General features: G+C 36.9%; 2 protein-coding genes across 3 annotated transcripts; both read left to right on the top strand.

The window, feature by feature from the left end:
* Positions 1 to 7,337: 7,337 nt before the first annotated feature.
* LOC149830585 (3-ketoacyl-CoA synthase 11-like) lies at positions 7,338 to 11,414 on the top strand. Its single transcript, XM_090015865.1, has 2 exons — positions 7,338 to 8,083; positions 10,214 to 11,414. The coding sequence occupies exons 1-2, from the start codon at positions 7,352 to 7,354 to the stop codon at positions 10,991 to 10,993; spliced, it is 1,512 nt and encodes a 503-aa protein (XP_089871991.1). The 5' UTR covers positions 7,338 to 7,351; the 3' UTR covers positions 10,994 to 11,414.
* A 22,964-nt stretch (positions 11,415 to 34,378) lies between these two features.
* Positions 34,379 to 143,128, top strand: LOC149830584 (uncharacterized). Of its 2 annotated transcripts, XR_016433683.1 has the most exons (24): positions 34,379 to 34,732; positions 35,068 to 35,177; positions 35,505 to 35,577; positions 36,106 to 36,167; positions 45,120 to 45,261; positions 54,998 to 55,216; positions 55,327 to 55,393; positions 82,886 to 83,285; positions 84,790 to 84,937; positions 85,085 to 85,245; positions 107,456 to 107,555; positions 108,606 to 108,680; positions 108,830 to 108,964; positions 111,016 to 111,108; positions 113,981 to 114,163; positions 114,270 to 114,374; positions 118,937 to 119,095; positions 139,159 to 139,203; positions 139,289 to 139,510; positions 141,516 to 141,622; positions 141,724 to 141,774; positions 141,957 to 142,041; positions 142,555 to 142,819; positions 142,941 to 143,128. XR_016433683.1 is itself a non-coding variant. In XM_090015864.1 (23 exons), exons 1-23 carry the CDS (start codon positions 34,592 to 34,594, stop codon positions 142,717 to 142,719), a joined length of 3,048 nt encoding a protein of 1,015 aa, XP_089871990.1. In that variant the 5' UTR covers positions 34,379 to 34,591; the 3' UTR covers positions 142,720 to 143,128. The 2 variants fall into 2 exon arrangements, 1 of the variants encoding a protein (XP_089871990.1); XM_090015864.1 differs by having other exon boundaries at positions 142,555 to 143,128.
* The last annotated feature ends 1,051 nt before the right edge of the window (positions 143,129 to 144,179 follow it).

Genomic DNA, 144,179 nt, shown 5'->3' with positions numbered 1-144,179 from the left:
TCTCATTTCCCAGCCCCTACCTACTCTTGACTTGGTTGGCCCTATTTTCTAATTTATTGCTCATAGCTCATCCCAAGAAAGTTACCAAGTTATCTAAAATTGAGAAAAGAACAAATTGTTGCTCCAAAAAAGCATCAGGAATCACATGATGTCCTATATATTTGTTTTTTGTTTTTTTGCATTAGATATGCCTATTTTCTAATTGTCTGTCAACAGCACTTATGAAACCTAAGTTGGCAGTATACCTTTTTTTATCAAATTTCAATATTTAGTATGGTTTCTCTTCTGATTTTGACATGTCATATTATAGCTTGCCAGTATTGGTTTACACTTTGAGTATTTTGCAGCGACTTACCATGATACATGTTTTAAGTAACACAAAGAGGGGAATGAAAACCTCCCCAATGAAAAACAGTCTCAAACCTACCGAATATAATTTTTTTGGTGTTTTTTTTCAAAATTCTGACCATACAGACGTGTTCAGCATGATTGGTTTACTAAAAATCACACTTGGATCATGCATTTTGGATAGAAAAAATGATATTTGGAGCCTTGAAAATTTATGAAAATTATAAACTACATTTGCACGGTCAAAATTTTCAAAAAAAAAAAAACCAAAAATCCAATAAAACATCTATTTAGGAGGTTTGAGAGGGTTTTTCATTGAGGTTTTCAAAATCCACACAAAGAGTACAAACTTATCACACTTATCAGATTCTTTGACCATTGTAACTTTCATAAAAGTATAAACATTAATATCATATGAGCATTAATTCAAGTAGATGCATGGTTGGGTAGCAAACCATATTTAGGTGCGTGGTCAGTAAGGGTTGCATGAGAGCATTAAGATTAAGACGCTTGATCGAACCCCACTAGCATGCCGGTGTGTTCACAGTTTATACACGGTTGAAGTACGTAAGGCTGAGTCATCATGGATCTCACCTGTGATTTATAGGGATCATTTGTTTCATTCCCACCAATAATAAAAGACTCCATGAAAAAGGCATCAAATGATGGAAATGTTATCCCATTTGTGAAGAAATGCATAAGTAAATTCATACGGGCGTTGGTGTTTATAGATTTACATAATAAATGCATGGTCAACGTGAAAAGAAACTCATGGTGACTGTAGGCTTCACAAGAAAATGGAGTTGGCATGGTTGTTTATTAAAAGCGAGGGTTTTATATGTGAACCCCCATTTTCATGTCTAAATTGGTTTTGTTGTCCAAAATGATGCTACATAATATATATATATATATATATATATATATATATATATATATATATATATATATATATATATATATATATATATATATATATATATTGGCCTGTAACAGTGGATGGGCTACTCATCGAACGAGCATCAAACAATGCTTGTTCGTTGATTTCCAAGGATTTACAGTCATTAGCGATGGTCACGATTGCTGCTAATGACTCATGCATAGTTAAAACAAGTGTAACCGCTGATCCGGTATCCTTAGGCTCCAATTGTTTCAATAAGAAGGAAAAAAAAAAACTATAAGAAATGGCACACAGTTCCAGCCTTATGCACGTGTGCCCTTTACCACATGGTAGTGCTGCCCCCTCTTTAAAGGAAGTCTTATTATGAAATGGCCAAGCACTGCAGGAAAATGAGAATCCCACGGCACCACCACGTTGGCTTCTTGTTTTCCTGCAGCGTGTTTGATTCCTGTTTTGCAGGAAAACAGTGGTTTTCCCACAGGAAAGCCCTCTTTTTAACCATTGAAAAATGAAAAAAAAAAAAAGAATAGCAGCAGCCCAGTTTCTCCTCCCATACTCATTAATCATCTTCACATGATAAACAAAAGTTTTCTTGCTTTAATTAAGATATGGTGCAATGCATACCACATGGTTGTCTTGGTACAACTCAGAAAACGTCTCTGTACTGGGCATTAATTTCACAGACAAGTAGGGCCAGAGACAGAATCTAAATTGATAAATGGTGATGGGGTACATCAAATAAAATCTGACCTAACTGTCAAAATTAGTGATATTGACAGCCTACCTTGCACTAAGCTCAAACCCAAACAGCCCAATTATGGTTCAGCCATCCACAAGGCAAAGATAGTAACTGCAAACCATAAAAGTGTCAGTTGGCCAAGTCTTCCTTGTTTCATACTAGCAAAATGCAATTGGACAGAAAAAACAGGGGAAACACTATGGTATATCATATAAGAGTATTTTTAAGGGCAGTTTGCCGGGGCCGGCCACCACTTTTACCAGATATCGGTCGCTATCGGTCCCTTTGCTCCCCTACAAAATAGGCAACAGTTGTCTCATCTCTGATTCACCAACCATACCAGGGATTGAAAACCATGGAAAATCATTTGTGGTAGAAAATTGGGTTTTGATTAAAACCAGGTTTTTAGCTTGTTTGGATGACTAAAAATGGAAAGAAGTTTAGTTTTAGTTGATCGAAAATGAAAATAAGCAAAAGTTTAAAAAAACAAAAAGCCGATTGGCAAATGACCAGAAACAAAAAACTTTACAAGAGCAGCAGCAGCAGCAACAACAACAACAACAAAAATTGTGCATCCATAATTCCAAAATGAATTTGCGACAAAATGAAAAAGATATATATTGTGGAATCCTAATAATAGGATAGATCCTAAATGCATACATTTGTGTTATACATGCCATCAGGGCTGTCAATGGGTCAGGTATCCAGCACATTAATTAGAGTGCAACTGAACCCCTCCAAGTAATAAATTGTGGCATTCGGGTTTAAATATGCACAAAGGCACTGATCCGAACAATATTTGGATGGACCCAAACCGGACTCAACAATATACAGGTTAGGTTTGAATTATATATTTTGCCGGATATCCAACCCGACCTAACCTGACACAAGTGTTGTTAAGTATATACTCTGAACACTATTTAGATTGTATGGGTCAGGTTTGCGTTTCCATTTTCTTGACTCGACATATGTTATTTGGGTAGGTTCAGGTGTAGTCAGAGTGAGCACCTTGCAAGGTACTTGGACCAACCCTAGATATGTTTAGTTCAAGATTCATTTAGATCCATTTATTTTTTGTTTTTTATTAGATCTAACCAAATATTTAGTATTGATTGGATTTCAAATTATAGTTAGGTTTTGGATCTATCTTAGTTCTCATTTAGAAATAGGGTTGTGTTTTTCTATAAATATTTATTTCAGAGGCTTCATTGAATAGATGGATGAATAAATTAAGTATTTTCATTTGATTTCTTTGATTTTTCTCCAGAGTTTCGGAATTTCTCGACCAATGCATTTGTTGTTTCGGAGAAAGAGAAATCCTGACACATTACTAATTCCTTGTTAATAGAGCTGTAAGAGTATTATTCCAGTATATTAAATCTTCTATAAAATTCATTAATATATGAACTCAATCCGTATGAGCAGTTGACAATGGAATATGATTTTTCTCAGGTGATCCATCAAATCACTATAAGAAAGTGATTTGACAAGGACCAAACCTTTGAGTTCTCGTTGTAGACCCACTGAATTGGCTCTCAGAACTAGACAGAGAAGAACTAGGGGCGTAAAAGGATTGGATTCAGTTGGACCTTCAATTCTGGATTGGGCATATATTTTTCTTGGATCTTAAAATACGATCACGTTGTGTATTCAGATTGGATCTTGACTTGTGTGGTTGGTGTTTTTGGTTTTAGATATGGATCACCGTTTTCTGGATCAAGATTAAATCAATCAATTTTCGTTTCACATGCAAAATGCTTTTCTCCATCGATTTTTACCGTGTCCAGCATCAGCATATGAAGTTCATATCCAGATTAAACTCTGCCTCATCGGGTCTTGATGGATCTGTTTCGAACTTTGACCTATTACATAAATTCTGGATTCGGATTCCTATGGCCCATGATCCATTCCTATCCAATTCGTTGGTACTCGTACCCTTCTTGGAGTTCTCCATATTCATTTTAAGTTTGCAGAACCAAACCCGGTCTGGTAGGACACCCACACAGTCTGATCTGCACTTAATAAAATAAATTTTGCCAAAATGTAATGTACTCAGCTTCTTATGGGAATTGATAAATAATTGTTTGTGAGGTCAACCCCATGAGAAAAATAGTTGGACCATAAGAACTCCCTCAGCAAATAAGATACAATTAGCATATAGAGACAGCTCAGGGTTATGAAATTGTAATTCAGATCTGGATCTGACCCGAGATCCAATTAAGATCCACAAAAAAATCAATGTAAAAATCAAAAGGAAGTTGTTATTTTATTGGTTCTGGCCCAGGTCTGGTTTATGTTTACAGGACCTAGGTAAAGTCTTGGTTGTGATATGCCTATTAGGACCTGGATCCAGACTAAGTAACAGAACCCGTTAAAATTCACCCGGTTTCTTTTAAAGTCCGACTTGTTGACACCCCTAGACTTTTGGTTTGTTGGATGTCCAAGAACCCATGTGACTTCACCTAATTAAGTTCCAAATGGGCCCAAGTCTTGTCTCCAATGGCGACCATATTCATATACTTAAAGAGAGAGTGTATATGGTCAGAGGCACCATGCATAGGCCCCAGGGGCAGGGGTCCTAGCCTCAGAGTTTTACTCGGTCAGCATGACGATCGTAGGTATGGTAGGCTGAGCCAGCAAGACCAGGTCTTTGTGTCGGGTGCGGTTTCCTCGGCTTATAAAAAAAAAATCAGTCAAAAGTAGGTGCCTTCGGTACCATTCATCCTGTGGATGAACGGCCTCCCAAACACAAGGTTTGGGGCTTATTTCCAACCGTCCATTTTTTATGCTCTGAAAGCCTTTCATCTAGAGTATCAATGGCTTGTAAAGTTTGGGAGTAGGGTTTCAAACAGATCAGGTATGGTTGGATATCTGATATGAGTCCAACATGTTTTTTGTTGATATGGATCCTTAAGTCCTATCCGAATGTACATTCGGATAGCATTAAGATCGGTTCAACCAAATTGGTTTTGGATCATTATTTTTAGTCGGGTAGGAGAATTTAAAAGACAACATGACATTACGATTTTCAAATTCTTCCAAGGTTTTGCTCGAGACGGTATTAGTCATTGTATTTAGTTCCATGTTTTTTTATAGGCAAGCTGGGGTTAGTCCGACCCCCACCAGTTACACAACATACTATTGGGTTTTGAACTTGCAGCGTCCCAACACATGATGACTTGCACTAACAGTTCCTACCAAACAAGCGGAGCCCTCGTTGGCTCCAGGAGCAGAGACCTGGCCGTGCTGGCTCAAGCTGCCGTAATTACGGTCTCTGTTCATGTCAGCATAAAATTTTGATGGCTTATCCCTCGATCCCATGGAGTCGCCATGCTTCGGCTTAAGCAAGGGACACCCATGGGATTTGAACCTAAACTGCCTGTCAAATGTCTAGGCCCCAGTATTTAGTTCCATGTTGCTATTACAAACGACTTGTGAATGTCAAGTTGACAGGACATCACAAGTTCAAAACCCACAAAGGCAGCATCCCTTGCTGCAAATTCCAAGATAGGTGTACTCTTGGTGGGCCAGAGGGACCTCAATAGTTTTAGCAAGTGGAGGCTAGCCAATGTGCTGTGGGCAACATGTCAATAAATGGTATCCCTATTCAAGATTAGTTTCAGCTTGACCCTGCACTGATGTGAGCTTGAACAGCTCAGGTAGGGATGGCAGTGGACGGGGCGGGGGGAAACGGGGCCTGCCCTTCTTCACTTCATTTGGACTGGGGAAGGAGGTTAAAATCAAAACTCGTGTGGGGATGTAAGCGTGCATGGACTTACGCTTTCCCCCGCCCAGTCCCATCCTCGTCCCCATCCCTGCCTTGCCCTGCCCCGTCCCCATGGACTGAGAAGAAACGGACCCCCACCCTGCGTCGCTCCGTTTGGACAAAAAATGGAGGTTAAAATCCAAACCCGTGCAGAGATGAAGTTCCGGATTTTGAGACAGGTCTGGGGTGGAGACCTTGTCCCCCCCCCCCCTACCCGGTCCACTGCCATCCCTAAGGCCGAGGATCGTGTCCAACCAGATGCTGGGCTTAACCACATATTTAATCAACAAAACATTAATAAATATTTTACATCCGGACAAACTGCCACAAGGTCATCTGCAAATCTAACAAAATTGATATCTTTTAGACCGACCAAGCCGCCACAATCAGTCAATTTAAGGAAAATGATAGAGACAAGGGCCAAGTTATATATATATATATATATATCAGCAATACAAAACATTTAAAATATAAATAATCTTGATATTATCCTATCAATTAATACATCGTGATTTATTTGGGAAACCCCTAGAAATATTCCTTTTACTTTTAGATACTTTTAAATGTGATCTTTTTATGTATATATTTTTAAATTTATTTATTTTTAATGAGAATGCAAGAAAAATAAAATGAAAATCGAACGCAAAATTCCACTCCATCACAATTTTCGTTTCAAACGTTATCACCCGTATTGTCAAAAATCAGTTCACTAAGTAAATCATTTTTTTTAAATGATAAAATTGGTCTGAACCGAATCCAATTGTATCATTTTTTAATTAATCAGGCCGATCTTGCCAAAAAAACAGCCGATTTTTTAAATGGTCGACTTAGCCCCTATATTGTTTCATTAAGGAGTCGATTCAGATCGATACTACTAACATTGATTACTCATTACTTAAAACCTAGCAACAGAAGATAGGTGCGTTCATTTGAGGCAGTCAACGGGTCGAGTACTCGACCCATCAGGGTGTATGACCCCGAACGTACCAAATAACAAAGTGTTGGGTTCGGGTTTTGTGGAGTCATGAAATTGAAATTTTAAAACCCGAATCCGTATAATTTCAGAATTTTACTTTTACTTAAAATACATATAAAGCACCAGGGTTGGGTCGGGTACTCAGCATTTGGGCAAAACTCATAAACCAAATCCAGCTCACATATTGCTCGGGTCGATCCACATATTATTCAGATCGGCACTTTTTATGCCCATACCTGGGAATTCAATTTTGAGTCAGATAGGGTTCTCGGTACAAATCCGGATCCGTTCAAATCCCTACTCATCTCCAATCCAAAGACCCAAATGGGTCCGGTTCGGATCCAACATCGGACTCATGAACAAACCCACTCAATAGCAGAGAGCAGATAGGGGTCAACCCTCAACACCCTCTCTCTCTCTCCATCCCTAGCCCTCCGTATTGAATGCAACACCAGCATCACAGTAAAAAGGGTCGTTGGGGTAGTTGTATCGTCCTCCTCCCTCCTTCCTCCCCAACTCCACGTCTCCACCCATCCTCTTTAAATCCCCCACCCCCATTCCCTCTTCCCCATTAAGCCATTACTCCCTTTCTCTCTCTCTCTCTAGGACCTCTTTCTATCTACGATGGACGGCGAAGCCGCGTCTAGGAACGGCCCGGACTACCGGCAGACCGTCCGATTGAAGTACGTGAAGTTGGGCTACCACTACCTGATCTCCAACGCCCTGTACCTCCTCGCCGCCCCTCTCGTCGCCCTCCTCTCCGCCCACCTCTCCTCCCTCTCCCCCACCGACCTCCTCTCCCTGTGGGCCCACCTCCGCTACAACCTCCTCTTCGTCCTCGCCTTCGCCACCCTGCTCGTCTTCCTCCTCGCCCTCCACCTCGCCACCCGCCCGCGCCCGGTCTACCTCCTCGACTTCGCGTGCTACAAGCCCGAGCCCGAGCGCAAGTGCACCCGTGAGATCTTCATGAGCCGGTCCAGGCTCGCCGGCTCCTTCTCCGATCAAAACCTCGAGTTCCAGCGCAAGATCCTCGAGCGGTCCGGGCTGGGGCAGGACACCTACTTCCCGCCCGCGGTCATTCGGGTCCCGCCCAACCCGTGCATAGCCGAGGCCCGGAAGGAGGCCGAGACCGTCATGTTCGGCGCCGTTGACCAGCTCATCGCTAAGACTGGCATCAACCCCAAGGACATCGGCATAATCGTAGTCAACTGCAGCCTCTTTAACCCGACCCCGTCCCTCTCGGCCATGCTGGTCAACCACTACAAGCTCAGGGGCAACGTCCGGAGCTACAACCTCGGCGGCATGGGCTGCAGCGCCGGGCTCATCTCCGTCGACCTCGCCAAGCAGCTCCTTCAGGTAGATTTCGGCTCGCTCGACCATTGACTCTTTCTTTTTTGAACGAGGTCGCTTTTGTGAATTGACTGGCCTAGATCATCGGTCAACGGCTCGGGCAATTCGGGTTTATTGGGTAGGATTACTTGATGTCCATGACCAACCTAGGTCTTGGTCTATCACCTCCGATACATATTTGTTGTGTATGGTCTATGACTTATGTCACATGGATGCTCCAAACCGATCCTAGTCCCGGCCCGTCCAAACCTGGCTAGGCCATGTCCAACCCAAAATACTGGCTTTGCAAACCCATTGCCGGCCCCTACTCACAACCAAGAAACAAGATTTAGAGCTGACCAACTTGGTGGGCTCAAGTTGGCTTGGTCTAGGTTTAGCAGATAGCCTCGACTTCTTTTTTAAGTATGAGTACGGTTGTCATTGGTCAGCATGACCTGGTCCTCCTCATTTATAAAATAAAAAATACAATATGGTCACATGCCACAATCAAGGCCCCATGTGAGCCTTATGAGTTATATCGACAACCAAATTTATTAAGAATCATCCATCCAGATGTTGTAAATGCAACGCGCAATTACGTGCATTTGTTCCTGAGTGCACGTACAATGTGTCCAACCCTTATTTTTTTTTATTAAAAAAAAAAGGGAACTCATTTCCTGAGTGATCTGACAAATGGTTGAGTAAGTCCCTTAGTCTTTTGCTGCCATCTCCTAAATTTCACCAATGTGATTACCTTGTTAGTTTCAAAGAGCCCTTTTTGGTATTAATTTCAAAGAGTCCTTTTTTTCCATAGCTGGCAGCATTGCTATAATGAGACTTGACTTTTGGGGTTGTACTGTAGGTTACCGTATCAAATCAATATAATTTTTTTTTCTTTTTTTGGCACATGCAAACTGAGGATTGGCGTTTAGTTTTCCAAAGGTATTCAAAATATATAAAAAAGGGCCGTAAATTGCAGCCTTTTCTGACAAAAAATCTTTTAGAGATCGCCATTTTGCCAGATATTTAAAAAAAAAATCCCACACGTTTTGAAATGGCATTTTGTGACCCAACTTCATTGAACTATTTACAATTAAGGGACTGAAGTTATCTTATATGACATAAGGCATATAAAATATCACTTTTAACCTGTGGTTTGGATTCGTTGGAAAGGTCGGTTTTTACCTATTTTACTATGTAATAAGGGTAGTTTAGTAATTTAAGTATACAATTGACGATTTACCTGAGTAGGGTTCAGGTCGGGTTAGGGTCGACTCGGACCCACTCATATAATTAATGATCGGCTTCCAGTTTTGTTGGGTCACAAAAATAAAATCCCAAACCCGGATCTATATAATTCAAAAAATATATAAAAATAAAAATTCATATAAAATACTCAAGCTAGGGTACCCCGCAAAAAAGCGAGGTCGAGTACCCGACAAAAATCATATTCAAACCCCGCCTGCATATTGCTCAGGTCGGGTACGCTGGAATATTATCCGGGTCGGCATTTTGCATGCCCATACCAGAGAATTTGGGTTCGGGTCGGATACCTGATTCGTTGACAACCCTAAACCTGAGTTACTTCGTTGAGGTGCTATGGAGGGTGGACACGAACTAAGTTTGAGCCGAGCTTAGGGTTGCTCGAGCTCGAGCTTAGGAAAGCTTGTGCTCGAACCAAGCTTGAATAACTTTTGTCCAAACTCGGTTCGAGTCAAACTTGAGCTTGGCTCGATATTGAGCCAAGCATTTTTTATTTAAAAATTCTTAAAACTAAGACGGTGGGTTTCAAGGGTTAACACCTGCCATATGATGTGTTTACTTTGCAAACATAAATTATTCATATACTGTAAAAAGGATGTGTTATGTAACTCAACAAACAAACGAGCTCAACCGATCTTGATTGCCTGATCAAGCTCTGCTCGTTTTGAGTCGAGCTCGAACTAGCTCGTTTCTCTGTGCACCACCTCTAGTGTTACATCCCATATAACAAGTGGTTGTAAATGCATCAACTCCCACCTCAATTCCTGTATTCAAAACTGACCAGAGAGAGAGAGAGAGAGAGAGAGAGAGAGAGTGGCAAACCGTTTGAAAACGTGTGTGAAAAGATCATACCACATGAGCCCTTACACAAGATTCACTTTGAATCATTTACAGGTTCACTCCAACACCTATGCCTTGGTTGTCAGCACAGAGAACATCACCCTCAACTGGTACTTTGGCAATGACCGCTCAATGCTGGTCTCCAACTGCCTCTTCCGAATGGGCTGTGCTGCCATCCTCTTCTCGAACCGCCGGTCCGATCGCCGCCGGTCCAAGTACCAGCTGGTCCACACGGTCCGCACCCACAAGGGCGCCGACGACCGGTGCTACAACTGCGTGTTCCAACGCGAAGATGACCAAGGAAAGATCGGCGTGTCCTTGTCCAAGGACTTGATGGCTGTGGCCGGTGATGCACTCAAGACCAACATCACCACACTGGGTCCATTGGTCCTACCTATGTCAGAACAGTTACTCTTCTTGGCCACGTTGGTTGCTAGGAAATTGTTCAAGATGAAGACTTTGAAGCCTTACATACCGGACTTCAAGTTGGCATTTGAGCACTTTTGTATTCATGCTGGTGGTAGGGCTGTCCTAGATGAGCTAGAGAAGAACTTGGACCTAAGTGAGTGGCATATGGAGCCCTCTAGGATGACCCTCTATAGGTTTGGTAACACTTCTAGCTCATCCTTGTGGTATGAGTTGGCCTATACTGAAGCCAAGGGCAGGGTCAGAAGGGGTGACCGTTTGTGGCAGATTGCTTTCGGGTCCGGGTTCAAGTGTAACAGTGCAGTTTGGCGTGCGCTCCGGACCGTTAATCCTGCTAAGGAGAAGAACCCATGGATGGAAGAGATCGATAATTTCCCCGTAGATGTGCCTCAAATTGTATCCACCTAAGGATGTGCGGACGGATGCGGAGGAGCTTTATGTGATTGATTTAGTGTATTCTTTTTTCATTTTTGTTATGCATTGGCATGGTGATGGTGGTGGTGGTGGTGGAGGGTAAGCTACAATAGGTTTTATTATGTAGCTCAAATGTGATTGCTCTTATGATCTCTTCGTCAGCCGTTACAGCTTGCTTAGCTCCAACTTTAAGTATTTTATCGGGAGTATGCCTCCTCTTAGAGTATGTAGCTCAAATGTGATTGCTCTTATGATTTCTTCTTCAGCAGTTACAGCTTGCGTAGCTCCAATATTAGGTATTGTAGCAGGAGTGCCGGTTCTCTTAGAGTATCGCTATGTTAACTATCTTAAGCATGGGATCTTGGATTTGGATCCCATTAGTGGCTGAAAATGGAAAAATAAGTGATTTTTGTTTGCCTTTGTGTACAATAGAAATATGTATAACATGATTTCATGATGTGGAATGAGTGGGAATGGGCCAAATTAATGATGTGTCTTAAGCAGCCTGGCCATCCACAAAGGACGTATCAAGCGAGTTAGGTACATTTACTGCGATTCTAAACCCTAAGGGCGTGTTTGATACGTTGGACAAATGCAGCATGGGGACATGGTCCCCATAAAGTGTTGTCCTGCATTTGATACGCATGTCCCGTCCCGTGCAGCGCGTTCTCACTGTTGCAGGACGTGCCTGAACAAATGCAATGTGTTCTGTCCGCTTGTCGTTTGTCCGGGGTATCAAATGCCTAGTAAGGGTTGCATCCTAAATCACGATTCTATTATAACTTCCAATCATATTGTGCTGTTGTACGTGTTTGTTTAGGCTCATGATTTGCCTGGAATTTGTCTCTTGCAAATCTCAGTGTGTGTGTGTGTGTGTGTGAGAGAGAGAGAGAGAGAGAGAGAGAGAGAGAGAGAGAGATCTGGTTATCACCAGCTCCATGGACTTGGTTAGGGCAGCAAACGGTTCTTATTCGGGTGGCTGGTATCCTAATCTGAAATATGAAAGTAGATCTAAATCTGAATCTTGATCAGAAACAGATCACATTTGGTAAGGTTGGGTCCAAATCTAAATTATACGTGATAATACTTGATCCAGTAAAAAAGCAAGCTTTTTACATAAAATGCAAATGCATATGGTTTTGATCCAAAACAGAATGGGGATGGTGGACTGGGGCAAGGTGGGGTGGGGCCGCTTTTCCCCTTGGTCCACTGCGATTCCCTAAAAAAAAGAGATTTAACCGTCAAAGGGTATTTTACTAACAGGGATCAGGCATGAGGTGGGGCAGTGGGAGAGAATGTGTAAGTCCATCCCCGCTTCCATCCCCACACGAGTTTTGATTTTAACCTCCACCTCCATCTTCATCCCCGTTTTATGTCCTCCATCTCTGGTCCAAACGAGGCGGGACCCGTCACCTTGGTCGAATGCCATCCCTAAAACTGAATTAGATATGACTTGCAATATTTATCCAAAATCTGAAATCAAAATGTTTAACGGATCTGAATCCAATCCAAATGCACATTCAAATATATCTTCAAGGATCTGAATCAGGAAATAACATGATGGACTCAAACTGATGACTGTATTCAATAGCTTTGCACCCCAGATTAATTAATAAGCGCAATCCTAGTCGTTATATATTGAGCCCTAATGTAAGTCGGATCATTGTTAGCTCTCACCCCATATGGACTACAAAGATCAAGTTAAGACTTGGATCAAAATTAAAACTCTTTTTTATTCTTTATGAGGAACCCTTGCCGAGAACCGGGTCACTTAATGAGGCCATCTCCATGTGAGGTAAACCCCAGGTGGGGTTACATATACCCAAGTCCATTTGGAACCCACCGGTTAAAGGCACCCGCACACCCGATGAGAGTCAAACCTAAGATGAAGGGGTCAACACCTCCCTAGGCTTGCAGCCACTCAGGCGATTAAACTGATCACCCTTGTGTCAAATATGTCTGCTACTCTAATATTGAGAAAAAATAGACAACAATCCGATTTGCAATAAAAATCTCCACTATAATTAAAATATATTTAGTTCACCGCAAATTTTATCAATGAAATAAACATTTTTTCACATTTATATATCAAGAAAGAAACTCCAAATTGATATTTCCATTATCTTCAACTACTTTTATTGTTTCCATTTTGTAATCAAACCAAGCAAAGAAAATTATGACGAGTAACCCTCACCAAAGCGAGAAAAAAACACCAGGTGGGGTCCCATGACCACCCTGACCTTACGTTGGATGTCCACCTCTGGAAGCTACATGCACACTGCACCATGAGGGTTTAATCTTGGATCTTCAACTCAACACCTACACAACCCTCCCGTTGGCCACACAAGCGACCCCAACAATGGTGTAATCAAGCCAAGAATAGTAAAATGGAAAATGACCGCACTATAAGGGTAATTTGACTTGATTCCCTAAAAATCCTATAATTCGTTATCACCCTTTTACCCTTCATCACTGCGAATTTAGGCTTTTTTGCAATAAAATTGTATCACTCATCGGCTATGTATGTCCAATACCCACTTAAATCCAGAATTATTGGTTTTTTATGCATTTTTTATTTATACCTCACAAATTCGCATAAATTTATTACAAAATTTTGGTGAAACTGAAACTACCAAAATCACAAATATCCTACTCCTTTGCATATAATAAAAATTTTTACATAAAAATGTTTGTGAAACCCCTCTCGCAAATATCTTATTATTTCACATATATCCTGAAATTCCATAAATTTATGTGTGAAATTTTACTTAAAGGAAACCAACAAAATCACAAATATGCTACTTAAATATTTACAAAATTTTTATTATATGTGATTTTTCTTAATAGTTGTGATTTTGTCGAATCATATATATACTCATTTTTGTTCAAGGGTTTCTTCTTCTCGATTGTGTCTGTAAAAAAAAATTGTAGAACCCTTATGATGATTCCTGCATTTCGTGGAGGTTGCAGAATCATCCTTATGATCAGCTTTTCCATCTACAGGTTCAAAAGGTGAGTTCCATACCATATACATGTGGGTATTTTCATGCATAATTTTTTTTAATATGGCAACCTACAATTAGTGGGTGTGAACGGATCCAGCTCGTGATCATTAAATATCTCCATGCGTATTTGTATTTGGTTATTGCTATGGATTCTTTTTTTATGTTTTTTTGTGTTGTCATCGACATTCTCAGCCACCAGATTTAATGTTTAGGGTTTACTATATTTATAAATTTTTTAATAGAAATTTATATATTATTATAGATCATTTATAATTGTTTGTTTATTCTTTAGTTAATATTTGTTGTTCTTATGTTGGTGTAATAGGCTGAAATGGCTAAAATACACAATCATAATTGTTGTAGGCAGTTAATGATGGTGTCTCAAAGGGTTAAAGTACACTAACGTAGCTCTAATTATACTAATTGAAAATCTTTATTGGTCTCCAAAAGTATTACCTTTAAAAAAGTTGCAGCTTTGATGTTTCATAAAACCAAATATGCAACGGGCCTATTGAGTCTCTACTATAATTATTACTCAAACAACCAAGAAATGTAGATAAATGTTGAGTCAGAAAATGATGTAGAATTGATATTGACCAGTAGTGATGTTTACTTGAAAGTATTCAAAGTTAATGAACAAGCAATTAAACAAGGAGTATTTGATCAATAAAATTATGTGAATTTCGTGGAGAATATGCATGTATCTTAGGCACCATCTATCGAGCTGAGTCTTTTGCCGATTATCCACTTGTCTCAAATAGTAGATAATATTAATGTTGTACATGATATTCATTGCAATAATTTGAATGAGAAAATTAAAGAACAAAGTATAGACACATACAATTATATTATCACTGAAGTGGATATGAAACATTAGGCTTATTGTTACTTTTCAACAAAAAGATATAGTTGTTTAACATCTAATATAATAGAGAACTTCAATTCATAGATTCTCGTCATACACAACAAGCTCCTAATTACACTTATTGAAAAGCTTCATCTCATGCTGATGAAACTGTTTAAAAAAGAAAAGATTGTGCGGCAGTATATGACAGATTGTAACGTCTCTAAAAAATTCAAGCTTTTTAAAACTTTTTCAAACCTAAATTTTTGAGAAAATTTTAAAACTTTTTATTCGTTACAAAGTTTTGTGTGATTCTCGAGAATAATATATCAACGAGTTCATCTATTATGACCACATTCCAACCGTTTTAAATACTGAACGGCCCACTTGAACACAAATGTCTTGAATAAGACATAAAAAGTTAAGATTTGACACTTAACGAGCTCTTGGACATTGCCTATGATTGAAAGAGCATTTGGAGGACTGAGATGTAAAGTTGATGCAATGAGCCCGGGGAAGAAGCAAGGGGACAAGTGTGTGACCACCATTCAAGATTTTGAGAGTACTGAGGGATCTGGCCACTACTTCATCATCACCAATGACATAGAGAACATCCACATGGCAGATTAAGATTGTGTTGTAGTCCCAGGTGGTAGGGCTCCTGAATACTTGGCAGTCGATGACAGGTTGTATGTCTGGTGAAGGAATTTTCAAAAGAGACCAAGGTTTTTTGTGGAATTGGTGAGGGGCAGCTTGTGTTGGCAGATGCTGGACTTTTAAAGGTTTCTCTATATCTCTCTCTATATATATGTATGTTCTTCCTACCATACATTACATATAATGTGGACAATTTTGATTTTCAATGTTATAAGTCATGTTTTGCAATTCAGAACTAGTACTCAGCATATTTTATTTGCTATGGGTCTTTTATTCTAATTAAAAAATGATTTTATGAGCTTTGAAATTTATGAAAATTTGCACCAAATATTAACCATATATAGATAGATAAATAGAGAGAAGGTGGTAGTTGCAATCAATCAAAATATGATTTTTTAAGCCTTGAATATTTAGAAAAATCTTAGACCATCGATTTTTTAAACCTTATAAAAATCTACCTGTGTAAGGGAATTGGATGGTCGAAAAGTTTATTCCTATAAAATCAAGCATGTAGACCACATTTGTATGGTCAGATTTAATGAAAACATGGAAAAAGCCTTTGCTCAGTTAGCTAGGCAGTTAGTTAAAAAAGTGGTCAGTGTCTGCCACCTCTCTCTCTCTCTCTCTATATATATATATATATATATATATATATATATATATATATATATTGTTGTTGGAATTGGAAAGGCTCAAAATGATGCTTGGAATTGGTGTTTCAGGGGAAGAGGTGTGCCACCAGTGGGGGATGAGAGTTGTGGTCGGATTAGCAGGAGGATAGGTGGATGAGAAGTGTGAATCATTGATTCATGGAAACATGGTGACAGCCAAAGGGTGGAATGCTCTTCCAGCTTTCATTTCAGACCTTGCTAGTGTTTCTTGGAATAACAGTTGCATTGTGATCTCGCTCGTGTTCTTGGAACAACAGTTGCATTCTGATCTCTCTCTCTCATACCCACCTGCTACAGAGAAAAATTTGGCAATCTTAGAAACACATCTTTTACAATCTATAATTGATGAGATTTCTTCCTACAAGCAGTATTACAATTTGCACTGTTAACTGAAGGACAAGCGATTAGCCCAACAGAAAACAAACGAAGTGTACACTTGCAGAACAAGTGAGATTAATTAGGCATGCATCTGGTTATCTTAGAAATTGTCCCATTTAACACACAATGCCATAATTCTCATTCCCCATTTAAGAAAAATGCAGTAGCATGAACATAGACCCTCGTTACCTGTAACAGAATATGAGTTTGTCTTTGTCAAGGAGAACTCGGATCAGACAAGGGAATTGGAACAAGGGCATTATGATCTAGATTCATGTAGCAAATCCAAAAAGAAAAGTGGCGCCACAAGGATAAGTGTCTCTTATCCAAATGAATCCAAATCAAGGCTGGCAGATCTGGCATATCATGACTCAAGGAAATCTCCTAAAAATAGTGATTTGGTTCATACATTAAAGGTGACTACTGTGGAAACTAAATTGGGACTTTGTAAACCGATTTCTATTGATTTAAATGGAACCTCTTGTATTTGTAATAGTAACAGAGATTGAGAGAGAGAGAGAGCCCATGGATGTAGACCCACATTGAATCGAACCACGTAAATCTGAATTCTTGTGTGGTGTGTTTCTTGTGTGCTCAATACCTTTGCATGGTATCAAAGCCCATCATCCAACGAGCAGATCGAGTCATTCCTGTTTCAGCAATCATGGTAGACAAGAACTATAGCGATTCCAACATCAACATCAACTCAATGATCATGACAGGAAACAACTCGATTGCAAGTATTTCATTTCCTTTTTCTACAGCACCCACCAATCTGCAACATTTTCTGTCTGTTAAGTTATCTACAGAACTTTATTTTGTGGGAATCACAGTTTGTCCTACTCTTTAAAAGTTATAACTTGATGGCTCTACACCATGTCCTGATGAATTCATCGTTGAATCCAAAAAAGAGGCAGCTAGAAACCCTGCCCATCTTGAGTGGCAGAGGATGGATCAATTGCTATTAAGCTGGATCCTATCCTCATTGATTGATATTGTTCACAATCAAATAGTAGGATTAAACACATCATACCCGATCAGTCTTGAAGACCTCTTAAGCAAGTTGTTAGTGCATGAAGCTCAACTACATGAGCTTGATTTCAATAAACCCAAAAGTCCAATGGCAAATCTGGTTCATAGGCAACAAAACCAAAATCTGTGTGGGAAATCAAGAAAGTTGTGGGAATCAAAATAGTCTTAACAATCAGTGGGGAAGGAATAATAATCGCTATCCAAATAGAAGCGAGCGAGGCCGAAACTACAATCAGCAAAACTAAGAAAATTTAGCCAGCAATACAATTTGTTATGCCTGTGGCAACTAAGGACATGTAGTTGCTCAATGTCGCACCACATATCAAGCTTGTCATAAACAATAAACAAGGATATGATGCAAAGCATATCATTTTCAAAAGGATATTACTTCGGCAGGTCTAGAAGACTCACCATGTAACTGCAGATTTCAACAATCTTATGTTTCAAGGGAGCGATCAAGTTCGAATCAGAAATGGAGCAGGTTTGAAAATAGAAAACGTCGGGACCTCCATTTTTTAAGCTGCAAATTCCAAGTTTCCTATGAGTGATATCTTACATGTTCCTGCTATTTCTCGAGATCTCTTATCAGTCGATTTTGCTGGCGATAATAATGTATTTTTTGAATTTTATGTTGATCGATGTTATGTGAAGGAATGCAAAATGGGAAAAGTTATCCTACCTATATGGAACAAATGAGAAGAGTTTATAGCCCGTAGACGTCAATAAGGTGGATCAAACTAAAGATGCACACGGAGCAACAATAAACTTAGCAATTGTTGGCATCGTTGTGGATAAGGGTCACGCCCCTTATTTTTAGCAGGTTTCCTCTATCCTGGGCACCTTCTGTTTTTGGGAGGTTGTTACCTTCTGCATTGTGGTTATCGCATAGCCTCTTGTTGGCTATTTAACCAATACACTGTGTAACCAGAAAGAATAACAAAATAAAGAGTCATTTGGGGTTTTCTCTGTGGATGTAGGCCACATTGGCTGAACCACGTACATGCGTTGTGCATCTCTTCTTTGTTTCTTGTTATTTCAATATGGTATCAAAGCCCCTTCTTTGATCCTGTGTATGCCTGCACAGCTAACTGCTTCAGCCTTACGGTGGACTATTGCTTCAGCATTGAGGTGGATTGCCATCAGCACCTGTTTCACAAGGTATCCCTGTGCGAACTGTTTCAGCCTTACGGTGGACTATTGCTTCAGCATTGAGGTAGATTGCCATCAACACCTGTTTCACAAGGTATCCCTGCTCTTTCTGATCCTGCCCAGCCCTTGTTTTTTGGTTTATTAGTCCTTCTGAGTGTGCCATCATGGATGCATCATCTCAAAGCCTTGGAAATATGAAATTGACCATCCACGATCAGAACCCCTCTCTCAAAATTACTATTGTTCCATTAAATGGAACAAATTATCTTAGTTGGTCCAAAGCTGCGAGCCTATTTCTCAGTGGCAAAGGAAAGTTGGGACACATAACAGGAAAAATACCTCGTCCAACACAAGATAACGTTGGATATGACGAATGGGAGTCGGCTAATCATTTGGTAATGTCGTGGCTTCTTAATTCCATGGATCCTAGTATTGCTGAAGGATTCCTTTTCGTAGAAACTGCCCAAGAAATGTGGGAAAATATACGTGATGTATATGGTGAACAAAATAATCTTGCACGCATTTTTCAAATTCAGCAAGAAATTTCCCTTCTCACTCAGCAAGAGAAACCCTTCCAAACTTATTTAGGGACTCTCAGAGGCTTATGGGACGAGCTTGCCCAATATCGTCCAATCATCACTGATCTAGATGTCATTAAAAAACGTATAGAGGAAGACCGAATTTTCAAGTTGTTGGCTGGTCTCAAGCCAGAATATGAATCCCTGAGAAGTCAAATGCTCATATCAACACCATTGCCTACTTTTAACACGGTGTGTTCTATCATTCAACGTGAGGAGACCAGACGAAAAATAATGAATTCTTCATCTCAAGTCACTGAAGTCGCAATTGAAAAAATGGCTTTCAAAGCCTTTCAACCATCATCCACCACTGCTGGTATTAACCTGAAAGATAATTCGAAAAAGCCCAAGTTTCGGTGCACTTATTGTAAGAAGTCTGGCCATACTAAAGACAGGTGCTGGGAGCTTCACGGCAGACCACCTAAAGCCTCTGGTCTCACTCATCCAAGAAGCCCTTATGCTGCCAACGTTGTATCCATTGCCGATCTTACCAACATTCTGCAACAACTAAACAAGGGACATCAGGTGGAAATGCCAGAATCAACATGTGAAAACACGTCAGGTATCTCTCACTGCTTTACCTCAAATATGTTATCTGGAAAATGGATTGTGGACACTGGAGCGTCCGACCACATGACAGGACAAGGATCACAACTTCATGACATTCGGTACACTACTAAGAAAACCGTATGCATTGCCGATGGAAGCACAATCCCGGTAGAAGGAATCAGTTTGACCTGGTTTTTTGATAACTATGCTAAGTCAAAAGTGCTTTATATTCCAACATTTCCAGCGAGTCTATTATCTGTTAGTCGTATCACCAGGAGTCATGATTGTGTTGCTGTGTTTTCTGCTGATAATGTGGTTTTTCAGGATCAAAGGACGCAAAAAGTGATTGGTAAAGGGCGGCAGCACGATGGCCTATATTTTTTGGATAGTGATGCTCAAGCTCTTGTTGCATACAACACCAAGGAGTTGAGCAGGTTGTGGCACACTAGATTAGGCCATCCTTCATACAAAGTTCAAAATCAGTTATTACCGCATTTATCTGTTATTTCAAATGCTTGTGATGCTTGCGAGTATGCCAAAGCAACTCGACTACCGTTCAATAAGTCTCATAGTAAGTCTGATTTTATGTTTCATTTGATACATTCTGATGTCTGGGGACCTGCCCTAGTGCCTTCACATTTGGGGTACAACTATTTTGTTACATTTATTGATGATCACTCACGGGCAACGTGGATTTATTTTCTTAAAAATAAAAGTGAAGTTTCAAGAGTCTTCTCAGATTTTTATCAGCTTGTCTTCACCCAATTTGATAAGAAAATCAAGATCGTGCGATCTGACAATGGGGGTGAGTTTGTCAATACTAACATGAGAGATTTTTTTTCAAAACATGGGATCTTACCTCAAAACTCTTGTGCAGGGGCCCCACAACAAAATGGAGTCGTAGAACGAAAAAATCGTCAGTTACTGAATATTTCCAGAGCAATTATGTTTGAAAAAAATATACCAAAAGAATACTGGTCTGAGGCTATTGGAACAACATGCTACATTTCAAATCATTTGCCCAGCTCTGCTATTGAAGGACGTGTGCCATTGGAAGTTGTCTACAATAAGCCCATATCTATTTCTCATTTGCGGGTTTTCGGATGCAAAGTTTTTGTTCACCTTCAAGCTAAAGACAGAGACAAACTCGAACCCAGGTCAGTCAAGTGTGTTTTCTTGGGTTACTCTACAGTTAAAAAAGGTTACCGATGTTTTGATCCGCATCAAAACAAAATGTATATCTCCAGAGATGTTCATTTTTTGAAAATGAATGTTTTTTTCATGAGCCGGTTACCCTTGACAATGAGGTTCATCCGCAGGGGGAGGATGGGAAGGGAAAGGGATGCGAATTGACCCTTCCAAATGTCCAAAACTATGAGTCTATCGAATTACAAACCTTACCCAATTTGACAACCAACACCCAAATCGAGTCAGACTTAAACATTGCTGATGAACTGATTTCTCATGAATCAACCTCAACTGATATTGTGGCTCCCACTAGAAGATCCAGTCGCATTTCCAAACTTCCTGAGCGGTTGAATGATTTTTATACCTATTTGGCTTCATCTTCAACCACTTACCCTACAGCACACCCCATCCAAAATTATCTCTCTCTTAAAGGCCTTTCATCATCTTATATCTCCTATGCCTTAAGTGTTTATGCTCGCCGTGAACCCAACACGTTTCAAGAAGCCAATCTCGACCCAGAGTGGAGAAAAGCTATGGAAGAAGAAATTCAGGCTCTGAAAAAAAATGGTACTTGGGAAATCGTCAATCGCCCTGAAGGAAAAAAACTTGTCGGATGTCGTTGGATCTATAAAAGCAAGTACAACAGTGATGGTACCATTGAAAGGTATAAAGCCAGATTGGTTGCAAAAGGTTACACTCAAATAGAAGGAATAGACTATAATAAAACGTTTGCTCCCGTAGCTAAAATGAATTCTATAAGAATTCTTTTATCAGTAGCCGCAAATAAGAACTGGAGAATGTTCCAATCCGATGTTAAAAATGCTTTTCTTCATGGAGATCTTGAGGAGGAAATATATATGGAATTGCCTCCAGGATATCAGGTCCAAGACCAGGAAAAGGTAGCATGCAAATTAAAAAAGGTGCTTTATGGGCTGAAGCAATCTCCTCGAGCCTGGTTCGCTAAGTTAAGCAGAGCTCTATGTGAGATGGGTTTTAAAAGTTCTGCTGATTATTCCATGTTTGTGTCTATTCAGGGATCTAAAACTGCCATTATTCTCATATATGTTGATGATATAATCATGACAGGAAATGATGAAGCCTTGATTGAACAAGTCAAAAGGAGACTTCATCATAAATTCGAGATAAAAGACCTAGGAAATCTCATGTACTTTCTCAGTTTAGAGGTTGCTCACTCAAGTAAAGGAATCTTTATCTGCCAAAGAAAGTATATTTTTGACCTTCTTCAGGATACAGGGATGCTTGGCACCAAACTTGTAGACACCCCTGTAGATTCCAGCAGTAAGTTGAGGACAAATGATGGAAAACCAGTAGCCGACATTGGTGAATTCCAAAGATTGGTTGGGCGTCTCATTTATCTCACGGTTACTCGGCCAGATATTACCTTTGCAGTCAACTTGATAAGTCAATTCATGCATGACCCTAAAGAACCACATCTTGATGCTGCTTACAGAATTCTCAAATACCTAAAAGGAACAAAGGGAAAAGGAATTTTGATGAAAAGAAATACAGACTTGAATGTTGTTGGTTATACAGATGCTGATTGGGCTGGTGACCCAAATGATAGACGTTCTACATCTGGATATTGTGTGTTTGTTGGAGGTAACCTGGTAACGTGGCGTAGCAAAAAACAGAGTGTTGTAGCTAGATCAAGTGCTGAAGCCGAATATCGGTCCATAGCCCTTGGAGCGTGCGAACTCATCTGGATCAAATCTCTGCTATCAGACATGGGAATTAATGTCAATGAACCTATGGAATTAAGATGCGATAATCAAGCTGCCATCCATATTGGAGCTAACCCAGTTTTTCACGAGCGAACTAAACACATTGAGCTCGATTGTCATTTTGTTCGTGAAAAAATTCAGGCTCAAGTTATCAAAACTCCTCATGTCAGAAGTTGTGACCAATTGGCCGATGTTTTTACTAAAGCTTTAGGAAAAGGAAGACATCTGAATATCATAAGCAAGTTGGGACAGATTGATATCTGCCTACCAACTTGAGGGGGAGTTTGTTGGCATCGTTGTGGATAAGGGTCACGCCCCTTATTTTTAGCAGGTTTTCTCTATCCTGGGCACCTTCTGTTTTTGGGAGGTTGTTACCTTCTGCATTGTGGTTATCACATAGCCTCTTGTTGGCTATTTAACCAATACACTGTGTAACCAGAAAGAATAACAAAATAAAGAGTTATTTGGGGTTTTCTCTGTGGATGTAGGCCACATTGGCTGAACCACGTACATGCGTTGTGCATCTGTGCATCTCTTCTTTGTTTCTTGTTATTTCAATAGCAATGACAGACGTATGAAACACCCCCTTTACGTTTGGTTCAGCATGTTATTTAATAAGCATGGACTTCCTTTTTATCGGAAAGTTCAGGACCATTCCCACGTGGTACTTCTTGAGTTGTGAGGTGTGTCAACAAGGTGAATGTGAATGGACCTCTTGATTTAATTTTCTTGGATGTTTTGGGACTTGCACCAGTCCCAACTACATAAGGACATTATTATTATGTTAATTTTGTGGATGCATACTCTAGATTCACTTGGATATTTAGCATTAGACAAAAATCTGGCATGCTTGGTGTTTTTCAAAATTTGGTAAAAAATACATTTGAGAGAGTGAATACAGAGACTAGTTTCTACCTTTTTGAAATCGTGGGATTGACCATATGGTTATATGCCCTAACACAAGCAAAATGGGTGTGGACATATTGTCGAAATTGAGCTCACTCTTCCAGCTTAAGCTGATCTACCTTTAAAATATTACTGTGCTTTAGCACTGCAATGTTTTTGATAAATCGACTTTCCTCTTAATAAACAGTGCACATTCGTTGTTATCCATTATTGACGATAAGGCATACATGCCTTATCATTTTTCTTCTCTAACTAACGATAAGCCTTATTGTTTTTTTCTTTTCTGTTGTTTGTAATACCTATAAAGTCCCTAATGAAGGGTTAATACATTCATTGCTTTTAGCTTTGTCAATTGTGTTTCTCAGTATTTCTCTTATCATGGTATCAAAGCAGGCCATGTTCCCTCGCTCAAGTTAAACTTTCAAGCATCTTACCCCACGCCGATCTTGTTTGTTGCAGAGACTGCCTCCATCTCGTCTGATCTGTTGTATCACCTTTTGCTTGCATTGCTGCATTACAACAAAACGTTTTGCTCTTTGTTCACCTGTTTTAGCACCTGCTCTATTAGATCATTGTCGTTGTTTTTTATCATTGTTGTTTGTTGTTGTGACCTTCTGTTATCGAGATTCTCTGCTATGTCGGTTGCTATCATTGTTATTCTGCGCTGAGTTGACATTAGATTATTCCTGTTGTCAATATTCGTTGTTTTTGTTGGTTCCATCCACTTTCATAGTCGATTCATTTAGTCTTACCCATATAAAATCGATGGCCTCTACCAAAACGTAGCATAATGATGACAGATCCAGAGCCTCAGATATGCAATTTCATTTGCATAACTCTGATAATCCAGGTGCAATTCTAGTCTCCTCTCTCTTGAATGACGATAATTATTCAACTTGAAAGAGAGCCATGAAAATGACTCAACGCGAAAAATAATTTTCAATTCGTTGATGGATCCTTACCATGACTCATTTTTCCTCCATCGAATTTCCAAGCATGAGACCGATGTAATCATATGGTATTGTCATGGCTTTTAAACGCCCTAACTAAGGAATTGGTGAAGAGTGTCATTTATGTTGACTCCGTCAGAAAGGTATGGGTCGATCTAGAGGAACAATTTTCTCAAAATAATGATGTTAGAATCTATCAGTTAAAGAAATTAATTTCATATCATAGACAAAATCAGTCGTCTCTTGCTTCTTATTATACCACTCTTAAATCTCCGTGGGATGAACTGAATTTATATTTACTTATTCCGAATTGCACATGCAGAGCCTTCAAAGAGTTAAATTAATGTCAACATCAGAAAAAAGGGTATCAATTTCTCATTGGTTTAAATGACTCATTCACTACCATGAGGATTCAGATCTTAACCTTGAAACCCTTACTGAGCATTAGTCAAGTGTATGCCCTTGTAATGCAAGAAGAAAACCAGAAGATGTTGCAAGTCAATCTTGCAGTCATAAGCGAATCAACTACTTTTGCTGCCAATACAAATCCACGTAATTGAGGTAACACCTTTTTCCGTTTTCTCGAGACAAGGTCGAGGACACCCAAGGTGTGAACATTGTGGGTTGGTCGGTCACATCAAGCCACGATGTTATGCCTTACATGGTTATCTGATTGCCCATCCTAAACATAAGGCCGACTATGTGTTTGCATCCAAGCCTCACTCTCCGAATGTAGCCAATGCAATACTCGAGCATCCAACACCACTTGCCATGCAAAATAACATTTTCTCTTCTTTGATGCAACTCATTGATGACCAAAAGAATCAACTTATGTCTTGGCTCAATATCGATGCTCAAGTCTTCGTGACTAATCTTGCAGGTGATATCTTTTCAAATGTTTCTTCCTGGATCTTAGATACGGATGCTTCAGATCATATGGCTCTACACATATCTTTGTTAATCGATTGTTTTCTTGTCACTAATATTAAACCTATTAAATTACCCAATGGCCAAAGCATGAATGTTACCTATGTAAGTACCGTCAGAATATCTCTGAATATTTGCCTCAAGATTGTTCTTTGTGCTTTATCTTTTGAATTTAATCTATTATCAGTCAGAAAATTATCTTAATCTTCTAATATTGTTGCCACATTTTTTCCTTCATTTTGTATATTTCAGGACCGTTTGACGAAGAGGCCAATTTGAGCGGGTGAAGTTCGAAATAGGATTTATCACTATCCACCAGCCAACTTACACCATCATGCCATGACTTCTAGAAAAATTACTACGTCAGAAATATGGCATTCACGACTAGGTCATCCCTCTAAGGATCAAATTTCTCTGTTATCCAAAGAGTATTCTGACTTTTTTTCTTCTTTAAATTTTTTATGTGATGTTTGTCATCGTTCTAAGCAAACAAGGTCCCCATTTTCTCTTAGTAGTAATAAAGCTTTTGTCCCTTTTGTCTTTATATATTGTGATATTTGGGGTCCATATCATAAGTCTACACATACTGGGGTTTATTACTTTCTCACCATTGTTGATGATTTTTTTAGATGTACTTGGTTTATCTCACGAGATACCAAATAAAACATTTCATTTCCTTACAAAATTCTACACCATGTCAAAACTCGAAACAATTATCACATGTAACATGTTAGCACAGACAATGGTACTAAATTTTTGTTCCACATGATGCAAGATTTTTTTACCCAAAATGGAATAGACCATCAATATTCTTGTGTTCATTCACCCCAATAAAATAGGCGAGTGGAGCGAAAACATCGTCATCTTCTCGAAGTAGCCTGCGCCCTTCATTTTCAAGCTAATATTCCATTAACTTTTTGGGGAGAATGTATTTTGACCACCACTTACCTCATCAAGCGGATTCTCACACCAATCCTACAAGGCAAAACTCCATATGAGATATTACTCAATGACAAACCCTCCAATACCCACCTATGTGTTTTTGGTTGCTTATGTTATTTTAGAATTTTGGAACCTCGCAATAAATTTTCTCTTTATTCAAAACATTGTGTCTTTGTTGGATACCTCTTCGGTAAAAAAGTCTATATGACTTGGATAAACAATGTTTCTTTACTAGTTGTGATGTCATATTTTTATGAGATGATTTTTTCTTTTCATAATCAAAATTTTTCTCACCCAGATCCATATGTTCTACCCCATTCTGTGCCTGATTCAAAATCTTTACCACCAACTTTTTCTTTGCCATCCACTGATCACACTCATCCCATGTCTACCCTCACTACCTCTGCCCAACATGCAGATCGTGTCCTACCTATTCCCAATACATTACGTCGATCTGCTCTAACTTACCATCATTCTTCTCACTTAAACAACTATATGTGTTCCTCCACCCAAGTTTCGCCCATCATGACTTCATCCAATCCTCGGCCATCTTCAGGTAATCCTTACCCAATTTGTCACTTTCTACCATATCTAAAATTCTCTCATACTTATCTTGCTTTCCTAGCTTCCAATACCTTTCAAGTTGAACCCAACAGTTTTGGTGAGGTTGTTAAATATAAGCATTAACAAAAGGCCATGACAAATGAAATTGATATATCATAGAAGAATAACACTTGGGATATTGTCCCTCTACCTCTTTTCAAGAAACCAATTAAATGTCGTTAGGATTTCAAAATCAAACATCGCCCTGATGGATCTGTCGAATGCTACAAAACACGTTTAGTTGCCAAAGGATACAATCAAGTTGAAGGATTTGACTATCATGAGACCTTCACTCCAATCACCAAACTTGTTACTATGTGTTGTCTACTCTCTCTTGTGGCAATTAATGGATGGTCTCTTTTCTAATTGGATGCCCACAATGCATTCTTACACGGAGATCTCTAAGAAGAGGTTTTCATAGACCTCCCCCCTAGTTTACCTAGTAAGGGAGAGCACCATGTACGCAAACTCAAGAAATATTTATACGGCCTTAAACAGTCATCTCGAAATTGGTTTGCAAAGTTCTCTCTTAGTCTTAAAGATGTTGGATATCATCAGTCCACTGTAGATTATACTTTGTTCGTCCACCAATCTTGATCTCTGTGCGTTGCTTTACTCGTTTATATTGATGATATCATTATTACCGATAATGATACTCAATCTATTACTCTACTCAAACTTTTTTTGCAATCACGTTTTTGTTGAGAAACTATGTTTTGATGATACATGATAAATATGATATGATTTCATGATGCATATATATGATACATGATAAATACATGATATGCTTTCATGAGATAGGATAAATATGATATGCTTTCATATATGAAACTGAATATGTTATATTATGACTGGATATGATGTGCTATGTATTTAACGAGTATTTGATGCAAGGTTATTTCACTTAAAAAGAGTGAAGACAACTTGATCAAATGCAACTATTTGATGCAATCATACTACTTTGAAGAAAAAGCTTGATGGGCCATACATTCATAAAGATTATCCAAGAAGATCAGCTTCCTCAAGATGAAGACTTTTTTCTTCTTTAGAGTCATATGTAACAGAACCTTCAGAAGCATGCATATTTCATATTAGACTATATGCTTTGAAATCATACAAGCCATTTATTTACAAAAAGTTAAGCTTTCATAAAAGGATACGTTATGTATATTGTAGCATTTTTAAAAACACTTTTTTGAAACAAATCATTGTACTTCCTACAAGCATTTATGAAAAAAGATATTTTGACAAGATATAAAAGCTAATGATTTCAAATATGAAAGAAAAAGACAAAATGAATTAATTCATAATACATAAGCATTTATGTAAGAAAAGACAAATTATGAAAAGATGTATTGGTTCATAATACATAAGCATTTATAAAGAAAAGACAAAATGTGAAAAGATGTATTGGTTCATAATACATAAGCATTTATGAAGAAAAGACAAAATGTGAAAAGATGTATTGGTTCATAATACATAAGCATTTATGTAAGAAAAGACAAAATGCATTAGTTCATAATACACAAATTTTTATGTAAGAAATTTTGGTTCATAATACATAAACATTTATGTAAGAAAAGACAAATTATGAAAAGATAATACACAAGCATTTATTTGAGAAATGACTATTTGTAATATAAGTATTACTCAAGCATTTAGTGTACTTCACAACCATTCATTTTAGAATTGACGATTTGAGAAAATAAATATTATTTTATTAAAATAAGAAATGACCATTTCTTTCTGTAAGCATTAAATGCCACCTCAAAAAGCATTTGAGAAATGACTATTTATTTATAAATAAAACCCATACTCAAGAATGTCGACTTACTTAAAGTCATCATTCCTTCTGTAAACATTAAATGTTATTCCAAAAAGCTTTTAAGAAATGACCATTTATAAATAAAGTACTCAACAAACATTTATCACACTTACATACATTTATCATAAGTGACGACTTGTAAGAAAAATATTAATATACTAATATTCATTAAATTGAGTAAAGACAAAATTACATGATAGAATATATTCCAACGTTCAATGTACTACAAACCATTAAATTGAGTAAAGACCAAACTACATGATAAACTACACTTCAACGCTCAAAAATACTACAGAACATTTATTATGAGAAAAGACCTAATACAAAGAATAACTCATTTAAAATACATCAACGAATAGTGTACTCCAAAAATGCTTCGTATGGAAAGAAGACTTTTTGAAAAAGCAATATAGTACACTTATCTTTTTCACACTAAGTTATTTTTGAAATGACCTGACTTCTCATATCCCAAAAAGACAATCATTTCAAAAAGACAACGACTAGTTTTCTAAAGACTATATATATACAAACACAACAGTGTGAAAAGACAAGCAAGCTTTCAACGAGAAAAATTCCTGCTCGACACTCTGAGAAAAGAGCTTAGAAAAAGAAAGAGAAAAAGAAAGAGAAAAAGAAAGAGAAAAAGTCAAGAAAAGCTCTCAGAAAAATACAAGAGTGTGTAAGAAAAAAAAAAGATCATTCTTAGAATCTTCATACGTGCATTCATACTCTGCATATCATTCTGAAGGTTCTATAGGAAAGTGTTGTAACTTTTTTATTTCTACTGTATTCCTTCTCTGTTGAGAGAAGTAGACCTCTGGGAAAGAGGGTGTTTCTCTTCTCTGTTGAGAGAAGTAGACCTCTGAGAAAGATGGTGTTTCCCTTCTCTGTTGAGAGAAGTAGACCTCTGAGGAAGAGGGTGTTGTACTATTTATCCGGTAACTCGGATGTTATAGTGGAAGGCTCAAGTGTTTTACTTGGGGACTTTATGTAGGTCAGTAACTCGACCGAACTAGTATAAATCTTGTGTTTATTGTGTTGTGCCTTATTGCCTTATTTTTTATTTTATCGATCTACATCGTATTTCACTATTCACCCCCCCTCTAGTGGAATTTCAGTTTTCACCTAAAGGATCTTGGTAAGTTAAAGTACTTTCTTGGCATCAAGGTGGCCTGCTTGTCCCAATGCATTTTCTTGACCCAACAGAAGTACACACTTGACATTGTCTCTGACTGTGGCTTATTGGGCACCCGCCTAGTGGACTTTCCCATAGAGCAACATCTTTCTCTTTCATCCAATCAAGGCGCTCTACTCAATGATCCCACTCGTTATAGACGTCTGGTGGGTCATCTCATTTATCCGATGATCACTCGATCGGATATCAACTATTAAGTTAACATCTTGAGCTAGTTCATGCAAACTCCGCGGAAGCCCCATCTTGACGCTACCTATCAGGTCCTTCGATATTTAAAATCCTTCCCAAACAAAAGGCATTAATCTGCCTTCTTCTAGCCAACTTCAACTCACTACATATTGTGACTCTGATTGGGAAAGTTGTCCCATAACCTGTCGTTTAACTACAGGATATCTCGCCTTTCTTGGCAGCAGTCCTCTATCTTAGAAAACCAAAAAGCAGTATATTGTTTCCCGCTATTCTGTTGAAGTTGAATATCGCTCTATGGCTACCACCACTTGTGAACTAATCTGGCTCAAAGCTCTTTTTTTGGATCTTGGCGTCACTCATTCATAACCCATGCAATTATATTGTGACAATCAAGTCGCCCTTCACATTGCTGTCAACCCTGTTTTTCACGAGCGTACTAAGCACATTGAACTTGATTGTCACCTTATTCGTGAAAAACTTAAAGCTGGTGTCATTACCACTGATCATATCCTTCTCGTTATCAACCTGTTGATCTCCTAACTAAGGCATTGGGATGTGACCAGTTTCAGTTCTTGACGTCCAAGTTGGGCATTACAGATCACCATGCTCCAACTTGAGGGGGAGTAATAAACATCGCACATTCATTGTCATCCATATAAGGCATACATGCCTTATCGTTTTTCTTGTCTAACTAACGATATGCCTTATCATTTTTTATTTTTTGTTGTTTGTAACACTTATAAAGTCCCTCGTGAAGGGTCAATACATTTATTGCTTTTGGCTTTGTCAATTGTATTTCTCGATATTTCTCTTCTTAACTATGCTCAAGATGAAATCACCCTTTCAAGTTTTATTCAAATCAACTCTTTACTATAATTTTTTAAGACATTTGGAAGTGCATGTTACCCTTGTTTAAGACCATTTAAATACTCATAAACTGCAATTTCAAAGTAGAAAGTGTGTTTTTAAGCTATAATGGACACCACAAGGGATACTGACGTCTTGATATTGAAAATTAGAAAATTGTTATTAGTAGAAATATTGTTGTTTCATGAAGATGATTTTCCTTTTAAAACTATCAACTCATCTTTAAAATGATGCTAGTCCTACCCTCACAATGCAATCACCATTTCTATGCCTTACCCATCCATTTTGACCCAACCATTCTCAAACTTTGAGAAACAAAATCATCGTCAACCATTGATCTCAATCTTCTATAAGAACCTGATCATATTAACCATATACCTTCTCTAATGCCACTCATACCTACCCATGTATCACCTTCCTGAACCTAGTCCTTCCAATCAACTCACTTCCCTAGATCCACCATCAAGCCGTACTCACTCCATGGTTACTAAATCACAAACTAGGTATTTAAAACCAAAAATCTATCTATCCACTCGATATCCCATCCCCATTACCCTACTTACTGAACTACAACACAAGTATGAACATACAAGTTTTATTGAGGCCCAAAAACAACCCCACTTGAGTCAAGCTATAGAGGACGAGTTTAATGCTCTTTTGAAAAATGTAACTTGGAGTCTTGTTCGCCCATCTTCTTCTTATAATGTCGTTGGGTGGTAGTCTTGAACACTACAATGCCCATTTGGTTGTGAGAGGCTATACCAGGAAGAGGGTATTGATTATTTTGAAACATTCAACCCAGTAATTAAACCTTCCACTGTTCATACTATTTTGACATTGGTTGTCTCCCCTGAATGAATGGTCTACCAAATAGATGTCCACAATGCATTCCTACATGTAATTTTGTTTCTCAAAGTATGGAGGTTTGTAAGCTCATATGTAGTTTTTCGATCTTGACATGACATGTACTTCATATCCTTCTTTAGTCAAGCAAAGAGGTATCTCTTCTTGGCAAATTTATGACATAACCACATTTAGAAGTTCAATAGGTTCACAAATTTTTAATTAAACGTTGGTCATAAATAATGCTAAAATCTTAACATGCTAACTCTCCCAATCTTTCATCTTTGTTTGGTATTCTTAAATCACCTTATCTTTTTCATTGTCATCAAGAGTTTTGACTTGATCAACTTTCACCTTTGTGAGTTTGAGTTGCGATTTGAGAATAGATATACACAAAAATCACCATAACTTTTTGCCCTTAAGATAGTCTTTCATTGCTGATGACACAAAAAACTTCTTCCACCTTACTGGAGAAGATGAAGGCACAAGCAAGCACTAATAAATGAAAATTTCAAACAAATATGATAAAAGTTATTATTGACTTTGATACCAAGTAATGGAATCAAAAGCATACAAATACAAAGGTCACTAAAGGCAAAGAGTGCAAGCGCAAACCCCATAAAGAGAGAGGGAGAGTCTAACTAGCTGTCTCAACAACTAAAAACCAAAAGAATAGTATATATTATATAATATATAATTTATGTATAATACATAACATACAAATAAGATACAAAAAAAGAAAATAAAATACATAATTATTTTAAAATACATTCTAGAAAAAAAAATATATATATATATATATTAATGGGGTAATAGATAGGTGCTAAATGAAACATGCTAAATGAGCTTTTCATCTTTTTTGGTGTTTTTTTTTGCAGTTTGGATCCCATAAATGTGTTAGCATGGTCTATTTACCAGGAATTCACACCTGGATCATGTGTTTTCAATTCAAAAATGATATTTAGAGCCTAAAAAATTTACAAAGATTTTGGACCGTTCATTTTTTGAACATTATAAAAACCCACCCTTTATCATAATGAAATGCTTCAAGAACTGACCCTTATAAAATCAAGTATATATATCACATCTGTACGGTTAGAATTAAAAAAATAACATAAAAAAGTCCCAAAAACCCATTTAGCAATTTTCATTTAGCACATATGTATTACCCCATATGATATATGTAATACAAAGCAAATCAATATATATTTAACAAACCAACACGTATAACTTAAAAGGTTTTTAAAATGCATATTTTCACTAAAAAATACATGTAAAATAATCATGTCAGCCGGATCTGGTCAGGTACCCAAAAGAATTCATCGGATTCTGTCAGGCATCTGAAAAAAAAATTGTCTCAAATCCGACTGGCATGGTACTCGAGTAGGGTTCAGGTTAAACTAAATAATTTTCATGTCAGAAATTTTCATGCCCAAACCTAGGCATTTGGGTTCGGGTTCAGGTCATATATCCAACACAAACTCGACTAGTTGACAACCCTATTGACCACCGCACATTGGCAATCCTCTACTTGGTAAAACCCTCAAGATTTCTCTTGCCCACTGGGCAGTACACCTAGCTTCAACCTTGCAGCAAGAGATGCCCCTATGGTTTGCAATTTTTAGTTGTTCCAGATCTGATTTCGAATCCTCATGTATTTAGCTGTTTTGGATTCGAACCGTTTGCATCCTTAATCGTGATCATCCATGTCTGATGACAAACCTCGTGGGCAACCATAATGCAATTTTGATTATAAATACCCTGATTAATTTTACTGTATTACCAGATTAAGTTCTACTACATCGGATCCTGCTTCAATTTGGGTTGGGACTTACTACGTAAAATTTACTTCTAGATTCGGATCAATGATAACCCGCCCTCTCTGATACGCTTTGACAAGCACTGGACCCATCCACCCAATAAGCATTGCAGGGTGCAAATGGATTGCATGCAGCCCGATCATGATCGATCCAGAATACAAACAATGGATAAATTTGGATCCAAATCAGATCTTATGAGAATTGTTGAATATGGACCCAGAATATGTGTGTTAATATTGGATCTCATAAAAAAAAGGATTAGAAACAAGCGCTTTCAGATGTAAAAATGCAGTCTGTTTGGATTTTGAATTACATCTGTCCTAAAATACCGATCCGATCCAAAAGAGAATTCGATTTAGTGAATCTGAATCCGCTCAAAACGATCTCACTTTAGGGATCCGAACCCGGAAATAACATGTCGGATTCGAATCGGTTTTAAGGTTTCGAACCCGAAAATGAAGTATCGGATTCGGGTTGGTTCTCGGACTATATCCGACCCGCTTTCACCCCAACGGTGGCAACCTCCTCCTCTTCCTTTCGCCTTTTAACGATTTCATTCTCCCGTCGTCGTCGTTGTCGTCCCTGTTACCTCGCATCCGCTCTTCGTTTCTCTCTCTCGCAATCCGCAGTTGGGTTTCTTCTCCGAGGCGTCGAGGCGTAGCAAATCGAGTGATCGAAACCCTAGGTATTTTTCCGGCCATCCCGACGGAGCCACCGATAGCCCGTCCGGCGATGGCGCTCTCGATGGCGGACCTTCCCTCCATCTTCGGCTTGCTCTCCAACGCGCTCAGCGGGGATCCGAACGTCCGCAAGCCTGCCGAGGCCGCCCTCTCCGAATTCGAGAGCCGCCCCGGCTTTTGCTCGTGCCTCGTGGTACTACTACCGCACAGACCGATAATCCCTCTCTCGTATTCTCCCCTGATTGTTTATCTCTTTGTATTTTTACGTTTTTTCTTATCGCATTCCACTTCGTCCTAGTTTGCTTTGGTTTACGCTTCGATCGAAGATCTTTTGATTTGAGTTCCCGTGGCCGATCTTTTCTTGTTGAGGTCTATTCTCTTCGAGTGACGAGTTTCTTTCTCCTTGTCGATAGTATTAGGCAAGAGAATTCGTTTGATTACGAATGCTTCCAATCGAGAGTTTTAACAGTTAGGTTTGGCATGAAGTTTGTGTGTTGTTGAATTTAACGGGAGGAAGTGTTTCAACAGGAGATTATCACATCGGAGAGTCTTGCTTCTCATACGGAAGTCCGTCTCCTCGCGACCGTTTATTTCAAGAACAGCGTGAATCGGTACTGGCGGCAGCGGCGTGATTCGTAGTGAGCTCCGTATTCTTATTCGACAAATATTATATCATTTTGCAATATTTTCTTGGAAGTAGAAAGGATTGTCTCTTTTTGTAGATGACGTAGAAAGGATTGTCTCTTAACCGCTCAACATTCATGTTCACGCCAGTTCATTTTAGTTACCAGTTGTTATGATATTTTTGAGTTGTTTTTGATCAATTTACGATTTCTCCCATTGCATTATGATTTTCATTTATGCATACACAACAGTTCAGTTTTATCATGTCTTGGTATGAACTAGAAACATTTCTATAGTTCTATGAATATTAACTTGAGGTAACTGTTTGAATTTTGTTTCAGTGGTATCAGCCACGAGGAGAAAGCTTACTTGCGGAACAAACTTGTGACAGACTTAAGGGAGGTAAATTACCAGGTGAGTATCTGATCTAGTCATGCGTTTGTTATTCCAATAGTCCTTAGGTGTTGCCTTAATAACACCACTTTGCTATCTTAAAATACATTGATCCAGAATTTGTGATATTGGTATCCTTATCAACATACTGAAAACTTTCACATTTATTTGGTCTAGAGAGTAACCTGTTTTAGAATCTGCACATAGAAGAATTTCTCTTGCTTATGGCCGTTTTATTTGATCAACCAAAATGGTAGGGTTTTGCCACCACAAAATGTACCATTTTACAAATGAAATCAATTTAATTGATTTATAGCGTCTTATTCACTGCCAAGTTTTAATGTATCGCATCTAATATCTGAATGATGTCTTTTATTGGTGTTGGTACCAACAACATTGTGTGTCCCATTATACTTTTGTGTTATAAGATGGAGAACATGTGGACGTATTTGCTATCCATGATTTAGCTTTTTTGATGAATTTATCCTAAAGGTTTTGAATAAACGTTGTGGGTGGTGTATCAAATAACTTATGCTACTGACATGGCAGATTGCACTTCAAAGAGCTGTCCTTGTATCAAAAATTGCTCGCATTGATTATCCGAAAGAGTGGTATTTCTCTAACTTATTTTTTGTTCCTCTATAATTTGACATAAGTCACCAGAACTTAGAGATAAGTTATGATCATGTGCTGTTATTGAAATTTGATTTTGTGTTGATCTTTTTTATGTGATCAACATCCATTCCAATTATACAATGTCCACACACTAAAAAACATTTAAGAACATGGAAACTTGTCTTTACTTCTGTTGGTGCTTCCTCAAATAATTTTGTTCCATATTTGAATTTATTTATGTTTCTTAAATTCTGTTAACCAAGCGGACCACCAATAAATTGGTCCTAATTTCAATCCAGTCACATTGAGGAAAAAAACATTACTGAGTCATTATATCTCTTTGAACATGCGCACACATAGACTTGGTGATGGAGATGCGGGTTGCTGAAAAAAAAAGTACTGCACTCTTCTCATGCCACTCAATCCCCCATGCAGATATCACGTTATAGTCATAGATGGAGGCATTTCCTATCTTTCAAGATAATCCATCTACCTAGCAGCAAGCACTTGTAATCAAGTGTTGTGAACAAGAATGTTGTTTACCAAAGCATATAGCGAAGATTCTGGAAGAAGGGTATGTGAAAAGGGATGGGATGCTGTTTACAGGCCTTACTAAGCATGAACAGCCATTGGACATCTGACCCTGACCCTGCATATGTTGGTGTGTTTTAGTCAAAATTTACTTTTACTTTCCTTTCTTGTTTTGATCTCAAACTGAACATTGACATGTATGTTTCTCCTCCTTAGGTCAACTAAAAGAGGCCAACTGTTAACATACATTGGAGTGTGTGTGTATATATATATATATATATGTTTTATGTCTGTAGTATGAAATACCCACCAGGGGTATTTTGGTCATTTCATTTTTAATCCCAAGGAGAGGCAGATCTGTAAATTTATTTTTTATATTTTTATTTATTTTACTTTTGTAGTAGGTAGCTGTTGGGAGAGCCCAACTAGCCGTTGGGGCTAGTCCAACTAGCCGTTGGGGCTAGTCCAACTAGCCGTTGGGGCTAGTCCAACTAGCCGTTGGGGCTAGTCCAACTAGCCGTTGGACTAGCCCCTCTTGTTCTCTTTTTGTGTCTATATTAGAGGATCTTTCGCCATGTATCTCTTATGCTTTTCTAAGCAAATTTGTGAGGAATACAATTTATATTTTTTATTTTTTATCTTCTTTCTCTCTAGTGGATTGTGTTTGTATATCTCCTTTGTGAGATTGTGTTAGGCCCATAAGTGTCCCTTTGATTGTGTTTGTCTATCTCCTTGAGAGATTGTATTTGGCCCATAAGTGGCCCTTTTGTATTTGTGCGTTCTTGTAGCCCTTAGAGGCATTCTTTTTTGTTTCATTACACCAACAATGTGTTGTCTGCCTACATTTTTTTACGATTTCCTATCTCTTCCTTGCAATAAAGCTGCAAATAGAATTTATTTTTACTATTCAGTCTCCTTAGGTCTTCCATCCATGCTGCTGAGTATCAGACACCATCACAACCAGCAAGCTTTCATTTTAACCAACTCTAACAACTCAAGGTCTATTAAGCTATGAAATGCCATACTGTCTTTTGTGGAGGCTTTCTAGGTTAATAGTTTAAAATTGAACTGTGACCATGTTAGTGTCCTTATCTAGGTGGAAGGCCCCACCCTTATAGCATTTTCATGAGTCAATTGGATGAACTCCATACTGAAATTTGATATCCAATGGCTAAGAAGTCTTCTATTGCACAACTTTTCTTAAGATACAGTCTTTCCTTTATTTATTTATTTATTTTGGCTCAGTTCTGTTGAGTGACTTCATTAGTCTCAGACTCTCAGTCTGCCTTTCACTCTTTTCCCCTAACAACTGAAAGTGCTTTACTAGAACCTCATTTACAGCAGGCGTAGAAATAAGTGTGGGCATCAGTCTTCTGGGGTTGGCCTGTTATTTAATGAATATCTAGTCCTGTGTGGTATATTATCATTAAGTTCCAGAGTATTGATTTGAGTGTTAGATGATGTTGGAAACATGGACCTTCAACCAAGTGTGGCTACCTTAAGGTGAAAATGGTTAACCTTTTTATGTGGTGTATGCTTACCACTTTATTCGACAAAAAAAGATGGCTGTGAAAGGAAGACGCTATTGGATCTTGGATCTTGGATCCAAGTCGGGTTTGGGCAGTACCAGACCTGGCTTGTATACTGGACCCTTTCAGTAATGTTGTATTTCTCCTATTCATTAGAGGATATTTTCGTACCCTAAAATTGTATTAGTCATGTATTTATAACCTAATGCTATGGAAAACACGCTGAGTTGTTCAGACGTGAAACTACAATCCCTTCTCTTTCATATTACTCTTCTTCCTTCTTGTGCATGTGAGCGTGGAGGCCATCACATTTTCACATGGTATCAAAGCAGAGTTGAAATTGGGCTTGAGATCATTTTTTAGAAAGAATGACAAAGGAGATGATCTGAATCTTCAAATCTCAAGAAGACTTGTCCCTCTTCAAATCCTGTCCTCTGCATCCTCTCCCTCTCTTTAGATTTTCGGTCTGGTAAGGACTATCCCACCTGTCTCCTTCTCAAATCTGATTCTTCCTTTAGGATCGGATTTCTGCACCTTCCTTCTTCCTTTCTGTTTTACTGACTGGTAAGGGCGTCAACGCCTTTCTGTTTTACCGACTGGTAAGGGCGTCAACACCCATCTGAGAAAACTCGTTCGTTCCCCTTCAAATTTGGTAAGGACGTCAACACCCATCTGTTTCTTCTCTCTCAAATATGATCTTTTCTTCCTTCTAAAAGTTTAGAATCTGCTGATTGATTCCAAAAAAAGGCTGACGTTAATCTAAAGTTCTTTTTGCTAACCGAAAGGGATTCTCATTTTTTTTTATTTTCTCGACGTGAACAAACGTCAATTTCCTCTCTACTGTTACCTGAATAATCGGTTCTCCAGAATCAATTCCTGTGCTATGATCATTTACAAAATCGTTCGTCTCAAAAATATTTACATCTTTGTTTCACGGTTTGCTTAATCTAGAATGATCTGGAATGAATTTTGCGTTGAATCAGTTTTGATTAGACTCTCTCTTAATGCTTTCTGATCATACTCGAATATAATTTTTCTGTCACAATCTCCTAAAAAAAAGGCAGAATATTCGAGTGGCTGATTTCTTCGTTTGGTCCATAAAATTTCTTCTTTCATTCGAATGGATTCATCTTCTTCCCATTCAGGCATTTCTTCAAATTTTCTTAGTCAATTGGTTTCCGAAAAGCTAAATAATTCTAACTTCTTGACCTGGAAAAGGCAGATCGTTCCTTTTATAGGGAGCCAAGATCTCTTTGGTCATCTGGATGGATCGATCTCAACCCCTACAAAGTTCATTTCGCAAGAAAAGGAGGATGATAAAGGGGCGTTATTTACTGTTCTTGTCAGAAATCCAGATTATGTTGTTTAGGTGAAAAGAGATCAAGCATTAGTGGCATACATCACCTCTACACTCTCACAAGAAGTTCTTGTGGCTATTCCCGATGATTGTTCAGCCAAAGAGCTGTGGGACAAGCTAGTTCAGACATATTCACAGATCTTTGAGGCGAGGATCGTGTTTCTCAAGCGAGAATTTCAAATGTTGAAGAAAGATTCAATGTCCATTATGGAGTACTTGAATAAGATAAAAGACATAATAGATCAACTGACTATTGTGGGATGCCTTGTCAGTGATAAAGACAAAGTACATCAGACCTTGAGTGGATTGGGGCCTAATTATCATGTTCTGGTAACTTCTTTATTGTGTCTCTCAGAACTTTCAAAATTCGAAGATCTTCGTGCAAAGCTACTGCAGTATGAGATGACCCTGAAAGGTTTTACTGAGGACACCTATGTGCAGTCAGAAACTCAAGATGTGCTGAGTACGAGACTAACTTATGGTAGAGGAAGAGGAGGAAATTCTTTTCGATGAAGAGGAGGACAAGGGAGAAATATTTCTGGGGGTCGCGGGCTCCTTCCAACGCCCAATATATAGGGCAAAAAGCCCATTCCTACTTGTTTTCTATGCAATAAGAGAGGGCATATTAAAGCAAATTGTTGGTATAATCCTCAAAATAATAAGGGAAAACCCTAACAAACAGATGCCAAAAGGGATAGAGGAGAAGTAAAAGAGATGTTATTAGCGGCCTTAGCAGGGTTGAATATGAAGCAAAATGATAAGGGTGTGTGGTACGTCGACTCTGGAGCAACGACCCACGTCACGGGTGATGCAGGGAAGCTCTTGAATCTTACTCCTTATATTGGTAAAAATATCATAGTCAGAGGAGATGACTCTCACCACTCCATCTCACACATTGGAAATGTCATTATACCCATGTCTAAGTCTCTTAATCTTTCAAATGTTCTTCATACTCCTAATATTTAGAAGAACATCATATCTGTCTCAAAACTTGTTGATGATGTTAATGCCTCAGTTGAATTTACTCCCTCTTTTGTTTATGTCAAGGATCTTCGCACGAGGGAAATATTCGCTGAGGGGAAGAAAAGATGCAACATGTACATCTTCCAAGAAGATCCATCTTCCTCTGCCTACTCTACATGCTCATCCTTGAAGCCTCATTAGTGTTCGTCATTGGTTTCTTCTGAATGTGTGTTTGCTGTCTCTGAATGTAATAAGCCAACTCTTTAGCACAGTCGTTTGGGTCATTGTGGTCGTCATTTTATTGAAAAACTTGTCTTGAATAATTTCATTCCCAAGTCTAGCTTGAGTTCAGAATCAAGTGATATAAAGTGTCCTAGTTGTCATTTATGTAAGAGTCGTGTTTTGCCTTTTAATTCTATTAATAAGAGAGCTTCAAGGCCCTTTAAGGTCATATGTTTTGATGTCTGGGGCCCTGCCCCAATTGCTTTTGTTTCTGGTAGTAGATATTATCTTATTCTCATTGATAGCTATTCACGCTATACTTGGATATTTTTCATGAAACATAAATCAGAAGTTTTTGGGTTGTTTCAAAAATTTCATGCTTTTGTCAAAAATCATTTCTCCACCAACATTCTCAATTTTCAATGTGATGGAGGAGGAAAATTCTCTTCTAGTGTCTTTGTTAATTTTCTTCAACATAATAGAATAAAGAGAAAAGTGTCTTGCCCACATACGCCTCATACGCCTCAACAAAACGGGATTGCTGAGAGGAAGCATTGACATATTGTTGAGAGTGCAATGAGCATAATGCAGGGTAGTAATCTCCCTATCACCCTATGGACGAAAGCTTTTCACTCCACCGTTCATGTGATAAGTCGGCTGCCCATGACCATTTTAGAAAACAGGTCACCATATTTCTCTCTGTCGGTATACATCCCAATTATCACGAATTGCGGGTTTTTGGATCTGTTTGTTATGTTCATATTGACAGCTCATTGAGACGTAAGTTTTAGGACAAAGCCTTGAAGTGTAGGTTTGTGGGATATGCTGAAGACTACAAGGGTTATAGGTGCTATGATCTACTGAACAAACGAGTTAAAATATCGAGGAATGTTGTTTTTGATGAGATGAACTTTGATAGCCAGTTTGCTAATTCAAGTCCCAATGTTACTAATCCAAGTTACAATGTTGAGGTTTACTACCCATGGTTAAATTCAGAATTCTTCTTCAATAGTAGTGATGCTTGCCCTACAGATTGCATTCAGAAAGAGACATGCGAGGAATCAACAGATGTAATTCAACCAGAGGAGGTTACTACTCAAAATTTGGAATCAGGAAGGTATAAGGGTGTTGTCTACACACGGCGAGAGAAGGAACCTCCATCTTTTTCTTGCACAGACATTGGTTCTCCTACCTCTGTTCCACAGACGTTTGATGTTAGAAGATCTACTCGGACCCGACATCTACTTGAAAGGTGGGTGAGCTATAAGAATTTTTCTTTGGATTTTCAATTGTTCCTAACGTCCGTAAATAAAGAGGATGAGCCTCTCACTTTTTATCAAGCTGCAAACTCTAGAAAATGGGTTGAAGCGATGAATGAGGAAATGAAAGCCTTACATGAATGTGGTACATGGGAAGTTGTGCCTAGACCACTAAATAAAAATGTGGTTGGGTCTAAGTAGGTGTACAAGATAAAATATAAACCAGATGGGAGCATCGAAAGGTATAAAGTTAGATTTGTAGCCAAAGGATTTACACAAGAACAAGGACAAGACTTTGATGAAACCTTCAACCTTGTTGTTAAGATGGGGACCATTCGTATTGTATTGAGTCTAGCCGTTGAACATGGATGGACATTAAGTCAACTAGATGTCAAAAATGCCTTTTTGCATGTGGATCTAAAAGAAGAAGTTTATACGGAACCCACTGGATATGCAGAAGAAGATGTCAATCAGTATGTATGCAAGTTGAAAAGAGCACTCTATGGATTGAAGCAGGCCTCTCGGTCTTGGTTCGAGAGTTTTTCGCTGGAGATATAGAAACATGGTTTCTCTTGGTCTCTTCTAGATCACTCATTATTCATTTACAAGGAACGAGATGTCACCACTCTTCTATTGATATACGTAGATGATATCATTGTCACAGGGAACTATAGAGATCATATTGAGAAAGTAAAGAAGTTATTAAATCAGAGATTCAAAATGAAAGATTTGGGAGATCTGCGCTATTTTCTTGGAGTTGAAGTTGATAAAATGGGCGATACACTTACTCTTGTAAATACCCCAAAATTTTCAAAGTCCATTCCAGACATTTCTTTTCACAGATGCCAAACCCCTGCAGGGCAGTGTAGAATCTTACCCTTAGGTTTATCCCATAGGGCAGGCATGAAGGATTGTAAGCCATTGGCAACTCTAAGCATCATCCATCAAAAACTGAGTTCTGAAGAAGGGGATTTATATGGGGACCCTACTAGGTATCGTAGCATAGTTGACATGTTGCAATACCTGACCTTTACTAGACTTGACATAATGTATTCAGTTAATCAGGTGCCTCAATTTATGTATCAACCTCATATATCATACATGGAGGCAGTTAAGCGGATACTACAGTATCTAAAAGGGACGGTTGGTGATGGGTTGGTGTATAGGAAAAGCGAATCAAATCAAGGTGCACATGAAATTACTATTTATGCGGATGCTGATTGGGCGGGTGATCCAGATGAGCGACTATCAGTGTCTGGTTATTGTGGTTTTATTGGATTGAACATGATCACTTGGAGTAGTAGAAAGCAAAAGGTCATTGCTAGGTCAAGTACAGAGGCTGAATACAGGTCAATGGCCACTGCTACCGCTGAGGCTACATGGATAAGACATCTTCTAGCGGAGATGGGAGAATCAATTGCACGATCACTATTGTTATGTGACAATCAAAGTGCTATTAACATGTCTTTTAACCCTATTTATCATAGTCGAGTAAAGCACATTGAGATAGACCAACATTTTGTTAGGAAAAAGGTTGAAGAAAAAGAGATTGAACCTGCCTTTGTACGAACTGAAGAGCAAGCTGCATATATATTCACGAAAGGGCTGACAAAGGACAAATTCTGGATGCTGAAAGGCAAGTTGTTCATGATCCAGGACCATGTACAACTTGAGTGGGGCTGAAAAGAAGTTCTATTGGATCTTGGATCCAAGTCGGGTTTGGGGAGTACCAGACCCGACTTGTATACTAGACCCTTTCAGTAATGTTGTATTTCTCCTATTCATTAGAGGGTATTTTCGTACCCTAAAATTGTATTAGTCATGTATTTATAACCTAATGCTATGGAAAACACGCTGAGTTGTTCAGACGTGAAACTGCAGTCCCTTCTCTTCCATATTACTCTTCTTCCTTCTTGCGCCGGTGAGCGTGGAGGCCATCACGTTTTAACAGGCTGTTCACTGATGACTGAGAGATAACCATCCTTTTTACATACCTTCTTTTTCTTCTCCAACACTTTGCATTTCAGACGTTGGGGCTACTTGTGGAGATACAGGAGAGGAATATATCTGGCAACTGTGGAACATGTCTTTCCATCAACTTGTTTGACTTTCCTCTACTTGCACTATCATAAAATCATAACAGGAAAAATCAGAGCACTTTGAAACACTGACTGTTAAAAACTGAAAGGCAAATTAAATCCTTTATTTTCAAGGGGTAAACCTCCTGGTAGAAAATGTTAATTGCATATAGATATCCATGTTCACATTCTTCATACTCATTTATACCAACACCTTAACTGATTCAATTGGCTATGACATAATAAAGTTGGGCCTATCTAGAAAGTAGAAACTAGATAGAGCCACAAAAACTATTTTCTTGATTAGCCATATCCAGAAAAGGTGGGAGTCTGGTGCACCAAACCATCTAGAGAATGCAATATATGATCTTATCTAGCCAACAACTACAGGGTTCTCCATTTTGGGCTGCAACGTGCTACTCATGACCTGGTGTTCCAAGCATACTGCTATACCAGGTTTCTTTTATTTAGTTGACCATGCCCTTGCTTACCAGAGTGCTTGGATTCTTGGTGGTGATCTGGACCCATGACCTTGTTGACTGTTGTCTAGCCTGCCCCTCTTTAAAGGGATTTAGTTTAGTCCAACTCTAGCAAGAAATTGGGTTATTTGAAACAGTAACTGGTTGAAATTTTGTTTTTAAAATAATTAATAATGTGTAATGAATTCTTTGTACAACTAGGAACCAAATATAATTTTTTTAACAAAATTAATCTGCAAGTACATCTTAATCCTTCTTGGATGCATTCATTCTCCCATTCCTTAGCTCTCTTTGTTGCAAGTATGCATGAGGCTGCCATTAGTTATCAGTGCTTATGAGTTCAGTGGCTCCATTTATTAGTGCTTCTGTTTGTTTATTGCATGCTCTGTCTTGTTTTAGTTTTGTCCTTACTCTGTTGTGGTTTCCTGCTGTTTGCTCTTAACTTAAATAACATATTAACATATATATGTGATCTTTTGCTTCTTTCATTCCATGAGATCTATGCTTATCTGAGATGAATTCTCTTTCAGGCCAGAGCTCTTTTCTACTTTAGCACAACATTTTCAGTCTGCAGATATTCTTGCATCTCATAGGGTTTACATGGTCTTGTTTCGCACATTGAAAGAGTTATCAACTAAGCGGCTTAGTGTTGATCAACGAAATTATGCTGAGGTAATATTTTGAACTTTATATTGATGTATTTCTGGATTTTTCTCCTAATAAAGCCTCCTTTTCACTGTCTGTTGATTATTTAATTATTGATTCAATACTTCAGCTGTCAATGGACTGCTAAACTCATCTCTCTCTCTTCACGCAGACGTATCAACATTGAAAGGGAACAAAAACATTCCTATATTTGTATTACTTTGGTGATCTGACTTTATCTGTTTCACTATTTCATATTTTTTGCATATAATTTTATAAGATACTAGTGCAATTTTTGCTTTTTGTTTCAAGATTTTGATATGCTCTCTGGGCAGCTTGTGAAAAGGTTTCTCCCATATTATCTCATGCATCCTCTCAGGCGATGCTATTATTGATTATAGTTCAGCATGGTTAGTGGAATACCTGCTTCTGCTTGTGACCCTAGCATGCAGCTTGTTGATCGTGGCCCTCTAAGTTAAATATATATTGTTATGCTTTGTATTATATATATACATTCATATGTATATATATATATTATTTTCTTTTTTTAGAATGTATTTTAGGACAAATGTGTATTTTCTTTTTTATTATTTTTGTATTTTATATGTATATTATATAATATACATATTTTGTATATTATATAATATATATATATATATATATTATATTCTTTGGTTTAATTTTTGAGATCTAGCAGTTAGGCATGCTTAACTGCTAGTCTAGTTAAGAATGCTTAACGGCTAGTACTCTTCCTCTCTTCCCCTATATGCTGTGTATATATGTGGGCTTTTGACCCATCCTTTGGACATGCTTTCTTAAGCATTTCAAGTGAATAAAACTTATAAGTTTTTTATACTTTGTGCTTGCCCATTAGTGGCTATTGTGAGTGTATTTTGACACTTGTATTTGCCTTCTAGTGGCTTGTGTATTGCCCTTTATTGGGTTTGCCCTTAATGGCCTTTGTATTTGTGTGCTCTTGATTCCATTACATGGTATATGAGCCAAGAGATTTTTTTATCCTATTTGCTTGAAGATTTCATCTATTGGCGCTTGCCCGTGCCCTCATATTCTCGAGTCACGTGAAGAAGCTTATTGTATCATCATCACCATGGCTGAAGGAGAATCAAAGATCAAACTCTTTTTTAAGTTGAATGACTCCAACTACTTGATGTGGGCCGCGGCAATGAAAACCATCTCATGGGCAAAAATTTGTGGGGATATGTGAGTGGATATATTCCCGAACCTTAACTCAAACTCACAAAGGTGGAAGGTGATCAAGTCAAGGCTCTTGGTGGCGATGAAAAAAAGAAGGCAATTCAATAATACCAAACAAAGATAGAAGATTGAGAGAGCGTGCATGCTAAGATTTTGGCATGGTTCATGAGCAATGTTGAATTAAAATTTTGTGCTAATATTGCCAAATTTAAGAAAGCAAACAAAGCACATGTCTTCCTAAAAGGGATGTATACTCAAAGGGACCTAGCTCGTCAATACTTCCTACAAGAAAAGGTCTTTGTTCCACAAAGTAAGGTTATATGAGTGTACGAGATTATTATAGTGCTCTCTCCCCATTGTGGGATGAACTTGCACTTCTTGAACCCAAATGGGAAGGACCTGCCATTGAATTTAGACATAAACAAATGGAAAATGAATGCTTTTTCCAATTTCTCCATGGGCTTTGCCTAGAGTTTTAGCAAGTTTGGTCTTTCCTTTTCCATCGAACTTCTCCACCACCTCTAAATGAGGCTATGTCAGAAATTTGCCAATAAGAGACACGTCTTTGCTTGACTAAAGAAGATGAAGTGCATGTTGTGTCAAGATCGGGAAACAACATAAGAGCTTACGAACCCCCACACATCAGGAAGTACAACTATCGAGGATCAAGGAAGGTCGTGTGCCACTTTTGCAACGAACCAGGGTACATCAAGCCAGATTTTCCAAAGCTAAATAAGAAGGTGGCTTCCATTAGAGAAAATCCACCAAAGTGAACGATGCAATAAAAAAAGGTAGAGACCTCAAAGATTTATGTATTGCCCAATTAGCGGAGGCTTTCTAACAATCTCTCAAGTCAAGCACTTTTTCAACCTCGACCACCGATACCACAATTTTATCCTTCTCTGCTCTGGGTATGTCTTTTTTGATTCTTGACTCATGTGTCTCTTTCCACATGACTCCTAATGCCTCTTTGCTATAAAAAAATGCACCAATGCTTACTCTTCATGTGCTTCAACCGCCGATGAAACCTCTTTAAAAATTGAATGGATTGAAAACTTGCAAAAAGTTTTAAAAGATTCAAATCTCCAATCAAGGAAGCTGATTGGGCAAGGCCATAGGAGAGAAGATCTTTATTACATGGACTTTTTGTCTTTACCATCCAAATCTTTTTGTAATGTTGCTCAAGAAGAAGATATTGTTACTTGGTACAAAAGAATTGGAAATCCGAGTTTATCTAAGTTGTACTTTTTTCTATTCTTGGAAAAAGATTTTAATGAAAAGGAATTTACATGTAGTGGTTGCATCCTTGGAAAAATGAAATCTCTTTCCTTTGAAAAAAAACCTTTGTTTCTCAAAGACCTTTTGAATTGACACATTTGGATGTATGGGGTACCGCTCCCGTCATGTCTAAAGGAGGGTACTCTTATTATGTTACTTTTATTGTTGACTTCACTAGATATATGTGGATCTACTTCTTTAGGTTTTAAATAAGATGTTTTTGCACATTTTGAAGAATTCACTCACTTGTCAAAAATCAATTTCAAACTAATATTTCCATACTTTGCTCTAATTCGGTGGAGAATATATATGTCAAGTGAATTTCAAAATTGTTTGAAAGAAAATAAGATTTTACACCAAAAATCTTGTTCAAAAACTCCCCAAAAGATGACCTTCCAGAGGGAAAACATAGGCATATAATTGAGACAAATCCCTAAAATTTTTGTTTACTTAATAAATAGAATGCTTTTCACTTCGCTTAAAAACATTTCACCCTTGGAAAATTTGTTCAAAATAACCCTGGGTTTCAAAAGATTTAAGAATTTTTTGATGCAAATGCTTTGTATTTTTTCAAGAAAATGACAAACTTTCACCAAAAGCCATAGAATCCATATTTATTGGTTATGAAGAAAATAAAAAAGGGTATAGATGTTATGATTTAAAAAATAATAAATTATACATCTCTAGAAATGTACCCCTTTTAGAAAAAGAAAATGAATTTGATAAAGATAAACCTAAGGAGGAAGTAGATTATTTATTTCTATTTGATCTTTTGCCTAAGAAAGAAAGTGAAACATCTTGTTCTAATGATTGTGATAATATTGAATGCATTGATAATATTTCTAATGATATGATTGGGGATAACCCGCTTAATAATTCTAATAATGAGCCATCTCATGAACTTCGTGTTTACACCCGGCGTGAAGGTGAAGAACAACCATGCGCATTTGAAAAATACTCACAAAGTTAATCATTAAACAAACCTATTCCCGTAAGAGTATAATGAAACAAGTAGTCTTCACACACCTTACTCAAGAGGGACAAATCACACCCACAAATGGTCCAAAGCACAAAAACCACTAAGGGCTTATGAAGAACTCAATCACAAAGTGCACATGCACAAGTCCATTATGGGACAATCCAAAAACACTAAGGCTTACACAAGTACAAGAGTGCATACAATATCAAAAGAGAGACAACACTTAAAAATAATGAATTTATTTATAAAGGAGCTTCAAAGAAGCTTCTAATATAAGGGGCTTTAAGCCCTTATTTATAGACAGGAAGAGGCTAAGAGGGAGCCTCCAAAATAGACGTTGGGAGGCTCCCAACGACTATATGGATGCATATACAACAATTTCTTCACATAAAGAAATAGAAAATACAAAAATTTAAAAGAAGAATAAATAAAAACCTATTTTTTAACTTGTACAAAATAACCAAAATGCCAAATTGCATTATTAATTATAGTTATATATATATATATAACTATATATGAAGTTATATATATATATAACTTAACACCTTCCCTCAAACTTATGGTGATGTAATCGTAAGTTTTCAAATACACAAGAACCCATGTATTTAAAAGTCAGTCTTCATCATGTTTCTTTATTAGTTCCTTCTATTGAAGGGTGTACTGAGTCTTCAATATTTATGTCAATCATTTGCTCTAATCGGCTCTTCAATACTTGGGAACCTGTAAATAGAGCAATCCAAATATCCCAAATATACAAAAGAACATACATGTCACAAAAACAAAGAATCATAAAATGTATTGATATTATTTAAGAGGGCATGCTCATAAATCATTAATCACGTTAAATGAAAACATTTATGAAAATATGCATAATACCCCAATACCTAAAAATGGGAAAGTAAAACCTACTAGGAGAACTTCACAATCATGCATAAGATGTGAAAAACTCAAGAAACAACAACAAATAGAAGAAAGTTAACTTTAGGTTAATCAACACATATTTATCAAGAAAAAGCACATTAATGCATGCAAGACATAAAATAGGATTTGTCAAGTAACATTAATATCATGAATAAATGACTCACTTCAAATAATTATTTTAAACATTCATGAAAACATGCATTATTCAATATACATATATAATTATCACATTAATGCATAATAGACTTGAAATATGATTTTTTCAAACAATCATTAATACCATGAAAAAATAACCTACATAAGAGTTTAAATCTCAAAATATTTTTACACTACGGAAAATACAAGAAATGATTTCCATCATTTAATTAAGAGAAGTCAAATGCACAAAGATCAATTATATCTTTTCGAGCAATATCAGTCATGCAACTAAAGAAGTCACTTATGGACCAATTTTAAGAGATAATAATAAACAAACTTTCAAGAGCACATGCTTATAAACAAGAGGAAATACAAGAAAGAGATCTCAATAAGAATCCGTACAAATACAATAGGAGTGCATAAGCACCGATTTTCCAATAGGTAATACACAGTGAGAACAATCTCAAGGGCAATCAGATGCACACAATAGCCACTATGGGCATATACATAAGAGATTTTACTAAGAAAATGCATAAACTTATGCAAATTATGCAAGACAATCGATCATTGAGTACTCATGCAACTAAAACATATATAATGCAAAATGCATGAAAAATATTTCAACCATTTCTCATAAAAAAACAAATTATTTTAGAAAAATTATGATAAATCTCATACATATCATAATGAATGAATTTTACAAATCAAAACACTAGTTTGACCACCACAAGCAAATCACCTCACTAGACCTTCAAACCTCAAAATTTAAGTGTATCAGCGACTAAAACAAGAGTACAAGCACATACAATATAGATCTCCCTGACAATACAAATTAAGAGATTAATCACAAATGTCAACAACAATCATCTCTCTGACCATGCACAGGCAATACAAAACTCTCTAACAATACAAAACAGTTACAATCCACAAGAGGTGCACATAACTCACCTTACAAATGATTGTAAAACTGTAAACAACATCAATTTCAACGGGTGCACATAACTCACCACACCGATTATCCAAAATCTCTTACAAACAACATCAATTTTAATGGGTGCACGTACCTCATCACACTGATAAAGAATGTCTCTTGTCTATACAAAATGACACTTAAATAAAAGCTATAAAAGAAGGAGAAGACACACGAAGTAAGAAAGCTTGTAATGGAAACAAACTAATGTCACCAATAAGAATATCAATTTTAATAATCTTTCGAAATACCATTGTTTCAAAAATAGATATGCATCACAGACAAACATAATTATAAGCATCCATAATAATAACAATGGCCAATCAACAAACGAGTGATGAAACACACTCACAAATCTAGAGATCAATCAACCATCAGTTAGAGCCAAACTGACATAAAGCGAGGTGCACACAACTCACCCGAACAAACATCTCTGAACAAATAACAAGGCCAGGAGAATGATGTATCATATAAAATTCTGTGATGGACAATTCAAATGCCACACAAGGCAATTCATACTTACATAATTCAATTTCCAAATAGGTGAGTTCATATCAAATATCCGATTTGAAAAAGCAAGTTTCAAATCAAGTCCAATAAAGTTAGGTAAAAACAATGAAGAATGAGTATGACCAATATAAACAAGCTATATAGATAGATAGCTCAATCTAGTCTATTATGAGACAACAATGGTATATAACCGAAAGAGGCCAAAACTTACAAAGATTCTCAACGAACTATACACAAGACTAAGAGCATATCCAAGCACAATCAATCATGGATACTAGGAAAGAGATTAAAATTCATGCATATCCAATAATCTAATAACTTTAAGGCCACATAAAATCCACTATAATATTTAATATTTTATAAATGACAAGAACCGTTAATCAAGAAAATTAGTGTCCATTAGGGGCACACCAACAAAGCCCACAAAAGGTCATCCATAAAAGGCTTAAAATAAAAATTTCATTTGTTCAACAAAGAGGTATAGAAAACATATAATCATAGTAATTAGAGTTCTTAAGAAACCACATACTTACTTAGAACATAAATTTTAATATATTATAGGAATAGACGCAAATAATCATAAATACACTAATATACCCAAAATAGAATTAATATGCAAGGAGATGAAAGTCTCCAAAGATGTTCACCAATCAACAAAGTGGACACTCAAAGAGTTCCACCAAAGCACCACAAGCCACAAAATGGGCTCACACACCAAATCCTCCCAAGGTGGTTAACACAATAATATTCTATTGATGATGAAATAATGCAAGGGATTGAACACCTTCGAGCACCGACAAATCATTTACCACCAAATGCAATACATATGAAATTACTAAGATTTCAAAGAACATGCCTTGACATATGCATGAAGTTACAAATAATCGTAAAAGTGTTTAAAACCTATTAAATAAATATATATACTTTGAATGAACACGTACACAAATTTACTAATGGATATACACAAGAGCATAGAAAATATATATTTTTGTAGGAAAGTAAAAATGGAGGACTTATCATAAAGAGCTCAATAATATGCTACGTATGAGTTAATGTCAAAACACAAACTCTAGTTTCAATTTAATTTTTAAAGAAAACACATTTTACATGATTAAGAAATAACCATATTATTTCAAACAATTTTTTCAAAAATATATAAATACCCTTTTTAAAGATAGAGAACTAAAAAATAGTCATATATATATATAAGGATTTTACAATACATACCGAAGCTCACATCATGTAGCTCTATTTAACTTTAAAGATTGTAAGTGACAGAAAGATGTAGACAACACATCCTCTTGGGTGCCACAATCACCACGATCACAAGAGTACCACGAGCACGTGATGATCACACTTTGAAGGTCTAAACACCCTCACTCTGATACCATGTAATGAAACAAGGAGTCTTCACACACCTCACTCAAGAGGCACAAATCACACCCACAAATGGTCCAAAGCACAAAAACCACTAAGAGCTTATGAAGAACTCAATCACAAAGTGCACATGCACAAGTCCACTATGGGACAATCCAAAAAGCACTAAGGCCTAAGTCACACGGACTCGACTAGGGAGGCGCCGCACCCGAGTCGACAAGCCCCGACACGGGTGCAGACACGGGTCAGACTCGGTCAACGCCGAGTCGGACTCAGCCAACGAGTCGAGGACGAGTCCGTCCTCGTTTTGGACTCGGTCAATGTTGACTGAGTCCAAAAATGCCTATTTTTAGGACGAAAAACAAAAAAAATGATCTTTTTATATATCTTTTAAAAAATATATATATATAGCATGAGTCTCAAACATAAGCCCCATAAAAAAAAATTTATTCTTAATTATTATCATTTAATTCTCTCTCTCAATCTTAAAAGCTAATAAATTCTCATCCACGAGTACCAACACTTTTCATCCACCGAGTTCTCTCTTATAAAAGCTAATAAATTCTCATCCACGAGTAGCAACACTTTCTCATCCACCGAGATCTCTTTCTCTCTCTCTCTCTCTCTTTCAAATCTAGCTTTGAAAAACTAAAAACTTTTAATGCTTTTAATTAAGTTGGGGTGTTCCCTACTGAGCGACGCGCTGCACTCTATAGGCCCGGAGGCAGTGATAAATGGGCAAGGGTTGCTAGGTCGTCGCCCAGAAGCGACGCGTCACACCGACGCCCGGGTGTGGTGTCAAATAGGCAAGGGTTCCCTCACTTTGTTGGACGGGTGGGGTTAAAGAAGATAGTTCAAGACCATAAAATTAGGTTAGCCACTTGGAACATAGGGTTTTTAACTGGTAAGTTGATAGAGTTAGTAGATGTTATGTGTAGGGGAAAGATTGATATTTTATGTCTACAAGAGACCAAATGAGTAGGTGAGAAAGCAAAAGTGATAGAACCTTGGGGATATAAGATTTGGTATACAACAATAAATATGAATAGAACTGGAGTAGGGATTGTTATTAGTCGTGAGTTTATAGATAATGTAGTTGAGGTCCGTAGGAAGGGTGATAGAATTTTACTTATTAAATTAGTATTAGGTACGGATATTATTAATATTATTAGTGTTTATGCACCTCAAGTAGGTTTAGATGATTCCATTAAGCGTTAATTTTGAGAAGATTTAGATGGAGTAATACAAGGGATATCTTATGGAGAAAAGCTCTTCATCGGCAGTGACCTTAATGGACATGTAGGCATTAGTAGGGATGGATTTGAGAGTATCCATAGAGGCTATGGTATAGGAGAAAGAAACGAAAGTGGAGAAAGGATTTTAGATTTTGGTTTGTTCTATGATATGATCTTAGCAAACACTTGGTTTAGGAAGAAGGAGTCTCGCCTAGTAACATTTAAAAGTGGGGTTAATACGAGTCAGATAGATTTTTTCCTACTTAGAAAGAGAGATAGGGGTTGTTGCATCGATTGTAACGTTATATCGGGAGAAAGTGTAGCTACACAACATAGAGTCTTAATTTTAGATCTTAGAATCAAACAATGCCGCAAAATGGATAGACATAGGATAAATTCTAGAATTAAGTGGTGGGCAGTAAAAGGAGCTAAACAAGGAATGTTTGTAGAGCAGGTAGTTAAGGAAGCTGATTGGTGTCTCGAGGAGGATTCAAAATCAATGTGGAATAAGATAGTGGGTGGCATGAGAAAGGTGGCTAAGGAGGTATTCGGTGAGTCTAAAGGTGGTGCACCGCTAGGTAAGGATACATCATGGTGGAACGAGGATGTCAAATTAGCTATTAAGATTAAAAGAGAGTGTTATAGAAATCTAAGTAAGAGTCGTGATAATGAGAATTCAGAGAAGTATATGATAGCAAAGAAGGAAGCTAAAAAAGTAGTTCGAAACTGATTTCACGTACAGTTCCTCATGCACATGTAACATGTTTTAATATAATCTCTTTTTGGTTTCAATTCCTTGCATTCATTTTTATTTATCTATTTATTTAGTTTTTACTTTCTTACTTTCATTTATATTCTCGATCTTATACTTCTAGTCAAAGATATCATGGCTCACTTTGGTCTCAGAGGAATCATCTGAGAGTTGAGTCTTAGTTTGGGTTTCGCTATTCATGCTTTCTGAATTTCATCCCTATAGTTTTTCATGATTTTTATTAAGCTAAGTAGAAATATTGCAATATTGTAATATATTCACATTCTTTGTTCACAGTGTGCTATTAGCGTGCTGCTTTGGTTGTTTCATTATAGCGTAAGCAACTTTCTGGACTGATTATCTGCTTGTTCTTAATGCACTTCTTGCAGATATGCTCCCACTTTTTAGAATATAGCTGGGGCCTTTGGCAGAGGGATGTCCAGACCATATTTCTTAGGTTTTCTTCTCTTCCTCAATCTTCATTTGTTGCTGCATCAGCTGAGAGCCAAGATGATCTCCGCTTAATTTGTGAAAGATGGTTGCTGTGCTTGAAGATAATTCGTCAAATGATCCTTTTTGGATTTCCAAGTGATGCTAAATCTGTGCAGGTATCCTTCTTTCCTAATATAATTTTCATGATTTATAGCCACATTTTATTCCTTACTTTTGTTTGCACTATTGGTAATGGCAAGTTACCTTCACTTCGCTGATCTTGAAGGTTGTTCCTCCAGTTAAGGAAGTCTGTCCTGCTATCTTGAAGGCTATTCAATCATTTCTCCCATACTGTAAGATATGATTTCATTTTAAATTATAATCCTATTTTAATTGTTGCATACCTCTGTTGCTTATGCTCTCCATGCCCGTCTATTTGGATAGTACTAATCCAAAAGGCTTCTTTCAGTCAGTTAGAAACTTCTTGTTATTTTCATGATCTTGGATGTAATATTTGCATCTCGATTATGGTGGAGACGTCTTGAAGGAATTCTCCTTACATCTTTTGATATTTAGTTTGCTAAATTGTTTCTGTGGGGAAGGTGATGAAATGGTGTTATTTTTCTGTTTCACCTGGATGTTGGTGTTGACCTTCTCTTCTTGCTTAGCTTATTTTTCATCATTTGTCATTTTCTATGGTGATCAACATGGTTTAGTTTGTCTTTCCTTTGTTGCTTCTGAAATTTCTCAAATTACCTTTTTTTTTTTGTTTTCCCCCTTTTTCCTTTTCATGGCTCATAGTTTAAAAAGGTTGTAAGTAGTGTACCATTAGCCATGTCGGTCGGGCCCAAAGTTAGATATGTATTTTAACGTATCGTAAAAAAAACATAATTTTTTAATAAATTGTTTCCAAAAAATCTAAAATAATAAAGAAAAATCAGAAAAAAGTAGCAAAAATTCTAAAAAAGTCATTACACATGAAACAATGATGAATTGCACAAAATACAACCATAAAATAACATATGAAGCATTTATGTCTCTATGAGCTGCATAAGACATCATCAAACATTAACTAATAAAGATAATATTGCATGCATATCTCACAAGAACAATGCAAAATATTAAATATCTTGCAATTAAGAACATGCCACAAAGCTCATACTTTCATATTAATTAAAAAAAACAAAATAACCAATTTTATGAACACTAAGTGTTAAATAACCAAGTTTTTTGGTAATATAACCTCAGTCATCATTATCTTCTTCTTCTTCTCCTCCTTCGACGTCCACATCATTCTAGGGTTGTGGATACATCATTTTTGCCTCACTCATATCTTTTTCTCTCAGACCAGCAAATAATTATTGGCATTGCCATTTCACGGCATCCGACAAATCCCTTGATATGCATGGGGCAATATTGTGATGTGTCCCATCTAAATGATGCTTCAACCGAGAGATACCATAAAAAACAATATGATGACGATAGTTGCACTCAGTTTTCACTTACTACTTGAGTGCCCCATTGCCATACAGGACTCCCTTGAGTGAAAAAGGATGAAAATGCACTCTTACGTGAGAAATCCGCAAAATCTCTCTCCCTTGCTCACGAATAGGCCCCCAAATCGCTCGCGCCTCTTAGGGTGTGAGTTCTCCTCTAAAGGCCTCTACACAAATGAGAGAATCAACCCTAAAAAAGTTGAGTTTTGGCCCTTTTAAAGTGTGTCAGACACATAACGTACGATGCACCTTGTATCATACGGTATGGTACTATACAGGGCTGTATAGTACTATACAACTTGTATCGCGATATGAGTGTGTATCGTATTGAGTTAGGCATTAGTTACGATACGTATCATGCCATATCGTACGATACAGTACGATACAACATTGGTTTGACATACACCATGACTAATTATCAAGATAAATGATGAAAACAAAAATTCAAAAATAAACAAGCATTAAACTTCACACATCAAGGATATCAATCGATATATCACAATTTAAGAAAAAGCTTATAAATGAAATTATCAAATGTATCATATATATAGTTATATATATAAAACTAGCAAAGCCCAGTTTGACTTGGCCAAGGCACACCATGGCTCAGCTGAGTTTTACCTGTTTTTGCTAGTTCCCGAGTCTATTCACTAGGTGAGCCCAGTAAGTGGACAACTGTGGCTAGTTGAATGAGTCAATGAGTTGACTCACCTGGTTTTAAAACATTGATTCCAAGGTCTCATGTTTAGGCTTTTATCTATAAGATAAACATCCGATGCTAGGTCTATCATGAAAGTTATATCTACAGCTTGCTGAAAATTGATTGTTAGGTTCATGCTTGTTTCACTTTGGCTTCTTTTTATATCTTGCTGAATCTTAGTTCTTAGGTTCATGTTCATTTCACTTTGGCTTGTTTTCAAAATATGTGGTTCATTAACCTTAACGAGTCTCTAGATCCTTCTACCAATTTTTGAAATATGAGAGGGAAAATATTTTAGAGGAAAAGGTCAATTACTTCATATTGTGTTTATTTTGGGAGATTGATCTCTCTCTGTTAAATTATGTAATCAAACTTGTAATTTCGTATATATATTTTATATATATAAGGTAATACATATACATATATATAATATATGTATATGTATTTACCAATTATATATATAAAATATATATAGTCATAGTAAGGGTAGTTTAGGAATTTTACACATTCTTTTTCAAGAATATGTTTTTTGTATTTTCTTTTTTTCTTTTTTCTTTATTTATTTTTGCTTTTTCATTTAATGCATTGTACATGCATTGGGAGGGGCCCAACCCACTAGTCGTTGGACCCCTCCAACGGTCACATTTGTGACCGTTGGAGGGGCTCCAACGACTATGTGGAGCCCCTCCCAAGGCCTCCTCCAAAGCCCTATATATATGGGCATCTCCTCTTGTATTTCTTCAAGGGATTTGGGATTATAGCCCAACCTCTTTAGTGTTTATGAAACTTATGGGTGCAAGTGCACATTTGTGATTCGGTGTGTTGTGTTTGTTGTGCACAAGTGTTCTTGGGTGTGTATGTTCACACATTTATTCTTAAGGTTGTTGTGTTATCGACTAAAGTATCTTGTTGAAGATACTTTTACATGGTATCAGAGCCTCGTTGAAGAAGAAGAATTGCGACTCGCCTTCTTTTGCATTCCTCGGGAAGCGTGCCTTCAAGTTTTTTGAAATCAAAGAGGATCATCTTCTTCGAGCAATATTTTAGGAGCTCCTTTTGTCAAGAAAGACGCAAAAAGTAATTAAGGTACATACTATCTCTTGCATTCTTTCCTCTCTAATGGGCGAAAAAGACTCCCATTTCTCTCTTGGGTTTAAGCTTAATGGCTCAAACTATCATATTTGGGCCGGTAATATGGAAGCCCATATTAAAGGAAAGGGGCTTTGGGGTTACGTTTATGGATCCATACCGGAACCGGAACCCAAAATTACCATTGTTGAAGGAGGTGATATTAAGATTCTTGAAGGGGATGAAAGACAAAAGGCCCTTGAAGAGTATTCTAAGAAACATGATGATTGGGAAGTGAAGAACTTCAAGATATTATCTTGGATTTTCTCATCCGTTGAGACCAAGATAAATGCCAACATCATCAAATTTAAAAGGGCTTCCGAAGCTTGGGTATATCTTGAAAAAATGTACACCTCAAGAGATCTATCCCACAAGTACTTTCTTCAAAAGAGGGCTTTGACTCTCCAACAAAATGACATGACCATTCGGGAGTACTTTGCCGAATTATCCTCTATTTGGGACGAGCTCGCAATTCTTGAACCTAAATGGAGTGGTGAGGCTATCGAATTAAGGCACAAACAACTTGAAGAAGACCGGTTCTTCAATTTTTTAAATGGCCTTAGACCCGAATTTGAACAAGTTCGGTCCTCTCTTCTCTCCGCCTTCACATCCCCCTCACTCGAAGATGTTATCACCAAGCTAAGTGGTGAAGAAACCCGTATGGGGATTGGCAAAAATAACCCTAGCATTCTTGTTACTTCTTCTACTCAAGAAGATGGTGAAATGGCTAATGCCGTGTCAAGACCGGGAAATAACATGAGGACCTATAGACCTCCTCATTTCAAGAATCAAGGTCAAGGAGGAAATGATCGGTATGGCAAAAGAGACTATAGCAAAGTAACTTGCTATCATTGTAAAGAACCCAGACATATCAAACCCTTGTGTCCTAAATGGAAGAAATTGATTGCAACGGCTATGGCATCTCAAGTTGAAGAACGACCCCCTTTATCAAGTGAGTCTCTTTCTCTTCAACAAATCGTGGAAGCCCTACAACCTCTTCTCAAGGGAGGTACTTCCGGAGCCGCTATGTCATCCTCTTCCCCCGGTAAGACATCTTGGCTTTTAGATTCCGGGGCATCCTTTCACATGACCCCTAGTTATTGCACTCTTTCAAATTTTTCTAAAAGTGCTTTTCCATCCTTTGTATCAACCGCGGACGGTACATCTCTTGAGATTAAAGGAATAGGTAATTTTGAAAAACAAGACTTCTTTGTTCCAAAAATTCGTTTTATCCCAAACCTTAACCTAAATCTTCTTTCCGTTTCCCAACTCTCGGACCATGGTTGCGATATAAAATTTTCTTCTAATAAATGTTGGATACAGGATCGTCAGTCCGGGAGATTGATTGGGGAAGGCTCTAGAAGAGGAGACCTCTACTACGTAGATTTTCTTCAAGTTCCCAAGAGTCAATTTTGCAACGTCGTCCAAATCAAAGACATTCATGTATGGCATAAGAGATTGGGTCATCCCAATATTGTTAAAATCTCGTATTTGCCTTTTGTTAAACATCTTTGTAAAAGTGACTTTTTGTGTAATGAATGCATTCTTGGGAAAATGAAATGTTTGCCTTTTCCTCAAAGATCCATGTTTACGACAAAATCATTTGAAATTGTCCATTCCGATGTATGGGGACCGGCTCCGGTAATGTCAAAAGGAGGTTTTTCATATTATGTGATCTTTGTGGATGACTATACTAGGTTTTGTTGGATCTATTTCCTTAAACATAAACATGAAGTTTTTTCAACCTTTAAAAGTTTTCACATGATGATTTCAAATCAATTCAATGGATGTTTAAAAATCTTTAGGTCTGACTCTGGCGGAGAATACCTCTCAAATGAATTTAAGAGTTATCTTGAAAATTTTGGAATTCTTCACCAAAAATCATGTCCGAAAACCCCTCAACAAAATGGGTTAGCCGAACGATAACACCGGCACATCATTGAAACAACTAGGACTTTGCTCATTTCTCAAAACATTCCAAAAAATCTTTGGGCTGAGGCAGCCCTTACCTCTGTCTATCTCATAAACCGACTTCCATCGAAAAATTTAAACAAAATTTCTCCCTTTGAAAAACTGTATGATAAGGAACCTGATTATAGCAGGTTAAGGGTCTTTGGGTGTAAGTATTTTGTTCTTACTGATAAGAATGACAAACTTTCTCCAAAAGCCATTCCTTGTGCCTTTCTTGGCTATTCTGAAACCCAAAAGGGGTTTCGTTGTTATGATATCAAAAGTGATAAATTGTATGTTTCCAGGAACGTGAGTTTTTTGGAAAATGTTAGTGGATTTGAACGTTGTGACCCCCATAATGAAAATATGGATTATTCTTTTTTATTTGATTTATTGAATAAGGACGATGATACTAGTGATAATGAGTCAGATCAAAGTAACCCAAATGAACTTGAAACCGAGGAAAACATCTCTTTGTCTCCTTCGTCACATCAACCTATTGAATTATCTAGAGACCCTATCACCTACTCTCATAGAGATCAAAACAACTTTAGGAGTGCTCTTGACAGATATAATGATGCCAGTCCCAGTGCCTCTCAGAATGAAGTGATCCCTCGTAGAACTGAGAGAAGTAGAAGGCCTCCTTCTAGGTTCATTTCCTATGACTCTTTCTCCCCAAGATATAGATCCTGCCTTAGTGCCATCCACTCTTATATAGAACCTAGAAATTTTGAAGAAGCACGTAAATGCCCTGAATGGATTAATGCCATGAACAATGAACTTGAGGCTCTGAGAAGAGCCAAAACCTGGGAATTCCAAAATCTTCCTAAAGGCAAGAAAACAATAGGGTGCAGATGGGTTTTCAAAGTAAAAACTAAAAGTGATGGATCCCTTGAAAGGTATAAAGCTCGCTTGGTTGCAAAAGGATATAGTCAAGAATATGGTATTGACTATGAAGAAACTTTTGCTCCTGTAGCTCGTATGGTCACTGTTCGATGTCTTATAACCGTTGCCTCTATCAACAAATGGAACATCTATCAAATGGATGTGAAAAATGCCTTTTTAAATGGCGATTTAAGCGAAGAAGTCTACATGGATGCTCCTCCTGGAATGGAGACTCCTAAGGGAAAGGTGCTTCGTCTTCAGAAAGCACTCTATGGCCTAAAACAAGCTCCCAAGGCTTGGTATGATAGATTTAACTCTGTTATGATTGAGAATGGTTTTTCCTCTTGTTTTACTGACACTGCTCTATTTGTTAGAAAATCCAATGCAGGGATTGTAATTTTACTTCTGTATGTTGATGACATGCTCATCACTGGGAGTGATTCTAACGGGGTTAAAAGTATAAAATCTATCTTAAAAGATAAATTTGAAATGTCTGACTTGGGTTTTTTAACTTATTTTTTGGGAATTGAAGTGGCATACTCTCTTAGAGGATATTTCTTATCTCAAACTAAGCTTGCTTCTGAGATCATTGACAGGTCAGGTATTACAGATGAGAAGCTGTGTGAAACTCCTGCGGTTGTAGGAGCAAAGATGAAAATTGATGATGGAGTTCCCCTGTTGGATCCTACACCCTACAGACAGCTTGTAGGATCTCTGATGTATCTGAGTATTACCAGACCAGATATATCCCATGCAGTCCATACTGCAAGTCAGTTTCAGCATGCGCCTACATCCGTTCACATGAGTGCCATCTTACGGGTCGTAAGATACATAAAGGGTACTCTAAATAAGGGAGTTTTTCTGTCCTCTTCCTCTGACTTAAAATTGATTGCTTATACTGACTCTGATTGGGGAGGTGATCCAAATAACCGTCACTCCACCACTGGTTTTTGTGTGTTCTTAGGAGACTCACTAATTTCGTGGAGATGCAAGAAGCAACAAAAGGTGTCGCTCTCCTCAACTGAAGCTGAATATCGTGCCATGGCCACTACTACTATGGAGATTGTTTGGATTCACCAACTGCTAGAAGACATGGGGATCAAAATTGAAGGACCCACCAAGCTATGTTGCGACAACAAAAGTGCAATCTACATTGCAAAGAACCACACCTTTCATGAACGGACAAAACACATCGAAATGGACTGTCACTATGTTCGTGAAGCATATCTCCGAGGAGTTATCGATCTTCCTTATGTCACGTCCGAATATCAGTTGACAGATTTCTTTACTAAAGCCTTGTGCGCTCCGCGGTTCAACTTCCTTCTTGGCAAACTATCGGTCATCTTGCCCTAAGTTTGAGGGGGGGTGTTAAATTATGTAATCAAACTTGTAATTTCGTATATATATTTTATATATATAAGGTAATACATATACATATATATAATATATGTATATGTATTTACCAATTATATATATAAAATATATATAGTAAGGGTAGTTTAGGAATTTTACACATTCTTTTTCAAGAATATGTTTTTTGTATTTTCTTTTTTTCTTTTTTCTTTATTTATTTTTGCTTTTTCATTTAATGCATTGTACATGCATTGGGAGGGGCCCAACCCACTAGTCGTTGGACCCCTCCAACGGTCACATTTGTGACCGTTGGAGGGGCTCCAACGACTATGTGGAGCCCCTCCCAAGGCCTCCTCCAAAGCCCTATATATATGGGCATCTCCTCTTGTATTTCTTCAAGGGATTTGGGATTATAGCCCAACCTCTTTAGTGTTTATGAAACTTATGGGTGCAAGTGCACATTTGTGATTCAGTGTGTTGTGTTTGTTGTGCACAAGTGTTCTTGGGTGTGTATGTTCTCACATTTATTCTTAAGGTTGTTGTGTTATCGACTAAAGTATCTTGTTGAAGATACTTTTACACTCTCCTCTTGGTGTGTTGGTGCCATTGCAGTAAAGTGGCTTGGGACTATCACTTGTGAATGAGTCTTCTAAATTAAAGCTCATTCTGCCTGGATGTTCCCACCTATAGTCAACATACTTTAGTGCAATCTTCATTGGGTTATGACCATAGTTTCCAGTCGAGGAAGCAAGAAGCGGGAAGTGATTTGGGAATTGGAAGCGAGAAGCGAGGCACTTCTAAAATTTTAGGAAGAGGAAAGCATAAAATGAGTTGGAAGTGAACTGGTAATCATCTCGGAAGCGAGAAGAAAAGTGAACCGGAAGCGACATAGGAATCAAACTAGAATTGAAGGGGAAACAAAGAGGGAAGCGAATACTAATCGAACAAGAAGCAAAAATATAATTATATTTTTTCTAATTTACCAAAAATATAAAATATAATTATAGTGGTGCACCGCCCAGAAGCGACGCGTCACACCGGCGCCCGGGTGTGGTGTCAAATAGGCAAGGGTTCCCTCACTTTGTTGGACGGGTGGGGGTAAAGAAGTTAGTCCAAGACCATAAAATTAGGTTAGCCACTTGGAACATAGGGTCTTTAACTGGTAAGTTGGTAGAGTTAGTAGATGTTATGTGTAGGAGAAAGATTGATATTTTATGTCTTCAAGAGACCAAATGGGTAGGTGAGAAAGCTAAAGTGATAGAACCTTGGGGATATAAGATTTGGTATACAGGAATAAATAGGAATAGGAATGGAGTAGGGATTGTTATGAGTCGTCAGTTTATAGATAATGTAGTTGAGGTCCGTAGGAAGGGTGATAGAATTTTACTTATTAAATTAGTATTAGGTACGAATATTATTAATATTATTAGTGTTTATGCACCTCAAGTAGGTTTAGATGATTCCATTAAGCATCAATTTTGGGAAGATTTAGATGGAGTAGTACAAGAGACATCTTATGGAGAAAAGCTTTTCATCGGCGGTGACCTTAATGGACATGTAGGCATTAGTAGGGATGGATTTGAGAGTATTCATAGAGGCTATGGTATAGGAGAAAGAAACGAAAGTGGAGAAAGGATTTTAGATTTTGTTTGTCCTATGATATGATCTTAGCAAACACTTGGTTTAGAAATAGGGAGTCTCACCTAGTAACATTTAAAAGTGGGGTTAATACGAGTCAGATAGATTTTTTCCTACTTAGAAAGAGAGATAGGGGTTGTTGCATCGATTGTAAGGTTATACCAGGAGAAAGTGTAGCTACACAACATAGAGTCTTAATTTTAGATCTTAGAATTAGACAATGCCGCAAAAGGGATAGACATAGGATAGATCCTAGAATTAAGTGGTGGGCACTGAAAGGAGCTAAACAAGGAATGTTTGTAGAGCAGGTAGTTAAGGAAGTTGATTGGTGTCTCGAGGAGGATTCAGAATCAATGTGGAATAAGATAGCGGGTGGTATGAGAAAAGTAGCTAAGGAGGTATTGGGTGAGTCTAAAGGCGGTGCACCACTAGGTAAGGATACATCATGGTGGAACGAGGATGTCAAATTAGCTATTAAGGTTAAAAGAGAGTGTTATAGAAATCTAAGTAAGAGTCGTGATAATGAGAATTTGGAGAAGTATATGATAGCAAAGAAGGAAGCTAAAAAAGTTGTTCGAAACGCGAGGGCTAAGGTATATAAGGAGGTTTATGACAAGTTGGATACCAAAGAAGGCGAGAAGGATATTTATAGGCTTGCAAAGATGAGAGATAGGAAATCGAAGGATTTGGGTATGGTTAGATGTATCAAAGATGAAACCCAAAGGGTTTTAGTCAAAGATGAGGAGATTAAGGAGAGATGGAAAGATTATTTTGATAAGCTATTTAATGATAGTCATGCTCAAGATCTTGGAGACTTCTCCATTCCTTTTCATGAGATAAATCGTGACTTCATGCGCAAGATTCAAAAGAAAGAAATTGCAGAGGCTTTGAAGAAAATGAAATCAAGAAGGGCAGTTGGCCCAGATGGTATACCTATCGAGGCTTGGAAATGCTTGGGAGAGAAAGGTTTAGAATGGTTGACAAATCTTTTTAACTTGATTTGGCGAACAAATAAGATGCCTAATGAGTGAAGGAAGAGTACTTTGGTGCCTTTATATAAGAATAAGGGTGATATACAAGATTGCACAAACTATCGTGGTATAAAACTCATGAGTCATACTATGAAACTTTGGGAGAGGGTGATTGAGTCTAAGTTGAGGAAGGTTGTCATGATATCGGAGAATCAATTTGGTTTTATGCCTGGAAGATCAACTATGGAAGCTATACATCTTCTTAGACAACTTATTGAAAGATATAGAGAGAGGAACAAAGATTTGCATATGGTTTTTATTGATTTAGAGAAGGCATACGATAGAGTACCTAGGGACGTTCTCTGGTGGACAATGATGAAGAAAGGTGTTTCTCTCAAGTACATTAGTATAATTAAAGATATGTATGAAGGAGTAGTAACCAATGTCCGCACTTGTGGAGGGGTGACAACCGATTTCCCGATAACGGTTGGGTTACATCAAGGATCTGCTTTAAGCCCTTTCCTATTTGCGATAGTGATGGATGAGCTTACGAGATCAATTCAAGAAAATGTACCGTGGTGTATGTTGTTTGCTGATGATATTGTTTTGATTGATGAGTCTAGAGCTGGGGTTAATGCTAAGTTAGAATTGTGGAGACAGACATTGGAAGCTAGAGGTTTTAAGTTGAGTAAGAGTAAGACTGAATATATGGAATGTCGGTTTAGTAAGCAACGAAGTAGTGATGGGAGTGTAGTGAAGCTTGGTGAGCAAGATATACCGGTGAATGATTATTTCAAATATTTGGGATCCATCATTCAAAAGTATGGAGAAATTGATGGAGATGTAAATCATAGGATAAAGGTTGGGTGGATGAAATGGAAAAGTGCTACTGGAGTGCTGTGCGATCGTAGAATGCCATTGCGGTTGAAGGGAAAGTTTTATAGGACGACTATTAGACCCGCTTTACTATATGGTACGGAATGTTGGGCTGCCAAGAGACATCAGATTCAAAAAATGAGTGTAGCTGAGATGCGGATGCTTAGATGGATGTGTGGAAATACAATAAAAGATAAGATTCGGAACGAAGAGATACGTAAGAAGGTAGGTGTTGCACCCATTGAAAATAAGATGCGAGAGAATCGTTTACGGTGGTTTGGACATATTCGGCGAAGGCCTAATGATGCTCCAGTTAGAAGGTTGGAGAAATGGGAAAATATATTAGTTAAAAGAGGTCGGGGTAGGCCTAGGAAGACTTGGATGGAGATGATAGGAAAGGATATGAATGCTTTGAACCTCACCGAGGACATGGCGTTGGATAGAAATGATTGGAGGAAAAGGATTCATGTGGAAGACCCAAAATGAATTTCTTTTTTGGTTCATATCGCTGACCCCAATTGTTTTGGGATGAAGGCGTAGTTGTTGTTGTTGTTGTACCAAAATATAAAATTTATGTTATCTTCAACAAAATAAAAATGAGTAATAACATTAAATCTGATCTATTAATCTCAAAATTGAATCATATATGCAAGTGCAACAATTTAACAAATGCATCCTATTGCAGGTATTTAATAGTTAATGCATTAAGAAAAATTCATAATTCATATTCCATAATCCATACAACAAGAATTTAAGAACTGCTAAAATAATAAAAACATTATCACACTACACTTTTATAGCTACTAAAATTCAAATCTCACTGCTTTGATCCATGTAATTTAACCTAAAATTCAATTCTCACGGCTTCAGGCCTCACTGAAAATCAAAATGCTAATAATCTCGGGGCTCTAGCAAGTTCATCAAAGCACAAGCTAAAAAAAATGGCAATCAAATGGTGCAGTTCCTTGATCCAATGTTTCCTAGCATGGTGTCATAATCACATTTTGTCCTATATTAACATGCATGAAAAATTCATAATTTATTGTGTAAACAACAAAGAGTAGCCCAGAGAGAGAGAGAGAGAGAGAGAGAGAGAGAGAGAGAGAGAGAGAGAGTACCTGAGGACACCCATAGAGGTCGCCAGAGGTCTAGGACTCTAGAACGAGAGAGGGAGAGAGAGGGTAGGGTTCACAAAATTTTAAAATGACTAGTTTACCCTTGAAAAAAGAGTTTCTTTTATTTTTTGGGTACTAAAATTTACTAAAGGATAAAACTGCCCAAGCCCCCCCCCAAAAAAAAGGAAACTCGCTTCCCATTTAAAAGGATCTCTTCCCTGCATGTTTCGAAAGTGCCGCATTTCACGCTTTCGAAACTCGTTTTGGGAAGCACGCTTCCCCGAGTCTTTAGCGTTTCCGGTAACCCTGGTTTTGACTCACGAGTTCAATGCATACTTAATGCTATTCCAACTAGATCCACTTGGTCCTGACACGAATATACTATTCTGACTCAACCCAACTTAGTTTCAAGTTGGACAAGAATTGTAGAGGTTTGACTAAATCCATTGGACAGGTCTGGGTGGATAATTACTTGGGCTTGACCAGGAATCAGAGCCACTTGGGCCTGGCCTATAACATATTCAGTATATTACGTAATCAATAATACTAAACATGCTTTTAGGCTTTTATAGAAAAAATCATCAGAAACAAAGTAACACACACATATATATAAAACATAATTAATTAAACTGTGCATGCTTTCAACGTTTCACAGAAAAAATCCCAAAAGCAAAGTAATACATACACCTAAGCATGTTTTCATCATTTTACAGAACAAATCACAAACACACACACATATATAATTATATATATGTATACAAAAAAAATCAGAATATATATAATAATACTAAATGACTGAGCTACCCTTACGCCTAGGTAGGGAAGCTTAGTTGTTGACTAGGCACCCTAGTCGGTGCCTTTGGCAAAATTGGTACCTTTTAAGGTACCCACCTAGGAATCGCAAAGCCTAGGCGTTTTTACTTATGCCTAGACCAACTAGGCGAACTTGTCGGTGCCAAGTCAGCGCTTTAACTACATAGAATATGAATGTTCACAAGACTTGGCAGCTCAAGCAACTCTATAAGATTAGATCTTAATCTATCTATCTTATGTTTTTAGTCATTGTTGTAGCCCACCATATTATCTATCTCCCCTTGTCCATTCCATATGCTATTTGATTATTATAGAAAACTTTTGTTGTTTGTCCTCCCTCCTAGAGCACTCCTTATTTGCTTCCCCCTCAGTCTGAACACTATGGCTAATGATCTTTGTGGTCTATCCCCTCCTCTCCCGGATCAAAAAGATTCTAGCTGAGTGAATAATTCTAAAGAGGCTATTGGTGGCTTATTTCTATTTATGTTTATTAAACATAGAAATAGATGACTCAACCAAGGAAAGTTGTAACAAACACTAGTGAAGTTCTTCACATATAAAATGCAAGCTGTGTGAAAACACAATCCTTTACTCTTCCCAAATAGTGTGAATAATTCTGGCTGAGTGAATAATTCTAAAGAGGCTATTGGTGGCTTATTTCTATTTATGTTTATTAAACATAGAAATAGATGACTCAACCAAGGAAAGTTGTAACAAACACTAGTGAAGTTCTTCACATATAAAATGCAAGCTTTGTGAAAACACAATCCTTTACTCTTCCCAAATAGTGAGTGGTTATTGTCCTCTTGCTTGTTTTGTTTGCATCCAATTGCTTCCGATTTCTTGTAATAGTCTTAGGCCCATGACATATTAAATTGTTGTAGCTCTGGTGTAGTTAGGGTTGTTAAGATTAATGTAGTTTTTGTACATATTCTTATATATATCTAATATTATATATATACATATGTGTGTATCTAAGTCAACCAAGGTTGACTTGACTAACCATTGGGGGCTAGTCCAATGGCTAGTCGAGCCTTTTCTCTCTCCTCTTTAATTCCTCTCTCTCTACACTTCTCTATAAATATGTGGTGAGTGTGCATATTGTGTTTGAGAGAGTGATGGGTAGTTTTTAGGCTTTTGAGTGTTTGAGTGTGTTTTGTAGTGAGGTCTTTATGTATACTTTTTTGTATTTTTAACGTTCATTATTAATGAAATCATTTATTCACTATATTTGTATTGTATTTTTTTAATGAGTCTAACTTTTCGGTTTTCTGTATCTTAGTTTCTGCTCCGTTTCATGACAATACATGTAAAGAAGTATGTGGAAATATAACCCAAGAATGCAAAAAACATTAATCAAGTCCAATAATGGACATGCACGATGGCATAAGGAAAATATAAACAATAAGTCCACGATGGGACAATACAAAAGCCTTAAAAAGGCAACACAATAAATAAAGAATAGAAATCTTTATTGAAGAGACCTTGAGAAGCATAAAAAATACAAGGGAAGAGGTCCCCTATTTATACACAAAATATGAGAGTGAGAGACCATTGCGGGCTCTCACAAAGAGTCGTTGGGAGCCCCCAACGGTCATATTTATGATCCCAACGACTCTATGGTGGGTCCCCCAATGTAATTAAAAAAGAAACAAAAAAGAAATAAAAAACAAAAAGTTACATTTAATTAAAACAAAAAGATCTAACCTAGTAAAATAGTTGTTTCTAGAGACAACTATGTGAAAACACTAAAATACCCTTATCGGGTATTCTAGACAAGACATGTACATATATTTTAACACCCCCCTCGAACTTTATGGGGAGATAACCGAAAGTTTGTTAAGAAGAAAAATAAAACGAGGAGCAGGAAGAGCTTTGATGAAGAAATTCGTCAACTAGTACTCTGATGTGACATATGACAAGGTAATGGTTCCTCTCAGATATTCGTCACATACATAATGACAGTCCATCTCAATATGCTTAGTACACTCATGGAAGGTGTGGTTGCTTGCGATATAAATTGCACTTTTATTATCGCAGCACATCTACGAAGGTGTGGAGATGACTATGTTCATATCACTGAGAAGACTTCGAAGCCACACAAGCTCCATGGTCGTAGTGGCCATTGCACGATATTCGGCTTCAGTTAAGGATAAAGACACTTTGTGCTGTTTCTTGCATCTCCATGAAATCATAGTTACCTAAAAACACACAAAAACCTGTAGTTGAGACTATCATTGGGATTTTCACCCCAATCAACATCAGTATAAACATATAAATCAAATGAAGAGGATGAGGATAACCCCCCCCTTAGTTATAGTATTCTTGATATATCTGACAATTTTAAGACACACTCATGTGCAAATTGGTAGGAGCATGTTGAAACTGTCTGACGGATTGAACTGCATGAGCTATGTCTGGCTGAGTGATGAATAAGTATGTGAGTGACTCAACAAGTTGGCTGTAAGGAGTAGGATCTTCGAGTAGAGTTTCATCTTTTAGCCTCAATTTAGCGTTAATTACTTCTGGGGTTTCTATCTTCTTATCATCTAAAATACCAGACTTAGTACAAATGTCAGCAGCAAGTTTCATTTGAGAAAGGATGTACTCTCTGGGAGAGTACGCATCTTCAATACCTAAAAAGTATCTTAAGAAACCTAAATCAGATATGTTAAAATTTTCTTTTAAAATATTTTTAGTGTCACTAATTCCTTGTTTGTCACTTCCAGTGATAATCATATCATCTACATAAAGTAGAAGAATAACAACCATAGAACCTGTACTTTTAACAAAAAGTGCAATGTCAATATAACATGAATGAAAACCCAGATGGGTCATCACATTACTAAACTTATCATGCCAAGCTTGTTTTAGACTATATAAGGCTTTTTTAAGTTTAAGAATTTTTTCTTTCTCAATGTAAACTTCTTTACTTAATTCACCATTAAAAAAAATATTTTTCACATCTAGTTGATAAATGTGTCATTGTTTAATAGATACAACGACTATGAGGGTCCTAACACTAGTCATCCTGGCAACCAGGGCAAATGTTTCTTCATAGTTAATACCATACTCTTGAGAGTATTCCTTAGCCACTAGTCTAGCTTTGTATCGTTCTAAAGACCTATCACTCTCGGTTTTAACTTTGAAAACCCATATGGATCCTGTAGATTTCTTTTCTATAGGTAATGAAGTTATCTCCCAAGTTTTAGCCTTTTCTAAATTCATAGCTTTAACCCATTGTAAAAGATGTTTTGCTTCATTATAATGAGATGGTTCATGAAATGAATGTAATGCAATTAAACATGACCTATATTTTGGTGTTAATGTGTCGTATGATACAAATCTATTTGGTAGATTGGAAATACGATTGGATTTCCTAAGAGCGATTCCCTCTAAGTTTGAATTTTGAGAATATTTTTCTAAAGCATTTAGAGGATTTCTTTGATAACGCCGGGTATAAATTTGCATAAGTTTATCAACAATATCATCATTTATATGTATTTCTTCTTGCATATTTTCATTACAATTTTCATTGACATTTAGGGGGTTATCCCCTTCGTTATTCAAATAATTATCACAAGAGTTCAACTCTTCTTGTGGTAAAAGATCAAATAAAAAAGTATATTCAATTTCATTGTTGTCTTTGGTCTTCTCAAAACCATTTTCATTTTCTAAAAATGTTACATCTTTAGAAATATATAGTTTGTTGCTTTTGGGATCAAAACATCTATTTCTTTTTTAGTTTTCTTCATAACCTAAAAATACACATTCAATAGCTTTTGGAGACAATTTATCTCTTTTATAAAAAAGCACAAAGCACTTACAACCAAAGATCCTTAATCTATTAAAGTCGGGTGTTCTTCCAAATAAATTTTCATAGGGGGATATGTTTTGTAAAGATGATGAGATCATTCTATTTATTAAATAGGTTGATGTTAGAGTGGCCTCGGCCCAAAAATTTTTTGGAATGTCTTTAGAAATAAGTAGTGTCCTAGTGGTTTTCAAGATGTGTCTATGTTTCCTTTCGACTAATCCATTTTGTTGGGGAGTTCTGGGACATGATTTTTGATGACAAATTATATTTGTTTCTAAATAGTTTTGAAACTTGTAGAATAATGAAATACACAGAAACCGAGGCAGAGAGAGAAAGGAAGAGAGAAAGAGAGAGAGAGAGAGAGAGAGAGAGAGAGGGAAAACATCAAAAACTACATTAGGTCTAATCTCCTCTAGTTAAATAGAGATTAGCCAAAAAAGGATAAAATTACATATGGGTACCTAAAAACAACTTTAAGAATAAAAAAAACTTTAAGTGGTCGACTATTCTTAACACTCCGCCTCAAGCTGGAGCATAGATATCAATCATGCTCAGCTTGCCGCAACATTTTGAGAATCTGGGCTTGGCAAGAGGCTTTGTAAAAATATCTGCAACTTGGTCTTTAGAGTTAACATGCTTGGTAGAGATATGTCCAGCTTGAACCATATCTCTTATAGTGACAATCAACTTCAATATGTTTTGTCCTCTCATGAAATACCGGATTATTTGCTATATATGTAGCTGCCTTGTTATCACACATCATCACCATAGGAGATGAAACCTTCACTTGAAGATCACTCAGCACAGTTTGAACCCACATCAATTCAGCTGCTGTTTGGGCCATAGCCCTATATTCTAATTTGGCACTCGACCTAGCAACCACGGTTTGCTTCTTGCTTCTCCAAGAAATTAAGTTATCTCCCACAAATACACAGAATCCTGTGGTAGATTTCCTATCCTCTATAGACCCAACGTAATCAGCATCAGAGTAAGCAACTATCTCCAGGGTACCCCCTTTCTTGAATAATAACCCTTTTTCAGGAGAAGATTTTAAGTATCTGGGTATCATTCAACATTCCAGTGTACCTCAGTCGGTTTATCCATGAATTGGCTAACCTTGCTTACAACCAAAGCAATATCAGGTCTAGTCACTGTCACATATAGTAACTTCCCTACCAGTGAGCGATATCTTCTGCTATCAATAGGTTTTGACCCCTCTTCCAACAAATGAACTTTGTTATCCATGAGAATATTTGCTGGTTTAGCTCCCAACATTCCTGTCTCTTTTAATAAATCAAGAACATACTTCCGTTGAGACAAAACCATGCCCTCATTGCTCCTAGCCACTTCTATGCCCAGAAAGTATCTAAGTGGACTAAGGTCTTTTGTAACAAAATGTTTTTGAAGATGAGCCTTTGTAGCTGCAATATCTTTCATGTTATCTCCTGTAAGGATGATGTCATCCACATATACCACCGTAACGACTAGACCTGAGTTAGTTTTCTTAATAAATAATGTGTGGTCTGACGCTGACCTATTAAAACCAAACTTTGACATCACCTCAAACAACTTTTGAAACCATGCACGAGGACTTTGCTTGAGACCATATATCGCCTTTCTTAATCTGCACACCTTCTGACATTCCCCCTCAACCTCGAACGCTGGAGGTTGTTGCATGTATACTATCTCAGACAGATCCCCATATAGGAATGCATTTTTCACATCTAGTTGACACATACTCCATCCATGGTGAACAACTACGGAGAGAACAAGACAGATGATACCCATTCATGCAACGGGAGAAAATGTCTCAAAGAAATCAACACCATATGTCTGAGTATAACCTTTTGCTACTAATCTGACCTTGTATCTTTTAATTGAACCATCTGAGTTGTACTTAATGGTATATACCCATTTGCATCCAGCTATGTCCCCCATCCAACGGGGGATCAATCAGGTCCCATGTCTGTTGAGACAATAAAGCATCCATTTCATCTTGCATTGCCTGCTTCCACCTGCTATCGAGTACTGCCTGTTGATAATTCAGAGGAATAGTTTCAGCAGATAAGGCTGAAATAAATGCTTTCATCTGATTACCAATTCTGGCATCTGAGACAAATTGAGACATAGGATATAAGGTACATTGTCGTGTCCCCTTAGAGCGATTGGCCTGTTATCATCAACATGAAGGCCATTGCTATCAGGAGCACTTACTTCAGGAGAAGAAGAAGGTGGAGGCACTGTAGGAGGTGGAGCTCTATGCACATATACCAATGGAAGATTATGAAATCGTGAGGTAGGTAAAGGTGGACGCGGTAATTGGGGCACGGATTCCAAAGGAAAAGGAGGAACAGGAAGAGGAAATGAGTCATCTTGATCAACTTGCATCTAAGCACCAACACTGGAATAATATGGAATAGACTCGAAGAAAGATACATCCTCACCGACATACTCTTGACGGAAAATCAGATCATAACATCGATACCCCTTTTTATTTTTTGGATAGCCGATAAACACACTTAGTGGCTTGAGCAACTAATTTATCACGGTAAGGTCCAAGTCTGTGCACAAAGCAAACACACCCAAATACCTTAGGTGAGAAAGAGAAAAGCGATACATTAGGATACAAGATGTGCAAAGGAATTTGGTCTTCCACGGATGATGAAGGCATGCGGTTGATCAAATAACAAGCTGTGATAACTGCATCACCCTAATATTTAGCAGGAACATTGGATTGAATCATAAGGGTACGTGCTACATCAATGAGGTGCTTGTGTTTTCGCTCAGCCACCCTATTTTGTTGGGAAGTATAGGCACAAGTGGTTTGAGGTTGAATGCCATGGTCTCGATAAAATTGCAACAATACTTTGGTTTTAAATTCAAGGGCATTATCAGTGCAAATAATCTTGACAACAGATTCAAACTGAGTTTTTATTTTAATAACTAAAGATTTGAGGATACTCGGAACTTCAGATATTTCTTTTATTAAGAACACCCAAGACAACTTAGAAAAATCATCAACAATAACAAGATAATATTGACACTGGGTCCTGGTAGGAATCTTACTAGGACCCCATACATCCGCATGAAGAAGTTCAAAGACCTTTGGACTGACTCTGACTAGAAGAAAACGAACTCCGATGATGCTTGCCCAACTGGCATGCTTCACACTGAAATGATGTAGTAGACGGAATTTGATTAAAGACACGACGAAGCTTTGACAATGAAGGATGTCCGAGACGACGATGCCACTGAACATGACTGAAGGAATAATCGACTGCAACATAAATGTTTTCCACTGAGTGATTAGATAGTAGACTCCATTTTCTTCATAGCCTCCACCAATCTTCTTTCCCGTCAGCAAATCCTGAAAATGACAACACACGATCAAATATCACTCTACAATTTAGTTCTTTCGTAAGACAACTCACTGAGAGTAAATTTTGAGGAAATGAAGGAGCATGAAGGACATTTTTCAACTGCAAGGAAGAGAATATAGAAACATTTCTTTGATCAATAACCAGAGAGGAACTCCCATCTGCTAATGAGACCCCCCGATGTGCAGTAATATCCTTTAGATCTAAATTTTTTTGAGAGTTTCCACATAGATGTCTAGATGCACCAGAGTCAATGATCCACTTACTATCATGGGGATGAAGATGGTCTCCTGTTGAGTAGGCCACACCAGCTACAGGAGAAGAGGAGCTTGAAGGACGATGAGCGACTAGTTCATCATATTCTGCACGACTAAGGGTGATACAATCACTTGGAGAAGTGGTGTCATTCGCTACCTCTAGTTTTGTAACATTAGCTTTTGGACCATTAGGCTTTGGTGTAGGAAAGGCAGGCCGTCCATGTTTATCCGAACAATGATCTTCTAAATGTCCTGATTTTCCGCAAAAAGTACATTGGAGTTTACCTCTACCTCCCATACCTCTTCCACGACCTCGTCCTCTAATATTCAGAGGATTTCTTCATCCATAACTAGATGAAACAACTAGAGCAGATGTCTGAGATACAGGTTGAGATTGTGGAAGAAAGATGGCAAGTCTACTCAAACGATTGTATGCATCAACAAGGGTAGGAACATCAAACCCGATCAACATTTGTACTTTAGCAACTGAGAAGTCTGAAGATAAGCCTGTGAGGAACCGAGCAACCATAGTCTGTTCTTGATGCTCTTTTTGCTTTGAACAACACAGTGGCCTATGAGCATTAAGTCTTTCAAAAGCAGCTTTAACGGAGGCATAGTACTGTGCCAAGGTCTGATCACCCTGCTGCAAATTATATATCTCCTGTTCAACTTGGAGAATACGGCTCACATTAGTCTCTTTAGAGTACGTATCTCGAAGATTGTCCCACATCTGTTTAGCTGTGGTATAATAAATTAGACCATCTGCAATATGAGGTTCAATGCTATTCATGATCCATGACATAACAATGTCATTATCTTCATCCCAAATAATATATTTTCTCACTTTATCATTTGGTTCAGTTTCCAACAAAATACGTTTTCTACGATGTTCAGATACCGACATCATAAACGTTCTGGACCACCTGGCATAGTTTGTTTCATTTAATTTCACAGAAGAACCATAAGAAAAAGGATTTGCAAAGGCTTTATATTCCCCAATAATCTCATTCTTGGAATCGGATTTCAGAACTTCACCCATAATGAATGACGCTAACTCAAGAGATACTGCCAATAACACTGCTGCAATAAACGACCACATGAAACATAATTTATCACAGTTTGTAAATTTGGTAGATTCCAAAAAAAAAATCATTCAGATTTACTCTCCAATCCACTCAAAATTCAAATCTGAATGCTTCAAGACCATACAGTCTGCTCCACACGATGCAAAACTTACGACGACACCAGAGACGGTGCAGAATCACGACACCAGATCTGAGATCTGATCTGAACTAACAAGAACAGATCAAAAAAAAAATCCAGTTTCACGAAAAAAAAACTCCACGACATCGATCTAGGTCCATGACAAAAAAACATTTAATCGATGATCTGATATAAACAAATCTCAGACCAACTGCTCCACACGAATCAGATCTAAGAATAGAGATGTTGCTTTAAAATTGTTTTTTGACAATAATATAGAATTTTTTAAAGAAGGAGAAGACATCGGATTTGAAATTCAGAAAGTATATCTATACATATCTATAGAAATCATCAATAAAGGTCACATAATATAAGTATCCTCTTTTCGATATGACGGAAGAAGGTCTCCAAACGTCCGAATGCACTAATTCAAAAGGTCTTTTAGAGACAAAGGTTTTATTTGGAAAGGGAGTGAATTTCATTTTTCCAAAGATACAATCCTTACAAGCAAAATTTTTCCTTAAAAGGAAAAAAATACATTTTAGAGAAACTTGAATGTCTGAGTCTTGTATGCTTAGTTTCAATATTTTTATCTTAGACATAATTACAAAAACAATTGATAGTAATTTTTAAATAGTTCATGTAGTAGAGATCTCCCTTCCTATGGCCTTGCCCAATCGGCTTCCTGGACTGAAGATCCTACACAGAGCAACCCTTAAATGAGAAGGAGATTCTACATCCATAATCGAAAATTTGTGAAACGGAAAGAAGATTTAAATTTAGTTGTAGAACAACTCTTACTTTTGGCACAAAAAAGTTTTTAGAAGAATTTAAAATTTCAATACTTTTAATTTGTAAAGATGTTCCATCGACAGTTGAAACATAAGAGGTTTTTAAATTAGTGCATAAGTCGGATAGACCATTCTCTAGAGGTGTCATATGAAAAGTGACCCTGAATTAAATATCCAAGAAGACATACCTGGAGGTGAGGAAGAGGCAATGGTAGCACCCGATGTAGATGGAGATTTGAGTAGAATTTGAAGTGTTTCCAATAATTGAGCTAGCGAAAATGAATCATTTCCTTTGGTTGGTTCTTCCTTGGTATGGTTTCTTTAGCGGAAGCAACTTTGTTCTTTGGGGTTTCATATAACTTGGGACAATTAGGCCTTATATGTCCCGATACATGACAATGATGGCAAATGACTTTCCTATAGCCTTCATTATAGCCATTTTGCCTCCCAAAGTGTTGAGGCTTATAAGTTTTAACATGATTGTCGGGCTTGGATACTGCTAATACTTCATCTCCTCCCTTTATCATGTCAAGACGAGTTTCTTCTTGGCATATTTCGGCAACAACATCCTCTAAGGGAAGAGGCTTAGATCTATCATGGAGGGAAGATCTAACTTGTTAATATTCGGGCCTAAGCCCATGTAAAAATTGAAAAAAATGTTCTTTTTCCATTTGCTCTCTTCTAAGTTCAACATCTTCACTAGCAACCCATTTGGGTTCAAGAAGAGATAATTCATCCCACAAGAGACTAAGGGTTCTAAAATAATCAAAGACGCTCATGTCCCCTTGCTTAATGGTACAAATTTTATCTTCAAGAAAAAATTGTCTCACAAGGTCTTTTTGAGTATAAATACCTTTCATAAAAAACCTTGCCTCATTTTCTTTGCGAAATTTGGCTATGTTGGTATATATCTTGAGCTCCACGTTGTTCATAAACCATACAAGGATTTTTGCATTTTTACTTTTCCAATCCTCTATCTTGGATTGGTGATCTTCAATGACTTTGGTGCGGACATTTTCCTCTAGAGCCTTTTCTTGTCCTCCTTCTATTTTGGTAAGTTTGAGTTGTGGTTTCGGAATGGCGCCCATCACGTATCCCCAAAGATTTTTGCCCTTGAGGTTGTTCTCCATGGCAGATGCCCACATCATATAGTTGGTGCCATTTAACTTGAAGGAAAGATCAATCTTATGCTTATTCTCCATAGAGACTCAGAGAGAGGATGAGCCAAAAAGTATGGAAGAGATTCCCGAATCACAAACCATCAATAGATAGCTTTAACAAAATCAAGAGCACAACCTGACTCTGATACCATGTAAAGAAGTATGTAGAAATACAACCTAAGAATGCAAAAAGCATTAACCAAGTCCAATAATCATTTATTGAAGAGACCTTGAGAAGCATAAGAAATACAAGGGGAGAGGTCCTCTATTTATACCCAAAATATGAGAGAGTGAGAGACCATTGGGGGCTCCCACATAGACTCATTGGGAGCCTCCAACGGTCATATTTATGACCGTTGGGGGTCCCAACGACTCTATGGTGGGACCCTCAATGTAATTAAAAAAAACAAAAAACAAAAAGTTACATTTAATTAAAACAAAAAGATCTAACCTAGTAAAATAGTTGTTTCTAGAAACAACTATGTAAAAAGATTAAAATACCCCTATCAGGTATTCTAGACAAGACAAGACATGTATATATATATATATATATATATGTGTGTGTGTGTGTGTGTGTGTGTGTGCGTACATATATTTTAACAAATACACATCCAAAATTCTAAATACACAACACTCATATAGTTTATGCAATATATCTCTCCCCTGCATGATTAATAAAGCTAGATATAGATTGGATCCTAGAAGGTTGTGACATAGATCTACCATGGCCATGTGAAGGAATAGGAGCTTGAGAATGAACACAAGATGGTGCATCTCTAATAATTGTTGGAGTTCTAATGCTTCTAGTAGCAGTTACATTTGGATTTTCTTTATCTTGTATCGTCTCTTTAATGAAAGCTAAGTGCCTTTTCTTTGAAGTAGTTGTACCATCTCTATTATCATCATTGTCATCAAGAGATTCCCATCGTTGATCCTCTTCAGTAAGTTATCTTCAATAATAGAAATTTTTGGATTAATATACTATTTTCGATGAGGTCCTTCATAATAATTAGATTTGCTTTTGAACCTCTACTAGAAGCATTAGAGCTCCAACAATTATTAGAGATGCACCATCTCGTGTCCATTATCGAGCTCCTATTCCTTCACATGGACATGGTAGATCTATGTCACAACCTTCTAGGATTCAATCTATATCTAGCTTTATTAATCATGTAGGGAGAGACATATTGCATAAACTATATGTGTATGTTGTGTATTTAGAATTTTGGATGCGTGTATTGTCACAAAACGACGCGGAAACAAAAATACTCAAAACCGAAATCCAAATGCCAAACCAAAAAGCATTTTGATACAAACAAGACTCATTAAAACAAATACAATACAAATATTGTAATCACTCTTTTAAACACAATATGCACACACCACATATTTATAGAGAAGAGGAGTAGAGAGAGAGGGATTAAAGAGGAGAGAGAAACGACCATACTAGCCATGATAGATTAACGAGTAGAGGAAGGTTTTTTCGTGGACTAGATCTAATGGCTAGTTTGACTAGCCCCCAACGGCTAGTCAAGTCAACCTTGGTTGACTTAGATGTATATTATATATAATATATCATTATGTATAATAAAAATATTATATATACCAATGTTGTGAAAAGCGTTGAGGCGTAAGCCTTGAGGCGTAAAGCGTAAGCCTCAAATTTTTTTTTGAAAACATTAAAAAAATTATAAAAAAATATCTAAAAATACAAATAAATAAATAAATGCTTTATTGATGAAATAACAACCAATAAGAAATAGAAAATCTCAAATAAGTACAAAAAAACATGAGATTAACATATAAAAGTAACTAAAAACTGATTATATAACTGGAAAATATATGAGATTAACCAACAAAAGTTAAAATATACTAAGAAACTGATTACATAACTGAAATAACTGAAAAATATGAGATTAACCTACAAAAGTTAAAATATATGAGATTAACATATAAAAATAACTGAAAAACTGATTACATAACTGAAAAATATATGAGATTAACCAACAAAAGTTAAAATATATTAAGAAACTAATTACATGACTGAAATAACTGAAAAATATACGAGATTAACCAACAAAAGTTAAAATATAGTAATATACTAATAAACTTATTACATAACTGAAATAACTGAAAAATATATGAGATTAACCTACCAAAACTTTGTTGATTATGTCTCAGAAATCTTGTTGTAAAATTTTTTTTTGCGCCTCGGGCTTGCGCCTTGAGGCACAGAGGGCCGCGTCTCAAGGCGAGGCGTGCCTTTTGCGCCTCAAGGCTTGTTTTTGATAACACTAATATATACATATATACACACATACATATATATATATATATATATATAAGAATATATATATATATATATATATATAAGAATATGTACAAAAACTACATTAATCCTAACAAGGGTTAGACCGTCAGAGTTACCAGAGCTTCATAGATAGGTGGGAAACGTGCTTCCCATAAACTCACTTCGGAGGCGTGAAACTCCTTAATTCTTACACTACAAAATTATGAAATTTAAGAATCATCATTTTTGTTTTAGTTTTTATTCCGATGTCATTCAATTAGTATTTCACTTCCCATTCAATCCCATGTCACTTCCTTTTCTATTCCTATTTGTGCTTTTAAATTGATTCCTTGCTTTTCGCTTCTTATAAATTTTAAAATTTCTTGCTTCTCACTCCCGTTTCTCGTCTCGTTTCCCGCATAGGGTAAGGTTTGATGATATTATGATGATGTTTTCAGCACTAATTGAAAATGATATGACTGTCATCCTTTTCTGGTTTTAGTCAACGTTAGTTTTTGAACTCTCTTTCACTGGTGCACATGAAATTTTATAACAGGAGCCAATTAAAAAAGAACTATTATACTGTTATGAAAGAATCACAAGGAGGTTTTAACAATTTAATTGAATGTGTAATTCGGATTGCAAGTTGTATGGACCTCGTGGGTAGTATCGTATTTGTTGGTAACTAGTTCAAAAGATGTGAGGTACATTGACAATAGCTTCCTTGGATAAAGAAACTTGCAATCGGCACATGTTTGTCATAAAATTTTGTGGATCTTCCTTTGCCTTCTTTGGTTTGCATTTGACAATCGGCATGCAGATTGTGGTGTTGTCACAGAAGGTTGTAGCGATTTACGTATTTGCTCGTGCTTTTGTAGCTTGCTTCCACAAAAAGCAGTCTCTTTTCTCGTTTAGCTCTTGGAGCTACAACAACAACAACAACAATAAGAACAAAAAGCTGTTGTTGTTGTTGTTGTTGTATTCCAAGGGGAATATGCGCAAAAGGTGAAATTACAGAAATACTCTTTTCGGGTATTATGAATGAAATATATATATATATATATTTATATATACATAGAGATACATGTACATACATACATAGTCTCTCTCTCTCTCTCTCTCTCTCTCTATATATATATATATATATATATATATATATATATATATATATATATATATATATATATATATATATATGTGTGTGTGTGTGTGTGTGTGTGTGTACAATGATGATTTTGAATTACATTTTAACAAATACCACCATGCTCTTCATGAACATTGAGATTGTTTGGCTTTGGAGGTTTCTTGAAGATAACTAGTTTTGGCTTTTAATTCTACCTTAGCAGTTTTGTGATAAGAGTTCCATCTGTGCTGCTACTGATAGGACATTCTAAGAATAGACAATGCTTGGAGAGATGGAATGTTGTTATATTTCCAAATATAACTTAAGGCGGTTTAATTTCACTACCTTGTGTTCACGTGTCCAACCTTTTTGGCTGATTTCTTAACAATGTTCTCCTAATGTCCTTTTCTGGTTGTCCTTCTACAACCTCTCTTTGATATCATTGTGAGTTTTGTCCTTTTTTCTGTTTTCTCTGGAGAGTCAATATGCTGGGTTAGTAGGTCGACCACTATCTGTGTTAAATGAAATATATAAATTGGCACAATGTATTATGTATTGTGTTCTTTCTTGCTTCTTGTATAATGATGTATTTTGCATTTGAAGAACTCTTTTATTAATTATTCAAATAAGGTACTTCCATTGCATCGTGGATTTTCAATAGGTTGATTATTCTTGTTGCGTAAACAGAATCTAGAAAATTGTAACATTAATGCGGAATCTACTTCAATTTTGATGCACTGAATTATGCTTTGTCATGTGCAACCATTCTCTCAAACTTGCTTGTTATCCAGAAACTGCTTTGTAGATATCTTAACATGCAGATGATGGAATAAGTTCAATTCATTGTTAAGATACACTGCAGAACCTACAATATCCCCTATAACATTGTTTTTTTCTTGCAGATTTATCATTTCAGGAAGGAAATAATGAATTTTTGCAGTTCGCTAAGACTTCATGTTGTAAAATGATGAAGGTTTTAGTCTCGATTCAGGGTACTCATCCTTATTCATTTAGTGAGGAGAAAGTTCTGTCGCCCATACTGGAGTTCTGCTTGAATAAAATTATAAATCCAGAACCATTACTTGTTGCTTCTGAGAATTTCTTGATTCAATGCATGGTCATGGTTATGTCTATTGTGGACTGTATACATTACAAACCGATTATTACTGGATCTGTCATCAATGGGAATGTGGCTACTGTGGAGGAGAGAAAGAAAAATCTTTCTAAAGTTGTGGGCGTTATTCTTAATTCTATTTTAACTGGTGAACACATAGTATTTTTGTGCAACATCCTGATACGACGGTACTCTCACTTTCTTATGTAAATGTTCTAGTATGTTTATTTTTTTTCTTTGTGATATTTGTTTCTTCTTAAAATGAATGTTTCATGACGAGATTTGTTCTAAAATGTTTTTTTTCATTCTTTTTATGTTAAAAGCAATTATTTCCTTTATTTGTTTGTTATTCATTTCTTTTGAGATTGTGGAGAAGAAACATTTTATTGCTTTCCCCTTGTCAACTTCTTCTAGTGACATGGTCTCTTGTTTGTTAGAGAGTAAATTAGAACTTAGGGTGATTTTACTGCTAATTTGTGCACATCAACAGGAAAATGTGTAATGATGCTAAAATGTAAATCCTGTTTTTGTTCACTTGACGCTATCATGACAATTCTTAATATTATTTTGTTGCATGTAGGAATGCAATTCAATGATTTATATGTTATGCAAACATTTTTAGGGGTTATGTCCGATTAAGGTCCTTTCTTGCTTCTTGTTTCAATCAAGTTGTAGGAGATTTTGTCAAACACCAATTTGTTGGTCATGTCAGTGCTGAAGAGTGAATTGGTTTTAGCAAAAGTATCATGATGAATGAATTGTAAGTGTCAAAACGTGAAACCACAGAGTGCTGTCAAATAGGATTAGTGAGGTGCATAATTGACGTTCCTAGCTTATAGCTCTTACACTTTGCCACATGGAGAGAGAAGACTACAAATTTTTGGGCTAGTTTTGAATTGATCTTAAGCTGTGAATCTGAAATTGTAAACATGCATAAATATATGGTCAATAATGAGATTACTGGTAGGCATCTAATGATAGTTTTACACAAAGAGCAATGCAATAAAGCTACCACTGCAACAAACTATGATATATGCATGCAAACTGCAACTCTGAACATGTTGGGAGTCTAATGCTGGATTTTTGTTTGACTGAGAAGAATTGAAATGAATTTGTGTTGCGCTTTCTTGCTGAAGATTGGATTGTAGATGCAAGAGCAACATTGTTCTACCCTAGTGTATCTATTACATGAATTGGCCATTGATTTTTTCATATTTTCTTCTGATGTGGTGCAGGTCTCTGTGCAATATATATGCAACTGATATCATATCGGCATAATTCTGGGTATCAGGCACCCAAATTGGGAGCAATTAGTGGTTCTAAGCATTCTCAATTTTCATTTTCCATCAGTTTGTCAGTCCCTTACACAGCAAAAGTGAAACCTATGGTTGCTACATTTTGCATATTGACAAGCTGATGCCTTCAGTTCTGAGCATTAGAACTGCAATTTATTAGGCACACTATCTTGAACTATTGCTTATTTTCACTAAACATGCTCACCGACTCTACCTAATTTACATGCAACCTGTATATGAGTGCTCTGTTGCTTCTTTGTTGAATCCCTTTCCCTTTGCTTGAGGCTTTTCTTTCATTTATTTAATAGTTTTTAATTTTTTTGTAATCATGCTCACATGATATGGCAAAAAGTAAAGAAGCATCTGGTAATAGTAACACATGTTGACCTTTTGTTAGGTATTTTCTTTTATCAGCAAATGACTTAGAGGAGTGGAATCGGGATCCAGAAAGCTTTCATCATGAGCAGGATTTGTTGCAGAAAACTGAAAAGCTTAGGCCTTGTGCTGAAGCTCTGTTCATTACTTTATTTGAAAATCATAGTAATGTATGTTTCTGTAACTCACTGATTCATTGTTTCATCTTCTAGATTGTCAAAGTAGTTAGTCCTAGGTTGTAAACATTACTTAGACAAGTTTATCAAAATTTTACCTATTTGTGGAGTAATTCGCTTTCATGACCTTACATTGTCCAGCTTCTGGGCCCTTTTGTGGTTTCCATTCTTCATGAAGCAATGACTGGATGCTCAGCAATAGAATCTGAAGTAACGTCTGCATTGCTTCTCAAGGAAGCTGCCTATGGTTCTGCTGGATATACATATTATGAACTGTCAAAATACCTGAACTTCAAGGCTTGGTAATCTCTTCTTCTTGTAGGTGACAGATACATGCTGGATGCTTATATGTTTCTAGTCCTCCTAGTTCAAATTTTATTGCTACTTATGATAGGACTGGAGTATTCTGTTTGAATGTCTCTTATATTTGGTTGGATTGCCACCTATCATTGGTTAGTGTCAAGGCATGTTATATTTTGATATTCCCGTCTATCTTCAACTAATGATGTGGCTTATACAGCTGAAATGCTTCAGGCTTGGGAACTGCTAAAAGATGAGTGTTTGTTTATGATCATTATTTAACAAGGGGTAAACCTTGAGTCAGCATAAGGTGTGCTTGCCACATGCACACCCACACACAAAAGAAACTTTGAAAAAGTATAAGAAAATGCAAAAAGAAAGAAAAATGTAAAAGTATAAGCAAATGAAAAGAAAGAAAAATGTATTTGTGTTGAAGCACAAATGTAGTTGTAGACTTTTAGGACATCACTGTAACTATATAGGTTCACTGTAAGATTTGATTTCAATTTCCAAAATTTGTAGAATCAAATCGATGAATAAATGACAACACTAAGAACATAATATAATCTACATCACATGGACACAAATATGGTGATTTTGATAAGCTTAGTACAGAGGGAGAGACATCTATTCTGTTGTTTAATTGATTGAAAATGTATATGTTATTAGTGTTGTTATTTAAATTAAAAAGATAGCTCAAGTAAAGAAACCTTTCTAGTGATTTAGTTCTCTTAAAATAACTAATTGGTTTATTTACAATGATTATTTTTTTTATAAGGGTAGATTTACAATTTTTTGGAATGAAAAAAGGCAAAAAAATGAAGGGACTTGAATCCAGACCTTTCAAATTCAAATCATTTGGTCTAGCCACTTTAATTCATTTTTTTAAATGATGTAAGGGGTCATTAAATAATATATATATAATTTAATGAGTTGAGACACTGAAAAGGATAAAATTGCTTATATAATGTATACGCCAGTACAGAGTTGTTCTTTACCCCACCTACAAAGGGTTGGGGGGACACTACCTTCATCATCACAAATCAATGGCATCAACTTTTGAGATGAAATTTCTATTTAAAAAAAGCCATCTTAAAATTCATATAAAAAATGCAAAAGTTGTAGATTTTAAAAACCTGAAAAATAAAAAATTGAAGTCCTAAAATTAGACAATTGTAATCAATTACAGCATTGACTGTTTCATGCGTTGACTGACATTGATGATTCTGGACGAGGCTTTGGCTATGTCAACCAGTATCATGTAGTGTCATTTTAGGTCTTGTGTTGGGCATCACTGTTCATGTGAGTCAAAACCACATCTGTATGACATAATATATAATACAAGTTGTTTGATAATGAGAATAATATTGGATGAATTCATAGAAGCAGCTAATTGTCCACATTTTAATTTCGTAGTTGGTAAGTTGGTTATCATCTTAAAAAAATTAGTGTAACTTTAGGTGCCAGAACTAGAGAACCTGTTAAATAAACTATAAAAAATAAGCCTTCATTATCTAGCTTTCAACAAACTAACTGTTAGGTTTACAGGTATAAACAGTATGCAGATGAACTTTACTGTGCGTGAAGTTACCTGAGAGGTCAACTGTTTATGACTTGTTCTCCCAAGGACTGGTAGGCTTGTTGACTGTCGTTACTAGTATTATGGTGGCTGTCAACATTGGCTTTGGACCATTAGTTTATATATATATATATATATATATATATATATATATATATATAGAGAGAGAGAGAGAGAGAGAGAGAGAGAGAGAGAGAGAGAGAGAGAGAGCATTAATTTGATTCACTTAAGGGATAAACTGGTGGTTCTTTCCACCATACAAGCAATATTGTTTGGCTTAGACCTTTATTTTAGGTTGTCATTGCCAGAGTTACCGGAAGCTTTCTTAGATAGGTGGGAAGCTCGCTTCCCGGAAACTCACTTTGGAAGTGCAATGCTCCTCACTTTTGAAACTTGATGAGAACCTCGATTCTCCCACGCTTCTCCTATGCTTTTCACACACTTCATCTATTCTTTTTATATGTTCTCTTACTCAACTTTTCATGTTTTCTATGTGTCTTCTTTCACTTCTAACTCACTTCCATGTGCTTTCTTTAAATTGGTAGTCATCATTTTTAGATTTTGTTAAAAATTTAATTCTTACACTAAAAGATAATGAAATTTAATAATAGTCACTTTTATTTTAGTTTTTATTTGTGTTTCATTTTAAATCCCATTCAATATATATATATATATATATATATATATTCCTCGCTTCCCGCTTCCTATATATTTTAAAATGCATCACTTCTCGCTTTCGCTTCCTGTATTGTTTCCCGCTTCCGCTTCCTAGTCTAGCAACCTTGGTCTATACTATACAACCTAGATATCTTTCCTGATTTATTCTATACTGGAAAAAATTGCGTAATTATTTTCTTTCAAAATGAATGTCTGTGTCTGAAAAAAGTCTTTTTTTTAATCTGGAAAGTAGCATTATGCCTTATATTTATACATCTAGGACCCAATCTTTATTGTTGTAAAGATGTAAAAAGACTTCAATGACGAACCAAAAGTCACCAATCTTCAACTTTGAGAGGATAACAAAAGTGTTCTCTTAAGGAACATACCCACAAAGTGCTATGAAAGATCACACTCACAAACCCTATAAAAGGGATACACAATAAACCAATATAAAAAATATATTTTATTCAATGGAAAGAGTGCCAAAAACATACATTACAAAGGGGAGAACACTCTTATTTATACACAAAAGAAGAGGAAAAGATTGAAAAGAGAGAAAGATCATTGCAAGAGTGGGAGCAATGAAATCAATTTGACTCTCTCACAATTACACACACATATATATATATATTTATATTGATAAATATGTATATATATATATATACAAGTATATATGTACGTATAGGTATATATAATGCCGTATATATAAGTATAAATATATGTACAATTTAACACTCCCCCTCAAACTTATGGTAGGATAATTGAAAGTTTGCCTAAAAGGAAGTGAAACCTAGGAGTAGAGAGAGGTTTGATAAAAAAAGTTTGTCAACTGGTACTCTGATGTAAAATAAGGTAGATCAATAGTTTGAAAATATTTCTCTCGAACATAATGGCCGTTCATCTCGATGTGCTTCGTTCTTTTGTGAAAAGAGTTGTTGCTAGCAACGTAGATAGCATTCTTGTTGTCACAACACATCTTTGAAACTCCTAGAATCTTGATTCTAATATCAACCATCACTCTTCTCAGCCACACCACCTCCATTATGGTGGTAGCCATGACCCGGTACTCGGCTTCAGTTGAGGAAAGAGAGGCCTTCTATTGCTTTTTACACCTTCATGAGATCAATAATTCATTTAGAAAACACAAAACCTTTGGTTAAGTATCTATTGTTTGGATCATCTCCCCACTCTGCATTTGTATATGCAAGTAAATCAATGCAGAAGAGGAAGACATAAACAAGCCTCTAGAAATAGAATTTTTAGGATATCTAATAATGCACAAAACAACTCCCATGTGAACAAATGTGTGAGTGTGCTGAAACTGACTAGCTGTGTATACATGTGCTATATCAGGTCTAGTAATACTCAAGCAAGAAAGAACTCTGATAAGCTGTCTATAAGGAGTTGGATTATCTAGAAGCTCCCTGTCATCAATTCTCATCTTGACATTTGTTATTTCAAGAGTGCCCACCTTACAACAACAACAACAACAACAACTACGCCTTCATCCCAAAACAATTGGGGTCGGCGATATGAACCAAAAAAGAAAATCATTCTGGGTCTTGCACATGAATCCTTCTCCTCCAATCATTTCTATCCAATGCCATGTCCTCGGTGAGGTTCAAAACATTCATATCCTTTCCTATCACCTCCATCCATGTCTTCCTAGGCCTACCCCGACCTCTTTTAACTAATATATTTTCCCATTTCTCCATCCTTCTAACTGGAGCATCATTAGGCCTTCGCCGAATATGTCCAAACCACCGTAAACGATTCTCTCTCATCTTATTTTCAATGGGTGCAACGTCTACCTTCTTACGTATCTCCTCGTTCTGAATCTTATCTTTTATTGTATTTCCACACATCCATCTCAGCATACGCATCTCAGCTACACTCATTTTTTGAATATGATGTCTCTTGGCAGCCCAACATTCCGTACCATATAGTAAAGCGGGCCTAATAGTCGTCCTATAAAACTTTCCCTTCAACCGCAATGGCAGTCTACGATCACACAATACTCCAGTTGCACTTTTCCATTTCATCCACCCAACCTTTATCCTATGATTTACATCTCCATCAATTTCTCCATACTTTTGAATGATAGATCCCAAATATTTGAAACAACCATCAACCGGTATTTCTTGCTCACCAAGCTTCACTACACTCCCATCACTACTTCGTTGCTTACTAAACCGACATTCCATGTATTCTGTCTTACTCTTACTCAACTTAAAACCTCTTGCTTCCAATGTCTGTCTCCATAATTCTAACTTAGCATTAACCCCAGCTCTAGACTCATCAATCAAAACAATATCATCAGCAGGAGGAGGGTTGCGGTAGGCTTGTGACAGCCAACATAAAAATTTAGTCATACCCTATGAATATGAACCAATATAAGAGTGCCCACCTTATCATCTGATATTTCAGACCTGAGAATGATATCAGAATCCAACTTAGACTGAGATAATAAATACCCTATAGGGGAATAAGCAACTTCTATTCCTAGAAAGTAACGTAGAAAACCCAAATAAGTCATTTCAAAACTAGTTTTAAGAATATTGTTAATATGTTGAACTCCTTGTTTGTCACCTCTAGTGATTATCATATCTTCTACATAGAGCATCAAAACGATAGTACTTGCATTAGAATCCTTAACAAATAAAGCAGTGTTAGTCAATCAAGATCTAAAACCAATATCAAACATAACTTTGCTTAATCTATCATACTAGGCTTTAGGTACTTGTTTCAACTCATATAATGCCTTTTGTAGACGAAGAATCTTTGCTTGAGGAATACTTATCCCAGGGGGTGCCTCAATGTATGCTTCTTCCATAAGATTTTCATTTAAAACACATTTTTAACATCCATTTGGTATATATACTAGTTTTTAATTGAAGCCACTGCAATAAGAGTTTTAACCGTGGTCATGCGGGCAACCAGTGCAAAGGTTTTTTCATAATCAATGCCATGTTCTTGCAAATATCCCTTTGCAACAAGCCTAGCTTTATATCGCTCAAGAGTTTCATCACTCTTGTTTTTTATTTTATATATCCATCTGTAACCTATGGGTTTCTTTCCTAGTGAAAGACTTTGAATAAACCAAGTTTGAGCTTTTTTCAAAGCTACAAGTTCTACCCTCATAGCATTAACCCATTCAGTGTGTTCTTTGGTCTGACCGTAAGATGGAGGTTCTACATGAGTGAATTAGGGCTATGCACATTTGATAATTTGAAGAAAATGAATCATAGGATACAAATTTTGATGGGGGTTTTGATACTCTGGATGATTGCCTAATTTGCGGTTCATCTTTATTAAGGTTAAAAAACTTTTCAAGTGCACATTGAGGGTTTTGATTTCCCCGCCTAGAATATTGTATACAAGTTTGATAATTGTGGGGCAATTCATCAAGTGATTCAAAGTCGCTAGATTCAATAATGTTCTCCAAATCATGCTCGCAATCACAGTTGTCAATATCTTGTTTTGAAACAAGATCAAACAAAAAAGAGTACTTTGTTACTTCCTTCTGTTAATCCTTATAAAAAAAAATTCTTTTTTCAAGAAGATTACATTTCGAGAGATATATTATTTTTTATTTTTATAATCATAACACCTATATCTTTTTTGGTTATTAGCATAACCAAAGAAGGCACAAGGAATAGCTCTAGGAGAAATTTGCAACCAAAAGTTCGTAATCTTGAATAATTAGGGGTGAGTTTAAAGAGTTTTTCAACCAGTGAGATATTGTGTAAAGAAGAAGATGACATTCTGTTTATAAGATAAGCAACAATCAAGACAACTTCTGCCCAAAAAACCTTAGGCACATAGCTAGCAATAAGTAAAGTCCTTGATGTTTCAATAATGTGCCTATGTTTTCTCTTAACTAAGCCATTTTGTTGTGGCGTGTGGACAAGATCTTTAATGTGTGATGCCATGTGACTGAAGATAATTTTTGAATTCATTTGACAAAAATTCTCTCTCTGAATCGGTACGGAATATAGAAATATCATTTTCAAATCTATTTTTGACCATCTTATGAAAACTTTGAAAATGAAAAATTGCCTTAGTTGTCAAAAGTTACGCCTAGTATGGCTAGGTGTAGGGCCAATGCCTAGGCTTATGGGTCTATGCAGTAGGGCTCTGTTTTTTTACCTAGGTTGTCCATGCCTAAGCCATAGGGATATAGTTGTCATCTTTTTTAAAATGTTTTTTTTGTCTCTTTTCTTTGTTTTTTTCTTTTTCTTCTTCCTCCCGCCCCAAAACTTTCTTTTTTTATTCTGTCATTTGTTTCTTTTGTTTTTCTTTTTTACCTTATTTGTTTTCTTCTTCCTCCTTTCACCCCTCCGCTTAGTTGTCAAGGGCAGAGCCTAGGCGGCCTAGCCGAGGTAGTCTCTCGGTCTTATCCACAGTTGCTTGTACATGTATATATTTTCTATGTAATTGTATATAATTATATATATTAACATATCATAAACATATATTATATATATACGTATCTGTGTACTTAATTCATATATAATCTATAAGCATATGAGTTATCTATTTGACTGTTTTTGTGTAATATAATTGCTTTACAATGTTTGACAACATATTATTTGTCTATTGCTTATTGTTGATTGATTTTATGTTGTATATATGTTTGTTATTAATTTTAGTAGTTTGTTTACATATTTTGTATGTTTTTTTTTGTTTTTTTTATTTGGGGTACTGCCTAGGCCTTGCCTAGTCTTGTTAGGGGCTCACCGCCTAGCGCCTTTGATAACTAAGAAAAATACTTCATATTTATGCTTAAGGAAGTAAATCCAAGTATATCTAGTAAAGTCATCTACAAAAATAACATAATATGCATATCCACCTTTAGACATAACTGGTGCTGGACCCCAAACATCCAAAAGAACCAACTCAAATGACATAGATGAAACAAAAGTTCTATCTTTAAATGGTAATCTCTTCATTTTTCCAAGAACATAGTCTTCATAAGTAAAATCGTTAATGTTACAAAAGTTTTTCAAACTTGAAAAATATTGGATTTTAGATGCATTTGGGTGTCCTAATCATCTATGCTACAATTTTAAATCCATTTTTTGGACATTACAACAAAAAACATCTTTCGGTAACTCAAAAAAATCCATATAATAGAGACCTCTCTTTCTATGGCCTTGCCCAATCAGCTTCCCTAACTGGCGATCCTGCACCAAACATTCATTTGAAGGGAAGGAGATTTTACAACCATAATTGGATATTTGAGACATAGATAAGAGATTCAAATTAAATTTAGGAATGTATCTAATTTTTGGAATGAGAAATTTTTTGGAGTTTGAAAGATCTTTTTCAAAACTTCCTATTCATTTAATTTCAAGAGGCGTATCATCGACCGTAAATTTTTTTGACACATTTAAGTTGCTATAACATTCAGATAAAATATCATTGTTTGGGGTCACGTAAAAAGATGCACCAGAATCAAGAAGCCAAAAAATCTTACCTGGGTCTGAATAAGATGATACCGTGGCTCCAGTTGAGGAAGATGATCCTCTAAGAAGAGGTTGAAGGGCTTCAATTAATTGAGCTAGAGACATGCTTCCAATAGATGATTCTTAAGGTGTGAGAATGTCCTTGTCCTTGTGCTTTGACTCTTGTGAAGAGCCAATTGAAGCAACCTTCTTTTCAAATGTTCCTTTTAGTTTAGGATATTGGGGCTTAGTGCATTCCGGTTATGACAAAAATAACAAATTATTTTCTTTCTCTCATATTCATTTTCTTGTCTTCTATAGTAAGGTGACTTATATGCACGAACATAGTTTCTCAGTATAGAAACGGCTAAGACCGAGTCATCTTCACTTTTGCTTATATGTTTTTTCAATCTATTTTCTTTCATACTCAACTCTTCTATAATATCTTCAATAGAGGGCACTTTTCCTCTATGGAGAATAATAGATTCGGTAGATTCAAATTTCGGTATTAAACCGTTAATGAATTGATAAAAGTGTTTCACATCTTATTTGTCTTTGGCAAAATTTTATATCTTTGTGACAATGCTACTTTGGCTCTAGAAGAGCCAATTCTTCTCAAAGTTCGGATAGGTCATTATAGTATTCTTTAATAGTTTTATCCCCTTGGACAATAGTCCGAACCATGGTTGCCAGTTGAGAAAGCGGGAGCGGGAAGCGATACGGGAAGCGAGACACTTTCAAAAATTTAGGAAGCGGGAAGTGTGGGACCACTTAGGAGCGAGTCGGGAATCGTCTCGAAAGCGACCTAGGAAGCGAACCAGAAGCGACCTAGGAAGCGAAAAAAATAAAAATAAAAAATACAAAAAAATTGAAAAAATTGGGGAAGCGTGGGGGAAGGGGGGGGAAGCGTGCTTCCCATTTAAAAGGGGTGCTTCTCCGCACGCTTCGGAAGCGCGACGTTTCGCGCTTCCGAAGCGCGTTTCGGGGAAGCACGCTTCCCCTTTTACCTAGGCGCTTCCGGTAACTCTGGTCCGAACTCTATCTTGCACATTGCATATATGTGCAATATCTTTAAGAAAATGCATTTTCATAAAATAATTTCAAGCCTTGTTAGCATGCTCAAATTTGGCAAGACTTGAACATTTTTTCACATCCACACTACTAATAAGCCAATATATGGTCTTAGCATGTCCTATTCTTTATTCCTTCCACTTATTCTCATAAGTGGTTATAACTTTAGTTTTCTTGTTTTCGGTTAGAGGTACATCTTTCTCACCCTCTACCTTAGTGATAACTAGCTTGGGTTTCAGATCTAATCCATCTACTAGTCTTCACAACCCCTTTCCCCAAATAAGGTGCTTCCTATGTCACACAGACTCTTCTAACAAGTTACCGCACCCGCACCTGGGCGGGTGCGACACTTGGACACAACTTCCTTTGTGTTAGGTGAAGTCAACCACACACTAAGATCTATTTCTATCCACAATTAGATTCAATTAACCTTAATCAAGTCCATTTTTATCTATATTATATATATAAATATATAAATGCACACAAATACACAATGTTAACTTAAAATTGTTAAAAATTATATATATATATATATATATATATATATATATATATATATATATATATATATATCCTCCCCGCACCTAAGTTTTTTTAAAGTGCCACATCGCCGCACCCACACCCGCACCTATGTGACATAGGGTGCTTCATAATAGAATCTCATGTTACATAATTAAATCATTGAGTTTTATGAGTTCAATGGTGACATTATCATTGTCATCCATTTTTTATAAGGGCAAAGATTAGAGGAGAAAAATATAAAGATAAAGAGAGAAAATAGAAGATGAGGAGAAAGGAGTAGCAATGAACATAGCACTCTTCCACCAATGAATTTCACGATCACTTGAACACTTGCCCGAAGAAGAGTCTTCAAACGAGCTTTAACACTTCCGAACTCTAATACCATATAAAGATGCAAGGACACTTCAATGAAAAACCGAAAGTCTACCGATCTTCAACTTGAGAGGATAACAAAAGTGTTCTCTTAAGGAACACACCCACAAAGGGAACTACAAAGTGTTCTAAAAGAAAACACTCACATACCCTCCAAAGGGGATACACAATAAACCAATATAAAAAATATATTTTATTCAATGGAGAGAGTGTGCGAAAAAGTATACATTACAAAGGGGAGAACACCCCTATTTATACACAAAAGAGATGAGGGAAAAATTGAGAAGATAGATAGAGAGATCATTACAAGAGTGGGAGCAGTCGAATCAGTTTGACTCTCCCACAATTACATATATATTTATATTGATAAATATATATTTAATATATATTATATATATACAAGTATATATGTACTTATACATGTACATATATGTATATATATAATACCATATATACAAGTATAAATATATGTATAATTTAACAATCATACCATTGGTTATAGGGACTAAGACATTCTATCAAGCAAATGTTTGAATTAAAGGGAGAAGACGGCTGTTGATTATTTAGGCAACCAGAATAAAACATCAAGATGTCCGATGTTTACTTAGACTTCAGTCATGAATGGTTTGTTGTGAGGCGATAAGGTCTTTCCCTGGTCTTGTCTAATTTCTCAGATATGCTCACTTGCTATTGGATTAGTCAGTATTTTATGCAACCAAAAATTAAGCTTATCCTCTTTTAGTAATTTCTTATTTTTTGCCTTTATATATGCAGACATGGCAAACACTGAAGCTTGCAAGTATCAAAGGATCTTTGAAATCTTCGGTGCATATAGTGATATAATGTATATAGTCTTGTGATTGAATAAAATTTTCTTGATGCATTGTGATTTTGCAAGTTTTTGAATGTAGAAACAAACTGCAGCATGTTCATTTGATTGTAAAATTACTGATGTAGATTAGTTATAATGTTAATCAAATATTCAAAATATTGAACAAGAAAACAAATAAAATTCGGGCTGGATTTAGGCTCAATGGACATATATAGTCTCATCACAAATGCAAAATAATATAAGGTCAAATTAGTGAACCCAAATAAGTGTGCATCTCAAAAGGCCCAGTTAAACACAGTGAGGCAATTTAAGGGTCAACAAAATTTATTTGCCTTTCTCCATGAAATTAGGGACCCATGAGATCCTCTTAGAATTTGTTGTGGCCCACAGGGACTACAAGTGACAAAAACACCTATTCCATGAGCCAAAGTGAATGGTAAGGTGCTAGTCCCTAATTCATGAGCCTACGGCTTAGAAATAGGGCAAATAGACCTTTCAAACTGTAAATTTTCATGTCCCAAAGGCTAACAATGAATTCAACATCATTTTCTGGTCAGCTGCTTGACTTAGGGTGGAGCCAACTATGGTCAATTGTGAACCTTGTGGTTTATAGTGTGGCTTGCCATGAACCTTTGACTCAAGAAATACCCTATAGCAGCCTACCATAAAGATCCATTTATGGCCTTTCGTGAGGGGTGAACTGTGAATGTTTGTGATGTCTTGCTATTCAAAGCATGCCTAAGGCCTACGATTATCCTAAAAGCTCAATAGAATCAACCAAAGTTTTGTACTAGGCCTTGTTCTATAAGAAGACTTAAGTTTAGCTCAAAGAGGCCAAAAAGAAACACAAAATAAATGCATGCTTGCGACAAGAAACCTTCATTATTGGGGAGGCTTGGAGATCTTTGATATAGGCATGCATTTGGGCATCCTCGGTAATGGTTAACACACTCAGGGATTTAGTTAGGCTATTTAAACCACACATTGAGTTGTGACAATGATAATCTGATTCCCTATGTTATTTGCATTTGGGGGTGGTGCAATGAGCTTTCTCTTCAAGAAGTCATGTAGATGGTTTTGAACAAGGTTGTAAGTATTGTATCATAACCCGTATCAGTCGGGCCCAAAGTAAGATACATATCATATCATAGTGTATCGTAAAAAATCATAAGTTTCACTAAAAAATTCTTTAAAAATCTAAAAAATCATATAATACAATAACACAATTTATTTATGTAACAAGATTAATTAAACATAAATATGTTCTTAAACATTAAACAACCACACATTTGGTTGTACAACCACACATGTAATCACCACAAATACAATCAGTTAAGACAAAATAATGATACATTCAAAAGCTAGAAAGTTTTCGTAACTCATTACAAAAGTACATTTTTTAGTTATAAAATACCATGCTAAGGGGAAAGACATACAAGCTAGAGTTCAAAAACATATAATAAAGGTAATTTTCAGTGTCAAACTTCAGCTCAATGTTTTTTCTTCGTTTATTGCATCGTTCAGTATCTTGAGATGATGTCTCATTTTCATCTTCTAAACCAGAGACCATCTTTGACAATTTCTCTCTGGCAAATGTTGCATGTACTCGTGCCTTTCTTTTATCATCTTCTATAAGACTAGTAATAAGCTCAACACGAATATCAGTAGGAATGCAATGTGTACATAATTTCACGGTGGAGTTGCTATGCCCTACAACATGACATTTAAATCTATACACTCTTCCATGCATTACAAAACCACAAAAGTTGCACTTCACTATTTATTTCAAACACATATCCAAGTCAATTGGTGTACAATATTTCAATGCAGGATCCTTTGCTCTAAGACCTCTACCCTCCATCGACCTCCTAGAGTACGAATTACTAAATCTAATCATTACAAAGATCTAAAACAATGCTCAATAACACACTTAGGGACAAATTTTGAGTTTTAAGGGCAAAACAAATGGCATTAAGGATAAAAAAATCTAAAAGTAAAGTAATATATTCTAACAACAACAACAACAACTACGCCTTTATCCCAAAACAATTGGGTCGGCGATATGAACCAGAAAAGAAAATCATTCTGGGTCTTCCACATGAATCCTTCTCCTCCAATCATTTCTATCCAATGCCATGTCCTCGGTGAGGTTCAAAGCATTCATATCCTTTCCTATCATCTCCATCCAAGTCTTCTTAGGCCTACCCCGACCTCTTTTAACTAATATATTTTCCCATTTCTCCATCCTTCTAACTGGAGCATCATTAGGCCTTCGCCGAATATGTCCAAACCACCGTAAACGATTCTCTCTCATCTTATTTTCAATGGGTGCAACTCCTACCTTCTTACGTATCACCTCATTCTGAATCTTATCTTTTATTGTATTTCCACACATCCATCTCAGCATACGCATCTCAGCTACACTCATTTTTTGAATATGATGTCTCTTGGCAGCCCAACATTCCGTACCATATAGTAAAGCGGGCCTAATAGTCGTCCTATAAAACTTTCCCTTCAACCGCAATGGCAGTCTACGATCGCACAATACTCCAGTTGCACTTTTCCATTTCATCCACCCAACCTTTATCCTATGATTTACATCTCCATCAATTTCTCCATACTTTTGAATGATAGATCCCAAATATTTGAAACAACCATCAACCGGTATTTCTTGCTCACCAAGCTTCACTACACTCCCATCACTACTTCGTTGCTTACTAAACCGACATTCCATGTATTCTGTCTTACTCTTACTCAACTTAAAACCTCTTGCTTCCAATGTCTGTCTCCATAATTCTAACTTGGCATTAACCCCAGCTCTAGACTCATCAATCAAAACAATATCATCAACAAACAACATACACCACGACACATTTTCTTGAATTGATCTCGTAAGCTCATCCGTCACTATAGCAAATAGGAAAGGGCTTAAAGCAGATCCTTGATGTAACCCAACCGTTATAGGAAAATTTGTTGTTACCCCTCCACAAGTGCGGACATTGGTGTAAAGAGTCTTTCACACAATCAAGTCTACAAACAACTTGACAAAACATACATTCACCCAATATGGTAAACCAAAATAGCATACAAAATGCTCCACAACACAAACATAAGAATAGTGCATAAATGCACTTGAATCTGAATATGTGAGAGGTAAAACCCTCTACCTTTGTATATAAATTACAATGGGCAGCATGCCCTTATTTATAGAGAGGTTACATGAGAGGAGCTATTAAAATAGCTGTTGGGATAGCTGTTGGGCTACTCCCAACAGCTCTAATTAGAGCCGTTGGGAGTAGCCCAACAACTCTATTCAAACAGTCAACATTTTGACTGTTTGACAGAACCTGACAAAAAGGCTGTTGGCTGTTTTGACAGTCCAACAGCTCTAGTCAATTATGACTGTTTGACAAAAAGACAAAAAATAAGAAAGAAATAAAATTACAAAAATAAATAAATAAAAAAGTATTACAAGAATATAAGTATATACTTTAAATATATAGTTATATACATATATATATACATATACATACTCTTGTATTACGAAAAGTATGTATATATATATATATAAATATATATATATATATATTCAAGTATATACATATATATGTCATTTTCTAACAGTCTCCCTCAAACTTATGGTGAAATCACCGAAAGTTTGTCAAGTAAAAAGTTGAATCTTGGTGAGCATAGTGCCTTGGTGAAGAAGTCAGCAAGTTGATATTCTGATGTCACATAGGGAAGATCAATAGTCTTCTTCAAATATTCTTCACGAACAAAATGGCAATCCATCTCTATATGCTTAGTTCTTTCATGAAATGTATGATTTCGAGCAATGTATATCGAACTCTTATTGTCACAGCACAATCTTGTAGGATTCTGAAGGTGAATCCCCATATCTGAAATCAGTTGTTTGAGCCACACGACTTCCATAGTAGTAGTTGCCATTGCTCTATATTCAGCTTCTGTAGATGATAATGACACCTTTTGTTGTTTCTTGCACCTCCATGAAATCAAAGATTCACCTAGAAATATACAAAAACCAGTTGTTGAGCGCCTGTTATTTGGATCTCCTCCCCAATCAGCATCAGAATATGCAATAAGATCTAAGGAGGAAGAAGAGGACAAAAAGACTCCCTTATTTATAGTGCCTCTGATGTATTTAATAATTCTCATGACTGCACTCATATGAGCTGATGTTGGAGCATGTTGAAATTGACTGGCTATATGTACAGCATGGGCTATGTCTGGTCTTGTAATACTTAAATACATAAGAGATCCCACTAGCTGTCTGAAGGGAGTTGGATTGTCCAAAGGAACTCCATCATCGGCTCGCATTTTCATTCCAACAATCTCTGGAGTATCAACAACTTTATCATCTGAAAGTCCTGACCTGTCAATAATATCTGAAGCAAACTTTGTTTGTGACAATATGTATCCTCGGTTAGAGTATGAAACTTCTATACCAAGAAAGTATGTTAGAAACCCAAGATCTGTCATTTCAAAAGAATTTTTCAAAAATTGTTTTACTTTCTTGATTCCCTCCTTGTCACTACCTGTAATTAACATATCATCAACATATAAAAGTAAAATTATAATACCAGCAGAAGAGTTCTTGATAAACAAAGCTGTATCAGTATAGCATGTTTTAAAACCATACCTTGTAATAACATTGTTAAAAGTATCAAACCAAGCTTTAGGTGCTTGTTTGAGGCCATATAATGCCTTTTTTAATTTAAGCACTTTACCTGAATGAATTATTAATCCAGGTGGAATATCCATATATACTTCCTCATTGAGATTCTCATTTAAAAATGCATTTTTAACATCCATTTGAAATATATTCCAATTTTTAATAGCTGAAATAGCTACAAGCATTCGAACAGTGGTCATCCTGGCAACAGGAGCAAAAGTTTCTTCGTAATCTACTCCGTATTCTTGAGAATATCCTTTGGCAACTAATCTGGCTTTATGCCTTTCCAAGGATCCATCACTTTTGGTTTTTACTTTAAAAACCCATCTACAACCTATTGTCTTTTTTCCTATAGGTAAATCCAGAATTTCCCAAGTATTAGCATCTTTAAGAGCTTCTAATTCTATGTGCATAGCTTTTATCCATTCAGGTAAATTTTTTGCTTCATTGTAACATGAGGGTTCAAAATATGAGTGGATAGCTATAAGACATGCTCTATGTTTAGGAGAGAATGAATCATAAGACACAAATTTATTTGGGATTCTTGAGGTTCGTTCTGATCTACGAATAGTGGTTTGTTCTGAAGGAATTTCTGATGCTTCATGATTACTTTGATTTACACCTTCATTGAATGCATTTCGATTTCTTCTAGTGTATACTATTGGTTCAACTATTGTTCTATTTTCAATAAGAGGTTCTACATAAATATTTTCATCATTAGACAATAGTTTGAACAAGAAAGAATAATCAGAGTTTATGTCTTCCGACATGTTTTCTTCAAATCCACTTTCATTTTCAACAAAATTAACATTCCTTGAAATGAGAAGTTTATCATTTTTGGTATCATAACATTTAAATCCTTTTTGTGTTTCTGAATAACCAATGAACGCACAGGAAATAACTTTAGAAGATAGTTTATCTCCTTTATCATTCAAAACATAACATTTGCAACCAAAGATTCTCAGTCTTTGATAGTCAGGTTCATATTTGAATAATTTTTCAAAAGGAATTTCATTAGATAAAGTTTTGGAAGGCATCCTATTTATAAGATATACTGAGGTTAATGCAGCTTCAGCCCAAAGATTTTTTGGAACATTTTTAGCAATAAGAAGAGTTCTTGTAGTTTCCATAATATGTCTGTGTTTCCTTTCTGAAACTCCATTTTGTTGTGGGGTTCTAGGACATGATCTTTGATGTAAAATTCCTTCATTTTCTAAAAATTGTTTAAACTCATTTGACAAGTATTCTCCTCCAGAGTCAGTTCTGAGAATTTTGAGTTTACTTTCAAATTGATTTTTAATCATGTTATGGAATGTTTTGAAGGTTGCAAATACATCTGATTTATACTTAAGAAAGTAAATCCAACAATATCTAGTGAAGTCATCAATAAACACAACATAGTAGGATAATCCGCCTTTAGAGGTTACAGGAGCAGGACCCCATACATCCGAATGAACTAATTCAAAAGGCATTGTGGAGTAAAAAGTTCTTTGACCATAAGGCAAGACTTTCATTTTACCAAGTAAACATTCTTTGCATTCAAAATTATCTTTACAAAGATTCTTGGTAATAGGTACAAAATTTAATTTTCTTATATTTGGATGCCCAAGTCTATGATGCCAAGTCCGTATGTCTTTTGTTTGGGCAGTGTTGCAAAATGATTCATTTGGAATATAAAGGAAATCCATATAATAGAGATCTCCTTGCCTAGAACCTTCCCCAATCAATTTCCCGGACTGGCGATCCTGCACCCAACATTTACTTGATGAGAAAATGACATCACATCCATGATCCGAGATTTGAGAAACAGAAAGTAGATTAAGATGAAGTTTTGGTATAAGTCTTATTTTTGGAATATAAAAGTTGTTATGTTTTGACAAATCATTTTTAAAAATTCCAACACCCTCTATTTCCAAGGCAGTACCATCGGCAGTGGAAACAAATGATGCATTTGAATTAGGTTGACATTCGGATAGTATAGATCTATGTGGGGTCATATGAAAAGAAGCTCCTGAATCAAGAAGCCAAGAGCACATACCAGGAGTAGCAGAGGTTGCAATGGCCGCTCCTGAGGTAGATCCTTTAAGCAGTGGTTGTAATGCCGCCGTCAGTTGAGATAATGATTTGGTGAGGTCTTTGAGATTCAAAGTATCTTTATCTTGTTTTGATGGTGCAGCCGCAACACGCTTTTCTTGAGGCCTATATTTGTATCTAGGACATTGAGGCCTAATATGACCGGGCTCATTACAATTATGGCAAATGATTTTTTATTCTCCTCGATTCTTATTAAAATGAGGAGGTTTATATGGCTTGATATAGTGTCCTGGTTTTGATGCGGCAAGTGCGCAATACTCTTCTTGACCATTGCTAGAAGTAGCAAGCACACTAACATTTTTACTCATGTTTAGCCTAGTCTCTTCTCCACTAAGTTTAGTGAGAATCTCATGAATAGGAGGAGGTGATGAAGATGATAGCAAGGAGGCCCTTGTTTGTTCAAACTCGGGTATCAAACCATAGAGAAAAGCGAAAAGTCTCTCTTCTTCAACTTGAACTCTCCGCATTTCTATACACTTTCCTTCCCATTTGGGTTCAAATTGGGCAAGTTGGGTCCAAATGGAAGATAACTCCATAAAATAATCTCTTATATTCTTATCTCCTTGTTTAATGTTTCTAACTTTTTCTTGGAGATAATACTTGTGAGCCATATCTTTTTCGATAAACATACCTCTAAGATATTCCCATGCTTCATTTGCCTTTTTGTAACACAAAAGGTTTGAGGCAATTTTTGTCTCAACTCCACTAAGCATCCATGAAAGAATTTTGGCATTTTTCATTTCCCATTCATCTAATTTTTTGTAGTATTCTTCCATGGCTTTGTTTTTTTCTTCAAGACTAGTCTCAACGTCATTTTCACCTAATGTAATTTTGGGAGTGGGTTCAAGAATAGTACCTCTTACAAATCCCCACAAACCTTGACCCTTGATGAATGTCTCCAAGTGTCCCGCCCAAATGTTATAGTTGCTTCCTTCAAGTTTGAATGGCGGAATGAAGTTGGAGTTGCTTGTATTGTGCGGAAAAAATTCACCCATGATGAATCCAAAGAAAAAAAGGAACCACCAATCACGAAAGAAAGAAGACACGCTTTACGAGGCAGCTCACCAATGCACGGTTGATCATACACCAAGCTCTGATACCATGTAAAGAGTCTTTCACACAATCAAGTCTACAAACAACTTGACAAAACATACATTCACCCAATATGGTAAACCAAAATAGCATACAAAATGCTCCACAGCACAAACATAAGAATAGTGCATAAATGCACTTGAATCTGAATATGTGAGAGGTAAAACCCTCTACCTTTGTATATAAATTACAATGGGCAGCATGCCCTTATTTATAGAGAGGTTACATGAGAGGAGCTATTAAAATAGCTGTTGGGATAGCTGTTGGGCTACTCCCAACAGCTCTAATTAGAGCCATTGGGAGTAGCCCAACAACTCTATTCAAACAGTCAACATTTTGACTGTTTGACAGAACCTGACAAAAAGGCTGTTGGCTGTTTTGACAGTCCAACAGCTCTAGTCAATTATGACTGTTTGACAAAAAGACAAAAAATAAGAAAGAAACAAAATTACAAAAATAAATAAATAAAAAAGTATTACAAGAATATAAGTATATACTTTAAATATATAGTTATATACATATATATATACATATACATACTCTTGTATTACGAAAAGTATGTATATATATATATAAATATATATATATATATATATATATATTCAAGTATATACATATATATGTCATTTTCTAACAATTGGTTACTACTCCTTCATACATATCTTTAATTATACTAATGTACTTGAGAGAAACACCTTTCTTCATCATTGTTCACCAGAGAACGTCCCTAGGTACTTTATCATATGCCTTCTCCAAATCAATAAAAACCATATGCAAATCTTTGTTCCTCTCTCTATATCTCTCAATAAGTTGTCAAAGAAGATGTATAGTTTCCATAGTTGATATTCCATGCATAAAACCAAATTGATTCTCCGATATCATGACAACCTTTCTCAACTTATACTCAATCACCCTCTCCCAAAGTTTCATAGTATGACTCATGAGTTTTATACCACGATAGTTTACGCAATCTTGTATATCACCCTTATTCTTATATAGAGGCACCAAAGTACTCTTTCTCCACTCATTAGGCATCTTATTTGTCCGCCAAATCTTGTTAAAAAGATTTGTCAACCATTCTGAACCTTTCTCTCCCAAGCATTTTCAAGCCTCGATAGGTATACCATCTGGGCCAACTGCCCTTCTTGATTTCATTTTCTTCAAAGCCTCTGCAATTTCTTTCTTTTGAATCTTGCGCATGAAGTCACGATTTATCTCATGAAAAGGAATGGAGAAGTCTCCAAGATCCTGAGCATGACTTCCATTAAATAGCTTATCAAAATAATCTTTTCATCTTTCCTTAATCTCCTTATCTTTGACTAAAACCCTTTGTGTTTCATCTTTGATGCATCTAACCATACCCAGATCCCTCGATTTCCTATCTCTCATCTTTGCAAGCCTATACATATCTTTCTCGCCCTCTTTGGTATCCAACTTATCATAAACCTCCTTATATACCTTATCCCTCGCATTTCGAACTACTTTTTTAGCTTCATTCTTTGCTATCATATACTTCTCCAAATTCTCATTATCACGACTCTTACTTAGATTTCTATAACACTCTCTTTTAATCTTAATAGCTAATTTGACATCCTCGTTCCACCATGATGTATCCTTACCTAGCGGTGCACCACCTTTAGACTCACCTAATACCTCCTTAGTCACCTTTCTCATGCCACCCGCTATCTTATTCCACATTGATTCTGAATCCTCCTCGAGACACCAATCAGCTTCCTTAACTACCTGCTCTACAAACATTCCTTGTTTAGCTCCTTTTACTGCCCACCACTTAGTTCTATAATCTATCCTATGTCTATCCATTTTGCGGCATTGTTTAATTCTAAGATCTAAAATTAAGACTCTATGTTGTGTAGCTACACTTTCTCCCGATATAACGTTACAATCGATGCAACAACCCCTATCTCTCTTTCTAAGTAGGAAAAAATCTATCTGACTCGTATTAACCCCACTTTTAAATGTTACTAGGTGAGACTCCCTATTTCTAAACCAAGTGTTTGCTAAGATCATATCATAGGACAAACAAAATCTAAAATCCTTTCTCCACTTTCGTTTCTTTCTCCTATACCATAGCCTCTATGAATACTCTCAAATCCATCCCTACTAATGCCTACATGTCCATTAAGGTCACCGCCGATGAAGAGCTTTTCTACATAAGATATCCCTTGTATTACTCCATCTAAATCTTCTCAAAATTGACGCTTAATGGAATCATCTAAACCTACTTGAGGTGCATAAACACTAATAATATTAATAATATCCGTACCTAATACTAATTTAATAAGTAAAATCCTATCACCCTTCCTATGGACCTCAACTACATTATCTATAAACTCACGACTCATAACAATCCCTACTCCATTCCTATTCCTATTTATTCCTGTATACCAAATCTTATATCCCCAAGGTTCTATCACTTTTGCTTTCTGACCTACCCATTTGGTCTCTTGTAGACATAAAATATCAATCTTTCTCCTACACATAACATCTACTAACTCTACCAACTTACCAGTTAAAGACCCTATATTCCAAGTGGCTAACCTAATTTTATGGTCTTGGACTAACTTCTTTACCCCCACCCGTCCAACAAAGTGAGGGAACCCTTGCCTATTTAACACCACACCGGGCGCCGGTGTGACGCGTCGATTCTGTGCGACGACCTAGCAACCCTTGCCCATTTATCACTGCCTCCGGGCCTATAGAGTACAACGCGTCTCTCAGTAGGGAATATCCCAACGAAATTCTCATATTGGTTCATATTCATAGGGTATGACTAAGTTTTTATGCTGGCTGTCACTGGCCTATCACAACCCTCCTCCTTTATCCGGGCTTGGGACCGACAGTGTATAACTAAACAGTTATACACAGGCAGAGTTAAAGTAATATATTCTAAAAACATAAAAAAAGAAAGGAGCTTACCCTCCTTCAACTTCAATCATACACGAATGAAACAAAGAACAAAGTTTTTTTACTTTATCTCACTTTCTTGAGTGAAAATTGGGTGAAAATGCACTCTTGAGCAAACCACAAAAGTCCTCTCCCTTGCACATGGATCGACCCCTAAATCGCACTCACGACTCCTAGTGTGCGTGAATACCCCTCTAATGGCTTCTACACAAATGAGGGAATTGGCCCTTAAGAGGTATTTAAAACCCAAAAAGAAAAAAATTATGATTCAACCATTTTCAAAGTGCGTTGAAGGTGTATCGTACGATACGATACAATACAGGGTTGTATCGTATGATACACACTCGTATTGCGATACGAGTGTGTATCATATCGTTATTTTCCATAGTAACGATATGTATCATACAATACTTATAACATTGGTTTTCAGTAAAAGCACCTGATATTTGCCTAAAAGAAAAGGCATCTTAGACTATGAAACACTAAAACTTTCTAAGGACGGATGTTTATTAAGTCATAATTGCAAAGATGCTTGAATTAACAGGTATTTCTATGTATGTGATATGTATCCCTTGTTAAAATACTTGGGGTGCCTTCACATAGAGGCTGTTCTAAAAAGGCACATTGGATTTAGGTGAAGAACCAAAAAGAAAATTGGAAAATTGATTGGCTTGTGTTGCTCTTCTATTTGTGCAAGTTGTGCTCATTAATTCTTGCTTTGGTTTTTATTATCCTGTCTGAAGAGTGAAGCAAGGCAAACTCCCATTACACATTGGAGGGCTTAGATTAAGAGGATTAATTTGTTTAAAAAGTATTTCTGAAAAAATTGTAGTGTCTTTTATCACTTTATTTGGAAATTTGTGGTTGCAGTTTGAAACTTTTCCAATCATGCCTTATTGGTGATCTTTATTGATTGTGTTTGCAGGTATGAAGGGGCTTTGTCTCTTGAACTTTCAAATAACCATCCTAATCAGCGAATTATACATCGGAAAGTTTCATGGATTTTGGGGAAATGGGTTTCACAGGTTTACCTATTTATCCCATTGAACCTTTTTTTGAGGATTTATTTTGGAGTTTATCTGACTGCATGACTAGAATAGTATCTATTAAGCACGTCAATCTGTTCTTAACTCACCTTGAAATGAAACAAATATCAAACACGAGAATACCACTAAGGGCTACAAGGAATTGCAAATACACAAAAGACCACTATTGGGTCAAATACAATCTCACTAAGGAGATACACAAATCAAACAAGAGTCACCAATCTCACGAGTGACAATCTAAAAGAATATAATTTTATAAGTCACACATATACTTGTGAAAAGCATAACAAAATACAAAGAGAATGGCTCTATTTATAGAACCATACAATACATGAAGGGAGGCAGTCCAACAGTCATTGGACTGCCTCCAAATGCCATATTTATGACCATTGGGAGCAGTCCAACGACTAGTTGGACTGCCTCCAACAGTCATGTTGTCTGATACACAAATAAAACAGAAAAAGTAATAATAAACAAAAAGACTGTACAGCCCCTACTAGGCTGTATTTATTACATTACATGACATGAAAAGACCAAAATACCTCTGATATACATGTATATATATATATCCATACATTATATTTTAACACACCTAAGTGGTGTCAAAGCCCAAGTGAGTTGATTCTCTCATCAGTGTGTTTTTGAACCATGTCTCAAGTTGAGTCTTTTATTTCAAGTAAAAGTATTGGCTTCATTTGAAACTTGCTTTCTTTATGTCATGTGATTCATGCCATCTATTCAATTTCATGTACATTCAAAGGGAATAATACATTTTGTAGATATTTATGCTTTTCAAGACCATGGCTTGCCTGCATGAGATTCTCTTTGATTCTTGATGGTAATTATGTCACACATGCATGATGTAATTGTTGATATCGAAAATTGATTTATTTTCACCTATAAATTTTCTTGGCTTTTTTTCTTTCTTTTTACCTCTTCATCCTTTGGGGTCACATGTTGGTTAACCATGTTTACTTGTTTTTTTTAATATTCATTATTCTCTGTTTCTTATGGAATAACTATTGGCAGATCAAAGGTGACTTAAGGAAACCAGTGTGGTATGCTTTGATTAACTTGCTTCAGGGGAGCGATTTAGCAGTTAAAGTATGCTTCCCTTGTTCCCTCTAAATATGTAATATGCTTGTTGTCACCTTGTAATTTGGTTTTCACTATTTTTTTGTTTGAGAATTTTCATAAACTTTTAGTTAGTTCATCACCATTATTGTTGACAATTAATTTCTTGTTTGTTCTAGCTTTCATCCGTTCAGTCGCTGTATTCTCTTATTGATGAGGATAACTTTTATGAACTAGATCCTTCTGATTGTTTCCCAATGTGTTGGAGTTTGTGCTTCAAGTTGTTTGAAGAGGTGCAAATGTTTGAATCGAAGGTTAGTGTTTCTAATGAACTCTGCATTGTCATTACTAAATCTCTCTTATTTTAATGTACACATTTTTATGCGTTTTGAGAATATGGTCTGTTGAATTCTTCATAGTTATTTTCGGATTAAAACTTCTCTATTGGTGGATGCTTGCAACTATACGTAGTTTTAAGTGAGTTGCAATGCATATTGTACACTGTAATAATATTGTTTGAAATGCAGCCAATTTGTTTTACAATTTATGATATTTTTATGAGTTCATATGTTATCTTGTTAGGATGTTCCACTTTTACATATTTAGCATTTTATTTTAATCAGAATGTGAGCTTTCTTCTTTTATCATGATTTCTCCTTCATGTAAGGCATACAAATAATCTAAAACTTTTAGGTTACGTGCTGTTATCCTTTTACTATTGAGCACAATGTGTAAGTAGGGCATTAGTTTTCTCGTTCATAGAAGGCCTAGAATTAATTTAAAGGGTTTCATGGTATGGACAATCTTTTTATTTGTTGGTTGCATAATTGCTTGTTTATGTGCATTTATGATTGTTTATGATCACAATGCTCTGGTAGATGCAGAAGCACAAGGAACGCACCATCCACCACAAAATATCCTTGAATTTCAGCTTAAGTGGACAAAATCTTGTATGTTTATATCTTATATATGTTTGTCAAGAATACTCCACTAATTGGTGAATTCAATGCCAAAATTAGCTAAAACTACCCTACAACGGCAAAATCTCCAGCTTCTGCTGATGATTACACCTGCTGATTTTGATTTGTGGGCTTGCCTGAGGGAGGTTTTCTGTAAGGCCAGTTGCTATGCATTAATCTCCATTTCATGCAATAGGTTTGTATTCCAATCTGGGATTTTTTATTTACAAATGAATGAAACTTTGGATTGATTGACTGTAGTGGAACATATAGTCAAATGCCTTCAAGCGAGATAACTGTTCAAGAAAAGGAAAGACTAATAACAAAATAAGGCAATCTATTTCTCATGCTTGATCTTGGTTTTGGGGTTTCAGAGCCTATTCTTACATTTTCTCAGCACTGTTTGAAGTGAATGTTATTTTCAAATTTTGTTGAAGAGTCTACAATCAAGTGCCTTTTGTCATTTTTGCAAAGTGAGTTTATCAAGAGACTATGAGTAATTTCTACTTTTCACCTTTATGATATTTTGATTGTGCTCTTATGTGAACATTAGTCTTGCTACTTCAAAGATTGGTTCAATGAAATAACCTTTCCTAAAGTGTTGTAAAGAACCTGTGTGTGATGCAGTTTATACTTTATACCTCATTTCCTGCTGCTGCTACTATCTATTTTTTGAAATGGATTTTCTTGATAGTTCACCCTAACCTGTTTTCCCTTGCACTGATTGACTTATGACCAACACCCAACAATTAATTTATCTTCTCATGATATTTTGGATCCTAACCTTAACTTCAGGTAATATTTCTGCTTGCTTATAGTATATTGGTGCCAATAATCGTATGCCTAGAGATGTGTTTATAACTTTATACTGTATAAGATCTATCACACAAATATCTCAATTTTTTTATGGTGTATCTTCATCAAGTGTTTTAAAATGATAATATCCTGAGATTTTCTTAAAAAAAATTTGAATCTCTTGTTTACCTTTCTTTTTTCCATTTCTTCTAAATTTTGTTGAGATTCTCCTAACTTTCTTTTTAAATCTTTTCCAAAGATTTATTAGTATATTCACTCGTGCAATGTTCTCATTAAAACTACTTCTGATACATTAACTTGAACCTTCTCTTGTCTTCTCATATGAAGAAAAGTTCTGCTACATGGAATCTACCTGATTGAAGGAATGACAGTTATGTTAGAGTAGTACTGAATCCAGTGCATACGGGCTTTCTTGTTTGTAGCATTCATTCAACTTTTCTTGTGCTCATCAGATCATTGTTGCATGGCCTTGGTTAAGCTGAAACTTCATGGGATTTTTGTGTTGAATGCTTATTTTGCCATGTTTCATATGTAAAGTCATTGGGAGAAAATCTAAACAAGCTATTGAACTGTCAATATTAATTTTGCAGGTGGTAGTTTTAAACTTGATATCTTTGATCATTGAACGTCTTGGTGATAGAATCATTCCATTTGCAAATGAGCTGGCTGAGTTTTTTCAGAAGGTAATTTCCTGAATGTTATTGGTAAGGCTCTTACATTTTCCTATTCACTTAATTGTATTCCACCATAGACATGGGAAACATGCACCACTGTTACATTTTCTTGATTAAGAATATGTAACAAATGAGTTTCTTTGGCTATTCCAATTCTTGATGCTCAAGAAAAATATCAGTGAACTCATGTAACCAGTGGACTCTTTCTGACTGATGAACTTATGTAACCAGTGGACTCTTTCTGACTGATAAATCAGTTCTGTCATAGGTCCTGATTTTAGCATTTTATGGTCTATGGTTTTTCAAATATTTTGTTCCCCGTGTTTGTCACTCTTCTGGTCTATTTGAAATGGCCTTCCACATGTTTTGACCCTTTTTTTGTGGATAGCTAAGTTACATAATAACCCTCATGGGATTAGAATCTAAGACCCCTCAGTTATGATAGTGTCTCCACCTGTCCAACGATTTGCAGGTATATACTTTGAATATGTGCTTAATCAATATCTACATGGGCTTGTTGCTGTCTGTATGTTGAAATTTTCAGTTGACCAGACTTTTTATGTCTATCCCCTTTCCTCAAATTTTTTCTTTTTTCTTCTCTCAGCAAAATCATAGCAATAACATCATGGGCTTGAGTGGTGGTTGTTAGAAGTTAAGGCATTTGGTATTTATGTGTGACTGACATATTAACTTATTTGCTAGCTGAACAATATGCATAATAATGTGTATTTTATATAGACCTGTTCTGTTTGGTGCTGTCTGGTCACATCTATGTATTTTTATGTGGTAATTTCTCTTTTAATCTCTTCTAGTTTTGTGTGTGGGTCTATGTTGTCAAAAGTGCTCACTAGTCGTCCTAGGCATAAGTAAAACTTCTAGGCTTTGCAATTCCTAGGTGGGTATCTTAAAAGGTATCAATTTTGCTGAGTAAACGTTGACTAGGGCACGTAATCAGCAGCTAACCTGCCCTTGCCTAGGCGTAAAGGCAGTTTAGTCATTTTTTATTGCTATAATTAAAAAAAAAAAAGAATGTACAAAGGCAAGGGGTTAATTTTAAATGATTATGTTTTTTTATATATGCATGTGCTAATTTGTTTCTAATGAAGTTTCTGTTAAAGGCTGAAGGTGAGATATATATGTGTGATTTTTTTGTATATATGTCTGAGATTTTGTAAAATTTTCTATTACTTATGCCTAGGCACAAGGGCAGTTTAGCTATTTTTTATTGCTATAATTAAAAAAAGAATGTACGAAGGCAGGGGTTAATTTTAAATGATTATGTTTTTTATATATGTGTGTGCTAATTTGTTTCTAATTAAAGGCTGAAAGTGAGATATATGTGTGATTTTTTTTTGTATATATATCTAAAATTTTGTAACATATTTAGTATGTGTTACTGTGCTTCAGATATTTTTTCTGTGAAAGACGGAAATTATGATTTTTTGTAAATAAATAAATAAGTATATACATATTCTGATTATGCTATGAGTAATATGTGTGTGTGTGTGTTACAATCAATTTTTCCATGAAAGGCTGAAAGTATATTTTGTTGATTATACTAAATATGTTATGAATAATTGAATATATATGTATATATATATTTTGTGAAAGCATGTGTAATTGTGTATTTGTCGGATGAAAACGTCTTATTACTAAAAGAATTAAACATATTTTATGTATATTTGTATTTTTTTTTATTTTTTAATTGGGGTACCGACTATTTCCACCTAGTCCTCGACTAGTCTTTTTCGGGGTCTATCGACTAGGCACTGCCTAGCGCTTTTGACTACATAGGAGTGGGTGCGTATATGTGTGTGTGCATGATCTTGTTCATGTTACTGACTTCAATTTCTATTAAAGAATACTTCATGGGGCTCTCCTTTTCATTGTACCTGAGTTGTATCCAATAAAATATTTTGAGAAAGTGTTTCCATTATTAACTGTTGTACCAAATAAATGTTTATGCTGTTTGTGTTTCATAAATAGCAATAATTTTTCTGTTTTGCTGAAATGAATCTGAAGCATCAGTTTTCTAGCTCTTTGAAAGCTTTCTCTCTCCTCTTTTTTGTTTTTTTGGAAGGGGCGGGGGGGGGGGGGGGGGGGTAGAGGAGAGAGAATGGGGAGGAAGATGGAATCGGAGAAGCGGTAAATCTGTAACCTGGAAATGGTTTTATCTTATCTATGGAGTGACTGGAGTTTCAAAATGTTGATTTGGGTTGCACGTAATACATCTGCCACTTCAAATGGAGCTGTAGTCAAGTCTTTTCTTTTTGTTTTGTTAGATGGTCGATAAGATGATCTTTTTGAGCCATATGCTCATTTGCCATCAACTTGAACTAGTGATTATTGCAATGTCTCCGCATTATCACATTCTGAATGATGACAAATGAAATTTATCTGTCTGAGAAAGCAACATTATCTCTTATTCCTCATGTTTGCTGGAAAAAATAAACTTGGTTGTCTCGTTCTGACAGTAACTTCTAACTGGTTTGTCAACTCAAGCACATTCGTAGGAACTAAAGGTTTTTACTATAAGATTCTCTTAAGAAATATGATTCTTAGGTTATAAATTACAAGCATGCCCATGTATTTATAAAGTCTTCTATTGTTTCTTTTACCTTCAAGCTGTGCATTTATATGTTTTATATGTATTTTATTACGTATTCCATATTTTATCCCTTGTGTTCGTCTTTACTGGGCCATGCACCTCATCATAGGTCATGGAATCTGGGTTGCTAGTTGATATTTTTATCAATATGCACATATTTGGATATGTTTTTATCTGATGCAAAAGTTGATTCTGCAGTTCTTTATGGTTATCTTATGCAACCAACAAGATCCATTTGTCTGAGCAGGTGAAATGTGTCTTTTTGTTGGCCAGTTATGGGATGAATCAGCTGGTGAGAGTCTACTACAAGTTCAATTACTGCTTGCTCTGAAGAATCTTGTTGGTGCACTTGGCTCCCAGTCACCTATGTGTTACGGGGTTGTATTTCCAATTTTGAGATTTGGTATTGATATAACAAATCCAGATGAACTCTCTTTTCTGGAGGACAGTATGCAGGTAGAAATCTTACTAGTTATTTTCCTAGCTATCTCACCCTCTACAGGAGTTCTTTCTTTGTTTTTTATTTCAAGAATGTCATACTCATTCCTATAACATTTTGCAGCTATGGGAAGCCACAGTGATTCAAGCACCTTCAATGGTACCACAGCTACTAGATCTCTTTACATACCTTGTGGCGATTATGGAAAGGAGTTTCGATCACTTACAAGTTAGTTTTCATTGATTTTTCTCTGTTCATGTCTGATACTTGAGCCTCCATGAGTTTAGCTCTTTGTAGATGAACATCGTTTTTGCCACCAGTGTATTTGACCTGCATGCTGTTATTGCTGTTATATGGATTCTGCAGATGACTTGCCAGGTTGGTATAAATCATTTAATTTGCACACTCTTAATCCGAACGACCGAACCTTGGTATAAAGTACAACTGTAAATAATCCTACCAAAATGACTAGGACCACATGTAATCACTGATAGGAAATGTTGATGTGTCTTGTGATAAATAATGCTGACACATGCAAATGAATGATTTGTCATGCTTAGAAAAGTCTGAAGAGCAATGTTAAGGCACTGGATTTGATATGTCATCAACAAACCTGTCATGACATCATTACCTAAACATGTTAAACCAGGTTTTAACCCCCATTGTGTGTTTTCTGTGTGATGTTCCTGTTAGATTTCATAAAACAGAGTTTATCCTGCGTGAAGGGTGAAGAACAGAGAGAGAGGGAAGGAGCTGCAGAGAAAACCTGATTCCTCAATTCAGGAATCGGCTGCTACTAATGCTTTCATTATATATGTTACTAATACAAACTTAGGGTACTAAAATACCCTTTTACAAAGAGAAGAAAATACATGTGTGCCATTAATGAAAGTATACATGATCACGGGTCTGGACCCGGACCCATGATCCAACACGTCTTTTCACCCTCCCTCAAGTTGTGCATGGCTTTGAACCATGAACAACTTGCCTTTTAACATCCCAAACCTGTCTTTAGTCAAACCTTTTGTGAATATATCAGCCACTTGATCGGAGGTTCGTACAAATTCAAGCTCAATCTCCTTCTCTTCTACCTTTTGTCTCACGAAATGTTGATCTATTTCGCTGTGTTTGGCCCGACTGTGATAAATAGGATTGAAGGACATATTTATGGCACTTTGATTATCACATAAAAGAAGGGATCGAGAGATTGATTCTCCCACTTCTGTCAGTAAGTGCCTAATCCATGTAGCTTCAGCAGTAGCAGCTGCCATTGACCTATATTCGGCTTCTGTACTAGATCTAGCAACAACCTTTTGTTACTGCTCCAAGATACCAAATTCATCCCAACAAATATACAATGGCCTGGTACAGATCTACGTTCGTCTGGATCTCCCGCCCAATCTGCATCAGTATAGACAGTAATTTCATGTGCATTTTGTCCATTTGTCCTTTTTCTGTACAAAAGTCCATCCCCAACAGTTCCTTTCAAGTACCGAAGTATCCTCTTAACCGCCTCCATATGCCCTTCACACGGCTCATGCATAAACTGAGATACTTGATTTACTGAGTAAACGATATCAGGTCGAGTGAAAGTAAGATATTGCAACATGCCGATTATGCTACAATATCTTGTAGGAGAGGTTATATGAAATGATGCACCAAAGTCAAGAAGCCAAGGGGTTTCACCGAAATCGGAGAAGGAAGAAACTGCCGCTCCAGTCGATGCTCCATTTAAAGAAGATACTTCTTTAGGAAGAGGTTGAAGAATCTCCATAAGTTATAACATAGATATAGGTGCATCATGAGATTTATTCAAATCACCAGGTTCTTGAGACGAACCAACCAAAGACACATTCTTTTCTTTCCTTTTTCTAAATCTAGGACATTGAGGTTTGGTATGTCCCGATTGATGACAATTATAACAAATAATCTTTTTCTTGTCATACTCATTGCCTTGTTTCCAATAAGGTTTGTTGTCAACCTCATTTCCTTGTTTCCAATGAGGTGGTTTATAAGGATGCATTTAGTTTTCCGGTCTAGAGACGGCTAAAATAGAATCGTCTTCATTTTTCAAAGGATGCCCTCTTAGCCTATTCTCCTCCATACTCAATTCTTCAAGAGTGTCAACAATAGAAGGAATTTTCCTTTTATAAAGAAACATAAATTTGTTGCTTTCAAACTCCGGTCTCAAACCATTTATAAATTGATAAGAATGTTCCGCATCAAGTTGCTTTTGCCGGAGCTCTATATCTTTCGGGCAATGCCACTTAGGCTCAAGGATATATAATTCTTCCCAAAGTATTCCCTAATACTTTTGTCCTTTTGAGTCATTGTCTGAACTTTGTTTTGCAAATTGCACACATGTGCAATAATTTTGAGGGATACATATTCTTAAGGTATTCTCATGCTTTGTTGGCATGCTCAAACTTTGCGAGACTAGAGCACTTTTTAATATCTATGTAATCTTGGCGTGCCCCATTCTTCACTCTTTTCACTTTTTTTTAATAAGTGGCTAGTGTCTTAGACTTCTCACCATCCGTAAGAGACACTTCTTTTTTATTTTCAACCTTTGTGAGGACTATTTTAGTCTCTGGATCAGAACCATCAACTAATCCCCATAATCCATTTTCCCATGTATGGTGCTTCATTATTGAAGACCACATTACAAAGTTTGTATCATTGCGCTTCATGGGTATGATGGTAATTTTCTCATTGTCATCCATTCTTACAAAGAGAGAAAGAGATGAGGTGAAAGAGATGAGAGAAGAGAATAGATGAGAAAAAGAAAGATTTTTCTTTCTTCCCTGGGCACGAAAAACGAGGTAGAAAGCAATCTTCAAGAGACAAGAGCAACCCGCTCTGATACCATGTAAAGAAACAAGAATCTTCCAATCACACTCAATATGCTCACCAAAGATTAAAAAAAGAACACGCACAACAGGTGTCCACAAAAGGGCATACTCAATAGCAAACCCACACAAGGGGTATTTCACAAGAGGACTAAAAATAAATATTATTCTATTCATCACCATGCAAGAAGCATACATTTGAAGAGGAGGTGACCCCCATTTATATACATGAGATGAGAGGAAAAAAGGAGACTCAAATAGAGTCGTTGGAGCTAGTCCAACGGCTCTATTTGTAACCGTTGGACTAGCTCCAACGGCTCCATGACTAGTCAACTTTTAGTTGACTAGTCAGCCTATCTAGTTCAAACTGAACTGGATACAAAAAATAAAAAATAAGAAATGGAGAAAATATATAATATGTATATTATATACATATTTACATATGTACATTTTAACATTTAATCTCTAATTGCTGCAGGTTCGTGTTCAGTCTTTAGCGGTGTTGCCACTTTCTTGTTTGTTGGAAGAAATGGTGAATCTAGGGGATGCCATCTTTCCTCCTTGTCCTTTCTTGTTTCCCCCCCCTCTTTTCTCTCTTTTTGAGGTGGAAGTTAATTTTGTGGTGGTCAATCTGTTTTTGTCCTGTCATTGTTAGAATTGTTAATACAACCAGTACAACCTAGTGGGCCCACATGGAACTTTTATGTGGAGGGTGCTCACCATCATTTAATTATCATCATCTTCAAGCCTTATCCCAATTTGATCAACTCTGCATGTCCTGTTTCTCTAATCATTCCCATATAGTGGTGAGATCCATGCCTTTGACGGAATCTTGCGATTATATTTAAAGTGTTTCTGAATTGTCTTCCTAGTTATTTTCAATAAACGAATGTTGATGAATTTTCTCCTATGAAGAATGGGAAGATGTGTTTTTGCAGCCTATTTATATGTGCTTTTTATGATTCTTTCTGAAGCTGAATTTATCTAATGCAGGCTTGTTTAGGGTTGACTGTTGCTTTTATGTTATTGAAAAGTAAAGAGCTAAGTGATTGGAGTGTTATCCACCCCTTTTCTTTTTACACAGAGAAACCACGTCTGGAATCAGAGACCTGGTCCCGCTGGTCTATGTTATCCACTTGAAAGCTGCTATTTTGATAAACATAATGTAATTGCTAAGTTGAACTTTGTGGCTCGACTAATGCCATGACTTCTATCTATTTGATTAGTATGTCAAGGTAATTTATTTCCATAATTGGCTTTAATGGCTGAAGTCAACACCCTCAGCGTATGCAGCCATAAATGAAGGGCATCTCTGCACTCAGATTAATCTCATAGGGTTAAACACATACAGTTGACCTTGAGTTTACTTTTAAGATGAATCTGTCTTGGTTATACCAACTGACTCAAGTGAGTATTGCTTTGGGTCTTGTAACATAGTGAAGTCTGTGCAGTTTTATTTGATTGTTGAGTTAGGATATGTTATTTGATTGTCAGAATCTCCGAAAGGACTTGACGGTGCAGTTATGACAAAATTGACCTGGTTGCCTGTGCTGCATCTTGATTTTCGGTTGAATTACCAAATCTTTGGAGGACTTGGACTTTGACAACTCTCTGTCTCAACTCACATGGTGAATGAAAGCTATTGAATTATAAATGGGGATGGATTTCAAAATTATTTGTTCATGTTAAAATCTGGTTTTTCCTTGTCAATGGTATTAAATCTTTTTGATGTCCCAATGCTACTTTTAGTTGTTAAGACAAAATTTCTGAACCACTTCTTGGTTCCTGGTTCTTGTTGTGAAAGCCATCAAATTTATTTTTTGGTATTTAATTTTACATATACTTATAGAATTTGTGTTTGGCAAAGCTTATCTTTTATATTCATAAGTCATAACTTAACAATTTTGTATTCCATTCTGATTTCAGAAATTTCAATTTCAGGTTGCAATGAACATCATTGAGTGCTACATTGTCTTAGGCGGAATAGACTTTTTAAATGTTCATGCTCAAAACTTGGTCAAGCTTTTAGATGGAATTGTGGACAGTGTTAGTGACAAAGGAATGCCTCCAGTACTTCAAGTCGTTGAAACCCTTGTCAAGGTTTGTTTTTAATATTCATTTAGTTTTCACTTGTTATTGTTTTAGTGATGCATATATGGCTTACTCTTTTAAATGTGATGGTTGTATTTACTCTGGTTTGTCATGAAAATGTGCATGTACTATTGCAAGTGAGTCAACTGTGGATTGTCTGTTAATTAATCCTGCTACTTGTCTTTCCCAATTATCAACACTTAAGACTTTTTGTGGTGATTCAAACTAGTCTTGTATGAGAGACATCATTTTGAATCTTATTCTTCTGTACTTGTAATGAAGTAGCCTTCTAGGAAATAAATGAGGCAGGGATCAACTATAGAATGAAACTGAAAAGCTAGAGATAGTGATTTTTTACTAACTTTAAAGCTAAGATTATATTTATATGTTGTCCTGTGAACAAAGTGAAACAAATTCATCTGGCACGTAGGAAGGTTTTAAATAGGTGGGACTTTAAGCCTGATGACTATGATGATGATAATGGAAGATGGTTTAGGTGATCAATGTAGTTAGGTTCCACACAGTGACGAGTCACTACAGCGAAGTCTAAGTTGGTTTTGGTGTGATGTATATGCACCATAAACATGTATAAATGACAAGAATCAGCTGTGTATATGGCTTATGCCATTGCTCATCTTGCAAGCCAAAAAGGGAAACTTTGCTGAAACGTGAGTTTTTGTATTTAGAAGGATTAAGATTGAACATTTGCAAATGATAATTTTAACTTATCTCAATGTGTTAAATATGTATATGTAAATGAATATATTTTTGTACTGTATTGTACCACTTGTACAGCATACTGTACTGTATTGTACTACTGTACTGTATTGTACTGTATTGTACAGCATACTGTACTGTATTGTACTATTGTACTGTATTGTACCACTCGTACAACATATAAATATCAATGGAAAGGGGAGAAGACATCATTGCCGCCCAACATTTTTTCTCTCTTCCCTCTTACCTCTCTCTCTATCTCTTGCTACGATAGTAAGGTGACTCCCACATCTGATTTCTCACATGGTATCAGAGCCAAGGGCGTGGTAATCACGATCATCTGGAAGGCCCCTAAGGACCTTTACGTGCGTTTTTGGGCGTTCTCAAGGAAAGTGTTTTTTTTTTCATCTTTTCTCTGTTGTTTCTCCGTTGAATCACTATATTTCGACGTCGTTTCTTCATTTCCTCATATCGTGCATCTTTTCCTTCTTACATATTCTGTTATCCCCAATTTTATCAACCCTAATTTCTGTTTTCCCCAAATTTGGGAACCCTCATTTCTCAAAAGTGCCTCTTTTCTCAAACTTCTTGTGATTTCTTGTCTATTTCTTGCAATATAGTTGATAAATCGTACATTCTGCACGATTAACTAAAAAATCGTGATTTCCAAAACTCAAAAATTTCTGTCCGTACGGTTCTGTCCGTACAACCTACGAATTTCTGTCGTGCTGTTTGATTCATCTTTGATCTTCTTCCTTATGGATTCTAAAATCAGCCCCAGATTTCTTTCTCAACTTGTTTCTCACAAATTAACTCATGATAACTACTTACTTTGGAAACGCCAAATTCTGTCGTTTATCCGAAGTCATGGTCTTTCCGGGCATCTGGATGGGGGATCACCCGCCCCACCTATGACTATTACGCAAGAGGTAATTGGTAATGATGGGAAGGTGAGTTGCATTGCTATTCCAAATCCTGCGTATGATGTTTGGTTTCAGAAGGACCAATCTGTGGTTGCCTATTTGACTGCCACGTTAACTGATCGTATATTACAAACTATCTCTGACCATTTTACTGCTGCAGAACTATGGAGACATCTTGCTCACTCTTATTCACAGGTTTCTGAATCACGTGCACTTCAACTGAAATGGCAGTTCCAATCTATGCGAAAGGGAACTAAGACCATTACTGAATTTCTAGGGGATATCAAAATTATCATTGATCAGTTGGCCGCTATTGGATATCCTGTTTCTGACAGAGATGTTGTTCAGCAGGTATTGGGAAGCCTTGGGCCCCAATATCGTATGTTTTGCACTGCATTACAGGTTGCCTCTACACTTCCATGCTTTGAGGATTTACAGGCCAAACTCCTACAGTATGAAGTTAGTTTGACTCAAGATCATCTTATTGATGATCCTCATCCTGTCATGTTTACATCTGGGTCTACTTCATTTCGTCCACCTGCTGCTCATATGGGCCGTGGAGGACTCCTTCCTACTCCTACTGCTCCACCTGCCACTAGAGGTACCCGTGTCCCTACTTGCTTCCATTGCAACAAGCGTGGCCATGTGAAAGCAGATTGTTGGCACAACCCACAGAATCGCAACAAGGCAGGGAGGCCAGGACCAAGAGCTGGACAGATGAATGTTAGACAGTTTCAGGGGCAGCCGCAGGGAAATTTTCGAGCACATCAGGGTACTGATCAGGGACAGAGTGCAGGGTTGCCACATGATGTGCAACAAATTCTGATGACTGCATTTAACAACATGAATTTGCGTCAGAATGATGATGGAGTTTGGTATATTGATTCTGGAGCAGCCGCACATGTTACTTCTGATGCAGGTAAACTTTCCAACATGGTTCCTTATATTGGCACTGGCACTATTGTCACGGGAGATGGTTCCCACCACCCTATTTCTCATACTGGAAATGCATCTCTCTCTTTGTCACAATCTACACTACCATTGAAAAATGTCTTACTCACTCCTGCCATTGAGAAAAACATTTTATCTGTTTCTAAATTGGTTGATGAAACAAATTCATCCATGGAATTTACTCCGTCTTCTGTTTGTCTTAAGGACCTTCGAACCAAGAAGATGCTCGCTAAGGGTGAACGACGCGGAAACATGTACGTCTTCGAAGCAGCCCCCGGGACTTTGAAGACGTCATCTACCGTGTCTCCATCTTTTCCTGCTTATTTGAGTCAGTCTTCTTCTGTTATGCAATGTAATAAGCCAGTTTCTTGGCATCGTCGGTTAGGTCATTGTAGTCAAGGGTTCCTTGACAAATTGTCTTCTCAGGGTTTTATTCCCAAAGTCAAATTAGATCATAAGTGTCCTAGTTGTAATGTCTGCAAGAGTCATGTACTTCCCTTTCAAAGTATCAATAAAAGAGCTTCCAAGCCATTTGAAATTATTCACTCTGATGTTTGGGGCCCAACTCCTGTTTCATCTCTATCTGGCTCTCGTTATTATGTGTTATTTCTTGACTCTTTCACTCGTTACACTTGGATTTACTTTATGAAATCTAAATCTGAAGTGTTCAAACTTGTTCAAACTTTTCAAACAATTCCATGCTCTTGTTCAGAACCTTTTCAATTCAAATATCACTTATTTCCAGTGTGATGGTGGTGGAGAATACATATCTCATGATTTTAGTGAATATTTAAAGGACCATGACATCACACGTAACTCCTCTTGTCCTTACACTCCACAACAGAATGGAGTAGCAGAACGTAAGCATCGGCATATTGTTGAAACCGCGTTAAGTATGATGCACAATATTGATATTTCTTTCTCTCTTTGGACTGAGGCCTTTCACACTGCAGTGCATATCATTAACAGGTTGCCTATGGAATTATTAGGAGATCAGTCTCCTTATTATTTGCTTCACGGTTCTCACCCTTCTTATGATGATTTGCATGCTTTCGGATGCATTTGTTATGTCCATGTGGATCATTCTTTACGTAACAAGTTTCAGGACAGAGCAGTTCAGTGCAGATTTCTGGGATATGCCGATGGGTATAAAGGATATAGATGTTATGATCCTATTTTGGGTAAGATTAAGGTCTCTAGAAATGTTGTTTTTGATGATGACCATTTCAGCACTTGTGATACTTCTCAGGTATATGAGCAAACTACTTATGATCCATGGCTTTGTGATACTTTGCTATATGACTCTATCAGAGATCCTGTTGTTGATGAACCAATTCAGTTTGAAGCAGACAACTCCATCATCCAGGATGCACCTTCACGATTTTCAGGTTTGGTTTATGCCCGTCGAGGAGCCCCTTCAACTCCATCTCACGAGGCTCCCCCTCTTCGACGATCCACACGTGAAAGGCATCCTATCCATCGTTGGGTTAGTTACAACAATTTTTCTCTTGACTTTCAGTTGTTTCTAACCAATGTGGCCAAAGAGAAAGAGCCGTCTACTTTCCATCAGGCAGCCCATTCTCGAGCTTGGGTTGAAGCTATGAACGAAGAAATGGCAGCACTTCATGAATGTCATACATGGGATATTGTTCCTCGACCTGTTGATAGAAATGTTGTTGGTTCCAAATGGGTTTACAAGATCAAGCGTAAACCAGATGGTAGCATTGAAAGATATAAAGCTCGCCTTGTTGCACGCGGATTCACACAACAATATGGGCAAGATTATGAGGAAACTTTTAGCCCTGTTGTCAAAATTGGCACCATTCGTGTGATCCTCACTTTGGCACTTCAGCATGGTTGGTCTCTTAGCCAGTTGGATGTCAAGAATGTGTTCCTACATGGGGACTTGAAGGAAGAGGTGTACATGGAGCAACCTCCTGGATATAGTGAACATGATGCGGCTACATGGGTTTGTAAATTGAGAAGGTCTCTTTATGGTTTAAAACAGGCATCTCGGTCTTGGTTTGAGAGTTTCTCCATGGAAATTCAGCAGCATGGCTTTTCTAAGAGTATACTTGATCATTCTTTATTTATGTATAAGAATGATCATGTTACTACTTGGGTTCTTATATATGTTGATGACATCATTATCACTGGGAGTGATGATGCACATATTGCCTTGGTCAAGTCTTTACTCATGGCCAAATTCAAGATGAAGGACTTAGGCCCATTGCGATACTTCTTGGGAGTTGAAGTCGATAGACAAGATGATCGATTCACTCTAAGTCAACACAAGTATACTCTTGACATTCTTCACACCACTGGTATGATTAATTGTAAACCTCTCAGCACCCCATCTGTCTTAAATCATAAGTTTAGTGCAAAAGAAGGCCAATTATATCATGATTCCACTTTATATCGCCGCATTGTTGGTATGTTGCAATATCTTACATTTACAAGACCTGACATTGCTTATGCTGTAAATCAAGCATCTCAGTTTATGCATGCTCCCACTGATTGTCATATGGAATGTATTAAGCGTATTCTCAGATATCTGAAAGGGACTATTGGAGATGGATTACTCTATCACAAAGATGAAAGCTTCACTACAGGACACCGTTTACTTACATATTGTGATGCAGATTGGGGTGGGGACCCTGATGAGCGTAGGTCGGTTTCAGGATATTGTGTTTTTATTGGCCCAAATATTGTCACTTGGAGTAGTAAGAAACAAAAGGCCATTGCTAAATCCAGCACTGAGGCAGAGTACAGGGCAATGGCAGCAGGGACAGCTGATGTCACTTGGGTACGGCATCTTCTTCAAGAGTTGAATGAACCTATCTCTTCCTCTCTGCTTTTATGTGATAATCAAAGTGCCATTAATATTTCTTTTAACCCTATTCATCATTGTCGCACGAAGCACATTGAGATTGATCAGCATTTTGTTAGACAAAAGATTGAAACAGAAGAAATTGAGGCTTCGTATGTCAGATCAGAAGACCAAGTAGCAGACATCTTCACCAAAGGATTGGTTAGTCATCAATTTTGGTTACTTAAGGGCAAGTTGAGCATGATTGAAGATCATCCTCAACTTGAGGGAGGCTGTTAAATATGTATATGTAAATGAATATATTTCTGTACTGTATTGTACCACTTGTACAGCATACTGTACTGTATTGTACTACTGTACTGTATTGTACCGTATTGTACAGCATACTGTACTGTATTGTACTATTGTACTGTATTGTACCACTCATACAACATATAAATATCAATGGAAAGGGGAGAAGACATCATTGCCGCCCAACATTTTTTCTCTCTTCCCTCTTACCTCTCTCTCTATCTCTTGCTACGATAGTAAGGTGACTCCCACATCTGATTTCTCACACAATGATGATCTCCCAGGGCATCATGTGCCAGTTTATCGGACATGATGATGAATACATGGGCTACAGATGCTTTGATCATGATAAAAATAAAATTATTGTTTCTCGCCATGTTGTTTTTCAAGAACACGTGAGCGGAAATGGATCATTGTCTTCTAACAACATTTCACTGCAGTCCTTCTGGCCATCCACACATAAAATACAACATGCAGTCCATAACACGACTGCAGCTGAATCAATGTGCAAAGCAGGTTTTCTCTCAGCAGGTATACAGTAGAAGACACACATTGCAGTCTACTGCCTGGGTTGGACATGCTGCCCTGCATAGTGAATTGGTCAATCAATCAGCAACGTCTCCTGCTGATCCGATTCATGAACAAGTTCCCTATGAATCTGAACATGTTTCAGCATCATCTTCTCCGGGTCCTACATATGCTAACCCAATCCCAATCCCGCAACAAAGTGTCTCTACATGCACGTCCAGCAGAATCCGACATCCTCCCGATAGATGGATTAGTTATGAAACCTTTTCCTTGGACTTTCAGGTTTATGCTACAGCACTCGATACCATTCAAGAGTTGAGATCTTTTGCTGAAGCTATCTGAAACCCATGGTGGAGAGATGTTATGAATGAAGAACTTAGAGTTCTTCATAAATGTGGTACGTGGGATGTTGTCCAGGCATGTTGAGAAGAATGTCGTTGGATGTCCCTGGGTGTATAAAATCAAACGGAAGTCAGATGATAGCATTGAACAATTCAAAGAAGGTTGGTAGCCAAAGGCTATCCTGAGGAACATGGGTTAGATTTTGTTGAAACATTCAGCCCAGTAGTTCACATGGGCACCATTGGAATCATTTTATCTCTAGGTATCTCCAATGGGTGGTGAGACCTCTTCTAACTGGATGTCAAGAACGCTTTTCTCCATGGTGATCTGTATAAAGAGGTGTATATGGAGCAACCATCTGGATATCCTGAGGGAGACACACACCTCACTGTGCTCAAGTTAAAGAAAGCTATATATGGACTTAAGCATGCATCACGGGCCTGGTTGATACATTCAGCACTGTTGTTCACTCTCTTGGGTCTGAGCGAAGACACTGTGACTACTCTTTGTTTGTCCACTGCGACAAATCAGATCTCACTATTGTTTTGGTTTATGTGGATGACATAATCGTTACAGGTTGTAATGGAGCCAAGATTGTGCAACTGAAATCTATGTTCCATTGTCGATTTCACACGAAAGATTTGAGTCTTTTTCGGTTCTTTTTGGGAGTGCAGGTTGACTAGCAACCATATCGTCTTGTCTTATCGCAACACAAGTATGCCCAAGACGTCCTTCAACATAGTGGTATGTTGAAATGCAAGCCCGTAAACACTCCTATGGTTGTGAATACTCAACTGGGCAATCTATCTTTTGATGATGAAGATTTTTCGGAACCAGAAAAATATCGCAGCATTGTTGAAGCCTCGGTGAATCGGGTTTCACAGTTTATGCATAAGCCCCAAGTGAAACATATGGAGGTCGTAAAGAGAATTCTCCGATACATCAAAGGTACTCTCTCATACGGTCTTATATATGTCATACTTGATTCAATAACTCCCAAATATCCATTAAGATCATTGCATATTCTGATGTTGACTGGGCTCATGATCCGATTACAAGATCAGTCACTGGTATGGAGTCTATTTAGGTTCTCATCTTATATCTTGGGCCAATCGCAAGTAGAAGACTGACGCTCATTCAAGTACTGAAGCAGAATATCGAGCCATCGCTGCAATTATTGTAGAAGTTGCATGGATCAAACACATTTTATTTAGTTTGAGTCAACATATCTTCTGCTCGTTATTATATTATGATAATCGTAGTGCAGTTGCTATCTCTACAAATTCGGTGCAACATAGTAAAATGAAACATGTGGAGATAGACCGACACTTTGTTAGAGAGAAGGTGGAGTCAAAAGATATCTAGCCCATTTTCATCAGAGGAGAAGACCAAGTAGCTGATTTTTTTACTAAGGCCCTTACTCAACATCGTCATTGATATTTGAAGTCCAAATTGTCCATGGTCCTTAACCATGCACAGTTTGAGGGGCATGTTAAGATTATACTAGATCCAGGTTTGGATCTGGGTCTAGATCCAAACCCGATTAGGGTTGTATCATTCATGTATTCCTTCCATTGTAAAGAGGCATTATTGTAAAAACCCCACACTAATATAAAAAGGAAAAGACTCCACCCTATAAGGGTAAAACGTCAATTCAATTTTCAAATTCTCTCTTTCCTCTTTTCTTTCTTGCCTGTTTGCTTGTGCATGACACAACTTCTGGCAGCATATTTCACAATCTCCTCCCAATTGTCAATATGTCCGTATAAGATAAATACTGTGTCAGAACTCGATAATGCAAATTTTGTTAAAATATGTATATATATATATATATATATTCTTAAAATATGAAAGAATATATATAATACCCAATAGGGGCATTTTGATCATTTCATATTATGTAACTAAGTTAGTTCAATAGGAATAGGTTAGTTAGATAGTTTTTTACTTTTTTTTTTAAATAAATGTATTTTTATTGCCTTAAGGGGCTCTATGGGGATTACCCGTAGAGACATTAGGGTTGCTCCCAATGTCTCTATGGGAGCTCCCAAGGCTCCCTCTCTCTTGTATGTTGTGTATAAATAGGGACACATTGTCCCCATTTATTTTATGCTTCTCACTAAGCATTTTATCAATAAAATCTATATTTTTTTTACATTGTGTTGCAATCCCTAGTTGGCTTATTGTGTTATCCTTAAGTGGATTTGTGGTTGTGCACACTATATTGTGTGTTTGTATGCCCTTAGTTGGCTTGTATTTGTTTTTCGCTCATCTCATTACATGGTATCAAAGCTCTCGATCTTGAGAAAAGTGTTCATGTTCGTGAAGAAGCTTCCAAAAGTGTATGTGTGATCGTGGTACTTGCAAGTGGCCTTCTACATTTCTCTCCTCTTCCTCTATCATTCAAATGGGGCATGAACAAAAGATTGACCTTTCCTTCAAACTCAATGGTACCAACTGCATGACGTGGGCCTCCGCTATGGAGAACTTCAAAGGAAAGAGTCTTTGGGGATACATGATGTGCACAATTTCCGAACCTCAACTCAAGCTTACCAAACTTAAAGGAGATCAAGAAAAGGCTTTTGAAGGAGATGCTCGATCCAAAGCCATTAAATATCATCATTCAAAAGTAGAAGATTGGGAGAGTAATCGTGCTAAGATTCTTGCATGGTTCATGAATAATGTTGAAATGAAAATTTGTGCTAATATTGCCAAATTTAGAAAGGCAAATGAAGCATAGTTGTTTATGAAATGTACGTACACTCAAAAAGATCTTGCAAAACAATATTACTTGCAAGAGAAAAGTAGAATCAAGCAAGGAGACATGAGTGTCCGTGATTTCTTTAGTGCATTATCTCCTCTTTGGGATGAATTTGCACTATTAGAGCCTAAGTGGGTGGCCACTGAAGACGTGAAACTTAGGCGGAAACAAATAAAAAAAACAAACAATTTTTGTATGGATTACGTTCAGAGTTTGAACAAGATCTTCTCTCCTTTATAGGACATCTTCACTTTCCTTAGAAGATGTCATTGCCGAAGTATGCCAAGAAGAAACTCGTCTTGGCATGGCTAAAAGAGGAGATGAAGTAATGGTCGTATCTAGCCCCGAAAACAATGTTAGATCATATAGACTTCTACAATTTGGGAGGCAAAATGGCTCATGGAACCATTAGAAATGGTATCCCACCTTCAAACACAAGAGGAAGAGAAGTAGGGAGGGGGAGAGATGTCAGTGGCTGTAGAAAACCCAAAATTAGGGCCTGCGGTTTTCTTCATTAGATATATACACGTACACTTTAATTAGGGTACAAAAACACCCTTTACACAAAGTATGGAATTTACAACATGCCATTAATGAGCATGTGTTTAAATACAACTAAAACAGATTGGGTCTGGATCCTGAGATCCAGACCCAGTCGTGACATCTTTTCACCCTCTCTCAAGTTGTACATGGTTTTGAACCATGAACAACTTGCCTTTTAACATCCAAAATATGTCCTTGATAAGTCCTTTTGTAAACAAGTCAACAACTTGATCAGCAGTCCGAACGTATTCTGGTTCATTTTCCTTCTCTTCGTCCTTCTGTCTTACAAAATGTTGATCAATTTCAATATGCTTGGCACGATTGTGGTAGATGGGATTGAATGACATGTTGATAGCACTTTGATTGTCACACAAGAGAATGCTTTTAGAAATCGATTCTCCTACTTCTGCCAACAGGTGTCTGATCCATGTCACTTCGACTGTTGCAACTGCCATTGATCTGTATTCAACTTCTGTGCTCGACCTGGCTATGGCCTTTTGTTTTCTACTGCTCCAGGAGACAAGATTTAGGCCAATGAAAACACAGTATCTTGAGACTGATCTACGCTCATCTGGATCTCCTGCCCAATCTGCATCGGTGTAAGAAGTTCATGCATGTGATGGTCATGCATACTCTTTCTGTACATAAGACCATCGCCAATAGTTCCCTTCAAATATCGAAGAATGCATTTAACAACTTTCATATGTGGTTCATGCATGAACTGAGATACCTGATTGACCGAATAGACAATGTCAGGTCAAGTGAAGGTAAGATACTGAAGCATTCCAACTGCCCCGTGATATCCTGTAGGGTCCTCATACAAATCTCCATCTTGGGAACTTAGTCTCTGATGAAGTACACTGGGTGTGCTTAGAGGCTTGCAATCTGTCATACCTGCCTTGCTAAGAACATCAACAGTATACTTATGTTGAGTAAGTGTCATACCTTCAGGAGTCCTATCAACTTTTACTCCAAGAAAGTATCGCGGTTTACCAAGATCTTTCATCTTAAATCTATGGTTCAAAAGTTCTTTGACCTGTTCAATATGTTCATTAGAGTTACCTGTAATGATAATGTCATCAACATATATCAATAACAGGGTAACTATATCTTTGCATTTGAATATGAAAAGGGAATGGTCAAGAAGAGACCGACTAAAACCATATTTTTTTACTTCAAGAGAGAAACTGTCAAACCAAGATCGAGATGCCTATTTCAGACTATATATAGCTCTCTTTAATCTGCACACATATTCTTTGGAGTTCCCTTTGGCATACTCAGTGGGTTGCTCCATGTATACTTCCTCCTTCAGAGTTCCATGGAGAAAAGCATTTTTTACATCCAGTTGACTGAGAGTCCATTGATGCTCAATAGCCAATGACAATATGATGCAGATAGTGCCCATTTTCACGACTGGATTGAAGGTCTCATCATAGTCTTGTCCTGGCTCCTGTGTGAAGCCTTTGGCAACCAGTCGAGCCTTGTATCGCTCGATAATACCATCCGGCTTATACTTTATCTTATACACCCACTTTGAACCAACCACATTTCGATTGTGTGGTCTATGAACTATATCCCAAGTGCCACACTCATGAAGAGCCTCTATTTCTTCGTTCATAGCTTCAATCCATCTTTTAGAATTTACTGCTTGATAAAACGTGGTGGGTTGATCTTCTTTGCCCAAGGCGGTTAAGAAAAGTTGAAAATCCATTGTGAAGTTCTCATAACTAACCCACCTATCAATAGGGTGTCGAGGCTGGGTAGACCTTCTGTGTACAGGTGATGGCATTGGAATCTTGTGGGAAGATGAATCTTTTGGCCAGGGTCAAAAATCTAGATTCTAAACTAAGGCCCAGTCTAGAGTTATATCATTGAAAATATCATGATTTTTCTCAATACTTTTAAACACTCATAGAGAAAACACAATATTTCTAAATATCACTCATATGTACATCTTAATTTTTCATGATATTAACATGATCACAACACTTTTTCAAATTGATACATTTTCTTAAATTTACCAAAAATTTGCATGTATTTTTTGCATTTTAAAGTTCATGTATAATGATTTCAAGAAAAGCAATTTTTTAATATACCATGAGATTTTCACTTGCACAGAAAATCCCATTAACAAATTTCATGACGAGAACACACACACACACATACATATATTAGAGAGAGAGAGAGAGAGAGCTTTTCCTGTAGTCACTAAGTGGTGGTCATATTGTCAACATATCTGCACCTTTTGTGTAACCATTGTTAAGGACTTTCCCACCACTTTGCATAACTAAATAAATGAAATTGATGCCTTTTCACTCCTTACCTCTTGCTCTGAAAGGATCAAAGCTACACTTTGTTTATAATTTGTGCTTTATCATTTACATAGTTTATTCATTGGATTTCCATCTTATTCTTGTATTATGGTTTTATGGGCATAAATTTGTAATGAGATGAGTGGAAAACAAATACAAGCTATGTCACATAGGTGTGGGTACGGGTGCGGATGTGGCACTTTAAAAAAACTTGGATGCGGGGGTGCGGGGAGGGTATATATATATATAGATAAATTTTAATAGTTTTAAGTTAACACTACGTGTATGTGTGTGCATTTATGTATATATATAATATAGATAAAAATGGACTTGATTAGGGTTAACTGAATCTACTTTTGGATAGAAATGGACCTTAGTGTGGCGGACTTCACCTAACCTATGTCATATGGGTGCGGGTGCGGGTGTGACACGGGTGCGGCGCAATTTCAAAAATTTTGGACACGGGGACTCGGCTATATATATATATATATATATATATATAAGACTCGATCAAAGTTGTGCCCATTAGGGGACAAGTGATGAGTTGTGAAGCCTGATTCAGGGTTTTTTTTCCTTACAGGAGGGGGTTTTTTCCTTAAATTCTGTAGCCCAGAAATTTTAAAAATAAAAATAAAAAAATGGACCAAAATGACCCTGGGTGCGTTGACCGCACCCAGGGTTGGGTTGACCGAGTCTGAGCCGCACCTGTGTCCGTGCGTGTCGACGCGGGTGCGTCGACCTTGGAGCCGAGTTCGTGTGACATAGCACCTAACACAAAGGAAGTTGTGTCCAAGTGTCGCACCTGCCTGGGTGCGGGTGCGGTGCCCTGTTAGAAGAGTCTGTGTGACATAGAATACAAAACAACTAAGGGCATACAAACACACTCGGCAAGTTGATATTCAAAAGTAACATATGGAAGCTTGATGATTCCTTTCAAATATTCGTTTCGTACATAATGGCAATCCATTTCAATATGCTTGGTACGCTCATGGAAGGTGTGGTTGTTGGCAATCCATTTCAATATGCTTGGTTTAACTTTGAACACTCATCTACAATTTCTTTTCTAAAGGTAAAGTAGTTATTTTTCATGTTTTGGCTTTCATAAGGGCATCTAATTCCACCTTCATGTCTTCATTCCAATGAGATAAGTTTTTAGCTTCATTATAATTAGATGATTCTTGAAAAGAATGTAATGCTATTAGGCATGATCTATAGCGTGGAGACAAGGGGTCATAAGACACAAACCTATTAGGTAGAATGGAAGGACGACTAGATCTTCTAAGGTTGGATTCTTCTATAGAAGGATTATGGTCAATCTCTAAATTTTTAGCTAAAGATTCTTCTTCGGGAGAAGAGTATTTTTCTAAAACATTTTGAGGGTTATTTTCCTCACACCGAGTATAAACATGCATGCCTTCAGTAGATCTCTCATCTGCTATATCACTGTCCATAATATGATAATCACAAGGTTCTATACTCTCATTACTGGGATGGTTATCATCAACATTATCATTATTCAAAGTCTCATTATCATTCCTTGGAATGAGATCAAATAAAAATGCATAGTTTACTTCCTCTTTTTCATTTCTTTGATCAAAGACATTCTCACTTTCTAAGAAGGTTGCATCTTTAGAAACATAAAGTTTATTATTTTTAAAGTCAACATCTATATCCTTTTTGTTTTTCCCCATATCCAATGAAGACACATTCAATGGCCTTTGGGGATAATTTATCTTTTTTGTATAGTAGTACAAAACATTTACAACAAAAAATTTGTAATCTTTTGAAGTCTGGTGTTATTTTAAATAACTTTTCACAAGGAGTAATATTTTGCAAGGATGATGATGGCATTCAATTTATTAAATGTGTTGAAGTCAAAACAACTTCGGCCCAAAAAGATTTTGGAATATTCTTAGAAATAAGGAGGTTCCTAGCAGTTTTCATAATATGTCTATGTTTTCTTTCCGCTAGCCCATTTTGTTGGAAAGTTCTAGGACAAGACCCTTGATGGCAAATTTTATTTTGTTTTAAGTAGTTTTGAAATTCTTTTGACAAATATTCTCCATCCGAATCGGATCTAAGTGTGGCAATGTTACTTTGAAATTGATTTTCGACTATCATATGAAATTCTTTAAAAAAAATACATCAGATTTAAAATTGAGAAAGTAGACCCATATATATCTAGTAAAGTCATCTATAAATGTCACATAATATGAATAACCTCATTTCGATATAACCGAAAAAGGACCCCAAACATCCAAATGCACTAACTCAAACAATCTTTTAGAGATGAAAGTTCTATTTGAAAAATGGATAGATTTCATTTTGCCAAGTATACAATCTTTGCAAACCATATATTTTTCTTTACAAAATTTTTCCTTAAAAAGAAAAGATACATTTTTTAATATCTTGGATGTCCAAGTCTTTTATGCCAAGTTTCAATATCATTATCTTTGACATAATTATAAAAAGACTTTGGTGGAAGAGATGAAGAATCCATGAAATAGAGATCACCCCTCCTATGGCCTTGCCCAATCCATTTCTCGGATCGGAGATCCTGCACAAAGCAACTTTAGATGAAAAGGAGATTTTGCATCCATGGTCGGTAATTTAAAAAATGGAAAAAAGATTTAAATTCAACTCAGGAACAATCCTAATTTTTGGAACAAAAAAGTTTTGAGAATCTAAATTTTCAATACTTTTAATGTTTAAAGATGTTCCATTAGCGATGGAAGCACAAGGCAAATTTGGGTTAGTGCATACATCGGATAAAGTAATCTCATGTGGCCCAAGTCAAGAATCCATGAGCACTCACCAGGATAGAAAGAGGAGGCAAGGCGGCACCCGATGTAGAGAATGAAGATTTGAGCATTTGGTTGAAATGTCATAGTTAATTAACAAAGTGTGTCTTTTAGTTCTCCTCCACTTTTGCAATCTTCCTCTTTTTTTGGCGTGGATTCTTCTACGGAAGCCACCTTATTTCTATGTTTTGGACAAAGAGGTCTAATGTGACCCGGCTCATTGCAAAAGTGACAAATAGGCCTTTTTGATCCAACATAGTTATTGTTCCTGTGTCACAACTGGATCTCAGGATCCAGACCCAATCTGTTTTAGTTGTATTTAAACACATGATCATTAATGACATGTTGTAAATTCCATACTTTGTGTAAAGGGTGTTTCTATACCCTAATTAAAGTGTACGTGTATATATCTAATGAAGAAAACCGCAGATCCTAATTTTGGGTTTTCTGCAGCCACCGACATCTCTCCCCCTCTCTACTTCTCTTCCTCTTGTGTTTGAAGGTGGGATACCATTTCTAACATGGTATCAGAGCATTAGATCCCTTGAAGATCGTGTCCAGCCTCCTTGCTATTCTCTAAGGTATTTTTCTCTCGGTTCCCATCGTCTCTTCCTTTCTTCACAATCCAACGATTTCTTCTTATCCTATTTGTTTCCTCTTTCTCTATTCCTTTCTTCATACAACATATTCTTTTCTGATTTCACCCATAAAATAATCTTTTCTAACCCCACAAATCAGAATTCATATTTGCGTGATTTCAAAGTTTGAAATCACATCAAACCCGTTCCTTATCTTTCCTCATATTGACGTCAGATATGAATCTGACCTGAAGACGTTCGTTGTACTTCCTTGATTGATTAATATCACTCTATCTACCTCTCAACTTTGGAATTTTCCCTTTTAGAAAGAAAATACGTTAAAGAAAGCACGTTATTTTCACATTAACGTGCCTTCTTACTGATTGATCCATATTTCTTTTAGAGCAGTTTCTTTTCTTTCTTACTGCATATTCTGTTTTCTGTCTCGGGTCTACAGGTTAAAAAAAAAAAGGCAACCGAGTTCTAAGTTTACTTTGTTTGCTTTAAAAGTGATTTCTCTTTCTGGTCTCTTAATCCTTCTCGTTTTTCACCCATTGACTATGGATTCATTTCCATCTTCGCAATCTAGCCTATCTTCCAACTTTCTCAGTTAGCTTGTGTCTGAGAAACTGAACAATTCCAACTTTTTAACCTTGAAGAGACAAATCATCCCATTCATAAGGAGTCAGGATCTTTCTGGACATCTGGATGGCTCTGTTCCTGTCCCTCCAGAGTTCTTATCACAAGAAGGCAAGAATGGGGAGGGTGAAACTTCAATTACATTTGTTAGAAATCCAGAGTATGTATCGTGGATAAAGCGAGATCAGGCTTTGGTTGCCTACATCACTTTCACTCTGTTACAGGAGGTGCTTGTGGCAATCCCAAATGATTGCTTAGCTATGCAGTTATGGCATCGTCTTGTTCAGACATATTCTCAAGTTTCTCAGGCTAGATTTTATTTTTAAAAGAAAGAGTTTCAAATGTTGAGGAAAGACTCCATGATGGTCATGGAGTACTTGAACAAAATGAAGACTATCACAGATCAGTTGGCCATCGTGGGTTGCACGGTCAGTGACAAAGATATGGTGCAACAGACTTTGAGCGGGCTGGGACCCGATTATCACATGATGGTTACTTCTTTGCTGTGTTTGCCATACTTATTTTTGAAGACCTTCGTGCTAAGCTCTTCTAGTATGAGATGACCTTGAAGGGATTCTCCGAAGGTATTCACAACCTCATTGGAGCACATGAGGTCCTTGCCACAGGTGTTACTTATGGTCGAGGACCTGGTAGGTATGAATCCTGAGAAAGGGGAGGTCAAGAGAAGAATGAACAAGGAACCCGTGGAATTTTACCTACTTCCAGTATGCCTCCTAATCTGCAAAGGCAAAGGAGGATACCTACATGTTTTCTCTGCAACAAAAGGGGGCACATCAAAGCAAATTGCTGGTATAACACGCAAAATCGAGGAAAACAATTGGAGACAAGAATAGTCACTGGAGATGAGTCTCATCACCATATTTCGTACATTGAAAATTCTGTAATTCCTATGTCCAACTCTTCTCTTGCTCTTTCAAATGTCATTCATGCTCCTAATATCAAGAAAAATATTGTTTCAGTCTCTAAACTTGTCGATGACATTAATGCTTCAGTCGAGTTTACTCCTTTTTCTGCTCATGTTAAGGACCCTCACACGAGAGAAGCGTTCGTTGAAGGAAAACAACAAGAGAATATGAACGCGTTCCAAGAGAATCCTTCCTCTCGTGTTCAACCTGTTGATTCCATCTTGAAGCTCACATCATCATCTTCAGCTTCTCCTGAGAGTGTTCTTAATATTTCTGAATGTATTGAGCTGAATCTTTGGCATGGTCGTCTGGGTCATTGTAGTAGTCGTTTTATTGATAAGCTTGTTTCAAGCAGTCTTATTCCCAAGTCAAGTCTGAATTTAAGTGTCGATAATAAAAAATGTTCTAGTGGTCTTTAGTGTAAGAGTCATGTTCTTCCATTTCATTCTATTAATAAAAGAGCTTCAAGACCATTTAAAATTATATGTTCTGGTGTTTGGGGTCTCGCTCCAGTTCCTTCCATGTCTGGCACTAGATATTATCTTATTTTTGTTGATAGCTATTCTCGATATACATGGATCTTCTTTATGAAAAGTAAATCTGAAACCTTCAAATTGTTTCAGAATTTTCATACCTTTGTTCAAAATAAATTCTCTGAGAATATTACTATGGAGGGGGTGAGTTCTCTTCAAATGACTATTAATTTCCTCCAGACAAATAGAATAAGTAGGCAGGTGTCTTGCCCCCATACACTTCAACAGAATGGGATTGCTGAACGGAAGCATCACCATATTGTCAAAAGTGCAATGAGCATGATGCATGATAGTAATCTTTCAGTTACCTTGGGGGCAGAGGCCTTTCATACAACAGTCTATGTCATAAATCGATTGCCCATGAATATCTTGGAAAACAAATCACCCAATTTTTCTTTGCATGGTGTCGTCGGGTCTTAGGCAACCCTACTATGAAGTCCATCGAGATGTCATCCCACTTCCACTTTGGGATCTCAAGTGGCTGCAGAAGTCCACCATGTCTCTGGTGTTCGATCTTCACCTACTGACAGGTGAGACACTGGGACACGAACTCCGCAATGTCCCGCTTCATCCCATTCCACCAGTAAGTCCGCTGAAGATCTTTAAACATCTTGGTGGAACCAAAGCGAACAGAATATCTAGACCTGTGAGCTTCACTCATCAGCTCCTCCCGCAGCGCCTTCGGAACCCACCATTTGTCTCCGAATATGATGGTTTTGTCCTCCTCTCTGCGAAACTGTGCCTCTGACTTTTAGGCACTCTAAAATAACTTCTCAAAATCCAGATCGATTGACTGGAGCTCCTCGATCTGATCTATGATCTCTGGTCTTGCCTGCATCCTCGCACAAAGGATGCATCCGAAGTCATCCGCAAACGGCTGCCATTTGACAAACTCCTCGACCAGATCCCAACTGCGTCCAATCATGCTATTTGTTGTAACTGATGCCTTTCTATTAAGCGCATCTGCCACTACATTCGCCTTACCATGATGGTAAGCGATGGAGAAATCATAGTCCTTCAGGAACTCTAACCACCTACGTTGCCTCAAATTCAAATCACGCTGCGTGAATATACTTGAGACTCTTGTGATCGGACATAACCTCAAATTATTCCCCATAAAGTTATTGATGCTAAATTTTCAATGTGAAAACCACTGCTGCCAACTCCAAGTCATGTGTGGGGTAATTCTTCTCATGCACCTTGAGTTGCCTAGAAGCATACGCTATAACCTTTCCGTGCTACATGAGAACACAACCCAGTCTGGTCCTCGAAGCATCGCTATACACAACGAAACCACCCATCCCAGAAGGCAATGTCAAAACGGGTGTCGTGGTCAACCTTTTCTTCAGCTCCTGAAAATTGTCCTCACATCGAGGTGACCACTCGAACTTTACTCCTTTCTATAACAATCGAGTCATAGGAGTCGCTATACGCGAGAAGTCTTGAATGAATCAATGGTAGTAGCCTGCCAATCCCAAGAAACTCTTGATGTCGGTCACCGTCTTCGGTTGCTCCCATGACAAAACGACCTCTACCTTGGCTTGATCAACCTCCACGCCTCTCTCGGATATCAGGTGACCGAGAAACATCACCCTATCAATTCATAACTCGCACTTTGAGAACTTAGCATAGAGCTGATGTTCTTTCAATGTTTGTAATACGATTCGTAGATGCTCTCGGTGCTCTTCCACACTCTCCGAGTAGATAAGAATGTCATCATTAAGTATGATCCACACTTGCAACCTATAGTAGTTTCAGTTTAAGCTGGCACTGGAGACCACCAAAAAGTGTTTTGATGCAAAGATATCTATTTTGTCCCTTATTTTTGGGCATTGGAAAGAATCTGCATTTTGATGGTTTCCCAACAACACTTTGAGATGAAACTTGTTTTGTGATGTGGTTGCCTGTCTAAATAGGGTCTCCTTGGTACCTATAAAACTTCAGAAGTTAGAGTTCTAAGTGTAGGATCTAAAATCTAGATTAGAATATGAATATATGATCCAGCATACAGTAACTCGTGTGTGTGTGTTCTAACTACACACAGCAAAGAGACTTGGACATCCGTTTTGCCAGCCTTCTGTTTGTTAGCTCCATTCAGATGAAGATTAGGATTATCCCCAAGAGTGGCGATCAAGGATGTATATGATCTATCTGATTAACATTTCCCCTCTTTGCTGCAAATTCTACACGTGGGTTTGGCTGCTGTAATGGCGCTTGAGAGTGATGTTCTCACACTGAACAATTTAACAAAACTGTGATTTATGCTTGATTGCTTATTATAACAATGTTGACTTGCAATTTTTCTTTCTTTCTGTCTCAAGGGCATGAATTCTGTTAAGTTGTGCAAAATTTTTTTGCCAAAAGGTTCTTTATGTAATCTCCTTGTTGCACTTGCAGTGCTTTCCCAAGGATGCTCCTCCTTTTATCAACACGGTTCTTCAGGTACTGTTCCTTGCATCATGTTCATGTATATTGCTTGAAATTTTGTTTTGAGCTGGTGTATTATTTTGTTCATTTTGTTTGCCAGAATTTGGCAATAACATGCCTGAGTGGAGCTGATGATGCTAATCCTTCCAAGACAGCAATAAAAGCATCAGCCGGATCCATCCTGGCGAGACTGATGGTTGTGAACACCAACTATCTTGTACATTTGACATCAGAACCATCTCTTTCTGCAAGACTTCAGCAAATTGGGATTTCCTTAGACCAGAATGTGCTCCTTTCCTTGGTTGATGTATGGCTTGAAAAGGTACTGAGATGATTATGTTTATCTCAAGAGTCAATTTCTTTAATAAATAATTTGCTTATTGGATTTTTTTTGTCTTTTCCATTAATATTCATAATTATGTGATTGTACCTTCTTTCTTGTTTGATTCATTACCTGCTCCTCCTTGGTTCTAATTATGTTAACTATCTTTGACTTGTGGTCAGAATTATTAATACATTCCTTTATTTTACTAAATCATGTGATGAGATGCTACCTGGTATCCCTTGTGCAGATCCTAGGTGCATCGGGAATGACAATGTAAACTGATCATTCATTCCTACTTTTTGTCATTTATATATGTCATATTCATATTTCTGAGATGATAGTTTTTTTTTTCTTTTGGCTGTTAGTTATTGTTCACTAGTATGCCATCATATTTATGGTAAATCCATTATCAACTCGTGTGTTGGCTATTTATAAGTTCCATGTGCTGCAACAGTGCCTACATGGTTATATCCTATGTAACACGGACTCTTCTAACATATCTGACATTATCAGAGTTTATTTAATCGGATTTGGATTGAGATTCAAGGTTGGATGGAAAAGCAAATGCTGAATCCGAGTCCTATAGCTGATTGGATACATTTTATATGTATTCAGATTTGGATTCTATTCGGATTCAGTTTTGGATTTAGATCTAAAAGCTGCATACCAGATTTGAATTTGATTATTAATTGGTTCTTATATCTACCAAATCCAACTAAATGTATCCAACCCAAACCCGATTGATTGACATCCTCAAGTAGGTCTTCTTCCATAAGAGGGTTAGAAAGCTATTTATTCAATGATTTGGATTCTATTCGGATTCAGTTTTGGATTCAGATCTAAAAGCTGCATACTAGATTCAGACCCATTTATTAATTGGTTCTTATATGTTCTACTTCTACCAAATTGAACTAAATGTATCCAACCCAAACTCGGTCGATTGACATCCTCAACTAGGTCTTGTTCCATAAGAAGGTTAGAAAGCTGTTTATTCAATGATGAATAGTAATAAAATGATGTTCACGAGATCCTAAAAATCAAACAATTATTAGTGCAATTCCAGGAATAGAAATGATGGAGATTTTGGTCAAAAGGCTGTTTACCTTTGAGGCGGCAGCAGGCGGCTCTCAGGACTTGTTTCTTCTACTCACTAGCATAATCATGGGAACTGTTTTCAATTCAATGATATCATTTGGAAAACTTTTTTCTGCAACCTTATATTTGGTTTATCTGATTTTTCCAGCAGTATTTATAAGTGCACACTTGCTATTGTTCATTAAAGAAAAATCTTGGATGGACCAACCATCTGTAAGTTTTACAGAGTGATGAATGGTTACAAGTAGCCAAGACATCACATGAACCATTCTGGAGCTGAAAATGACCAAAGAATGGACCGCTTCTGCAGAGGCATCGAAAATCCAACTAGTAGTAATTTCCAGTGCTTTCTTGTTGCCGTCATCATATCATTACCATGACATTCTTGCTATGAAAATAAGAACACTTTGGTGAATTTTATATTTTTATCCCTATCCAGAAGAACAAGCATTATGGTAATTTTGGGTGTGCCAGAAGCGCTATATCAAAATGGCAGCTTGCTTATTTCTTCTGCTTCCTGCTTTGGCAACTATGGTAGTGTTCAATTTGTTTTATACCATGGAGCTATCCAGATGTTGTAGATTTTCCCTCAGTGGATTTCTTCTTATATTTAATCTCTTTTGTTTGATGAATAATAATCTATAGTGCAAAGATTTTAAAAGTATTAATGAAGATTTTAACCATAATGAGTCAACTGTTTCTGTGAGGTTTTGTCAAATTGCACAAAGTGGTATCACTTTTGGCAAGCATCTCTTTTCCAAAATATTCCTCTGTTTGGTGTCAAGTTTCTGTTTTTTATTTTGTTCCTTTTCTCTCCTATTGAGAAAGTTACAAATGCTTTTGTTATGATCTATCAGATAGTTATCTTTTCAAGTGTGTAAAACTTCAGTTTCCCCTACCTCTGTAGGTTGACAATGTTCCATTCATCCAAAGAAAGACTTGTGCCTTAGCTCTTGCCATTAGTTTGAACTTCAGAGAAACCCAAATTCTTGAAAAGCTTGAACAAATAGTCAGGTAATTATTGTTACAAAAGATTTCATGATACCATGATGCCGTAGAATTTTCTTCTGCACAAAGCTAAGCAGTTAAAGCATTCCAACCTTCAACTTGTGCAGTGTGTGTACCAGTGTAATCATGGATGATGATGAAGCCAAGGAGGAATCCAGGTGATAGAGCTGTTACGTGTTTTGGCTTTTCAAGAATAATTTTTAATTGGGAAGCTTTTAGCATAGTGTAGGAATGTTTTTTGCCTGTGGTGTACATATTGAATTTTTATCTACGTGAATCCTGCCCTTTAACTCTGGTTTTCACACTAACTGGGCATTTTTGCATCTGTTGATTCATGCAGTTATGCTGATGCAGATTCTCTTGGTTCCCAGAACGAAGGTGATTCATCTGGTACCAGTTCAACTACAGAGATGAGGAGGAGACAGGTGACTTCTCCCTCTATATTTTGCTGCAGTGTGGAGTTATAAATTAATTTCCATGTGTCCTCACTCTCTGCATGGTCTTGATGTGTTTGTGCGCACATGTGCAGGTGTATGGTACTATGCATGTGTATATGTTTTAATGCATTTGCACGGGTGCATATGTTTCTTAGTGTGTGCATGCACAAGCATGCTTGGTAGGGCATTCTTTACACTCATCATTAGGAATTGCCATTGGTCAAACTTGATATGAGAACTATATGTTGAAAATTTCTTTCTTGTAATCATGTTGTTTTGAGGTAATGGAAATACATTAAAGTATAAATGTGGAAATTTGATGGTCTTCATGCCTGCATTGGAAATTGATTTTGTTATTGAGCATGTTGTTCATACTTCAAAAATGTATCTTATCATGTTCAATTATCATTCAAGAGAGTGTGCATTCATTAGAGAAACTAAAGAAGTCTACCTTTATCATAATTTCTTTTTGTTTTGTTTTTCGCTTTCCTTTGTCTTCAGATCAAAGAATCTGATCCAATAAAGCAGTTATCACTGGAGAACATACTAAGAGAGAATCTTCGTGCATGTTCCGCAATTCATGGTGAATCATACTTTAATTCAGCTATGAGCAGGATGCATCCATCAGTATTTTCACAGTTGCAGCATGCTCTGAAGATGGCTTGAGATATGCAATTTACATACAGATGTTCGTTGCTGTCTATAGTGGCTCTGCTCCAGCTATTGGTTCTATCATCCTTCCTGTTTACTGTTGCAAATGAATTAGGTGAGCCGCTGTGCATGGTACTGTAAACTCTTCAGCCCTCTTTTTGTGCGAGAGTGCTATCTTTCCTTTTTTTTTTTTTGCTTATCGAATAAGGGGTTATTAGACTCGGTTTTCATCACAGTGTTTCAGGTATCTAGATGTCATATGAAGCTATGGTTGTGCTTGTTGGTCCAGTGCTATGGATTTGTTACGAATTAGTTCCTTTTGTTCAAATTCCAAGAGGAGCGAGAAAAATGGACTATGTAAAGTACCTTGTTCGAGTTTATGGCCAAGGCAATTTTAAGCGGTACAAAAGGACTTTTTCATTCATTTCTTGTGAATAGACTGTTATGTTTGTTTTGCGACACTCCAGGCGGATTTTTCATGATCCATCTTGCATCATTCCTGTTCTACAAATGCCTGTTTCACAATATGCCATTCTTCCATCCATCTCTTGTGTCAACCTTTTTTGCATTTTTTGTAGCCCTAGATCGCTAGATGGATTTAGCAAAATTAGGAAACCCTTCCATCACAAGTTTTCTGTATTCGAATGTGGTTGAGGAAAGATGACAGTAATGAGTTTCTGTCAATGTGTACCCATCATTCTGTTTCTCATGAAATTGTGCATGATAGGTATCAACTACACTTTTGAAACTGTACGTATAGTGTTCAGAAATCTTTGAATGTGCATTAATTCTTGAGAAAATCAATAGTTATCTGTAAAATTCTAATATTTTAAGCTTTTTATCCTTAGTGTGTGTGTGTTTCTACATGCCTAGGCATGCATGCTGTTGTTGAGAGAGAGAGAGAGAGAGAGAGAGAGAGAGCTGCACACGACTTGAGAAAACTTGAACCTTATCTGCTGCTGGTTTCAAGACGTCACCAATGCATACACCAAGGATAGGAAGCTTGGTTGTTAAATCCCTAATAGAGCCGTTTGGTTTCTCGTCCTTATTTGTGAGACATTGTTGGGGAAAGTTCCCAAGTGTGAGCGTTGCTGTAAAACCCAGGTCAAAAAAAAATTATTGGACCCGGGTCGGGTCTGGACTCGACCCAGGTCCGTTCTTGTTAGGGTTTTAAAACCTGACTCAGGAAGATGATTTTAAAAGAAATCCTCTTCCCGAGCGCCGTACCCCACCAGCGCCTTCGACTGGATAAGGGAAACCCATCGGGGTTTCCCCATTTATCGCCCCCCCCCCCCCCCTCGAGCTCTTTAAGAGCATCGCAGGAGGGCAAGGGGAAGCACGCCTCCCTCTCGAATCTCCTCGCTCTCCTCACGCCGGCCCTCTTCTCCTTCCCTGTGCACACCACCAACACCGATCGGCGACGCTGGCCGACGCCGTCGATCCTCCCCCAGGTACGCCCTTTTCCCCCCTTATTC

Source organism: Nuphar pumila, chromosome 8 (genome assembly GCF_984573655.1).
Source record: "Nuphar pumila chromosome 8, dmNupPumi1.hap1.1, whole genome shotgun sequence".
Classification (NCBI taxonomy): Eukaryota; Viridiplantae; Streptophyta; class Magnoliopsida; order Nymphaeales; family Nymphaeaceae; genus Nuphar; species Nuphar pumila.
Note: the sequence above shows the minus strand (reverse complement) of the source record. Positions and strands in the feature narration are given on the sequence as shown.

What these genes read in the sequence shown, in the direction of transcription:
- LOC149830585 (XM_090015865.1), top strand. Translation starts at nt 7,352, where the DNA reads ATGGACGGCGAAGCCGCGTCTAGGAACGGCCCGGACTACCGGCAGACC. An exon ending in TCGCCAAGCAGCTCCTTCAG is followed by an intron (nt 8,084 to 10,213) that starts GTAGATTTCGGC and finishes AATCATTTACAG; the next exon opens with GTTCACTCCAACACCTATGC.
- LOC149830584 (XM_090015864.1), top strand. Translation starts at nt 34,592, where the DNA reads ATGGCGCTCTCGATGGCGGACCTTCCCTCCATCTTCGGCTTGCTCTCC. An exon ending in TGCAAATGTTTGAATCGAAG is followed by an intron (nt 108,965 to 111,015) that starts GTTAGTGTTTCT and finishes TTAATTTTGCAG; the next exon opens with GTGGTAGTTTTAAACTTGAT. An exon ending in CAGAGATGAGGAGGAGACAG is followed by an intron (nt 142,042 to 142,554) that starts GTGACTTCTCCC and finishes CTTTGTCTTCAG; the next exon opens with ATCAAAGAATCTGATCCAAT.